Below are 144,179 nucleotides of genomic sequence, written 5' to 3'. Positions count from 1 at the left end.
TGTGCAATTCAGGGCATTCTCCCAGGCGACCTTTATTTAGGACATTTCTCTTTCCACAGCAACTTAATATTTATGGCTTATATTTCTGGATGAAGAGTCCTTTTATTGCATCTCCATTTCAGCAATGAAATTCAAAATGAATTTCATGTATAGGTATAGCCTGTGTTTTAAGTCAGATTGTCCCAAAAAGGTCCTACAAACTTGTGGAAAATCAGTCCAGCAATTTTTCATTTCATGAGATAACAGCTATAGATAGAAATCTACTTTTATTCCTCTGGATGGCATAGATTTTAAAAATAGCATCCACATCCATCTGTGTCATTCTCAGGAGCTAGAGAGCCCTTTAATGTCAGGGAATCCTGTCTTATATACTTTTTAGGTTCCCAGTGTCACCATGGGGGTATCCTGACTTGAATTATTTAGTGCTTTTCAGAAAGACACATTCAGGGCTCTTCAATACTAGGTATGTACGGATGTCAGAGTCTGGCCCTGAACAAGACAGATGTGAACTCACCAGAGATAGACATTAAACAATTGTACACATAATCAATTACTGACGTAGAGTGATGGAAAAGGCCATAGTGCCATGGAAACATAAAATGGATGTCTGACCATGGCAGGGTATTTCTGGTCCAGGGACTTGGAGGCTGGAAGAGTTGCCAGGTGAGCCTGACCATGATGTGTCCCCTGCTTTGAGTGCATTTATGGGGTCTCTTATTCCCCACCTGGTCCAAAGACCAGAATTGCAGCAAATGTCCACACCCTAGATGATAATGAGGTTGCTCTCTTCTCCTGTAAAATATTTTTAAGTGCCTTCTCTGTGCCTTGGGCTTTCATACTCTGTTGCCTCATTTAGTCCTCACAACAGCCCAGTGTGTTTGGTGTAAGCCATATTTCTACCTGAAGGTTCAGAAAAAATTACAGTGTATCTAGTTTCCCACGGGCAATAATTGGCTGAGCCTGGGAAAGATCTTGAATTCTGATTCCAAGCCGTCTTTTGTCTACAGGGATTTTCTTTTCTTTTAAACATATTCTTAGTAACAGAACATTTTTCTCAAGCAAAGCCCAGTATATGAAGCTTTCCGAACAGAGCTGCCCGAGTTGATTTGGGGATGGAGGATCACATCACCACTTGCTAGTCTCCCCCATGTCCCCCAGGCAGCCTCTAAATTGCCTTGGAACGACCTAGGAATTGTGTGAGGCTCGGTTCGAAAACCATTACTCTCCATCATATTGAACTTGTCAGCTCACACAACTCTGCAGCTTAGTTACTACCGGATGAGCACAATTAAATGCCAGCAGTTATTAGAGTTCTGTGACTATAAGGGAGACCGCTCTAAGCCCAGTGAATGAGCCATCCCTGCTAAATATTCATGAGCGTTAATATTGGCCAAGTCTTCCTAATCTCGGGCTCATTTGAATTTTCACCTGTGGTGCTTTTCTGTAAACAAGGAGAGGAAATGGTCAGGGAGAAGGGCTTTGTCTCCAGCAGGTGCACAATAAGTATTTATTGATTGGATTTCCTAGGTTAGCATTGGAGGAGGAAATGTTTGAGTGCCTATAATGCAGACCATGCTCCTCCCTCTGGGACTAGCAAAGATGTAGACTCTTTGGGCTCTAGCCTTGAAGCCTTTATAGTCTACTCACAGACAACATATGTGCTGAAACTATTAGACAGCCCTATACTGTAAGTTGGCAAGTCATCGAGTGCTTAATCATGTATTGTAGCTACTGGTGCTATGAGAGGACAGAAAAGAAACAGATTAATGAGAGGGAAATGAGGGAATGAAGGTTAACAGTAGAGCCAAGTGGTCCTTTTGCTGGGTCTTGATAAATTGGTAGGAATTAGAGTGAAAGGACAGGGCATTTAAGGCAGGGCAGCTTTAGAAGTAAAGACACAGAGGTAGGAACTGGCCAGGTTGTGCAGAGGAGAAAGGAAAGGGATTTGAGTGATTGGAGAACATCCTGGGGTAATGAGAAATGACATTGGAGACTCTGTTGGGGGATTCGTAAACAAGATATACTCGTTAATGCAGGACACAATCACAGGAACACAAAAGAACGAATGGCCCCAGCTCCTGTGAGTCTTCCTAGTGGTTGGGATAGAACCAAGGTATATAAAAAAGAGCTGTTGCTTGATTTTGTGGATTACAGTGAGCCATTGTAGGTAGGCTCTGTGAGAGGGAGTCATATTTTGGAAACATTGCTCTTCCAGCATGCTTTTGAAAGATCTGCTGCCTCCCCTTTGTACATATTCCAGTCTTGAGTCTTCTGATGCTTGCAAGTTCCCAATGATGACTCAACTTGGGGTTGGTTTTATACAATTCTTGATAATTGCTTCTAGTTTGAGTTTATAATAAACTGTAAATGTTAGTCAATCCTAATGTTCTTGTGAACAATAATTTGGTAAATAGATACAGTTAATGAAGTGCTAACGATGAAACATGAAGAGCTTCACTTAGGTAAACTGTGAGACAATGTATTGTCCCTCTGACAATATTCCTGCATTGACATTTTTGCAAACACAGACAGAACATTCAAGAGGTTAGACTGTTAGATCACACAAGTACCAAGTCTAACCTCTGCAACACTGATGTCATTTGTGTGCTTTTAAAAAATATATTTTTTATTGTTAACTAGAGGTCCAGTGCATGAATTCATGCACGGGTGTCCAGCTGGTCCGGCCCCAATTAGGGAGGATTGGGGCCAGGCCTGTCAGGAAGAGGAAACAGCGGGAGGTTGGCTGGCCAGCCTGCCCTGATCGGGGTCCAATCAGGGCCAGGCTGGCCACGGGGGAGGGGCCATGAGGGGGTTGGCCAATTGCGAGTGGGGCTGGCAAGGGGGAGGGGCCATGGGTTGCTGGCTGTTGCAGTGGGCATCATAGCAACTGGTCATTCCAGTCATTACAGCGTTCTGGTGGCCATATATATATATATACACACACACATATACATACATATATACATATATATGTGTATGTATATATATCTATATATAGTACTATATATATAGTATTACAGATATTTCCCATTTTATTTGTGTATTGATTTCTTTGAGTTAATAACTAAAGTATTGCCTCCCTTTTAAAATTTATTTTATGACCTGAATGCTGGGTCTCCACAATTCAGAGGGAAGATAAGATTGGGTCCCTCAGATTGAAACACAGAGAGAGATTGGAAACTAAAGAGTGATTTGGTGTCTCAGAGTTAGCCAATCACTGTGCTTAAATGATGATGATAGATACACACCATTTATCAATGAATGAAAACATTTTACATTAATTATTAAATCTTTAAAATACTCTATTCATATATGTCTTTTTGTTACCTCTATTTTCTAGGAGTGGTACCCAGGGATTGGAAATTAAACAACTCACTAGACCAGCGGTTCTCAACCTGTGGGTTGCGACCCCTTTGGGGGTTGAACGACCCTTTCACAGGGGTCGCCTACGACCATTGGCAAACACATATATAATTACATATTGTTTTTGTGATTAATCACTATGCTTTAGTTATGTTCAATTTGTAACAATGAAAATACATCCTGCATATCAGATATTTACATTAAATTCATAACTGTAGCAAAATTACAGTTATGAAGTAACAACAACAATAATTTTATGGTTGGGGGTCACCACAACATGAGGAACTGTATTAAAGGGTCGCGGCAATAGGAAGGTTGAGAACCACTGCACTAAACAGAGAGGGAATAGTGGAACTAGGAATATGAATCTACATCTTCCTGACCAACTCCTGCTTTTTTAACCACCTAATTAGCTTCCTTCTCCATTATGATGATGAAGATGGAGATTATAATTTTTGCAGCAGACATTTTAGTTGCCTACTCAACAGCTAATCGTGCTTTCTCTATTACCAATAGATTTTGTTTGAGTAGGTAATCTACCCAAATAAAAGACTTACCCAGACTCCCTTGCACTTAAGGGGTCCCATGTGATATAATTCTGACCAATGAGAGATAAGCTGAAGGTTCTTGCTGATTCCCAGAATAGGCACAGATCCTTCACATACCTCCCTTACTTGGGTTCCTATTTTGAATGTGGATGTAATGACTTGAACTATAGCAGCTGTCTCACAACCACGTGGGCAAAAGCCAGATGCTAAAGTAGCAGAGCAGGAATATAGAGATAAATGAGTCTTTGATGACTCTCTTGAGCAACCGCATGGGTCTTGACCTGCTTACATCCTAACTACTTATTGTGTGATAAAAACAAATATTTTACTATTTAACCTACTCCTGTTACTTTGGCTTAATGCATTGCTAACCAGTAAAATCATTGTGCCTTTATAGTCCTTGACATCCATCAGGGTTTTTCCATTGTGATATCGATTGACATTTTGGGGCCGAATAATTCTTTGTGGTTGGGGCTGTTTTGTGCATTGCAGAAGGTTAGCAGCATCCCTGACCTCTCCACCCACCAGTTGTGACAACTGAAAATGTCTCTGGACATTGCTAAATGTCCCCTGAGGGACAAAGTAGCCAAGTTGAGAATCATTGTCATACATCATCCTATTTGACCTTGTCAGTGCTTTTTTGGACATACATAGAAGTGTTTAATTGATTTAAAAGATGAGAAAATGAGGGTCTAGGACAGTGATGGCGAACCTATGACACATGTGTCAGAGGTGACCCGCAAACTCATTTTTTTGGTTGATTTTTCTTTGTTAAATGGCATTTAAATATATAAAATAAATATCAAATATATAAGTCTTTGTTTTACTATGGTTGCAAATATCAAAAAATTTCTATATGTGGCATGGTACCAGAGTTAAGTTAGGGTTTTTCAAAATGCTGACACGCCGAGCTCAAAAGGTTCGCCATCACTGGTCTTGGACATTGTGACCTGTGGACTGGCTCCCAGGACTTTGCCTCCAGGTTCAGTGAACTTACCATTGCAGTGCCCCAGTCATTTGTTTTGTTGAAGGCCACTGATGTGATTAGCTGAATGGACTTTAGATGCTACCTGGTTGTTGTGAAGAAGTATCACAGATGGAGAAGGCAGAGTATTCCATGAGCAGAAGACAATAAGTAGAATTTTGCCCCTTGCTCTCTTGAACAGAATGTGTTGCTTAGTGTTTCAATAGGGAATCCACAAATCAGGGCTTCCTAAGGGTGCTGACATCATTGTCCTGGCTGCAGTTGATTTGCCTTCTCTCATTTTCCAAAAAATAAGTGGTAGAAGCAAGCAAATTCCAAAATGTTCTCTAGCTGTTGTGTGTGTGTGTGTGTGTGTGTGTGTGTGTGTGTGTGTGTGTTTAATGCCCTAGTAATCCCTTGTTCTTAGTCAACTTTTCAGGAAGTTGAATAAAAGTTGAAAAGATTTTATGGGATTTGATTCTTTCTTCTTCCTTCGTGTACTATGAAAACAACCTGTAGCAAACACAATATTCAGGCCTCTCTTTGCGTCAGAAGCCTCATCTGCCTTCTTTTACATTTCCGGGTTTCTCAACTGGGATTGCCCACTGGGGTGTGATCTAAGTAGCATCATTATGAGTTCCAGTTCTGGACCTGTTGGCAAAGAAAACAAACAAACCAACCCACACAGACTCTCTAAGTTCATTAATAACTGCCAAGACATCTGTTCTTCAGTGGAAATCTGGAACAGGAAGTGCCTCTTGAGGGAAGAGGGTATCTTCAAGAGAACAGTGCTTTTATCGACCCACTGCAGCCTTGACCTTTGGCTTCTCTTCCTCCTCTTCTTTTTTTTAATGCTTTCAGACTAAAAGCTGTTTTATTTTTAAGAACATCTCTGTCTGGTGTCTTCAGAGAATCCCTGTGAAGTCTGCTAGACTTGCTAATAGCTACCAAGGCTGAATTATGTTACCTTACTACCAGCCTCTGTAAACATTGCCTGAGCTTATTTTGAGAAGTTGTTGGGTTGTTTATGAATAAATTGTGAAATGTTCTTGAAAAGTTGTTCGCCAAGCTATATTGACACTAAAGTAGAGAGATGAGCACTCCCCATAAAAATATTATACGTAAAGGGAAAAAATCATTGGTGGCTTTGCCTCATTTTTTTTACTTAATTGTAATAGATTTTTATTTTACTATATTGTATGTTCTCTTAAATTCTTTTTCTTTTTTGAATAAGGGCATCCTATACTAATAAAAGACAAACATGCAAATTGACTGTACTTTCGCTATGCCTTAAGCCATGCCCACCAGCCAATCAGAGCAACTATATGCAAATTAACCCAACCAAGATGGCGGCCAGCAGCCACGGAGCTGGAGTGAGCAGGAGGCTTGCTTGCTCCAGTGATGGAGGAAGCCAAGGTTCCCCACCTGCCGTGGCCCAGCTCTGAGCTCCACTGAAAGCAACAAAGTTTCAATTATAGAAGGTAAACAAACCCCAGATACCTGCTTTCAGCCAGCCGTGGCCACGGAGCTGGAGTGAGCAGGAGTGGGTTGTCCCTGGCGATGGAGGAAGCCAAGCTTTCCGCAGGCCTCCGCTAAAGGCAACGAAGTTTCAATTATAGAAGGTAAATAAATCCCAGAATAAAAAAAGAAAAAAGAAAAAAAGGAGAGGCTGGAGCTTATGTCACCATGGTGCTTGGCCAGCCTGAAAACGGCCCTCAGCCCCTCACCCACACTGGCCAGGCACCCCAGTGGGGACCCTCCACCCTAAAGGGGGTGTGGCCAGCCTGAAAACAGCCATCAGCCCCTCACCCAGGCTGGCCAAACCTCCATGGGGTGAGGGTCCCCACTGGGGTGGACATCCTCCTAGGGGTCCTACACTGCAAGAGGGCATAGGCCGGGCTGAAGGACCCCTAAGTGCACAAATTTTTGTGCACCAGGCCTCTAGTAATTAAATAAATAGCAAGTTTATGAACCCAGTTTTGTGAACCAGGAACCCATCACATAGATAGGGAATTAAAAAATGATTTAAGGACACAGTTATGGATCTAGTTTAACCTGTTTGCAGACAGGTAAACAGAGAAGATGAAAAAAAATGAAAAATGATGCTTCAATATGAATATGCTTTAAAATTGAAAGATGATTCATTCCATGGAGTTTTGGTGTTCATATACCAATCCAATCCATTCACTTATTGACTGAACAGGCATTTATTTCATGCCTACTATGCTATAGGGTTGGTATTAGACATGGGTATTTCAAGTTAAATAAAAAAAATTATTTTTGTGAAGAAATTTAGTTTGATAGGAGAGTCAGATAAAAAATAGCTAATTATTTAACAATATAATATAAAACTGTATAGAGTGTAGTAGGAGTGGTCATGAAAAAGTGATATGAAAATGATAGCCATTATGGCATTCTTATGGCATTTCCATCTTTGATTGTGAGGAATTCTGATTTTCTCTACTCATGGTTCTACTGGAGGGAGTTTCTGCTGCCTTCCAAATGACAGGAAAGTGCTGAAGGGGGAATATTCTCTACTCCCCATTCATTTCCTGAAGGGAGAATGAGTGTCCAGCTGGTTGTAGAGAAAAAAATCTTCCCTCAGAGTTCATAGTCCCTGCATTGAACAGGTGACCACGTCCATCTCTAATTCTCTCAGGTTCTCATTCTTCTGCTGTCTGGGTTTTAGGGAAAGGCTGATGTTGCCTTTGACATAAACTCAGAGTATATTTCCAGAGTTTGCCATAGTCAGATCCCTACCTAGATTTAGGGAGGGGCATTAGTGGAACTCACCCTTTTGGCCTTGGGTCCAAGTAACATTCTGCAATGCCTCTTTACTAGGGGACCTAGTTATCAGATGATGGTTAACAAAGCTGAGCCATTGATATCCATTTAGCTTTGGCTATTTATCTCCACTGGTTAGAACTCAGAAGGTAGGAGAAAGGAGTTATTAGCACCCCTTCTATTAAAAAATCTCAACTGATAATCATAGCTATCTTATGAGAAGGTTATAGGGGGATTATTTTTCTTGTGCATGTGAATAAGTAGGCAGAGATTGAGGTTAGGAGGAATAATAGATGGCTAGCACCACAGATATGGGTTCAAATCCTGATGCTGCCACCTAGAAGTGGACTGACCTGGGGATAAATTCCTTATTTTGATGAGCCTCAGTCTCCTCCTCTATAAAACAGAAATAGCATCATCACTTTTGTAAGTTGTTGTGAAAATTGGACATTGTGCCCATAGGACACTAAGCACAATGCCTGATACATAGCAGGTACTCAATGGATATTTGACCTGAGATGGTGTTCAGTCATGAAGTCAAAGCAGAGAATCGGGGGATCTAGAAAGCTGAGACCAAGAGCTAACTGAATTAGGAAATGCAAGGTCACCTGAAGGAATATAAAAAAAATGGAGTGCAAATATCTAGGACAACCTTATAGGGGTGCCAGCATTACCTAATATAGGAATGATTTCACGTATAGAAACTAAAATAAGATTAGTATTGTAAATCTTAGACTACGTTAAACTGGTTGAAGGACATCTATCTTCTCCAGAGCCATTTTAATTTTTTCCTTTTTGGTGGTGGGAACCATTAGTTGGGAGTGAATTGTGTGGTACAGATACAGTGTGCTCCAGGAGGGAAAGGACCAACCTGTCTTTTTCTTGGTAGTACCTTCATTGCCTAGACCAGAGCTGTGCATTTCTCACTGCTCAGTCAGTACTTTGTGAACCCATGAATAAATGAGCTTAGAGGCAGGAGAATGCTGTGGGCTTGAATCAATGGAGAAGACTTCTTTTGAAAGGCGGCACTTGAGAAACATCTGGAAAAATGAGTAGACTTTGTAGGAAAGGGGAAGTGAACACTTTGGAAGGGTTAACAACTTTATAAAATATTGTTTTGAATACTGAAGGACTAGGAGAGCTTGTTATTCACATGGGTAATCTTATGCATTATTATGAATTATAATGTGATGTATTCAGCCCGGCATTTATATCTCTTAGGGAGATGGCAGAAGCAGCTGATGGCTCTGCAGTTTGTTGATTGGCCATATAAAGTCATGTTTTCCATTTGGGGTTTTCCAGGTTGCTGGGGACAATCATTCTCTAAAGCAGGCTACTTAGAATTACTTCATCCTTCCTGGGGAAGGTTGGTGGGTGCCGGTGAGAGGAAAAATGACAGAATAAAAGACAAGCTTGGATGCATACAAGCCCCTTTACAAATGCATCCGAGTCATAACGGAGCAGTCATGACACTCTCCATTAATTAAATTAAATTAATTTTTTTCTTACACCGCTTTCAGTGTACAAAGTGCTTTGCAGTGAGAGGCAAAAATGGGATAATGAGATAATGTTTTATGGAACCATAGAGCAGCAAGTTTCCTATCATTAGCAAGACAGAAGAATATATTAAAAATGGCATGGATAGAAGAAAACTCCAAAATAGCAACCAGAGAAGAAAGGACAGAAGCAATATGTGGCTCACAAAGCTTTTAACCCTTACTGTAAAAAAAATAACTCAATATATTGGCAGGATTCACAGTGAGTTTAGGGCAAGTGAGCCGGGGGCTGAGCACTTGCCCTTTCTATGGCAGTTAGTCCAAAGAAACTGTACTCATCAATCCTAGCTTCTCATTCATTAGATAGTCTGGTATAGTAGCAAGATTATGATATTTGGAGTCCATCAAATCTTTCTGCTTTGGCCACTGTATGACTCAGTTTTGTCATTCATAAAAATGGGTGTCAATCCTGTTTCATAGGGTTTTATGAAAATTAGGATTGAAAATTGCTTTAGCTTATGGGTCAGCATATAGTAGATGCTCAACAAGTATCAATTTCGTCTCTGCTTTTGTTGATAACAATAATACTCGGTCAAACTATCACATGATTTGGATAGTCCGTGTAGCAGCTGTGTGTGTGTGTGTGTGTGTGTGTTGTGGGGGGAGGTTAGAAGTGGGGATTGTTCACCAGATGGTATATATTGCCAACCCAACACCTATCGTCCTCTAGTTTCATGCTGGCAGAGCTCTGGTTTTGTTCCACCCTCCATCGAGCGACTTGGATAAATTTGGATAGGTCTAAGCCAATACTAATGGTCCCATTTTCTTGATAATTATTGGTTTAATAATTATCTGGTCAATGAGACAAAAGGAGAATTTCGCTGGGAGGCTCTTGGGGAAATTTATTTGCTTTTCAAAAGAGATGTGTGCAGAAGTGGTCCCAAGATGCATGGAACTGCAGCACCATCTTGGACCAGGAGTAAAATTAGTCCCAACGCTTTCCCTAGGAGAACCTGCTGTAAGAAGAGATGAGAAATCTGGCTGTTGTATTGTGGTGTTATCTGCAGAATTAGCCAATTCTGTGATGGCCTTACCTCTAGACATTTATTGGGGAGTTAATACATCTCTGTCGTGTTAGTGATGTTCATGTGGGTTGTCTGTTATTGGCAGCTAAAGGCTTCCTATCTGATCCAAGAGGCTTTCAGGTGGGGACCTAGAGTTTAAACTTGAGGTTTTCTTTCTAAGTATAGAGGAAGATCCTTATGTTCTTATGAGTGATATTTGAAGTGGAATAAAAAAATAGGTTTCCATGTCAGCCTGTCCCAAGTCACTATCCGGGGAGACATTTCGAAGCCCAAGTCGTCCTGCTTATTCACAGAAATATTTGATTTGGTCTAGTAGTGGAATCATGAACTCTCAGCCTAGAGAAGAGAAAGGGAAGCTATACACTCATTCTAGATGCTACATTCTATATGTTCATTCCTCTATATGCTGCACATATCTTTTAACCTCCACATGAGAGTCTAAAAGGTTGTGTTATCGTCATTTAAAGATGGGGAAATTGAGGTTCAGAAAGGTTAAACAGTTTGCCAAGATCTGTCTGCTATTTAGCAGTGGAGCCAGTATAAAAAAGCTAGAAACCAGGTGAAAGAGATGAAAGTCCAAAGAAATCAGGGGACTTATATACAAGCAAGTTAATTGCCAAGATTCATCTAGAATCCAAGTTTCTTAATGTCTTGAATTTCTTAAATTATTCTTTCTAACCAGGATTTTCTGAAGTGAGCAATGAGTAGAATATCAGAGATGTACCTATTGAGTTTATTTATTTAGCCAAAGAGTGTTGTGCACGTACTAAATGCCCAGCACTGTGCTAGGTGTTGAGTATACAGTGGTGGCCAAAAGGGGTGGGTGCCTGCTGCTCACTTCCTTCGTGTGGCCACTCCTCTGGGCATGCCATGAATGGGACTGGCATGGTTGGTGAGTGGCCCAAGGAGGCCAGAGTCTGCTTTGCAGAGGGTGCAGAGAAGACCAGGATCTAGCAGAAAAACAGGGCCTAGGGCAGAGGTAGGCAACCTTTTTGTGAGTGCGTGCCAAAACCAGCAAAATCTCTGACTCAAAAGTCTTCTGCATGCCAACCCTAATTTTTTGAGAACATGTTACGCCTACTTGATATCCCTTAAGGTGTACGTATGTGAAGAACCTTGAAGAAATAATAAAATTCATTCGAGCGACAAAAACACAGTATATGATGACCAAAAATACATTTATTTTTTTAATGTATACATGTTATGTAAAATTATTTATTTATCTAAGATACACCTACACTGAATTTATCTGAAAAATAAAAAAGTCGATATTAAGAAAAAAATTATAGATGGAAGATTGTAAGAGAGAGTTTCGCGTGCCAGCAAAAGTTACTGGCGTGCCGTATTTGGCACGCGTGCCAGGGGTTGCCCACCCCTGGCCTAAGCGAAATTCCCTAGTGGGTAAGAATGATGTCTTGGGACCTCAGAACATGCTGCCTCTCTGAGGGCCAACACTTCTGTTTCCGGGCAGAGTGGGGACAGGCAAGGGCTGAGGAATTAGAAAACTCTGGTTCCCAGAAGAAGTCTGCTGGGCGGGCCTGCTATAGCCTGACTCCTCCAGAAAGCATTGAGGTGTGCCCCGTGTTTGTTTATTCAGCTTTGTGTCTCAGTTAGCGGGAAGCTTCTGGAAGGTGGCAACTACTTTTCTTCTTTCACTGTGAATGTGCTTTGGTGATGCTCCCAGGCCTGGGCATATGCCAAGGTCAGCCACAGGGAGACTGAGAAAGAAGCCATGGTGTGCAGGTGAAGGCTGGAGAATGGGTTCCCTGGAGGGAAAAAGTCCTGGTTTGTTGTATTTGCTGCTTTCTTTGTAAATATCCCCCTAGCTCCACCCTCATGGCTGACTTTAAGCTAGCAATGGGATGTCAACCAATTCTCAAAATTCATAAAAATTTAACCAGTAACTCTTGGGAGCCAGCATGAGATGCTATAGGACACACTGGCTCTAGCCCAGCCCTCCAAATAGGCATCCTGAACCATCCATGAAGTGGTCAGCTCCCTAATTTACCTGGATACCTGCATGGTAGAGTCCGACGACCCCAGGTGATTTCCAAGTGATGGGACCAGAATCAGCAGGGATGCTCCCCCCAGTCCTGAAATGATTTTCTCTACCTTTGAAATATAGGCTGATTTCTGGCCATTTCCCCTTTTCCTACACTCCCCCTTGGTAGTCCCCCCCCCTTTACCTCTGATTAAAAAAAATGTAAGGAAGGATCTAGAACAAACATCTTATGTTCTGTTTAAACAGGAGATAGATACTTTTCAGGTGTGTTATTTCCATAAGGCATCAACTTAGGAAGAAGACATGTGTTTTATTTGTCCTGCCAGGAAAAACAAATTCTTTATGGGCTTTGCCTAATGGTGCAAACCCATGCCTTCTTATTCTTTTTAAAAAAATATATTTTTATTGATTTCAGAGAGGAAGAGAGAGAGAGAGATTAATAGAAACATCAATGATGAGAGAGAATCATTGATCAGCTGCCTCCTGCAGGCCCCCCACCGGGGATCGAGCCCGCAACTGAGGCAGGTGCCCTCAGCCGGAATCGAACCGGACCCTTCATTCTGCAGGCCGACGCTCTAGCTACTGAGCCAAACCGGGTAGGGCCAAACCCATGCCTTCTGATGCACATTTAGGATATAGTATTGTTTACCGACTCTACTTAAATAAAATAAAATAAATTTTAAAAAAAGATGTAAAATGTCCCGTGCCAGGATCTCAGGGCTGCCTGATGAACATCTTATATTTCCAACAGATGCTCATGTTTAAAGCTGCCCCTGTCTTCAGCATGATGTAGAATTTTATTTGTTTAGCCTGTAAGGTAGAGCTGAGAATGTCACGGACTTGAGATGCGAATCTTATTAATGAAAGAGCATTTAGAAATGAGAGCGTCGCCGTTTCTGCTATTACATTGTCTGTAGATTAGTTATAATGCTCTGAGGACCCTGTCTGATCAGAAGCTTATTCTAAGTAGCAGATCTCATTTAACAAAAGAATGCAATTATTGGTTGCTATCTTAAGAGGACAGTTACAGGGCAGATTAAAAAATGAATATTTTTTAAAGCAATTAAATGGGTGGGAGACAAATTCTGAAGATAGATGGAGGCAAAGAAAAAATGATGAACTGAAATAGAATGGGATTTGAAAATTAAAAAGCAAGTGGATGTATCATTGTTGGGGAGAGGGGAGATCCTAGTGACGAGGTGGTTATGGAATTGAATCTGAGGTTTTGAGGACATGCATTGAATATGGGTGTCTATTCTTTTTTTTTTTTCAACAATTTTCTAAAATTGATTTCAGAGAGGAAGGGAGAGGGAGGGGGAGAAAGATAGAAATATTAATGATGAGAGAGAATCATTGATTGGCTGCCTGTGCACACCATCTACTGAGGGTCAAGCCTGCAACCTGGGCATGCGCCTTGACTTGGAATGGAACAGTGACCTCCTGGTTCATAAGTCCATGCTCAACCACTGAGCCACTCCGGCTAGGCTATCCTTTTGATCTTGTCTCAATAAAGCAGAAGCATTTATTGGAAATCAGAACAGTGAAAGGTGAGAAGACGCCTCCTTACTTCACTGATATTGGAAATCTTTGAGGACACCCACACTTGCTTAAAAGATGTTGGTAAAAAACACCCCACCACATCTTGGGGAGAAAGGCAAGGGCAAGCTGCTTTTTAAAATGAGCAGGGAAGAGGGAGACAGGACAGGTGAGAGAGAAGGCAGGTGGGGAAATACTCATCTCTGGCACAAGGCTCTTCAGTGGGGATAGTACAGGGACCCCAAGTCTGGAGTCAGACATACCTGGATGTCAGTCCTGTTCCTGCCTTAGCTGTGTGACTGTGGGCACGTTTCTTAACCTCTCTGAGCTTTAATTTCCCCCATCTGAACAATAGGACAGGTGCAGCAGGATTGTGGTGAGAACGAAATGAGAAAGTAATAGAACACATGGTACACGTTCAATAAATGTCTTTCCCTTCTCAGGGAAATGACAACATACAGTTACAACTATGTGATTTGTGGCAAACAGCCCTGTTTTTATTATATTTTCCGACACAGTCTGATGGGATTCTTTGGGCCAAACCTGATGGACAAGTGGGCCTCAGAAAGCTGCCCCAGATTCCTGATGCTGGTGAGGAGAGACCCACGGTTATCAGGAATTCTGCCTGTGGATAATGTGTGGACTGTGGGAGCAAGGGTCAAGTTCATGGTGAATCCTGGCTGCTAACCATCCTCAACATGAGCTAGTCCCAATCTGTCAACAGGTGGTGGGAGAGGGCAAGGGTCATTAATTTTACTTTTTGATAGAGTTACTGTTTTATTATTTTTCTCTATAAATGTGGTACTGACTCATTTCAGGATTTTTGTTTTTTTAAAATTAGCAAACACAAAGGAGCCCAAAGAAGAAACTGTAGAATACCCATAATTTGTCTACCCACATGGAAACAGTGTAGTGCTTGTCAAACTTTTTATTCTTATTGAATGAATTTATTCCTTTAGAAATGAGTCCCACCTCTTATTATAAGCATTGTTTTCAATGCAAGCATCATGCTTTAAGTGAAATTACTTAATGCCCCCCATGTCTAGGTCCCGAGTAAAGCTGGCTGTGTGTGGGGACACCAGGGCTGGTCCTGTGGCTTCCTCTCTCAGGAGATGCACCAACGTGTGCTCTGGTTGGGGTATATTTTTCCAGATCATTTCTTCATTCTTGGTGCTTATGTATCCTGCAGTGCTGGCAGCTGTTTGCTCTGGATCAGCCGTGGGCAAACTACGGCCCGCGGGCCAAATTCGGCCCGTTTGAAATGAATAAAACTAAAAAAAAAAAGAGACCGTACCCTTTTATGTAATGATGTTTACTTTGAATTTATATTAGTTCACACAAACACTCCATCCATGCTTTTGTTCCGGCCCTCCGGTCCAGTTTAAGAACCCATTGTGGCCCTCGAGTCAAAAAGTTTGCCCACCCCTGCTCTGGATGGTTAAAATCATGGGAACTTAAAAATTTAATATCTTGCCTATCTATTTTTGCCTTTTTTTGTTTTTAATGTCTTTATATTGCTTTTGAAACAAGTGTTTTGCTTTTATATAAAACTTTACAGAAAATATATTAAACCAGCTTGTGAATGGCACACTTTCTATACTAGAAATGCAGTATGTGTGTGTGTATAATGTAGTATAGCTATGCTGGTATATAGGGGATGCCGAGAAGGAAGTCAGTATGTTTGTTTCATTTAAAACAATATATTTTTATTGATTTCAAAGAGGAAGGGAGAGGGAGAGAGAGACAGAAACATCAATGATGAGAGAAAGAAAAGTCATTGATTGGCTGCCTCCTACACACCCGACACTGGGGACTGAGTCCGCAATCTGAACATTTGTCCTGACCGGGAATTGATCCATGACCTCCTGGTTCATAGGTTGATGCTTACCCACTGAGCTATGCTGGCCGGGCAATATGCCTCTTTCAGATTTATCTGAGATTCTAGCCACTTTGTATCATTTTTTTTAGTTCTTGTTCCACCTATTTTTTATTCGTTTCAGGCCTGGGAAACCAATCTGTGACTTCAATTTGATTAGCATAGATTTGTAGGCTTGGTAGGATTGTGTTCTTGAATTCATTTAATTGGCCTAATCCATTCAAACAGAGTCACCAAACACCAGCAAAAATGAGTCCCAAGCTGATGGCAATAGCTTGCTTTCTGGAAGGAAGATTGATTGAATGCGGTGAATCGATGTTTGCGAGTCATCAGTTAATTTCCTTTTATGTCCCACATGTTAATTACCAGAGGAAACAATTTCATACCTAACTGAAAAGGATGAAACAAGATGTTTATTCTCATGTCAAATTACTTGGAACGAGAAAGTCTGGAAAGCCACAGATGGGCACTGCCCACGAGTGGTCCAAGAGCAGTGACTTGAATGCTTCCATTTAGCAATGAGGCTGAGTATCTCTGGGAGGAGGATATTGATGTTCCAAGGCCAACGTTTGGTCATGTGATGTAGACATTTCCAAGGCAACAACGAGAACAGTCACAGCTGTTGTGTTACATGGTTGACCTGAAATATTAGATTTCTCAAACTTGACCTCCAATGCTGGCTTAATTATTTTCACAATAAAGCTACTTAAATAAATGTAAAAACAAAACTTTGCATAAACCCTTTTGTAGCTCCTAGAAAGCTACACATTAAAGGATTGCATTTTATTTTAGTTGAATTTTATTGAGTTTATAGTTTTATTTATATTTAATATGTTGGGTGATGTTGGCTAGTCATCACCCTCAACATGAATTTAGTTCTTTTGCGTTTGATCTTTTTACATCATGTCACAAACATTTTCTCATTCATTCATCAGTTTTTATTTTCACTTTTTAACCTTTGAAGTATCTTGGGGCAGCTCTAGGATACAATTATTTGTATTTTATTTTGCTTGCATGTAATAGAAGCAATGCTCAAACTCAAAATTAAAACTTGCAAATTTCCACAAAGATTTATGCGAGTGTCTCACCCAAAGTTTGGAAAATTTCAGATTCTTGCAGAATCTGTATCTTATAGTGGTGTTTGAAATCAAGCCCTGCTAGGGCCTCTTAACCCTTCACAGATGCCAGTAACTAGCAAGGTACAATCTTAGCTTAGAGAACTGCCCCTTCCTAGCATAGCTGGTGGTAAGGACAGGGCATGAGAGAGCCAAGGAGGGAAAGGAGGAGGGTAGTGTGCTAGAAAGGAAGGATGCCACCCCTGTGTGCCCTTCGCTTCCAAGGTATGAATCATGCCATGACTATAACGTTGACCCTGTCAGCACAACTAATATGGGACAGAAAGATTTCTAGGTCAAGGTAAATAGGAAACAACCTGGGTCTAAGTCCTAGCTCCTCTGCTTGTGGCTGAGAGATCTTTGGCACAGTTTTGAAAACACAGGCTTGACTGCTGGTCCCAAATACAGTGGGTTAAACAGGATGAGTATTACAGTTGTCTCTCATGTGACAGTACGGGGTAGGGGATCCAGGTATGGTGACTTGGCAACACTGGAAAATGAGCTTCTACCTTCTTGTTCCTCTGTCAACCTTGCCTTCATTTCCATGATCAAATGACCAGCCACTGAGTTTACATTTCTGCCACAGGTGAAGGGAAAGAGGAGGGAAAGGGCACATGCCCTTTATTTTATCCCCTGGAAGCCACACCCATCACTTCTGCTCACACATCACCATCAGACTTCACCACATGGTCCTGGGCACTGCAATGAAGGTGGTGTATCCATCCAGACAAATATTCCTAGAAACGATTGTTAGTATTAAATTGGAGTTTCCACGAAGAATTCTTGGCATAGCACCTGACTTTTAGCAAATGCTGGGTAAGATGAGCCGCTGGCCACAAGCTTGGGCAACATCAGTGATGGCAGTGACTTTCTATCACATCAAATAATGCAAAGTGCTGTCCACATTCAAATTCTGCTGGTAACAGTCATGGCTGGCAGGAATCCTACTCTGAAGCCATGCTGTTCAGAATGCTCTCTGATCAGCTCCCAGCTGTCAGGCAGCACAGCAAAGAGGTTAATGCACGACTTAGCAGCCTGGCCCTACCCCTTAAAGCTGTCATTCGGGGTGAGTTATTCTCTGCTCTACACCCCAGTTGCCTCATCTATAAAATGAAAACAACAACAGCATCTGCTTCATAGGGTTGTCATAATAATTAAATGGACTGCTATTTGTGAAGTGCTTATCATAGCATGGAGCACCTAGAAATTGCTATGTAAGTTAGTGTATATTAAATAAAGAAAATGATTGCAAGTCTACTCTTTAGTCCTGACGTTATGAATGAGGTCCATCTAACAGGAGGCTGAGTAGAAGCTCTGTTAAGAGAGGAATTTATCTTTCTTTCTGCTAGAAGCCCAGGGCCTGGACAAATACCTGACCCTTGGTGAGCACTCAGTGGCTAATCAGATCCTAGAGGCTTGTTCCTAAGGGAAATAACATATGTCAAAACTGACCTGACATCCTAGTTGCTTAAGGTGTCATCTGGCTGTAAGGAGAGAATTTGTCAGAAAAGGAACAAGTCATGATCTTCAGGGAGATCCTGGATGCCAAACCTCTGGGTATGGAGCAGTGGAAAGAATACTGATGCTGGGGTGCACAGCCTGCATTCAAGACTTGGTTCTGCTCTAACTATCTGTAGAACCTTGCAGGGAGGGGAGTATCAAAACCTTAGTTTATTCATCTGTAAAATGGGAATCATGTTTAGCATATTGGGCATTTTGAAAAATACGTGTGCCAATTCATTAAAAACATAAAAACACAACTCATCTATTGTGAAGGGGCCTGGCTAGATGTGGGGGCCTCCTCATGGCAGGAAATATGATCCACACATGAAGAATCCTATGAGGCTGCCCTGAAAGCAGAAAAAGGCGTTGAATTGGGCATTTTACAAGGGAGAGCTACAACTCTGTCACTTGTTTTCAGTAAGATGAGATGTGAAATCATTTCAGTCTTTAGGCACAGTACCTGCTTTCGCTTGAAATGGGTTTTTTTCAACACAGAAAGACTCTGTGCACGATTCTGAGAAGCCTGGCAGACCCTTTTAGAAGAGATTGCAATGTGATTTGCTGCAGACATCAGAGGGTGAGGTGAAAGTGCCCTTCTTGTGTGGCAAGCAGATTTGATTTCAGGCTCTGGAGGCAACTAAAGGAACCCTGGGAAACATGTATGAAAAATCTGAGCAGAGATGGAAATGACAAAATGCTCTGGGGTCGAGGTGAGTTTCACTTCCAAGATAGGGGTCCTGTTTCTCTCTACAAAGGGCTCTTTGGGCTCACCATCTGTCCACAGTGGGTCTCTGTTTGTCAAGGCCTACAAACCAATCTGTGCATTTAATTCATGATAAGTAAAAGTGACTTTCACGCAAGTGACTTCTGGTCTTGCAAGAGTGGCCCTCTGAAATTGTGTGTTTGTGTATGTTGGATGGATGGATGAGAGAGCTTCTAGCAATCTCTGCTCTGGAAATTCTTATGTCAATTCCAACTTGGTTGGAGAGGTATTTGGTGTTGGAAAGGATCAGGTGGGAAGGGGGCATACTTTGGGGAAAGCATAGCCTTGAACCATCTGTAAAATGTACTATGTAGGCAGTGATGACTTCATCAACAGCAGGATAAGCACTCTGCCCAATAAACCATTGACAACCATGGTGAAAAGTAAAGACATTGCACACACAAAAAATGACCTTGAAGGAAAGAAAGGTCCCTAAATCTTGGATACAGGGATGGGGCACACTAGTGTCATCTGGAACAGTGGAAACTGTTCAGGCACTTCTGTGGACATAATGTGTATTACAGAATTATGTAAAGGATAGACATTCATTCATTCATTCATTCATTCATTCATAAACATTTACTGAGTACCTTCTAAGTGTCATAAACTATGTCAAGGCCTAGGATTTCAAAGATGTATTTTACAAATAGTTCCTGCTACTGGGAAATCTAATTTGAGGGGAAACAGACGGGCAAAAAATATTTTCCATAAATAATGGGGGTATGTATATAGCAGAGAGAAGGAGTAAGTCCTCTCGGAAAATGGGAGGAAGTTTGAAAAAAGCCTCCCAGGGGTGGGAGGAACAAAGTGATAGGAACACACACATATAAACACTTAATTATACCTGTAAATGTAGGAGGCAACCATCTGGTCTCTAGAATTCTCTTAATTCTGGGGGCAAATAACCATGAGACACTTAAGAAATGCTTCTGGTAATGATGGGAATGAGTCACTGAGATGGGAAGGTTTATTTATTCTAAGGAAAACAATGAAGACACCCTTCTTTCCTGTGGAAAGTTTGGGAGATGGGATAGATGAGATGAAAAAGATTTAAGGCAGTGGAAACAGATAAACTATCTAATGAGCTTATGAAAAAGGAAGTGCAAAGAGGCATTGCTAGGGAAGTGGAGATTTGTTTTCCTTTAGTCTTTTCTAACCTGTCTATGTGATCACAGTTGTGAGCTCTGCGTGCTCTCTCTGGTACTGCCCATGAGGTCCAGCTTCCTGCTTGCAATCCCCTGAGCTCTGCTCTCAACCTTTGTAACTGACAGATATGCACCCAGAGGACAGATCAGCTCAGAGGCAGGTGCTTCTGCAGTACACCCAAGCCAGAGTGGCAGCCTGCAACTGGTTTGAGCTGATGTTAGGGTGCAGATGTGGGTGGCAGTGTGGGAAGTGTAGGGTTGCAAGAATGCAGAGCTCAGGCTCCCTTCCCGGCCTCCCTTTTCCAGAGGGAGGCACCCCAAGCAGGCAAAACAGAGCTAGAGGACTCTCTGCAGCATGGTCAAGGGCATCTCTGTCCATCTTGATTGTCCATCAAGCATTTTGCCAGGATCCATTTGGGGAGATGCCTTTCTCATAGGTCTGCTGTGAGCATTACTGAGTTAATATATGAAAAGCATGTAGGACAGTGCCCCCCTGGCACATAGAAAATGCTAGTAAGTGCCACTGTTATCTCAGAAGTTGAGGAATTTCATATATATATGGAGGAGACAAAACCTTAAGAACCTCGAAAGGGTACATATTTGAAATGCAAAACTGAGTACCAAAGGGCAGGTGTGTGTGCACACACGTGCATTTGTGTTGGGAATACCTGATCCAAGAAGAATTTAATGCCTCCTTTCTTTGAGAACTTTCTAGACAAATTACTAAGTAATTGTAACAGAGTGCTTCCTCCCATCTGGGGACACAGAAGTTTCAATATTTGGCTTGTGAACGTTGAGATCATGGTCCTAAGATGTTAAAACTGGGATGAACTTTAGGTGTCTCCCACCAACTCCCAGCTTTCATTGATGAGAAAACAACCTCAAAAGGCAAGGCTCACCCAGAACCACGTGGCTGGAAGAGGCAGAGGCAGACTATAGATTCTATGAGTGTGACCAGAAGTGGGAAGTGGAGGACTGTGAGTTCTCTTCAAGCCCCACTCATTCTACAGGCAACAGATAACCCTTTGAATTATGTCAGGAGAAGGGCTGACCAAGCACATAGCAACTCAGAGTTGGGGAATAAGATGACCATGAGCAGAGAGGAACAAACATGAATTTGCTCCCGAGTCTTCTTTTGCTTCCATTGTCTTGCCTTTGTCCTGGATGTCACCTCTGCTGACCACATAACTGGAGAGCTCAGGCTGGTGCCATTGGTCAGAGTGATGCATGCACGTCCAGTAGCCCTGGCTGTCCTGTGTTTCAGTTAGGGACAAACTAGTGGGCTGGTGTGTGTGTGTGTGTTTGTGTGTGTGTGTGTGTGTGTGTGTGTGTGTGTGTGAGAGAGAGAGAGAGAGAGAGAGAGAGAGAGAGAGAGAGAGAGAGTGAGAGAGAGAGAGAGAGAGAGAGAGAGAGAGAGAGAGAGAGAGATGCTGAGAAGTCTCAGATGGGCTTGGGAGAAAATTTTTGGAATCATAAGAGCTATTCTCATGGTTCCACTTCTTATTAGCACGTTCTCCTGGCCTGATTCTCTGTGTCAAACTAAAAAAAAAAAAAACCCAAGCAAAAATAAATAGATAAATCCAAATATAATAGTACTCTTAAAACAAACTTTTATACAGGGTGTCCTAAAAGTATAAATTCTTGCTTACATCAGCTGGGGCAGAACATCTTGGGAACCTGGTCTTCATAGAGAAGCAAGGTGGCCTCACATCTCAGAGCTGAGGCAGTGAGGGGGAGCATTTGTGAACAATAGGCGTAGCATGGTGGGAACATCACTGTGCAGTGAAGTGGTTAGACTCAGAGATGCTCAGCTCAAGAGGACATTTTCATAAGAATAAATAGGGAGCAAAACAGAGATGGGAGGTGTTGACAAAGGAGCAGGGATGGAGAGACCCTGAGGAAATGAGGCTCGGAATTCACAGAAAGGGGTGCAGTTGCTTTTTGGACTCCCATGCTCAGGAAGTAGAGTTCAAGCCAAGTTCAGTTTGATCGTTGAGAGATAAGGAGCTGCAGTTGATATCTGGGTTACATAAATAATTCAAATATGAGCTGTCTAGGAACCCACGTCCTGAGAACTTATGGGGTCATCCTGTCTTTGGACATTTAAAAACAAATAAATAAAAGTCTTGCCTTCCTCTCTCATATGCGGTGAAAGCCCAGGTTCAATTTTAATACTTTTATGAACACTAGGAGGCTTACGATTTTTTTTTTTTAATTTCTCTTTCCAATTTATGGTTGTCACTGAATAATTCTTGATCTTGACCTAGGTTTACCTTGTTTGACTTTTATTTCTGTTTTCTCCTATGTTCACCTACATGTGCCACAAACCCTTTTAAAAATTTTGCTAAATCATCCCCAACTCACGATAGCAGATACAGTAGACTTTTACTGAGGAGGAGTCAGCACACAGCCCTGAAAGAAAACTTGAATAATTTATTAGTTTTTTTCTGGTTTGTAAATTTCCCTTAGTCCTTTCCCACTGCTAGGAACATCTCACAGGCTGTCTTTCCTGCTCAATTTTCTAGTCTCCCTCAATTTTGCTGGGCCCTCCTTCCTTTCCTTGAGGACCAATTCATGTCAGTTTCTACCAGGATACTCTCTCCTTTCTTTTGGAATGTTAAATAAACTTTAGTCTGCTGATTTAACTACTTTTTATCTCCTCTATCTTCCATATCATGCCTAGCACCCATCTTTTCACATCCAGAGTGGCCCTGCAAGATGGTTTTCACCTTGGCCGGGTAGCTCAGTTGGTTAGAGCGTCGTCCTGATACATCAATGTTGCCTCAGTCAGAGCACATACAAGAATCAACCAATGAATGCATAAATAAGTGGGACAACAAATCAATGTTTCTCTCTCTCTCCCTTCTTCTCTCTCTCTCAAATCAATATAAAAAAAATGTTTTCCTAAATAATAGTTTCCGCTAAAAAGAAATTTTGCCATTAACTTTTAAAATAACATGTTCCCAATTCTACTTCATTAAAGAATTCTGATTTCTTAATTTAAAGAAGAAGAAGGGAAGGGATGAATATTTATTGAAGACTTACTAAAACCTAACCCTGGGCCAGTGCTTTTTATGCATCATGTCATTTAATGCTTACATAAGCCCTGTGGGAGAAGGGTCACTGCTCTTGTTTACAGATGAGGACAGTGAGCGCCAGGAATGGAAGGATGCTCTAGATGACATCAGATGGCGTGTGATGGAACTCAGTTTACACCAGAGGCTTTATGCTTCAGATGCACACTGTTTCCATCATTCATCTTGCCTTCGAAGAGAGGAGATGATTGTGGAAACCTCACGAGTAGACACACACCTTCCTTCCTTGATTGACCACTCTTCTCCCACAGTCCAGCCTTTCCCACTTCCTGTGAGAAGCTCTGGTTCTCTTTTGCCCTCTGCTCCTGCTCTCCCTCCAAGAGTCCTTTGTTTTTGGTTCTGTCAACTCCATCTCCAGATCCTGTTCTTTCCTGCTCTAATTTGATCCCTAAGTCCTGTCTATTGACTCTTGGAATAGCATCCACAGACTTCCTCATCCTCAGCATCTACTCCCCGTTCATCCTGTACTTCTGGCCAATTTCTACCAGGATACTTTCGCCTTTCTTCTGGAATGTTAAATGAGCTTTACTCTGCTGATCTTCCTACTGGTGAGTTTGTCTTCTGTTCACAGTGCTTTAGATCAGGGATGGTCATGGCTCCTGGGGAAGGTGGGAATGCTGTGGTCTCTGGTTTCAGGAACCTCTGTGAGATTCTCTTGTGCCAGTGCCCCGTAATGGGTGTGTGGTTAAGAACCTGGGTGGGGAGTCAGAGAGATGTGGGTCCAAACTGAAGCCTCACCTCTAACCAGTTGTATGACCTTAGGCAAATTAAGCAATTTGCTTTAGTTTTTTTCTTCTTTAAATTTGGGGACAATGAGAGCATCCAACTCAGAATGTTGCTGTAGGGTTTAATGATATGATAGAGCACAGGGCTGGTAAATAGTAAGAAGTCATGAATGGTAGCAATTGGTGTGGTTATTGACATGGAGATCTTGCTATCACTTTCCTCCTCAAGCCCTTCCTGGTCACCCATGCTGGCCAGCCTGAACTCTTTGGCCTGACACTCAAGTCCCCCACCATCTATAATTTAGCCTCATGTGCTGTACTTATTAATGGTGAACCACACACCATGGCCTGGATGCAGCCCCTGGTTTTTAGCCTGGAATAGCCACCTCTACCAAGAGGGAGTCTAAGAATACTTTCAGGCCTGTAAAAGTGGGTCATTTTTGACCCACTGCCTCTGCCTTGAGAAGTGAGCCCACCCTAGCCTTTATTTGGTCATGTAGTCTTTACAAAGGACCACTTTTTATATTTCTATTTATGTAAAAGGCATAAAATTCTATATTTAGCAGTCACTTTAAAAAATCTTTATTGAAAAGTAAAAAAAAAAAAAAAAAAAAAAAAGAATTAGAATTATCCTAGAAGATTCAGGCCTGTGAACTTTCAAAGGCTCAATTGTGAATATGTTGCTAGAAAATGAAGGGTGTTTTCTGATTCTAGGTTTAGAGTGCTTTGCCATGTTCTTGCTTTCACTGGAGTCCCTTGCTGTGTACTTATTGCTCTAGGGGGCAAATAGCAATTTAAAACCCTGACAATAGATCCTCATTTCCTGTTTGCCTGAGGGTGTCTGAACTCATCCTTACAGTGAATCAACAGTTGAAAAGAGAAGTCAGGAACGGGCTCTCCAGCTTTGTTTTATACTCAGAGTCAAAGACAATGGAGCTTTTCCTCTTGTGCTTGGTAGAGAGAGCCTCCTTGGGGAACTCAAAGCTAATGGTGGAAAAGAAAAGGCCTGGTGTGCCATTGCCAGCCTCTTTGCCCATCAACTTAGATTAGGTTTTGTTCTGAACTGTAAAAAGGCTTGTTTTGGGTTCAAGAATGAGAGAACGCCTTGTTTCCTCACATCTCAGGCCAGCTTTTGTAGAGTAAGCCATTGGCCCAGCGTTTCCGATGAGCTGTGATAGATAGTTCCCTTTGAAAGTTACAGCTTGGCCCAAGTTTGCAGAGAGCCTTGATTTTCTGACTTCGACACTGTCTGCTGAGTTTGTCTTCTGTTCACAAAGCTTTAGATCAGGGATGGTCATGGCTCCTGGGGAGGGTGGGAATGCTGTGGTCTCTGGTTTCAGGAACCTCTGTGAGATTCTCTGTCAAAAGGATCTTCCCCTAGTTTCCCCCGCTTCTGCCACTTCTTTGCACGGTAGCAATGCCGTGCTGTGCTGTGGAGGAGCTGGTTCTTTCCACAAGGTTTCATTTGTACTGACACATCTCCCCAAGTTTGGATGGTCCCAGCAACTTCTCCCTGCATTGCCTTCCCATTCATCTAATTGGTTGTAAACCAGCTCTCTTATCCTAAACATGGTGCATGCAGTTTATTAGAAAATGTCACGTTAGGGTTTTAGATGGTCTGGTTTTAACAATAGTAATGTGGGTCCATGTTAATTAGACCCTAAATACTGATGGGCACTGTGCTAAGTATTTCATATTCATGAACTTGTTTACAATCCTATGAGGTTGACAGTTATGATCCCTATTTTATATGTTAAAAACGAAGCTTAAGCAACATAGTTAAGGCCATAGACCTTGGAAATACTGAGGCCAGAATTCAAGTTCTGCCAGATACCAAATCACACTCTTAGCCTTCTCTCTCTATCTCCCACTTTGTTAAACAAAAATCTTCATTTCACCACTGCCTGGCTGTTGGCAGTGTGTTTATTAAAAACAAAGCCCTAGATCTTATTTCAGCTCCTCCAACATGACTTCCCTTGAGCATTTTGTTTTGAGGCTAAAAAATCTGAACATGAGCATCTCAATTAAAGTGCCTTTGAAAAGATTTATTAGCAGATTGCTTTCATCTTGACCATAACTAATCCTAGAAACGGGAAAACAAGACAAGTGGCCAGAAGTACTCTTTGAAACACTGCATTTGGTGGAACTGGCACAGAATAGCTTTTAAGAATACATTCAGTTCTAGCAAGCCTGCCTGGGGTCGAAGTGAAGCAGAATTTGCAGCCCAATAAAGAAGGTGTCTATAAATGAATCATACCATGCGAGGAGACGAGGGAAACTGCCTGATGAAAGTCACCACATTCTGTAGTCAAGTTTCTAGAAATATATGCAATCAACTGATGTGGAACCTAAGGCGGTTCACACATTCAAAGCCTCCTCCCTTCTCCCTCCTCCCTCCTCCCTCCCTTCCTTCCTTCCTTCCTTTCCTATCTGCCTCAAACATATATTGAGCTCATCCTACATGCTAATCACTAGGTGCTAAAGGTTCAAAGGTGAACACACAAAATCCCTGTCCACCTGAAGCTTATTGCAAGTGGGAGAGCCAATAACAAATCAATCAATACATACATAGTAGGTCAGGCAGTGATAGTAACTGTGATGAAAAAGTAACCCAAGGTTAAGTGGCTGGAGACTGATGGCACATCCCCTTTTACATAGATAGAATGGGCCAGGAAGGCTTCTCTCATGAGGTAATATTTGAGCAGACACCTGAGAGGATTAAGGGACTAAGTCACCTGTATTTGTGAAGAAAGGGTACCCCCAAAAGGGACACAGCAAGTGCAAAATCCCCGAGGCAGGAGCTTGCTTGTCATTTCATGGAACTGTAGAGATCAGTGCAGCCAGAGCAGGGTGAGTGATGGGAAAAGTAGAGGAAATGAGTCTGTGGAGAGGGCCAGGGTGAAATTAGGGCAAGGAAAGAAGTTTGCTCTTTATTTTAAGTATCACGGGAAGCCCCTAGAAGGTTTGAAGTGAGTGTGGCATCGCCTGACTCGATTTTTTCACAGACTCAGTGGGGAGAGTAGAAACAATGTGGAAGCAGGGAGACCAGAAATTGCTGCTGTCATCTTGACAAGAATGAGGGTGACTCAGGAGCTTGCCCACCACTGGGACTCTGCCGTGTTAGTGGAGTGGTACTGACCCATTCTATGTGCTAAAGATTTTGCCTCTTATGAGCTCCTTTTAACCTCTCAGCCAGCTGCATCCTCTCAAAAGATGGCTGCCAAAAACTCTTCCCCCGCCTCACACATATGTGGCTCTTATTCCTGCTCTTGAACCTAATATGGCCTTGTGACTTGCTTTGGCTAAGAGAATGTGGCAGAACAGTGCTGTGCCATTTCCAGGCTTTGTCCTGTAAGAAGCTGCCAGTGCCCATGTTCTCTCTTGACATAGGCAGTCACCATGTCAAGAAGTTCAGGCTGGCCCAGCTGGCATGGCTCAGTGGTTGAGTGTCGACCTATGAGCCAGGAGGTCATGGTTTGGTTCCTGGTCAGGGCACATGTCTGGGTTGCAGCTTGATCCTTAGTTGGGGGTGTGTAGGAGGCAGCCGATCAATGATTCTCTTTCATCATGAATATTTCTATCTCTCTCTCCTCTCCCTTCCTCTCAATAAAAATATCTAAAATAAAAACAAGAAGCTCAGGCTGGACAAATGAGTGATGAGATACCAGTGGAGAGAGAGAGAGAGATTGGCTACATGGAGGGACACTAGGCTAGAGGGGATATGTACACCCCCCCCCCCCCCCCAGTCTAGCTGCTGGCTAAATGCAGCGGAGTGATCTCAGCTGAGGCCACCCAGAGGAGAAGAACTGCCAGTTTGAACCCAGACTGAATTTCTGACTTGTTGAATTGTGAAAAATAATTTCTATTATTTTAAGCCATTCTGCTTTCTGTTTTATTAAGCAGCAATAAATATCCAAGTTGTTAATATCATTATCCCTACCCTATAAATCAGAGGTGGGCAAACTGTAGCCTTTGGGCTAAATTCAGCCTGCCATCTTGTTTTGTAAAATTAAGTTTTATTGAAATATAGTCCAGGATATTTATTTACGTATTGGCTATGGCAGCTTTCAGGCTACATGGCAACAGGGACCACATGGCCAGCCAACACCCGATGAAAGGCCCTGACTTCCCGTTCTAGACCACATTTACTTACAATTGTGACTCCTTCCCTGTCCCTTTGTGATATGCATGCATCTTCTACAACTCAGGAGTGTCTTTCTCAAGGACCTGAAAGCCATTTCTTGTCACTATAATCATCTGGGAGGATTGGGCCTCTGTCTCGGCCTCTGTGGGAGGATATAATCCTAAGATAATTGCCAGCTAGAAGACACAACTGGCCTACCTGCGTGCACACTGACCAGCTTTTTGTAATTTTTTAGTTTTCTGACTCTACTGGAGCCCCTACAAGCTGCCTCTCCCTACTCCCTCATTCTCTCCTTAAATTACCCAGTGGCCTTTGTGCAAATCAGAATAGAGCTCATCTCTTTCCTCTCTTCGTAGCTACTACATGAACTCTGTTTTCATGGCTTTGAATAATGTCTGGCTTTGTTTCTCCTTAAGAGTGAGCTTACTAAGGTAGATGATATCTTCAGTAGATGAGCGGACATTGAGTCCTTTCAAAACATCCACAGAGACATTTGGTCCATGCCAAAAGGTTCTTGATGTTTGGTCCTTGATATTTGGTCCTGTCAAAACATTCATAGTGACATTTGGTTCATAGTCAATGTAAGACCTGCTCTTGCACATGATTTGAACCTTGAGCCATTTACCTAACCCTGTGCTCCATTACCAGCTAGTCTAGCAAGGCAAGGAGGGTTATTATTGACCAGGGGTCCTCAAACTATGGCCCGCAGGCCACATGCAAATACAAATATTGTATTTGTTCCCATTTTGTTTTTTTACTTCAAAATAAGATATGTGCAGTGTGCATAGGAATTTGTTCATAGTTTTTTTTTAAACTATAGTCCGGCCCTCCAACGGTCTGAGGGACAGTGAACTGGCCCCCTGTTTAAAAACTTTGAGGACCCCTGTTATTGACAATATAGTCACAATACCATTATCGATCCAATAAAACATGATAGTATTTTTCTGTATTCTGCAAACAAAAAGTAGCAATAAACATTAAGGCTCTTTAAATCCAAGGGACATTTTCTAAGCGTGGACAGTTTGGCCAGAACCAAATATCAAGGACTTTTTGGCTTGGCCACATACCTTCTTGGGTGTTTTGGACAGGACCAAAGGTCCCGTAAGTCTTTGGGAACATAAGTAACAGTTTCCTCAGACCTGAGTGATGCTCTAGAGCAGTGGGCCTTTAAGCATAGTCTCCAGCATTACCGAGAGAACTTGTTAGAAATATAAGCTCCCGATCCACGGAATCAAACACTCTAGGACTTGGACCCCACAGTCTGTGGTTTATCCACTTCTCCGGGTAATTCTGATGCTCACTAAAGTTTGAGACATAGCTGTGGGAATGCCAGGAATTTCAAAGGCAGCTCTCAAGGTAAAACCATGCGTCCTGTGCTTAGGGCTTCACTGATGACATTGAGTCTAAGCAAAGGCAAGGATTCTATTGTCAGGCCAGTCTCACTATCCCCTTGAGCTACCAGACACTCAGCCAGGGCAGTGCCACTGTCCCCCCACCCCAGCCCCAGGAGTCAACATATGCATGCCTCTCAGAGCCCAAGGTCCCCAAAGCAAAGCATGAGCTTCCCTGCGTTAGTCCCATTTCTAATGGAAATGCTAACTCTTCTTTGGCTAGTTCTCCAAAAGAACTAAATCACCAAGTAGTCATAGTCTTATAGATACAAGCAATTAGATGTGAAATAATACATATTGCATGACTTTATTTATATCAAGTCAAGATCAGGCAAAACTGTCAAATTGAAAACTAGTGGTAGCTTCTGGGGAATGGGTCTAGAAGGGAAGTGGTATCATGGAACCTTCTGGAAATGGCACCATGTGATTAAAAGTGTGGGTGTCTAGATCTGCACAATCTCATCGAAGTGTGCGTTAAGATGAATGCGTGCCCATGTATTTTTTTCCCTTAATAAAAATCAGTCATGACCCTTCTAATACAAATGTAAACAATAGACTTGAGTAGCTAATAAACTAAATGGGGTTAAATCAGATAACAATGTCCATGTTTTGGCCCTGCTTACGGAAGCCTCTCTGACCATGGAGCAGTCTTGCACCTGGTTTCAGAAGAATGGATGTGAGCAATTAAATGAGAAAGACTGAAGCCTTTTAGTATGAGGAGGTATCAGCATCTTTTAGCTATACCCTGGCTCATATGCAAACATGTGTACAGATACATTTCTCAACATTAGACCGTAAGTACTTTCCAGGGAATAATTTCCAAGGCAATTACTTCCTGCTGTTAATAGCCAATTAACAAGTAGGAGATAATCACCCCTCGGTTGTACTGTGACTAGGTAAAGCAGTATAAAGGCGAATAATTAACACCCAGTCTTTTAATTTACTAATTAGTTGGGCAGGAGCAGTTTATTTAGAATATACTGAAGGCATTGAATCCCCCAAATTTCATTTTTCACCATGCCGATAAATAATTGAAACCCACAGCTTTCATTGGTCCTATTCATCCCTCTCCTTTGATGCCACTCAGCTTTGAAGTAGCATCCCTAATAGGAGATAGCTACTTATCTGTTTCTCTAATAGCCTCATGAATATTTCTTCCCTGTTCTTTCTTGCTAGCACTTACCAGTTCTCAAGGTTTCTCTCCTGAGTTGTAGTTTCTTCAGCCTCGTTCACTGGTGTGTTGACTTTGGTCACCTTAATCATTCAAGCTACTCAGGATTTTATTTTCTTAGGAATAATAATGACTCTTTAGCTTGATGCTTTCTAAATGTAACTGTTCTTTAAAATCACCCAGGGAAGCTGGTTATAATATGCAGACCCCTGGACCCCACCTCCTGCCCTCCACTCTCGTCCCCACCCTTCCCAGTAATTCCAGTTCTGAAATTCTGGGTTGAGCCCAGAATCTGTGTTTTAAGCAGTTCCCTCACTCCCATGTTGCCAATGTTTTGGAGAACAGATGACCCCACGGGCAGAAATATTGCTTGGGTGGACAACTGAAGTCTTCGGTCATTTTTCCTAGTTGAGAAGTATATTTCTAGGAAATAGTAAGATCTCTCTTAATTGTGAGCCGCCTACTTGGGTCTCTGACCTTCTTCTCTGTCTGAACTGTGAATAAATTGAGAAATAATATAAGGGAATAGCAGATGGTGGCTGAAAAAGCCTCCTCATTATTGAGAAGGGCTAATTGGTAAGATGAGGTTCAGTGTCAGAGACAATCAGGCCACAGTCTGACCCCGGAATGCGGCCGCCTGGCTCCCTCACTGTGTGGAGGATGGAGACAGCCTTCTTCATCCTAAATTTTCTAATCTGATAAGCAACCTTCCCTTCCAGGGAACAGAATGAACACGCAGGTAGAGGGAGCTACGGGGGTCCCCCTTACCTGTGAGGAAATCATAGGAATGGAGGAAGCAGATTCTTCACCTTCATCTCCACCTCCCAGGACTAGCCCCAAATCAAAACGCTTGACAGAGCACCAAGCTCACTGGTCTCTGGGGAAACATGTCCTCTGGCGGAAATGCCAATTGGTGCAACTTTCATGAAGGACAACATCCCCAAATACTTCAAAATTAGAAGTACCCTTTGCCTTCTAGAAATATCCTATAGATGTACTTAAAGGTGTGCAGTAGTGAATGTAGAAGGGCAAAATGACAGCATTGCTATTAATAGCTAAATATTGGGATTACTATTAACAGGAAACTGTTATATAAACCAGGTTAAGTCCATATAATGGAACACGATGAGGCCTTAGCAAATCCAGAGTTGGTGCAAGTGGACTGGGACCTTACACTACCCTGCACTGACCAGCTATTGAATGGAAGGTGCCTTACAAAGAGGCATAGCCTGGGCAAGGTGGCTCTTTCGCAGAGGCATTTTCTGTAGAAAGCTGATGGCCCGAGGTGGTTTGGGGACCACAGTGTCCACTAGAGATTGCATTTTCTTTTACTTCTCCTAGGTCATATCTTCCTTTTGTCCTGGAGCAGCCATCATAGATCGAAGGCTATATTCTCAGCCTGGCTGCTGTGGCTCAGTGGTTGAGTGTTGACCCATGAACCAAGAGGTCCCCAGGTTGATTCCCAGTCAGGGCACATACCCCAGTCGTAGGCTTCATTTCCGGTGGGGGTTGTGCAGGAGACAGCTGATTGATGTGTCTCTCTCATCTATGCTTCTATCTTTCTATTCCTCTCCCTTCCCCTCTCTCTAAAATCAGTAAAAAAATATTTTTAAAAAGAAGGTTATATTCTCTACATTGTAGAAGAAAGTCTGTGATTTCATATGCCAGGATTAGCTCTTGATATGTTAAATAGGAACTAAAAGAATTTAGAAGCTGTTTTTCTCAACAATGTCTGGCTTATAACCAATTATCTTGTAAGAAAATGCTATTTTGAATTTAGGAAGCTTAATTATAATCCTTTCTTTGTCTTTGTAGCTCTTCTGTAATAATCCTAATACCCCCAAAGCACATGGTTAGATAGTTTGGGCTAGCTAGGGAAAAGATACTGTACACAGAAAAACCCAAGAGAAAATCATAGAAATATTTTTGAAAATGTTTGTGATCTGCCTACTTATATGCTTTTTTTCTTTCCTTTTAGCTCAAAGTTACCTGAGGGCTGGTGCCGGGGTCCGACCCCAGCAGGTCCAGGGGTTCCCAAAGGCGTGTACGGAGTCGGCGAAGAAGGAATGACACGGAGACAGCGTTCAGTTGATCAGCAGCCCAGCCAGGATCTCTAGCCAAGTTCTGGTCTCGATCTCCAGAGAGGTTCTGCTTAGGATCTCCAGCCAGGTTCTGTGTCCATGTTCTCTTGCTAGGTTCTCCAGTCAGGTTCTCCAGCCAGGTTCTCCAGGTTCTCCTGCCAGGTTCAGTAGCCATGTTCCCTCGCTAGGTTCTCCAGGTTCTCTAGCCAGGTTCAGTCACCAGGTTCTAGTCAGGTTCTCTTGCCAATTTCTGTAGTCAGGTTCAGTCCAGGATCTTTTGCCATGTTCTCTCACTAGGTTCTGTCTCTAGGTTCTGAGGCCAGTTTCTGTCCAGGATCTTTTGCCATGTTCTCTCCAGCGAAGTTCTTCTGTCTCTAGAGAACGTTCTGTGTAGGTTCTGTGCCAACTTCTGTCTCTCCCTCTGTCTCCTAAGTTCTGTCTGCTGTTGTCTTGTTACAACTGTATTTATACCAGTTGATTCCAATCCTATCAATCTCTATTACAAAGGTTAGGGCGTTTCTTATCTCCATTCCAGGGAGTAAAGATTATGTAGCTTAAGCATGATTGTTTGTAGTTAAAGTGATTAATTACCCACCTGGCACTTAGTTAAGAGGTTTTATTCCCTCCCTAACTTCAGGGGAAAATCCCCACCTGGGGAAACAACCTTTCTCAGAGACCTTGGTTAAAACACATAGTGCCAAGAAGGTGAGCAAACATATTAAGAACAGTATGCCATATATGCCAGGTCCCTTGAAACAGCAGGCATGGACCGGCTCCCGGCAAGCTGGGAATATGCTATTCTTATTAAAAATTTCTCCCATATGAGACTCTGCATATATAGTACTATAGGAAACCAATTATATACCCTTATCATTTTTATGGAAGTTCATGGACATTGGTGTATTAGTGATGTGTGTAATAAATTATCCCCAAATTTAGCAGCTTAATGACAAGCATGTCACACAGCTGCTTCAGGTCAGGAATTTGAGAGTAGCTTATTATTATTTTTTGTAATGATAATGCTTTTTATTTTTGTTAATCCTCACCTGAGGGTATTTTTCCATGGATATTTAGAGAGTGGAAGGGAGGGGGAGAGACACACAGAGAGAAACATTTATGTGAGACAGACACATAGATTGGTTGCCTCCCGCATGTGCCCCATCCAGGGATGGGGATCGAGCCTGCAACCGAGGTATATGCCCTTGAACTGGGTCCCTTCAGTCTGCAGGCCCACGCTGTATCCACTGAACCAAACTGTCTGGAGGGGAGTAGTTTAGATGTTTCGTTCTGTCTCAGGCTCTTTCCTGAGACTGTAATCAAGCTGTAACCAGGCGGACAGTCATCTCAAGGACTCGTTGGGGCTGGAGAATCCGCTTCCAAGCTCACTCAAGTGATTGTTGGCACATTTTAGTTCCTCACCAGTTAGCCTGTGGCCTCAGTTCCTGACCAGTGGGCTTCCTCAGAGGGTTGCCTAAAATGTGACAACTTTGCTTCCCCCAGAGCAAAGGAGAGAGTCAGAGAGAGAGAACCTAAGAGGGAAACCACAGCCCTTTATAACCTAATCTCAAAAGCATCACTTCTGCCATGTGTGACTGCTCACAGAGATCCCCAAGCCTGGTGCAGTGTGAACACAGGAATTGGCATCACTGGCGCCATCTTAGAGGCTGCCTACCATCATTGGCACAAATTCTTGACCATCATCTGGAGCTTGGCACGTTGGAAAAAACCCTGGGTGTAAGACTCAGATATGGATTGAGAAAAACTCCCTTCTGCTACTCACTACTTGTGTGACCTTGAGTAAACCACTTTAATTTAGCTCTTGCTTTCTTGTGAGTAAAATGGAGATAGTAATACCTTTCTCAGAAGAGTGCTGTGAATAATGAATGAGGGAAAACATGCAGAAAGCCTAGCCCAGGAGGCACCCCAAAGAGGGACATAATAAATAGCAGCTGTTGTTATTAATATAAGATTAGCATTCTCTTCCCACTAATACATTGTGTCATGTTATCTGCCCTAAGACAGTTGCTACCCTTAGGGCCCCAATGGACATCTTGGGTGTAGATTTGCAGCCCTGGGGATGGGGGGTGGGGGGGCGGAGTCTATCCAAGCTAAGAGCTACATCTTTAGGGCTCTTGCATCCCCCAGTGTCCCCTGGCACGGTGACAGTCCTCAGCTGAATGGGGGAAACAGTCCTTCTGGTTCCGGTAACTTGAGGTACCTTTTGTCTCCTCCAATTTTTCTTGCTCAATGTCAAGGCAGATTAATTATTGCAATGCATTTCTTGAGCTGAGTTTGTCTGGGTCCCAAAACAACCCCGGGGGAGAAGACCAAAGATGTGATTCTAATTTGCTGTAATCACAGTTGATATTATCATTGGTTGGAAGCATTCGTATTTTCCCTAACAAAATGTCAAACACACAAGTAAAATTATATTCTGAATTCTAGATAAAATATTTAAAAACACATGAGTGGTCTGAAAATAATTAACCTTTTAAAGCTATCTGGAAGGCAGACAGCTCCGAATTGTGCCAATTGGCTTATAGATACCGTCAATGAAAATAAGGGGCAAAATCCAGTTTTAAATGAGTCAGGTGCTAAACATTTGTGGTATGGGAAACAGAATTAAATATTGGCTATCTCTATTGGGATGGGGTGTATGTTTTGTTTTAGTTCTGCTCAGATTGTTCTTACTAGTCAAATAACCTTTGCTCTCAAGTTGAAAATTCTGCTAGTAACTTTCATTATAAGTAATATATTTGTCAAGGGTTTCTGTATATATTGGGCAAACAAGTCGCTTTAGAAGAAAGCAAATATGAAAAACATTGAATCTTGCCAGTTAAATAATTCAGTGGATGTTTTCATATTACCTATAGCATGCACTACCAAGTGCATTTCAAGTATAATTTGATTTGCATACATCTCTTCAGGAACACATGTACCCCATAAAGAGATTAAGGTTAGCATTGTATCTGACTACCTTCTCACACGTGTTAATGTGCACACAGAACAAGGGCGTTTTGAAACCTACAATGTAATTCTAAATGAAAATGTGCTACAATAATTAGCTCACTTTCAGCATCTTATGATGCATATCTAAAGTTTAGGAGGCACTGCAGGAGAGCCAATAAATAATTTACTCTTCTCTTCCACTCCTTATGTGATTTTTCCCCTTTAGCTAGTTCTCCCCAAAAAGTGTCTTTCATTAGGAACTTGAAAGAATTCTCTTTCTTTTACTCAGTCTAATAAATATTTCCTTTTCTATTATCACCGATAGTTAAAATATGTTTAAATAAAAGTTTTGCCCCAAAGGTATGTTATTTTATCTTTGTTCATGGAATGAAATGAAATTAAACTCTGCTGTGCTTTGAAATGTATGATTTGGGTCCACTTAAAGGGAATACGTCACTGCTTTCTAGAGAGATCACTTTATATTTTGAAATTAGTACATTCAAATCTCAGAATTTAAGAAGAATCTCAGAACCTAAATTTTGTTTTGTATTTTAATAATTTAAAGGTTTTTTCATTAAAATAGTACATGTTTATTAAATTAATTTTGGAAAATACAGAAACATGGAAAATAAATGCATATTCTCATTGTGCCTTTAAAAAAAATCCTCACCTGAGGATACATTTTTATTTTTTAAAATTGATTTTAGAGAGAGGAAGGGAGAGAGAGAGTAACATTGATGTGAGAGAGAAATGCCAATCGGTTGCCTCCCATACATGACCTGACCAGGAATCAAACTTGCAACCTTTTGGTGCACGGGATAATGCTCCTTCCATCTGAGCCACCTAGCCAGGGCCTCATCATCTCTTTACTCAAAGATGAACACATGGCTATTTTTGTGCATTTTCTTCTTTTTTTGCACATTTAAAAAATATTTAATTGCGTTTCTGAATCTGATGAAAAGCCTGCCTGAGGGGAGGTCTTTTCCAGAGAAATGTCTTCTGCCTAATTACAAGGTTTTCGTTGTATCAATGTAAGCAATATTTTTCCTAGTAGGTTTCATCCATATATAATTATAATTGAACATATTAGCTTTTTCTTTTTTTAAAAGTATGTTTTTATTGATTTCAGAGAGAGAAGACTGGAGAGAGCAGTAGAAACATCCATGATGAGAGAGAATCACCAATTGGCTGACTCCTGCATGCCTTCTACTGGGGGTCCAGCCCATAACCTGGGCATGTGCCCTGACCAGGAATAGAACTGTGACCTCCTGGTTCATAGGTTGACACTCAACCACCACTGAGCCACACCAGCTGGGCAGCATATTAGCTTTTCACATTTTTGTCCAGACTAATTAGTGTTGCCAGTAGAATCAAGTGTGATTTACTTAGGAGAGATTTCTCAGGACTCTTGTAGAAAATTGGTTATTATGCTTGTTGGGAATTCCACCAGCCAATAGATCAGCTAACTGATACCCTGACTGATACCATTATTCTTAACTGTTTCAATTTGGAGTTAACTCTCAGCCATCTGAAATACACCTTCAAGCAGTCATTTAGACAAAGGTAAATGGCATATATATTGTTAGAGTTTTCACATAGCTATGTTTCCCCTATCAGCTTTATAGGTAAAAAGACAGGACTACAATTGTGTGGTCATAATTTATAATTTTCCTTCTCAGAATTGTAATTCTTGCTTTGTTGTGTTTTATTATTCCTTGTTGAGGAGTGAATATTTTTAGGCCAGAGGATCTTTGCATATTCATGTGTCTCTTTTTGTTGGAAGCTGGATGTCTAAAGGAATTTTCTTTGCATTATAATGTTTTGCCAGGATGAGATGAGTTTTGCCTCACATGAAGTAAGGCCTTTATTTAGCCTCTCTGTTCCTGGGTTCAAACTGCTTGCTCTCTCTGAACCTCAGGTTTTCCCACCCCCTCCCTCTCCTGCTCTCCCCTTCTCTCCTCCGTCTCCTCCCTCCCCTTCCTTCCTTTTTATTTTTGCAAAGTGAGGATGATAATATTTTACTAGATTGTTGTAAGGATTAAATTGAGACACTGCATGCTGAGGGTTTAGCTATTAAATGCAATCCGGCACATGGAAAAGAAATAGTAGTTATTTTTATTATTGGTCAGATCCTGCTTCAACAACATACATTATGGTTGGAAAAATGAATGACTATCTAATGGCCCCAGTATTCAATACAACAAATAGGTTCCAACTCTTCATTCAAGTCTGTTGTAACAGGATTGACGTGTGTGTGCATCCACTTCTGTATGTCTTTTCAGGTACGTGACATTGTTCTCTGAACACGGAATGCTGGCAAGATAAAATTCCTTGGAAATGTCTCAGGATTTCTCTTTGGATTACCCCCAAAGGTGTATGCGCATGTGAGTGTTGGGGGAGAGGAGGGCTGAGGGTTGGGTCCTTGATTGACTGGTTGATTGATGGATTGGGGGCAGCAGGAGTGTAGGCACTAGTTCAAGCACCATTGCAGGGCTTGATGCTCCACCAGCCTCCTGATCCAGCTTCAAGCATGATTGTTTTGACTGGATATAAGGTGCATCTCCCCTTTCACACGTGGGGTTTGCTCTGAATTGTGCCTGAGAAAACGTGTCTCTAACCTGAGACTGCAATTTGATAGGAGCTTCCTCTGAGGAGCAAACATTTAGAGAATCTTTTGTCTTCCCTCCCCCTATCCCCTCTCCTCTTCACCCCCCTGCCTGCCTTTCCTCTCTCTCTCCTCCACGTGTCTGCGCTCTATAGAATTTGCACTAATGAAAGGAAGGGTTTGCTCTGTGAGGGTGTTAGAGAAGGTCATAGAGAAGATGTGACTTCTGGTTGACTGTGAGTTGGACCCAGTAGTGGGAGGCTTCTCAGCCCATCCCCTGGTCCTTGGAATATACGTCTCGCCTGCAATTGCTGAGCAAGCAGCCATTTTCAAGGACTCAGCCTCGAGAGAGCATGTATTGTTGAGACCATCTGGACTGTGTACGTGACTGACCCCAGTTACACAGTTCTGGCCTCTGTATGAACTGGAGAGTGGGTGTGAAGGACTACTCGTCGCACAGTGCCCAGGACAAGTCTCCTGTGTAACTTCCTTGCTTATTAAACCTGCCATCTGCCCATCTGGAGCGGCCTGCTTCCTCCTTCGGTCTCCCTGTGGTCCATATGCGGGGACCAGTTTGTGACCCAATAGAGTAGCGGTACAAGGACTCCTCCCCCTTGTACAGCCACTGTGTCTTTTTTGACTGTAGCCCAGAATTTTTGATGGTCAGTTTGCTCCCTTGAGAATTATCGTTCTATCTTCTGACTATATTCTGCAGTCAAGAAGATTTTACTTTCTATGGTTTGCAGTATGAAAAAGAATAAATTGTTTTTTCTTTTGATAAAATATGAAACTATATGATAACGTGAATATTTGCTTTCACAAACTTGAGCAACTCCCCAGACTTGGATGTTACTCTTGGAGGCAGCCTCCTTACCTTCCCTGTCCATCGCAGCCCACCCAGGTGGGCGGGGAAGGCTATGGAGTGAACCGCATACACAGATCAACCTCACCAAACCCTCCAGCATGGTAGGACCCTGCGCATCGGGGGAGGGTGTAACCACTTCTGGGTGTTCTGTGAACTTCCATGTCACTAACCACTGATTATTAGAAGACACGGGCTTTCTATGAATTTTTGTTTCTCAATGATGTGGTTCCATGTATCCCCAAAGCCTTGGTGACTCAATAATGTTTCAGAGTGCAAGTCTGAAGTCCGATATACCTGAATTCCAACACTGGCTCTTTCCACTGAATTCACCTTTCTGAGCCTCAGTTTCCTCATCTGTAAAATGAGGATAATGGCAGCTGTCTCACAGGCTTGTTGTAAGGATGAAATGTAATAGAGCTAAACGTCTGGATGGTGCCTGGCACATAATAAGTACTCATTAAATATTAGCTAACATTTCCCTAGAATAACACAATATTTTCCTATTTTCTTTTCCTCTATTCCCAACAAAGGCCACCTAACTTCAAAAGATTTCCCGGAATGCCAATCATTACCTGACTCAGCAAATGTGATTTTATAGCCTAATTATGAACCTGTACCACACCACAGAGAAGGGGAGCTATCTTTATCTTTTATTTAAACAGGGCCTCCATGAATGTCTTAGCTTTGATGTGTCATTTTTAAAGTCAGGAACGGGAGGTGGGGAAACATAAGTTATTTCTTTATTGTTATAACTAGAATCAATAGAAGTCTCCTAAACAAAAAAGCTTCATGATTCCCTAATATTGTCATTTAGAGTCCTCACCACCCTAGGACATTTTCTTATGCCCAAGATCCTATTGAGTAGCTTGTTTTGTACTTTCCTCCACACGACACACATCTGATTGCACAAGGCTGTGTCTGGGAGAAAAGAGGCTCTAGGCTTCCTCTGTACGGACAGCTCTGAGATGAAACAGAATTAGTGTTGACGTGAACTTTGCCTCGGCAATCAAGACTGGAAAACTCCAGAAAGAGAAGCCTTGCTTCTTGCAAATATCTTTGTATGACCTTTAAAGGTATCTTGCTTAAATCTGAATTGGAAAATGACTGTAGGAATAAGACTGGGCACCTGCCTGCAAGGGTTAGGAAGATGACAGGAGGTGAAAAGGTCGTTCGCAGGCATGCAGAGAGCTACAGAGGGTTATCTAGGCTAGGCTTTCTCAACCTCAGCACTGCTGACATTTTGGTTAATTGTTGTAGGGCAGTAATTTTCAGCTGGTGTGCCACAGAATTTTTAAAAGATGCAATACCTGACTATTTAGTCAGGGGCACTGACCTCTTTTCTCTTAGATCGTCAAATAAAAATATGAGGACAGCCAGCAGAACAACAGCCATCTGGTGTGAATACCCTGTCTTGAACCATAAATATATAGGTCATATATAATAGAGTTACATCTTATTGGTCAGATCGCATCATAAGTTTTCATCTGATGGATTCATTCTTGATACCAAAAATCGTTATATACAAGTATAGGCACCTGATTTTTTAGAAAGTCACTTTGTAACGAAAAGGATAGGTAAGCACTATTATTATTATTTTTTAAATAAATTAAAATAACACCTATTTTTTTTATCAGATCAGCAAAATATATAATACATTTTTTGGTGTGCCGCAGAATTTTAGTAATTAGTTTATGTATGCCATGAGATGAAAAAGATTGAAAATCGCTGTTGTAGGGAGTTGTTCCATGTATTGTAGAATGTTGAGTACTAATACTGGCTTTTACCCATTAGATGTCAGTCACAACCCCCTGGTCCCCAGTTGTGACAACCAAAAATATCTCCAACCATTACCACATGCCCTGGGGCAAAGCCAACTTCTCCCAATTGAAAACTGCCAATCTATGCAAAGGTCTTGCTAACCCTACAGTGAATGTTTGGTCCTTCTCTCAATTGTAGGCCTGATGCTTTAGACCAAGGATTGGTTGGCAATGCGTTCTGCAGGTCACATCTGGCCCCAGGTCTGATCCTACAAGTTAAGAATTGTTTTTATAGATAAACATTTGTGATCAATCTGGTGACAGGAAAATTAACTTTAATCCCAATTATGTGAAACGCTCTTCTGAAAAAAATATATTTCATTCTTCTCATTAGATCTGTACAAGAAATTATACTCTATGCTTATATATAATGTTATCATGTTTGGAATTTCATCAAAAATTTTAGGAAGTTTGTACTCTCTCTTGTTAGGTAAGTACTGTGTAATATCTTTGACTTTCTTGGCACTCAAAGCCTAAACATTTACCACCTTGATTTTACTGAAAACTTTGCCGACTGCTCCTTTTTGCTGCAGGGGTGGGGAATGTCTGGCCCCCGGGCCATATAAGGCCTGAGAAATCATTCGGTCTGGCCCTGCCAAGGCATTAGGGGTGAGTTAATTAAATATTTGACCAAATATAACAGGCTAGTTTTTAAGTTGATAATTTTGTATGGCCCCCAAATAATGTTATAAATATCGAAGTGATCCTTGGCAGAAAAAAGGTTCCCCACCCCTGCTTTAGCACATGAAATTTTAGCTGGCATCAGAGTGACTTGGAGGGTTAGCAAAACACAGATTTCTGGGTTCCACCCAAGAGTTTCTGATTCAGAAGGTTTGGAGTAGAGCATTGAGAATTGTGTTTCTAAGGAGTGAGGCTGCAGCTTTACTGATGCTACTAAAAATGTTTCAGAGATTGGTGATTTATTTCTTGATGGTAGGGTCCTCCTGTTAACATTTGGCCTGAAAGCTGGCCTTCTTTGGCAAAAAGAAGGAGCATTTTAAAAAACAGCTTCTCTTAACAAAGAGATGTAACTGAGTGTAGAAGGTGGGAGGAGAAATTAATTCAAGATACAATGTGTGTTCATTGAGTGTCTACTTTGTACTATGCTTCAGGGGACGGGAAAACCAAAAATGAATGAGAAGTAGCTCCTACCCAGCCAAAAGTTTACAATATCCTGAGGTAGAGAGGAAAGAAAGAGGGGGGCCTCTAAGTCAACCCCTGATTAAAACCATAATATTGACTGGCATAACCTCTACAGACAGAGAAGTGATAAGAAAGAGAAGATGGGCACAGGAAGGGCAAAGCGCTTTGGCTCAGGACAGCACATAAGCGCGTGTAGAGTGGACTCAGCACGGAGCGATTTGAAGACCACTTTAATCACGAGTTTTGGAGGCAAGTGACAGAAATCAAGCTGAACTACTTTAGGCAAAAAGGAGAAATGGTTGGAAGAACACTGAGTTGTTTTAGATTGGGGTTTGGCAAACTTTTTGTGTAAAGGTCTAGCTAATGACTGTTTTCAGCTTTATGGGTCTTATAGTCTCTGCTGTGATGACTCAGCTTTGCTATCATATACAAGCAGCCGTTGTCAATTTGTAAACAAACAAGTGCGGTGGCTACGTCCCAAGAAAATTTCATTTATAAACATAGACTGCAGCTGGATGTGGTCCATGGGCCCTTAGTTCACAGACCACCATTTTAGATAGTTCAAGGAAACTTGAATACCAAATTGCCAGAAGGGTCAGAAATACAGCTAGGCTTAGGAGCTGCTAGAACCTGGGACCAGGACACATACCGAACGTTCTCACTCTCTCTGCCTCTGTTATCTTCAGTCTGAGTGTCATCCATTGTCTTTGCAGACTGGTTTCCTCTCCTGGCAGGCTCTCAACTGCCAGCAGCTGATATCCTTCAACATCTGGGGGTGTTAGGAGAAATAAAGAGAGAGAGAGAGAGAGAGGAAGAGGAAAGAGAAAGGAGGAATGAGGAAGAAGGAAGATCCCAGGGAAGGACTGTGTTTGGCTAAAGACTGAAAATGGCAGTGATGGGAATGGAGTCATGTAAGAATAAGGCAGCTTTTACTGCAGCCATGTGGGGAGGCGGGAAACAGTGCTGGTCAGACAAGGGAGTCACTGCCCTTGATACCTACTGAAAACAGACAGCCGTATAACTGAGGAGGTAGCGAGTTAGGAGAGAAGACTAACAGATAGCTCAGCAGTAGGACTTGTCAGTGGGTGCTTCTGTGATGCACAGATGTGCGTGAAAGAGAAAGAGTGTGAAAACTTAAAGACGAAAGAACATGCAAGAGCCCAGCTGGTGTGGCCCAGTGATTAAGCATGGGCCCATGAACCAGAAGATCATGGTTCAATTCCTGGTCCAGCACATACATGCCCTGGTTGCGGGCTTAATCCCCAGTAGGAGGTATGCAAGACACAGCCGATCAATGTTTCTCTCTCAGTGATGTTTCTATCCCTTCATTCCTCTACCGTTCTCCCTCTAAAACCAATAAAAATATATTTTAAAAAAGAACATGTAAGAGACAGCAGATTAAAATAGCAGACTGAGGCAGAGGTAAAGGGTTCTGGTTTTGAGGAAGAGCTGGTGATCCGAGCGAGGGTCACACAATGACACAGTACCGTTTCTCAGATGGCATGTGTGCCCTGGGTGTTAACAGAGACTGTGAGAGACGGGCTCCTCTGTAAAGCTGGGTTAGCGACATGCGGGATTAGGTGGCTTTCTTAACTATGGAACTTTCCAGAGCCTTTAGTTCACCAATATACATTGTCACTTTGCAATGCAGGATATAGTATGGAGCATTCCCTGAATTTATTTGACAGTGAGACATACATTTATTATATCACATAACAAGAGGTCCGGATATAAGTGGACTTGGTCCTTTCTCTGAGGTTCACTGGGCTTCCACTCTCTGTTGACAGGTTGGCTTCACTCAGGTCTACTGCCAGATTCTGGGGCTATGCCGCCTCAGAATTTTGTGTGTGGGACAAACGCTTCTTGCCCACAAGCCCTGAGCCACTCTCCCTGAGTCTCCTCAACTCAAATTGGCACAGGTTCCTGGACTCATCACTGGCCCTGAGGATGGACTTGCCATGACCTTCTATCTGATTGCAGGGAATGGTTACTGGCAAGTCAGCCACAATGTCCAGTATGTGTTTTTATAAGCAAACCTACCGAGAAGAGCAAGAGGACCTTTGAAGGATACTTTTTAGATTTATAAGCACCGTGGTTTATAGGACATCAAAAAACTCACGTTAACTCAAATACTCAGACTTGCCGACCATCTCTGTGAAATGCTGATGCCAGGAATGCTAACATGAGTGCCCACCCGCACATCTCCTTAGCAATTCTTGCACTTCTGGATTTATTGCCATTCTTTTTGTTCTCTTATTCTCCTCCTCCTCCTTCTCCTCTTCTTCCTTTCTGATTTTGCAATCTGGCTACCTTTTTTTTTTTGTTTGTTTGTTTTTGGCTGGTGAAAGATGTTTTCAAGGCCTTGGAGAAACAATAGGCCCACTTTTCTTTCATGAAAATCCCAAGTCACAGCTGTAAAGTGGCAAAGCCAACTTTCGTCTGATTTCAAAGCCCAGGTTCTGAACTTCCATGAACTCTACCATCAGCTGTACTTGTATTATTAACAATAACATACCATAAAGGGGGTATCATAAATGGGGAGATCATTTCAAGTCATCATGGAGCAACTCATGTAGGAGTGACATTCTCTTCTGGGAATCCAGTTTTTTGGTCTTTCTTTGTATTAGACTATTGTGAAATTGAGTGGGTTGATTTTCTACTTGCACATCAAAGAGATTAATAGCTGTCCCATTTTTAAAAGAGAAATAGGAATGGCCACAATCAAGCTTTCCGGATAGATTTTCCTCCTTGTCTTCAATAACTTTCTCTCTGAGCTGCCCTCTTTAAACTGAGCCCGCCATCCTTCCTTATGCTCAGTGCTTGAGTCTTTATTCTTCCCCCCAGAAACAGTGCCTCAATGGCTCTTCTGCCTCAGCCAATTGCCCTTCATCCTCTGAAAGGTGATTTTTTCCTGTGGTGCTTCAGTTTCAGTAAAGCCTGGGTTCAATAAAATCATTCTTGGAAGCATCCTGACTGAACACCTTATCTCTTGTTCAGTTCATTTCAAGATAAGATTGCCAAGTAGGAGAGAGACCTCTTTAAATGTCATTTGTAATCAAGGCAGTTCTCTGTTTCCCAATCAGCCAGCAAGGACATTTTTTTTTCTCTTAAGTTGTTGGTTTTATTTTATTTTTTTAAAACAAATATCTACTTTTTTATGAAGATGGAAGATGGAGTTTTGGACTTTGGTGAGAACATATGTGTTTATGTAATTTTCATGTCTTGAAAAATAGGCTCTGAAAATCTATGGTATCTAGAGATTCAATAAGGACCCCATTTATTACCATCCTCAAGGGGGAAAAAAAATGAGCATTGTAGTGTTGGTGAAAAATAAAGAAGGAATTCAGGAAATGAAGAAAGAAAAATTAAATATGGATCCCTTAACCATTGGGTGTAGTTTATCCGATCATATACATGAGTTGGTTATGAGCTTTATTTCCTTGTTTTTATCTTTCTTTTTGAAAGATCCTCCTCTCTCCATAGCCCCACGAGGCTGAAACCTCAGCTACCACAGCCGCTGATTGAGAGCAGCATGTGGGGATTTATAAGTTCCTCTTGGAAGCAACACGGTGTAGTGGAAAGCAGACAGGGTTGGAGATTGACAACTGCAGGTTAGAATTTAACTTGGTCTCAGTAGTTATGTGATATCAGGTTCTGTGCTGAACCTCCCTGAGCCTCAATTTCCCACGTGGCAAAGCAGGTTAATACCTTAAGGTCTCAGATCAAAAGTCAAGGCTTCCGTGTAACTTCCCTGAGCCTGGGATCTAAGCAGTGCCTCCCTCCACTCTTGATGGTTTCAACCTGTTTATGCCCTTGCATAATTGTTCCTTTATGTATTTGTTATCTTTATCTGCAGAGTATAATGCACACTCTTTGAGGGAAAGAACTTAATTTATACGTCCCAATGCTGTATGCCTAGCATCCCAGACTGTACTTTGTATATGGTCAGCCCTCTGTAAATCTTTGTGAAAGAAGTGAATGACTGAGTACCTGCTTCATAGAGTTACTCTGATGATTATTTCAACCAATGTTTGTAAAGCAGCTACTAGGAGGTTTAATATTCAGTAGAATCTTGAAATATGTCTACTGATAGAGGTTTATCTACTGGAATATCCACTGTAATGGTGAGGGGTAATATAGTCCTATAGGGTAGATTCCCCACAGACAGCCTTTTATAGGGACGCTGAGGCAGTGCTTCCCAACTCAGGGTTCTTAAGCCATTCTCTGTATTTCAGAAAAACCTAGTGAGGATTTTACATTTAACCTCCTTGAAACAGCATGTGCTAGAAACCTCAGAGTTCTTCACTTTAGGCTGTCATTAAACCAAACTCAGTGTGGTAAGGTGGTAACCCTGGTTATCTCACGCTGCTCAAACATGCTGCTTCGTGGCTAGTGGTGTCTGCTTAATTAGAAGTGGAAATTTAATTAATTAGATATAACCAGGGCTGCTTTTCAAATTAGCATGATCTTGGAAATCTTTGTAGGTGTGCAAGGCAGACAAGAATGAGAAATCTCCGTGGTGGGGAATAGATTGGAGACCAGTGAGCTTCAAGGAGTCCCAAGTGACAGGTTGGGCTGGGAGATCTTTGGGTTCACTTTGCAACTGATGAACAGAGGCTATTCCTTGGAAGTATGGGCTCAGGAGAATTAATTTAGCTAAGAGGACAAACCTCTCTTTCTTTTGTCTAGGTTTTTGTTGTTGTTGTTTGTTTGTTTTTTGCTTTGTCTTTTTTTAGACTCCAGTGACTCAGTTCTTCATCTTTTTGTGAAAATGCCCATTCTGGTTGGTGAGGTTTGATGCTGGGGAAGCGTGAGTGGAGCGACACCTGGTATAGCTGGTTCTTTCCTGTTGTCCAGCAGAAGTCTGAGATCATTCTTGACTCCTTTTTATAGCAGAGAAATAGCAAGTAAACTAAATGAAACGTCATTACAATTGCAGTCTCGGTTCAGGACAGTATGACTCTTCCCTATAGGAGTTCAGATAAATTCTTCCTTTCAACACAAAAAGCTTAGAAAATCAGAGCTGGGATGGTTGACTCTCCTCTTACGCAAGTCTGTAAACCATTGCAAATTGCTTATTTGATGCCCAATTTTTCCTTCATTATGGAAAGCACAGCCTTAATACCACAGTTATGAAATTCATACAGCAAGGTTAATCCTTAGGTGGGAATCCACATAGGTAATAGTAAGTCTCATTTTCGGCATCAAAAACAAACAATGAAGCATCATCATACTTAAATATGATGCACTTTGAGGCATGTTCTATTTTCTTTGGCTCTGCTTGATGAGGGCTCAAATATTCTGTAATAATCAACAGCACTTAAGTGTTTATTTTTCTTCCTGTAAGTAATTTTAGCTAAGAAATCAACCAGAGTGAAACTACTGCCTCTGGGAAGAAAAATAAGGTACTTTAGGATTTATTTGTTAAATGCTAACATCCCAGGGAGAAACGTATTTTCAGGCAAGGAACAAAGAAACAATAGATGTTTGTGAAAATGTAATTTCACAGCAGCTTTTTACAATTCAAAGTTTCAGGTTCTTTTCATGTGTCGTCAGTAACAAACTTGGAAGAATCTTTTTTTTTTTTTTTTTTTTTTTTTAGATGTGTTCAAAAGTGTTTGTGTCTTTTAATCTACAGTTTTAAAAATAAATATTGAGTGATGGCTACATGTCCTAAGATGAGATAAAAAAGAGACAGTAGTTATGAATCCTGACCTTGGAGGTTTTATTGTCTTACTTGGCAGGTAAGACGGGCATGAGGGAAGCAAATAAAATGGCACAAGCCATAGAATTGATGTGTTGATAATGCGGCTGGCTTCTGAAAGAGGGTGTAGAGGGTTAGACATGTGGCTGTAGGTTTTCTGATGTACATATTGAGCCTTTCGCTAGCCATTTCCTGGAATATGCTTTGATCTTTCCAAAATATCTTTCAGTTTAAGGAATGTGATCTGCTAGGAGCCGTTTTAACCCTTTCACAAACCCGAGGCCAACTCCTCCTTCTGCAGGCATCCTCACACCTTATCAGAATGATGAAAATGTATCATATTTGACATGCAATATCTGTCTCAGTTGAAATTTTCTGGAAAGAATTTGTTATCATTTTTGCTTTTAAAATATATCTATTGACTATTTGGAATCCCATTGACTATTGTTTGTAATTGATCAGCTATCATTGCAACAATTCCTGAGTATGTATTCACACTCAGTCAGAAAAATGGAACCAAAATATTGTTTTTATTTATTTCCCCCCCCCAAAATATTGTTTTTAAAGAAAATGAAAAATGGGATTAGATCTAGTTATTTTAAAAGTTTGGATAGTGCTCAGTTGTGTAGACACTTAATTAAATATTCGTTACATTCAAAATTTTCCATTTCCTTGGGTATGTTAAAGACAATTTTTCCCAGCCCTCAAACATTTCACAGGCCCGGGGAGCATCCCTAGTTTTTAGACTTGGAGAACTTCCAACACTGTGGGCCAAACAGAGAGAGCAAAACAGGTATCTCCTTGTTCAGGAGGAAAGGCCTCTTCGAGAGCAGTTTCATTGCCATCAAAAGTCACATGAAATAACATGCGGGTGGGAGAGAAGAGCCAGGGGAGAAACTACTCAGTGCAATTCTGAGCGTTGCTGGAGCTGTATCTTTAAACTCAAGTCAAAAAAGACCCCTGAATCTTACCAACTTCTACCTCCTCACCCTCCTCACCTCTTCTCCCTTCCCTGCCCCAAGAGAGAGCAATAAATGATAACTGTTCACTTGAAGGGAGAGAGAAAACAGGGACACCCTTTCTCAGGAAGACAGAAAACCATCTGTCATTGTTTACACGAGGCAGCGAGTGTGTATCTTTAATAGAGTCATAAATATTGTCTTGGGAGGAGTGTAAGCACCGACTGCATTTGTTGCTATGGCAGCTGGACAGTTTTAATAGTTGGAAATAGCGAGTCATTGAGTCGCTGGGTCTTTTTTTTTTTTTTTCAGGACCAACAGCAATTTCTGTTCTTTTCCAATGATTTTTTTTCTATGCCTTTGTAGGCTGGCCCCTCTTTTGCTCTCTCTGAGACCGTGTTAGTTTTTCTTTACCCGCATTTGTATAAGGAGAAGTTGATCCATTCTTGCTAAGATCATGAGGCTGTGTAACCTTGGGCAGGTAACCTAACTGCGCTTCCTTCAGTTGCCTTATGTATGACATGGAGAAATAATCACACCACATCACAGGGCTGTTGTGAAGGTCAAGTGAGAGAATGCAAATAAGTGCACAGCATTAGACATTGTTCATTCTTCCTATTAAAGAAAAAATGTGAGTTAAGGGGGTGTCATGAGAGGCGGCAGGAGTTCAGATGAGGTAAGCTGAGAAGGTTCCTGGGCCAGACCTGAGAGGGCAGGTGAGAGTAGTTGATCATCCTCTGCTCTATCACTGCTGTTTCCTCATCTTGTGTCTTGGTTCCCTCTTGTTCTGTGGGACTTTCCCTCATCTGCTCTCTCCAGCAATGATATACACGAGGACAGGAACTCAGGGCCTACTGCCTCTTTGGATCCCGAAAGGCCCCAGCACAATGTTTTGGACATAACAAGTAGTTGACACCTACATGGGGAAGAGAGCATTCCAAGCAGGATAAAAGGCTTGTGGAAAACATGTGAAAGAGGAATTTACATCCATTTTGGCATCTCAGGGACAGTTTTTCTGTCTGTCTGATTCCCATTTCCTGTGGGTCAAAATTTAATTCACCAGGAACCATCTCCTTCACACGCTTAGATTTTGGCAACTGGCCCCTCATTAGCCATTAAGAAGCCAGATGCCATGCTCAAAGGTGTGGCATTTCCTTCACTCCAGAACTTGGCCCAGGAGAGGCCCTGACCTGGAATAAGAAGATGTGAAGGAGTGAACTGAGAGAACACCTAAGGAGTCTAAACCTGACTTTGTTTTTCCTTGTCTCCATTCTGTTCCTATTATGAATACATTATTTGTAGTTAAGTAATGCATGCACATGGTTTTAATTGTGAAAATAGTCAAGTAAACAGGTAAAAAGAAAAGTACCGGTTCTCTCTCTGAGTATCACTGCTGTTATCAGCTTATTTATCCAGATGCTTCATTCATTGAACTATGTATTTATGTACATTTACATATACACATATTCACATATATTCTATACATTCTTTATAGTCATAAAAATATGCCTTTCTGTTTTGTAGACATTTTATTTAATAAATAAGATCATTCTGCATTTATTGTTTTGTAGCTTTCTTTTTCTTAAGTCTGTGTCTTATAGAGCTTTCCATGTCAGCACTCACGCTTTTTTTTTTAGTATCACTGTTCCATTGTTTATTTAATTAATCATCTGCTGATAGAGACTAAGCTGTTGTTAATTTTTTTATTATCATAAATATCATAAAACATGTATTGCTATACACAGATACTTGTTTTCCTCTAAGACAAGTATCCTGCAATAGAATTGCTGGGCCTTTTATTAAGTCTTATTTTGCACCTTTAAAGTTTTTTGTTTTCTTCATAAAAGTCTTTAGAAATTTTTGTGAGTGCTATTCTTAGCTAGTTTCATAATTTTATTTCTATTGCAGACAGAATATATTGTTCTATCATATCCTATAATGGGTTAGCTCTGGCGTGTAGGAAAGCTACTGATATTTTGAGTGGGTTTTTTTTTTTTTTACCACTTTTCTGGAACTACTTATGAAATTTTAAAATCCTCTTAGATTTTCTACTTAAATTATAATGTAATCTGCAAACAACGATAGCTTTATCATTTTCTTTCTACTGTTAATATTGCATTTATTTTTTTCTTATCTTATTGCATTCACAATGTTATTTACCTGCTTTTGACCAACTCTTTACCCTCTTTTATCTCGGAGGTAAAATATCTCAAGAATGGTCAGAAGGATATAAATTTACTACAGCTGTGGTACTTCTCAGGAGTAGTTATTTCTGCCATGAGAAATTGTTTGGTGATTGATTAGGAGAAAGCAAACAAGCCAGATTCCAAGTGAGATGTAATGGGAAAAGATGATTGAAATGTCCTTTGAACTGAAGAGCTATCTTAATATTATATCAGCAATACCCACTAAATGAAGAATTAGGCAGCACTTATAAATGTGGGTGTAGGCTTTCTACACACTTTTGTCCTATGGCAAAGTGTTTATACTTGTGGTTAGAAGGGAACTTTCCAGACCTAAACTCAATCACACCCACATAAACCCAACCCAACACCATCATTTACACCTGTGAAGGTGACAACTAGCTATTCTCCTGAGCTGCATGGTAAGACATATGTCTTTGCAGTATTGAGAACTGTCTCCACTGATCCATCTACCCTCTTCGCCTCCCATTGCAGTCAAGAGCCCATATTGTAAGGTAATATTGAAGGTTGACAGTCTAAACAATGGAACAAAATAAACTGATGAATCTAAAGCTAATCTACAAACTTTGGTCTCTTTAGCACAAATCTCTGAATTATGGATTTAACAAGGCAAGTGGTAGGGGTGTAGGAGTGAAAGATGACCAATGGGGAATTGTCAGAGTTGTACTATCGAAATCAAGGGCCTTGGCTGGGTAGCTCAGTTGGTTAGAGTGTTGTCCTGATATGTCAAGGTTACAGGTTCGATCCCTGCTCAGAGCACATACAAGAAACAACCAATGAATGCATAAGTAAGTGGAACAACCAATTTATGCTTCTGTCTCTATCTCTCTCCCTCTCTCTCAAATCAATTTTTAAAAAGAGAAATCAATATAATGAAGGTTGGAAATTCTCGAGTGTAGACATCACAACATTCAATGTCTTTTTTTTCGCAAGACCTTTGAGGGACAACTGCACATCATACCGCTTGCATGTCGGCAGTCACTAATTACCTTCTGAAAAATGCTTCAAATCCCAGCTCCCTCTGGAAAGGGATTTTGAATTTACTCTGTCTTAACAAAAGTTGGATTCTAATTTAGCGCTTTAATTTTCATTTTTTAGAGTCTCCCTCTCCCCCTTTTAAAAAAGTTTTATTATTTCGCATGAGAATCTCACCCCTGGAGTTCAGGGATATGAAGAAGTTGCCAAATTTCACATGAAAACCTTAGATTTTAATGAAGTGGATTTTCTCATTCTCCTTCTTCTTCCCTCAAGAAAACTTCAAACTCTGAAACTCAGCGTGGAAACGAAGGGCCTTGGGTAAATATTCACAAAGATGAAATGACGATGGAGGCAGCCTGGCTCCGGAACAGACAATCCTAATGATATTGCTTCCGTGGGTTTCTCCCTCCTCCCCCCATCCCCATGTTCATTTCTCTCTGAGTAATGTTTTGGGCCCAGTGGAAGAGCGCATGATGTTTTCCGGTAGCTGAAATGAGGTTAGAGTAATGAAATTCTGCCAACTAAAGTTTAGGAGGAAACTGCTTAGTAGCTGCTGGGACACAGCCAGTTCCTGGGAAAGCAATTGTGTAACCAGCAAAGGAGCTTAGTGACTCATAGAGCAGTGGGTGGTTCTCAAGTGTAGGTCCCAATACTATGGTGGGCCAAGGCAAGATTCCTGTTTGAGAAACTGGTCAGAAATGAATTCCCATTGAACTGGAAGGTCGAGCTGGTGTCCTGTTGTGGCCAGATCCTCCCTAATGCGCAGACCCAAATCTGTGCTTGGAAAAATCAATGGAATGACTCCAAAGAGGAGCATCTGAGTGATAAGGTAGATGGCTCTTAGGCCCGTGTCAGATCCCCTCCCCTGCCTCTGAATCTGCTGCAGCTACCTGGACAGTTGTAGACTCAGCCTGCATTGCACAGTGTGCAGGGCTGTGTCAGGCTCCCCATGTTATTCCTTGGGTCCTCTCTGTGCTCACCGGAGTTTACATGGCCACGTAGGGCAGACTAGAAGTGGGGTGATGTTAACACTTCTGGGGGGGATCTCTCAGCCAGTGAAGGCTGGGAGCTGGTGGACAAATGTTGGGGGATCAAGTCTCTTGTCTTGTAGGTGGACAGCTGTCAGAGGATTGTATGCATGCAGGTGGTTCCCTGTTGCTCATGGCAGGACCTGGGCAATGCACCCTGACACGGTTATTTTCTCCTTCTCTGTCCTGTTCTTCTCACCTCACTCCTGCTTCCTGAGATCATCTGCCAAATAAAACACTTGCACCCTTGTTCTTGGCTCTCATTCTACTTTGGAGGAAACTCAAACTATGACAAGTGTCATAGTTTGTAGGAAGGGAGTGGGCATAAGCTTTTGTTTTTCCAAATGGGTCCTCCCGTGATTTCTGGCTTGTTTGTGTTGCCACCCTAACCATTAGGGAATTAGAGCACTGGCCTTGGGTCTGGTTGCCTGGGCTCACTACTTACTAGCTGTGTGCCCCGGGCATGGTTCTTAATCCTTTGTGCTTCATTTTCTTCTGTAAAATGAACATGAGAACAGCACATACTTACAATTGAATCAGAGCATTTCTATAAAGCTCTTGGCCCCATGCAGTCTCATGCGAAGTGCTCAATCGATGCTGGCTGCTGTTAGGACAGGCACTTCTCATGTGAGGCTACTTTCAGTCTTCCACAAAACCCAGCTGTCTGTGTAGATCTATTATTCCTCCAACAAAACTGTAAGCTTCTTAAGACAGGAACCTGTGGCTTTTCCATCTTCGTGTGCTCCGATGCAGCCAGCTCTGTGACTTTCACAGAGTGGGCATCTAATCCTGTCACAAAAATGAAAGAATGTCCTGGTATTATTGGCAGCGATTTGAATAACAACTGCCTATTCTCAGAACCTGGATGTCTGGAATCATTCCACTGTCCTTCAGAAGTAAAGACTGACACCCCCCCCTCACCCCCCAGCATGGAGTTTTGAGTACATTTTCCAGAAATGTCATCATTATCAGATTGTACTTGTAATCAATTTAGAATCACTGAGACTAGGAATTAATTTTTTTCCTCTCTACCAGTGCAACACAACTTTCTACATTTTGGGAAATGTTCTCTTTGCTGCCCAGTATAACAGCCAGTAGGTACACGTGGCTCTTGAATACTTGAAATGTGATCAGTGTGACTGAGGAGTTAGATTTTAAATTTCATTTTATTTTAGTAAGTTAAATGTGAAGAGCCACACATGCCCAGTGTCCATGGTACTGGACAGCCCAGTGCTCTGTAGATCCAGCACCTGGCCCAGGGCCTGGGGTTGGTGCTATTAAATGTTTGTTGAACGAAAGAGTGAGTGAATGTTAAACACTTTTTCCCTTTGCATATCTACTCTCTTCTTTGCTCTTCACAGCTACCCCTTTAGGAACCATAGCAGGAGGTTATTATTTTATAGATGGTGATGACGATACACCTACACTACCACTATGACCATTAACAGTACCAGTTGCAATAACCAACAAGTATTAAGAGTTGCCCCAGGCATGTGCTTAGTATTTTAGATATGTTTTCTTACTTATTCTTCATAACAACCTTCTGAGGGCGTATCTTATTTTCGGTTTCCCATGTGTTGGTCTGCTAGGGCTGCCATAACAAAACACCACAGACTGGGTGGGTGACTTAAACAACAGCATTTTATTTTCTCACTGTTCTGGAGCCTGGAAGTCCAAGGTCACGGTGCTGGTAGGTTTGGTTTCTCCTGGAGCCTCCCTCCTTGGCTCGCACGTGGCTGCCTTCTCATTGTGTCCTCACATGGCCTTCTCCCCAAGTCTACACATCCCTCGTGTCTCTGTTTATTTAAATTTCCTCTTATAAGGACACGAGTTCGATTGGATTTGAGCCCATTTAATCAACCCTTTAAAGACCCTATCTCCAAATACAGTCACATTCTGATACCCTGGGGTTAGGGCTTTAACATATGAATTTTAGGGGTACATGATTCATCCCATAACACCCCTAAAGAAGACTCTGAGACGAGAATTTGGGTGCAGATAATTTGGGAATCTCACTTGAGTTTACTTAGGGGAGAGGGGGCATGTAGAAAAGCCAGTAAAGAGTGTGGTAATAAATGGGTTACTGGACCTCAGTCCTGCTGGGAACATCGGCATTGCCCAAGCAGAGGCTGGGAGGTTGGGGCATGTACCCCTCGTCTCTGCATTGGGCATTTATCCCTGGCACTTTGGGACTGCCTCCGGAGAGCAGGCTCTTTTGGTGAAAGGAAAGCCCTCCAGCCGGGAAGAAAAGATACAGATGTTTAAGGTGGGCAGCTGTCAGTTTCAGCTGGAAACAGCTGTATCAGGAGAAGTAGGGGGTGCCGAGAGAAATGAGCAGATCACCGGCAGCACCTGCTACAGAAAGGTGATGTTCCTGACCCTGTTTTTCAGATCAGGAAACTGAGATGGAAGTTGAGCAACCAATAGCAAATGATGGAATTTGAGTCTAGTTTATTTGATTGCAAAACCCACCATGTCAGCTACCACATTAATGAAACTCATTCATTAACTGAATAAACATTTCTTAATATGCCAGACATGCTAGAGCTAAGACACAGATCTGCTCTCAGGAGCTTATGGCCCGTAGTGACTTAATCCAGAATTAGTTGTGGCAACCTCCTGGCACAGTGTTCTTTGCTCTCCCTAAGCTGAGCTGTGGCCCCACAGGCGAGTGTTAAACACTCTCAGGCTGTTCTCATTCCTCTTTTGGATACTCAGCCTTCAAGATTAGCCCCTCTGTTGACATGAAACATCCAGTTCTTCAGCTTTGTTCCAAATAGAGGCTCCCTGGGCGATGAAGCGAAAGCTGCAGGTGGGGTTTGCTGTCTCCTGCTTGTTAACTTTTGTTCTCTTTCCCTCACTAATTTCCTGCCTAAGTGGGTGTTACCAGGCGGTGTGGCCTCTGCACTCCGGGGTCTGTAACTTTGCACAGGTGAGCACGGTCATGCTATGAGGCGGGCACTCCACCTGTGACTGTGGGCAAGGATCCCGTGGGTCGAGTGAGGAGAGGGGGGCTGAATCCAGCAGCATCCGTGCCAGGAAAAAGAAGCATCTCCTTCCAGGTTTGAGCTGCTTTTGATCACATTTACTTACGGTGGGGTGGCAAGATTATGAAGTCGATGTCAGAACATGTGTGTTTGTGTAGCTATTGAGTTGGTACATCCAACAAAGATCAGTGCATGGTGCCTGAGTTGAAATTTCTGGATCTCTCACTGACATTCTTATTTTCCCCCTTCAAATGTGTGTTCGCTTACAATACCCCAGTGGAGTCTTATAAAAGCATCATGCAGTGGGTAGAACAGACCTTGTCTTCATTTTGCGGTGTGGAAACTGAGGTTGAGAGGGATGAACCCTGGCTTTACTTCACAGCATTCTGGGGAAGGGTAAATGAGGTTACAAATGGGAGAGGGTGTTTATGCAGAGTCGTGCATCATGCAGATGTTATTATTCCCAGGGTCACACATCCCTTCAGTGACAGAGCTGGAATCAGATGTCTAGAACAGCACCGTGATTCTGTGGCTGTGGGATGGCTCTTTTTACTGAGGCCTGTTAAACGATCTTGATGTGAACCAAGTCCATGGCTTACTAGTGCTAGGCATTCTGGATATTCCTGCTGGCAGAACAAACCACTCCAAGTTCAGTGGCATGAAACAACCATGTTATTACGCTTATACACTCTGTGGGTTAGTAGTCCCCAAAGGGACACACAGTGGGGATGACTTGAATCTGCTCCATGATGCCTGGGGTCTCAGTAGGGGAGAGAGGAGGCTGGGTTGACCTGCAGACTCAGTTGTGCATCTGATGCCGGGATGTTGTGCCTGGGCTGGGAAGCAGACCAGGACTGCTGGTCTTATGCGTGGCTTCTCCCTGTGGCTTGGGCTTCCTCACAGCGTCTTGAGCTTCCTCACAGCATGGTTGCCTTAGAGTAGTTTTCTGTCACAGTAGTAGAGGGCTCCATGTGCCTGTGTCTCACTGGATAAGGCTGGAGCTGAATTGCCTTTTCACTCTGCCACACTCCATTGATTCCAGGGAGCCCACCCAATGAACAAGAGGGGACCCAGACCCTACCTTTTGATGAGGGGGGATGTCAAGGTCACATTGTAGAAGAGCTGGTGAGATGGAAGGCATCAACACATCCATTTTTGTAAAATGCAATTGGCCGTGCCTGGTTTCGCCTTACTATCTTATTTGTTGCCCTTTAGCTTAAAGTTCTTTTAAAAAAAGTTCTCGAATCATTGTGTTTATGTTTGTTTGAAAATGTGTACAAGCACAACAGATAAGTAAATATAACTAATAGCCTTGTGAAGAAAAGAAAACAGAGCATAATTCACATTTTGTCTGACTCCACCATATGGCTTTTCCATGAACTTCTGAGGATTACATTGGTCATTGAGTAAATAAATATGCCATTCCACCTGTTGCTGTCAGCGTTTGTTAACGGGGCAATTCTTGGTAGCTTTAAACAGTGTCTAGACTACAGCTGTGATGTAGATACATGGTCAGCTACATAAGTGTTAATTGTGCACTTGGCAACCCCTCTCCTTGAGTTACTAAGTCAATGCAGGCATGCCTCGCTTTATTGCACTTCACCTCACAGATGTGTTTCTACAAATTAAAGGCAAGACCAATCCTCCACCAGCAAAACAGTTTATGACTCACTTTATTGCTGTGGTCTGGAACCAAACCCGCAGGCTCTCTGAGGTGTGCCTGTAACGTGTGCAGCAGGCCCGCTGGAGACTGTGCTACTGTAGTAGCAGTTGCAGTGTTGCAGGGCAGAGGGACTTGAGGGGCAGTGGGAGTCTCAGAGGGACAGGAGGAAAGCCGTCAGCGTGTGGGCTGACAGATAAAAGCAGCAGCCCCATCGAGCTCTTATCCCTGTGCCTAGGAGCCAGATGACAAACAGGTTTCCCAGGAATCTTTGGAAAGGGTTTTATGTGGGGAAAATCAAAGTAACGTGAGGTGGTTTTCCAGAGCCCGGGATGGTTGTTTCTAAGGAAAGGCTGAGAAGTTTGTGCCAGAGTGGCCCAGGCTTCGTGTTCTGAGTTTGAAGGCACAACCGAAGTTCAGAATAGCGTGTCCACACACGTGTGTGCACACATATGCTGTGCTCCGGACTTGGGGATTGGTTAGGGATGAGGTTTGTACCTAATTATGATTTCAGTTTGCAGATTGCTAGGGATTATAGCAGGTTTTCTGCCAAAATCCTCCTCATTAAAAACCTTTCACAGAAGCTACTGGCTATCCCTCCCCTGTGTTGAAGGCTCTGGAAGGGACATAAAGACAGTCGAGCCTGAATCCAGCATTCCAGGGAAGACAAGATGTGAAATGCAGTTTTGTATTGTAAGCCGGATATCTGCTTAAGAAACAAACTGAGTGTTGTAAACATAGTTTTAGTTGGGAGGAGGGAATGAGGCCACCAGTTAAGTATTCCCAGAGGAGACAGGGCCCAAAGAACACTTGGTGAATGGCTAGGATTCAGGAGATGAGAGGACAGGGCATGCTCAGCTTAGTCTGGGGAAGCAGGGGATGGAGAATGGGGTGTGTGCAAAGGGTATTGAGGCAGGAATGGTGTGTGTGGGCTCCCCCACCCCCAAACCAGGGAGTAATAACAACTGAGCTAGAAAACTATCTTGGGTCACTTTAAAGAGGGCAGCTGGCTTTCTGCCTGGAGGCAGAGGGGATCACTATACATCTTTGCTTTCAAGAGAGGCCACGGGGATGAATCCAGAGCCTCTGCAGCCAACAGTAGCTGGAGGGAGCTGAGACCCCACCCCGGCCATCACAGGAGCCTCTGAGGCCCGCCTTTGATGACTTCTTACCAAGTGACAGTGCTGATGGGGACACTTGGGCCACTGTATGAATTATTCAGATCAAATTAAAGCCATCAGTCTCCAGGACAAGCCCAACAGAGGATGGGCCTGCCTCTGAGTGGGAATCAGAGTAACTGAGTGTTGGTAATGAGCCCGGCTGTGGGGAGCTGCTGTGATCCAGGGCTCAGGGCTGTGCTTTGCATGGCCATGAGGGAAAGGGGCACAGTGGGCCTGCACTCCACTCTCTGCTGCCTGGCTGCACGCTGGCGAGGACCGTGCGCAGGGGGAGCCGGGATCCTCCTCTAATCTCCTGGAATCAGGCAGGCATGCTGAAACAATGCTGAAAACAGGAGATAATGTGGCTGGGAGAGGGTGAGGGCCCACCCATATGGGGTGATTTCAGGTGACAGTGTGCCTGCCTCTCTCCTGCTTCCCTGCTTGCTATGGTTGCCCAGGGATGCTCGTTAGTGAATCGGGAAAGCCCAGGGACATTAGTGCAGACTTAACATTGGCAATTCGAACACCATCAAATTTTTATTCCTTTGAACAAACAGCACAGCAACGATGGGGAGTAACGAGTATGGCATGTTTAAGGAGCCACTGCATATACGTTTTCTGCAGCAAAGCAAGGGAAGTTGTAATTTATTCCTTTAACAAACACGTTGAGTGCCTGCTCTGAGGCAGGGCCAGGCGCCTGGGATGCAGTGGGGAAGCAGGCGGGGTTCTGTGTCCTGGAGCTTTGATCAAGGTGGGAAGAGCTCTGGGTTTCCTTCTCAATTAATACTCACATTACAATGGTGATAGGAACTGGGAACTATTTCACCAGGCAGAGTAATGGAAGAAATGGCTATGCTTTTAATACTACTGCTATCCTGATCATTATTAGTTTGCCTATGAAATAAGTCAAAAGAATGATCATGCTCAGTTTTGGTCACGAAAGCCCTGATATTCAGTACTTGCCCACGACAATACTGTCATCAGTTGGCCCAAACCTTTTGGAAAGCAGTTGAGAAATAATTACCAACAGCCATAAAGATGTTTCTACCTTTGGGTCAATAACTCCCACTTCTGGGAGTCGATCTTTAAGAAGCTATTCATTGCGTGAAACAAAGAGGCTCTGCTCCCGAAGTGAAGATGGGGTGCGCTACCCCACAATGCTTCTCTCCACAGCTGCTCTCGGGGTTCCCCTAGCTCACTTGGTTCTCAAAGTGTGGTGCCCAAGCCAGCAGCAAGAGCAGTACGCAGGGCCCAATAGGAGTGCAAATCCCTGTGCTTCAGTCTGGACCTCGGGGGTGGAGCCCAGCAATTTTGGGTTTTAGAACGGTCCGCAGAGCAATCTGTCACTTGCTCAAGTTTGTCAACCTCTGGCCGAACTCACTAACAGGGATAGGAAACGTCCGGCCTGTGGGCTGTATGAGGCCCGTGATATCCTTTGCTCTGGCCCTGCCAGAGTTAATTAAATGTTTGACCAAATTTAGCGGGCTAATTTTTAAGTTGATAATTTTGTATGGCCCACGAAGGATGTTATAAATATCCAAGTGGCCCTTGGCAGAAAAAAGCTGCCCCACCCCTGCTCAAAAGCCTCTGGAAGCTTGACCAGTGCTGCCAAAGAGGGGTGCAGTGTGACTCTACTGCTTGGTCTGGGCTCCCACTGCTCCCCAACTTATCATTGGCACACAATTCACTAGGCACACTTCTTGATTTCTTTGGCCCATCTTCAGAAGTTTCCAGCTACTGGCGATCTATAAAACATCTACAAAGGATGCTAGAGTGGGCAAAATAGAGAGGAAAGAAACATGGGTCCTATTCCCTCTCTGAGTTGCAAACAGGGAGTGCAAAACCATAAGGGTCATTCCCTGTCACCCTACAAAGTGTCCTGATAAACTGGATAATAAAACTGTCGTGTCTAAAGTGTCCTGAGAAGACAATCTCACTTGCTCCTCATACTGCCCTGAGTGGGGAGAGAGAATTCTGCTGCAGGACAAATCCATCCAATGGCCAAGCCTGACCCAGGGTGGCTCATGTGAGGGTCCTGCTCATTGGTTGATAGAATCTTCTAGGTTTCCCCCCCGCCCTCCACCCCCACCCCACTGCCTTGACTAGCACAGCTGCTTATGCACAGTAAATTGGATATGGCTGCTGAGCTGACAGCGACAAATTGGCAATTACAGCAGGAATAATTCCGCTCTGGACTTTTGTTCCTGAGTCCACATTTGTCAGAGATTTCCTCGGCAGGTCGCCTTTTTTCAAGTCAGGTGTTGCACGCGAGGTGTCCGCGAATCTCTCCTCCCCTTTCTCCCAGGAAAAGAGCAGCGTGGGCAATTTGCCTGCTGTGTCTCCCTCATCCTCAGCCAGCTCAGCAGTCACAGCTGCTATCCCCTAGGTGCGCCCTCCATAGGAGGCAGGCCAGCAGCATCTGGGTGGGCGTGGCTTCATTCAGACTGACCAAGCTGGGCTGAGGCTACATCCCACAAATTAATCAACTTATTCAGGGCTCTTTTAGCTTTGATAGTTAATGAATGGAAATGTGGAATCAACACGTGGTGTCTGTAAGTCTGAATAGCTGAGGTAGCTGGCAGGATCCTCCTGTGGTCATTAGACATTGAAAAGTGATTTCTTTTCATTGGCTTATGCGAACTTGGTTATCTGCTGGGGAGCACTATGGTTCTTTTCCCTGGCTGGCTCTCCAGAACTGACCTTGGTACCTACAAACAAATGGAGAGAGTAAAATCTAGAATTGGGCTTTTCAAACTGGAATAGGCATGCACATTACATGGAAATGTGTTAAAAAACAGATTTTAGCCTGGCTAAGGTGGCTCACTGGTTGAGCATTGACCTATGAACCAGGAGGTCATTGTTTGCTTCCCAGTCAGGGCACATGCCTGGGTTGCAGACTAGATCCCCAGAATGGAATGTGCAGGAGGCTGTTAATCAATGATTCTCTTTCTTCATGGATGTTTCTATCTCTCCTTCTCCCTTCCTCTCTGAAATCAATAAAAAAATATGTATATTTAAACAACAACAACACAGATTTTAATTTGTGGTGGGAAGGGGCCTGGGATTCTACATTTCTAAGTAGGTTACAGGAGAGGCTGATTCTGCTGTCTGTGGGCCACTATTTGATTAGCAAGACTATGGAGCAGTGGTTTCCAAGCTTACCAGCACTTTGTAATCACCCAGGGAGCCTAAATATTGATGTGTCTCATGCCCCAGAGATCATGATAACAGGGCTGGGCTGTGGCCTAGACTTTGAAACCTAGACTCCAGATGATTCTAACAGTCCTACAAGTTGGGGCCCACTGCTCTAGAAGAACTTCTAAAACAAATAGCTGATACTTAAGAGACTCCTCAACAGCCCAATTAGCTTGAGAGCCAGGTTGAGGGAGAGGATAGCATCCTCTGAGGGGGTGACTTGTGGAGCAGGCTCATCCTGGTTCCCAAAGCTGGCTGGGCCTCCGAATCACCTGGGAGCTTGTTAAAAACTTGGAATTCAGAGCATCATCTCAGAATTACTGAGTCTGAATCTCTAAGGTGGGGTCCTGGAAATGAGTATTTTTAACAAGCTCCTCAGGTACTGGGAATAGCCAGCCCAGCACACATGTGGGCCTGCCTGAGCGCCACAGCCATCTCTCAGGGGCCTTTCACACGGGTCATTTATTAACTTCTCCAAGCCAACTGCTGTTGCACTGCATTATACACTGAGTGGCCAGATTATTATGACCACCCCATCAGTACTTTATTGGGCCACCTTTTGCCTTTAATACTGCAGTGATTCTTCTTGGCATTGACTCCATGAGATGTTGAAAGGTGATGCGAGGAATCTGACACCATGCCTGATGAATAGCACTGTCCAGTGAGATTTGATAGTTGTGGAACCAGCTGCCTGATGGCTCTTTTAACTTCGTCCCACAAATGCTCAATTGGATTGAGATCTGGTGATTGTGGGGGACACCTAAGCAAGGTAAAGTCTCCCTCATGTTCTTGAAAGCACTCCTGCACAATGCAAGCACCGTGGCATGGCGCATTGCCTTGTTGGAAGAAGCCATCTCCATTGGGATACGCCATCAACATGATAGGATGAACTTGATCAGCAATGATACTTAGGTATGTTGTGCTATTCAGACGTTGTTCCACATGAATTAAAGGGCCCAAATCATGCCAGGAAAACATGCCCCAAACCATAACACTGCCCCCATCAGCTTGTGGGGAGCATGCTTTCATGCTGTTTCCGCCAAATTCTCACTCTGCCATCTGCATGATGCAACTGGAAATGTGATTCATCGGACCACATGACTTTTTTCCAATGCTCGACTGTCCAATCCTTGTGTTCCTGTGCGAATTGGAGACGTTTTATCTTGGTAACTGCAGACAGCAAAGGTGTTCGAACAGGCCTTCGGCTTCCATATCCCATACGATTTAGTGTATGGCTAATTTGCCTACAAACGTCTGGTGGTCATAATATTCTGGCCACTCAGTGTATATGTATTATTTAAAGTGGATTCTGCCCTGTTTCTATAGATCTTAAAAATTCCCACGTGGCTGCTGTTCTCCCATAAGAAGCTGTTAGTGGCTGGCCACACTGCATGAGACCGAAGTGACCCCACAACTCTTGGACATACCCAGACATTGCTTCTACTGGTGGATGTTAGCATCACCTTGGTCTGACCTCAGCCCTTTCTGGAAAAGGTTCCTGAAATCTTGAAAGACAAAGCTGGGTTCAGGTGGGGCTCTGGCTTAATCATAAGGCTCAGCTTTCATAAATGTGTGTGCCCTGGATCGGGGGTGTCCCTCTCGTTGAATTATCTTTTCTGGTTTTGTGGGCAAAAGGTCCTAGTCACGCTCTGCATTTGGAGAGATACTCCAGTCTCTTTTCTGCTCCTTTTCAGAGTTAAGGATGGGTAGGATCTGGTATTGGAAATGTAAGATGCGTCCCTGAATGACTAGATAAGATGTCTGGACTTTCTTTTTGCTAGGCAGGGAACACCAATCAGTAGGGAAATAATATGGCCAGAGCTGTGCATGAGGAATATTCAGAATAAAAGCTAAGAAATGGGGACTAGTTATGAGGCTATTGCAAAAAATCCAAGTGGGAGATAAGAAAGCCTCTCTTTGGGTAGTAGGTATGGGAGAAAGGAAACAAAACTGGTTAAAATAAATAATATCCCATGAAAAGATAAGCAACTATTTAGATATAGTTAGTGGTTGACTCTCCCAACTTCATGGGAGACAATGCATGTGAAAGTGCTTTCATGTCAAGTAGGATGTTACTATTAGTAGCTCATTGCTCGGAAGTTTATCCAAATCTTGGAAACACCATTGAATATAATGATTGTCAAAAGAGTTAGATAGAAACAGAAGCCATGTTGTCTATGATAGGATGACATGACATTTCATGAAAAGAAAGTTATCCAAATATCACATCTACTTTAAAGGCAATCTGAATTTTAAGTCTGAAAATTCAGGTTTGAAATGGCATAAAAAGGGAAGTTTCTCAAATGAGTCATAACAGGACAGGCTGTTCCTTTTGGCTGCTCTATTCAAGCTACTCTTCAATCTCAAAAGTTTAAAAATATGTGTCTGCGTCCCAGAGGAGTCCTCATCTATGACTTGGTACACCAACTTATGGTTTGGAAACAGGAAACAACTTGACTCACCTATTTCTCCATTGGGTTTTTACTACAACATTTCCCAACATAAACTTCATTCAAATTAATGTCCCCAGGTTATTTCCAATGGATATGAGTACAACAGGCTACCATTAACATCTAATGGATTTTGCTTAGAGCTAGAAGTAGTATAAATGTATTAAGGGAAGGGAATCATGTCTTAATCCTGGTAGAATCCTTAGATCCCAACTCAATACCTGTCTCAGAGTAAGTGATCAATACATATGTATTAAATTAGATGTAATTTCTTTTAAAAATATATGTTTTTATTGATTTTAGAGTGGAAGGGAGAGGAAGAGATAGAAACATCAATGATGAGAGAGAATCATCATTGACCTTTTGTATATTTTCTTTAGAGAAATGTCTGTTCAACACCTGTTCTCATTTTTTAAAATTGAGTTGTTTTTTTTGTTTGTTTGTTTGTTTTTTGCTGTTGAATTATATGAGTTATTTATATATTTTGGATATTAACCTCTTGTCAGATATTTGGTTTGCAAATATATTTCCCATTTCTTAGTTGTCTTTTAACTTGCTTTATTATTTTTTAAAAAAGGGATAGAATGAATATTTTATTGTCATTTATAATCTGATGGTAGTTGAGTATATACTGGTAGTTTCTATACCTTATCTATTTTCTTTTTTATAAATAAAAAAATTACAGGAGCCAATGGCTAGTTAACATTATTAAATTAATTCGTTGATGGTGGCTTCAAGTTATTCCTTATTAGCTCCAGAAAACTCACCCATCTTTTGTACTTTTTTAAAAAACTGGAAGGTTTTTGTTTAACTTTATACTCATGCATTTAACTTTATCCTCTGCAGCAACATCCTGACAGTCATCCACATATACTTCAAGAATACCACAGTGGAGTACTTTTTAGAGAGGAATGAAGGAAGGGCTTGATCATTGTGCAAGGCCCACGCCACGTGGTGGAAAAGTCAACTATTACAAGTTTACCTCCTGCACTGTTCAAGGCTTCCTGAACAGCATCCTTCCTCTGGATCTGCTTCACCATCTTGGTGCCTTAGATCTGACCAGAGACTGTCAGAAGCGATGGAAGTGAATGAAATGTGGCAGAATGAGCTTCTTGATTTTTTTTTTTAAATAGTTGCTTTTGCTGTGCAGATGCTTTTTAGTTCGATGTAGTATCACTTGTTTATTTTGTTGTTGTTGGTTGTGCTTTAGTTGTTATAGCCAAAAATTATTACCAAGACTCATGTCAAGAAGCTTTATTTTTATCTTTTCTTCTAGGAGTTTCAAGGTTTCAGATCTTACATTTAAGTTTTTTATCCATTTTGAGTTAATTTTTGTCATTGGTGAAAGACAGGGGTCCAGTTTCATTCTTTTATATGTGAGTATCCAATTAGCCCAGCATCATTTATTAGAGACTTTTTTTTTCCTCCATTGAGTATTCTTGGCTCCTTTTTCAAATATTAGTTTACTATATATGCTTGGGTTTATTTCTGGACTCTCATTCTCTTCCACTAGTGTATTTCTCTGTTTTTATGCAAATACCATACTGTTTTAATTACTGTAGTTTGTTACTATAGCTTGAAATCAGGAAGTGTGATACCTCCTGTTTTGATATTGTTTTTTAGGATTTCTTTGACTATGTGGGGTCTTTTGTAATTCTATATAAATTTGAAAAAAAAATTTCTTTTACTTCCATTAAGAATTTCATTAGAATCTGAATAGGGAGTACATTGAACATTCAGATGGTTTTGGCAGTATTGACATTTTAACAATATTAGTTTTTCTAATCTATGAACATGGGATACCTTTTTATTTTTTGGTTACTTTGATTTCTTTCATCATTGTCTAATAGTTTTTACACTAGAGATCTTTCACCCCCTTAGTTCAATTTCTTTCAAAGTATTTTATTGTTTTTGGTGCTATCATAAATGAGATCTATTCATTTCCTTTTCAGAGAATTGGTTGTAGTGTATAGAAGTACTACTAATATTTTTATGTTCATTTTGTATCATGCAATTTTATTGAATTCATTGATTTGATCTAACATTTTTTGTTTGGTCTTTAGGATTTTCTTTATATAAAAGTATGTAATCTGAAAATAGAGATAATTATTTCTTCCTTTCCATTTGTTATATATTTTATTTCTTTTGTGTGCCTGATTTCTCCAGCTAGGATTTCCAGTAAATGCTCAATAGGAGTGTTAAGAGTGACATCTTCTCTAATCTTAACTACATCCTACTCTCAATTAAATGATCAAGCATTGTCTTTAATCAGAAATCAGTAGTGCCTTCCTAAAAGCTATATACAAATAAGTATATTCCTAAGGCATATTTTCCATGGCAATTATTCCTTAGACCATGATTCCTGCTGGTTATGTAAAATTTGGTCTATGTGGTTATGAGCCTTTAAAGACCAGGAATGTCCTTGTTCTTTGGTGCTAAAACAGCACTGTGGAATCAAAATAAGAAACATATACTTCCAAAGGAAGGGGCTACCAACATTGACATTCAGGTGTGATTTCCTGTGCTTAGACTTGCTCCTTACTTGGTGCCTTTGGTAGGAATTCTAGAAGCACAGCAGGAGACATACTTTCTCTGCAAGTGATTTTTGAGTGAGTTCTCTCAGATATGGTCTTTAATTTTTTTAAAATTAAATTTATTATGGGAAGGTATGGTTTCTACAGGAGCAAGGGAAACAGGAGAGGAATTCGGAAGAGCCTGGACAAGGGTGTGTGAGACCTAGCTTCAGAATTATGATGGTATAGGGGCTTCTGGAGCATGAGTAGCACCCCAGAGTTGCCTCAGGGGGATGTAAGGGGGCCAGCCTTTAAAACCCCATGTTATTCAGTCATTGGCTGCAGGCTTCTCCCATTCCTTCCTGGGGGACTGCGCCTTGAGTAAACTCCAAGGCATCTCCAGGGAAGTTGTTCCAGTTAATGAGGATCATTCTTTAAAAAAGGGTGGCAGCTGACATTCACATTTGGGGACTGGGAGAAAGGTGAGTGTACCAGCCCCAAAAAGGGATCAGGGTAAGCTACCAACAAGTTCTGCTATCATAATGGTTTATCATAAATGTGTGGATACTGAGGATAGTCATTTGGTTGCAGAGTCACATTGACAGTGGACTAATTTTGAACACACACACACACACACACACACACACATACACACACATTTGTGGCTATACTCCCACTGTAGGAGATTGTGGGTGGGTTGCCTTCCTCACTATGGTACATGATTAGCAGTATTGTATATAAATTATTAATTCACCAGGAATAATGAAATTATTTCCATAATGCAACAAGAGTGTTTTAATCCTTGGAATTCTAGTAAGGCATCCCAATGATTTCCATAGTAACTATACCTTCTTTTTTTTTTTTTTTTACATTATTTTGGGACAACCTGTATATAGAGCAAATATAGTTTTTATTTTTAATCCTCACCTGAGGATATTTTTCCACTTATTTTTAGAGAGAGTGGATGGGAGGGAGGAGGAGGAGAGATAGAGAAACATTGATATCAGAGAGACACATCAGGGGCTGGGAAACCTGCAACCAAGGTACTTGCCTTTAACCTGAAATTGAACCCACAGCCTTTTGGTCTTTGGCTCAGTGCTCTAACCACTGCACACCTGGCCAGGGCCACAATAGCCATATCTTTTAAAGAAACGTTAGGTTGAAATTTACTGTTTAAAGTCAAAGTGACTATAAAGGTTATAATGGGCCCTAGCTCGTACTCTATATGTTGTCACAGGCATTTCTGAGCAGACAATGAAAAGAAGGACAGTCCATAGTTCTTAACTAAGACTAGCTCCACTTAATTAACGGGAATGCATCATTGTGTAGAATGGCAGCTCCTAAGGAGAACCGATGAAACACCTTTCATTTATAGGGAAAGGTAAAACTGGGTCATAATGGAAGCAGAGCTAGGAAATAGAAATGCAACTTTCTGATACTTCTAAACTGACCCATTCCAGACTTAGGGGCATATATCCTTTCTGGCTGTTTCTTCCTGTGTCAGTGGAAACATCCAGAGACCTTCTTTAGCAGATTATGTAGGTTTTTAAAACAGTGTTCATCATTAGGTGATAGTGTCTGCAATAGAGCAATGTGGGCAGGAGATTAGGGCATGACGACCAATCTCTGCTGGTTTGGGGTTGGAAGCAGGTTGTGAATTGCTTATGAGATAAGCTGCCGTCCTTTATAACTACTGTGGGGAAGGGGAGGCTGTTCTGGTCTTTCTAAATTAGAAAGGAGCTCAAGTGACTTAAGGAAGGTTATTGCTTTTCATTTACAAACTAGAGGCTGGGTGCATGACATTCATGCACTGTGGGGGGGTGATGCCTCAGCCTGGCCTGCACCCTTTCACAGTCTGGGAGCCCTCAAGGGATGTCTGACTGATGGCCTAAGCCACAGTTGGACATCCTTAGCGCTGCTGTGGAGGCGGGCCGCTGCATTTGCCAGCCACCAGCTAGGCTTGTGGCTGAGTGACTCTCCCCCTGTGGGAGCGCACTGACCACCAGGGGGCAGCTCCTGCATTGAGTGTCTGCCCGCTGGTGGTCAATGTGCATCATAGTGACTGGTCATTCTGAATTTGAGTCGATGTGCATATTACCCCTTTATTATATAGGAGGATAGTTACAACAAAGAATGAAAGCCTGGGTTTTCTAATTAAGTGGCAAGGAATCTTTGGAGCAGCTGACAGCTGAGGCATCATTATTGTGTTCATGTGCAAAGGATGAAACTTAAGTAGATGAATGTCTATTTTTATAAAGGCAACATATTCCTACCATCCTGTACTTAAAACCAACTGCCTCAAAATAAAGCCTTTTACGAGATTACAGAGGCAAGCCAGGACTGAACCGGCCCATATGTGCTCACAACTTTTAGGTAAATGACTTTATTTCTCCCCTCCTATAAATGCTGGGCATAGCCAATGTGAGAAGGGCATATTGATGCCAATGTTCCAATGAAGAGATGGACTTGAAATGGGCAGGCTGCAGGCACTTGCTGGCTTTAAGCTTGATCATTAATCATGTACAGTCATGCTTGGCATCCCAACCTCAATCCAAGAGAAAATATATTTCTTTCCTTTACTTTCTACAATGAACTTGCATTACTTTTTTTTTAAATTAAATTAATTGAGGCAACATTGGTAAATAACATTATACAAATTCCACGTATATAACATTATAATTTGATATATTTATACTCTCTTGAGTGCACACCACCCAAAGTCTAGTTTTCTGCTGTTACCATATAACTGACCCTCTTGTATAGTGTTTGAGATCAAACAACCTGTTGATGGGAGGCAGATCCAGGACCTCATGACTCACCTCCTGACTCTCAGGGCTTTCTGCTACACTTGAACTCAGAAGACTTGACCCATGGCTATTGCCCAGGAAAAACCAGAGCTGGACAGTAGTTACAGCAGTAAAAATAGATTTTACTCTGGAACGATTGCAATAGGGGAAAAGTGACCTCAGTCTAGAACTGGGCTCTGTTCTGAACACAGCCTGGGCAAGTGAGAATTTCAGCCAAGGAACAGGTTGGGTGTCAATGGATGGAGAATTACTAAGAGGAAACATTGGCGTAAGAGAAATTCTGGCTAAACTGACTGGACAGGATTCTTGCTGAAGACATGTGGGGGTGGGGAGATCAGATGTCACCTGGGGGATGGTCAGAAGGGAATTTGATCAGATATCAAACCTGGGGACATGGCAAAACCAACCTGATGTGATTCTTGCTAAAACTGGACTCTATAAGGATGGAGATGGAAGCCTAAGTTCAGGCCTTAACTAAAGTTTGGTCAAAGGAGGAATTTGCAACCCATCTCTATAAAGTTCCATAATCATTTTCACATCTTCATCCTGTTGCTTTTACCTATCTCAATGGGAGAGATAAGAGATACATGTAGAAACTTTGGAAACAGTAAGCCATTATTTAAATATAGCAGATCCTTGAATAACATCCTTTCATTATAATATTGATTAGATGCCCTAGGAACCTAACTCTTGCTTATATTAAATACCAAGTGGTAAAATTGGTTTCATTTTAAGTCATTTTGCTTAAAGTCACAGAACCTAGTAGGATGTTAAGTGAGGACTTACTGTGTATAAGGATACTCAAGGATCGATTTCCACAGTACCACGCTGCCTCCCAGACTTCTGAAAAACACCCCCTCTGCCATGTTCATCCCAACAACATTTCTGTCTATAGTTGCTCTTTGTGGAGAGGGTAGAACTTGTTCTTTCTGACGGTTTAGAATGGAACTGTTTGAAAACTGTCTTTGCCCTGCTGAGAAGAGGTGTGTCTCTGTAAAGCCAGGTGTTTATTGAAGGACACATCAAAGACTCCTTTTGAAACACATACAGGCTTTTGTATTATAAAGAGACAGAGTGAAAAACATGTTTTCAGCAATCAGCTTTCAATTCTTATTCCAGTGAATAACATATTACAGGAAAACCTGGAAACATTACAATGGACCAACATTTCTCTATGGTTTTCTCTGGCCGGAAGGCCTCGAAGGAGCACCATGTGTGAGCCATGGCTAGCAGAAATAGGTTCATTCTTCTAGGTTATAGCTTCTATTTCCTTCTTGAGCTGTGAATTAGCCACAGGCTAAAGAGCTCCAACTTCATCCATCAATATCCTTTCAGGGGATGACAGTCGGCTCTAAGCACTGTCTTAGATACAGTCAAAAGGCAGTGTGGGAACCAAGGAAGAGCAATGGAAAGAAGCAGACTTCTCATTGACTCACTGGGTTTCCCTTTTCCCTTTGGCTGCTAGAGAGCTCAGAGATAAATATGTGACTCTGAATTGGCACTACCCAGAGACTTTTCTAATAGGGCTTTTATAATTTGTTTCTTGGGGTGCATTTCAGGTTCCATCTTTGTCCCAACCCTTACTTTTCTTTCTATCTTTTCTTCTATTTTATTTTACCTTGTGTTTATATAATGTATCCTGCTAAGCTGCCGTAAATCCTCTTTGGAACAATATGGGATATATATCACAACTGTGAGTTTGGGCTCTTCCCCGAGGCTGATTAGAACTTGACTGGGATTCATCCTGCCCTAAGATGCAATAAGGCCGTGAGTTTATAAATAAATTAGGCAGATGATTCTAATACAATAGGCAGCCTGAGAATACCACTCTCAAGGCTGGAGAGTATAGAGTGGGCCCAAGGGCAGAAGAACAAAACCAATCTAGAGACAAGAATCATAGAATGTTAGGGCTGGAAGGGAATCTGACAATCTGAGAGTCTTAGTCATTTATTTTACAGATGAGGAAACTGAGGATCAGAGAGAATTGTGTTGACTAAATTCACAAAACTGATAGTGGCAGTTCTGGATCCTAATTTGTGAATGGGGAGGACCATCTTCAGCCAAGTGGGCAGGGGTCACTTAGCATAATAATACATCAAAGTTATGCAATGAGAGGTGGTCTAGATTAGTAAGAGAAAGATTTATTTCTTTATAGATTCTACACTAATGGATGTGACTGTCCCAGACCAAACTGTGTTTCCCAGGGCTGATTCTTGAAGTGTCAGTGAGAAACAAGACCTACAATTTGTTAAAAGTCAAGAAGCCACTGAGTAAAATAGGAGAGCTAAGAACTGTCGACACAGGGGAAAGCTCAATATGACCCTTGGGTGGGGGAAGAATCCGGAGAAGGATCTTAGGGCACTCATGTGGGCAGGCTCCCCAGTCCTGGCCCAGAAGCATACCTGGAAGGAGGAAAACAGGAATGTGTGTTTGACACTCTGTGCTCTGACTTTGTTTTCCATTGGTTATGAATAAGCCTGGAACTTTCTGGGCAAGAGCTGAGCCTGTAAGCCTTTTGATCATTGCAGGACATAGTGGCCAAGATACCGGTTAGTCCACCTTCCTCAGTGACTCTGCTGTGTGCTCCTTGCAGGCACTGGCTTGGCTTCTGACAGCCAATCTAATTTGTTGATGCCAAACTTGTTCTTTAGGTCTAACCTCCTTGATATAGTAAATCTCATTAGCTTGGGGTCTTCTGGGCACTTAATTAGTATTCAGGCATATCTCAGAGATATTGTAGGTTTGGTTCCAGACCACTGTACTAAAATGAGTATTGCAATGAAGAGTAGCATACTAAAGTGAGTTTCAGTCTTTTTGCTGGTGGAAGAACTTTGTGGAAAAAAAAAAAAAAGCAACGCCTTTACCCAATAAAGCAAAGCATAATAGAATGAGGTACTTTTCTATTATATTCCATGAAAACACAGCCCATTAACTGAGAAGACTTTACAGAGGAGATGAGACTTCTGGGGGCCGAAGTGGAATTGGCATACTGATAGAGAGCGCATTATTTTTAGCGTTAATGATTACCACCAACCACCATTCAAAAGCATCTTCCTGTAATTAATACATTTGGAGACAGATTCCTTGGTTCCAGTGACTTTTCAGTAGAAATACCAAATCAACTCTGTCATTTTCCTCCCGAGGAGCAGCAACTCTAATTACTAAGTATTTTGGGGATGAAAAACTACAACTTTTTTGGAATGCAACTGTTAAGATGATTTTGATGAGATTCCAGTGTTGCCTAGCCTACATGACTGGCCTCTCATTGTAGAAGCTGGACTAAATTTCCACACTGGAGTGGAAACAGAAGTCAGAGGTGTGAGAATAAGTCATCTTTTCTGTCAAAGAACAGTTTAGACAGCCACCATTTTGGACTGCGTGACTTAGCAGCTGCCATGTTGGCCACATGGCTTGCAGCTCCCCTGGGGGCCTCCATCTTGAAACAGCAAAGGCCAACCCCTCCCTTTGAATTAGCCAATCATGAAAGACTGTTTGCCTGAGCTCCAATCAAGAGTAAGGGACAGGTCACATGTATCAGAGATTATAAAGCTGAGGAAACCACCTGCTGGGTGTGCACATGCTTCCAGACCATGTGTGTGCACCCTTCTACACAGAAGTACAGATATTTGCCTTGCTGCCTGGCTCTGGAGTATGTTTTGTGTTCTACCAGGACCCCTGAATTGGGGGGCTGGCCTTATTTCTTACAGAGGGAGGAAAGCAGCTTTTGTTAATACAAGGTCTCTATCAAGGAGCAATTGAACTTGATGTTGCTGGTACTGCATTGGTTCAGAGAGGAGATTCCCCAGAAAATTTAAGGCATTGCTCACAATCTTCTTTATTTGCATTTTTCATATTTTCAAACCATCGGAGGCCTACTTTGTGATATTGTGGTCAAAGATGTAACTGACCAGTGCTAAGTAGACTTACTTTAGCTCCAAATGCTACCAGCTAGCTCACTTGGAATCTACAGAATAAATTAACTAGTGAAAAATCACACAGAAAGTAGAATTTACCTAATCTCACATTTTTATTTATGTGGGAGATTCTGTGTTTTATTTTTGCATAGAAGATTGTTACCAGCATGAATGATATGACCTAGCTATAGGTTGTCCTAGAAATAAAATCCTCAGTGGTGAGCTACCTGCAGAAAGAGAGCACCCACCTTATTGGTCTTTGACTGGTGCCCTTTGCAGAAAGCAGGTGACTATAGGGATGACATGCTTAAGAAGATGTTCGTGGAGCAGCTTCAGAAATGTGGCGTGAACCAATGCCCTTGCTCAGGTGCACCTGGACAGGTGTACTTGGAAAGCATCTGGGGGATGCTAATTCCTTAGGGCAGTGGTTCTCAACCTGTGGGTCATGACCCCTTTGGGGGTTGAACGACCCTTTCACAGGGGTCGCCTAAGACCATCCTGCATATCAGATATTTACATTACGATTCATAACAGTAGCAACATTACAGTCATGAAGTAGCAACGAAAATAATTTTATGGTTGGGTCACAACATGAGGAACTGTATTTAAAGGGCCAGAAAGTTGAGAACCACTGCCCTAAGGGTTACTTTTAATTCTGCGGAACCACAGAGATGATTAATGCCATTGGAAATGGAAATGGTTTCATTTGATGCATTTCTGAAGCTTTGTTAGCATCCTGGGTGAACCTTTTAGAATGGTAAAAAGCTCTTAGTGGGAAAACAGAAAAGCCCTTATTATGTTACCTCTACACCTTTCCTCCTTTTCTGTTTCAATTTAGAGATTTAAAATGCCCTCTTGTTTCCACTCCATGGTTGTTTCACTTTTACTCTTGCTAAAAAGAATAGCTGTTTAGAAGGTGAGCAATAAATCAATGGATGATTTCTTTCTTTAAGCACCTGACAGTTTCCCAGCTTAAAAAAGAAGATTTTGAGTGTGATTTTACATTTGAGTTAAAGATGTAGGGTGTCTCTGATCTCAATAAGAGAAGAAAATGAATTTGATTTTAGAGCTGCAGAGGGTTTTAGAAATAATTTAATAAAACTGTTGTTTTTATTGATGAGCAATGTGAGACTCAGAAAGGCAAAATAAATTTTCCAAAGTCATACCGCTAGATGGTCATGGTGCTGGGGTTCATTTCTGACCAACCCTTCCTTCCATCCATTGGCTCATGAACATGAATTAAAAATATTCATGGTTGTTTGTCATATCCTCCTTCCTGCCCTCCTTGCCATTCCCTCAGCCTCCGTTGCCTATTCCTGTTTCTGGTTCTACAATCTCTGTGCCCTAATCTTGCCTCTCTCATTTGGAGCATCCTCTCTGGTCTGGAAAGTTTGATGCTTGCTTTGCCTTCTGATTCTCAGGGCCTGTGTCGCCTCTGATAGGGGCACTGCTCAATTTTAACCTTGTAGACGCTAACCCTGATCTAGACCTCCCAGCTAGCACCCTGGCTGCCATATTCATCTCTTGTTCTGGGTTCCTTCCATTGCCTCGTTTGCTGTGGTGGAAGCACACTTGATTGACCACACTAAGGCTTTTCAGCCGACAGACATTTTCCTCTCTCTCCCTCTCAGGTTCTGCCTTTCTTCATGACTTGTCATTTCTTCTTTGGAATTTTGATGTAAAGGGGCTGTGAGCGGGGCTTTCCTGAGAGAAAAATAACATCAAGACTTGCTAATGTGTTCATGTGTTAAAATCCTTGCAAATGTACAATTTTAAAGGCCTTCTGAAAATTCCTTTACCCCAAAGAGTGATGTTGGTGACAAAATTTTCAGGCAGTGTGGAAAGTTAGTGAAGAAAATGTGCCTATTCAGTTGGAGCCCTCTGGGACCCCTCATTCTTGGCACATTCTTCCCTTACCCTTAGGACCCATGCTCAGTTAAAGAGCTTTGAACTTGAAGTAAGAAGACCTGGATTTGAGTTTTGCCTCTGCCCCTTGCTCCCCGTATATCCTTAGCCAAGTCTCTAAGCCCCTCTGAGTGTTCATTTTCATATTTGTGAAATGGAGGTAAAAGTACCTGCCTTTTGCCCTCCTGAAAGACTGAGGGACAAGATAAAATAGATCTAATTCCTTCATCAATTGACTCCTAAGACCCTGAGCTCTGGTTTCTACTCCTTCTCTGGCCACTCTTTCTTCTGAGTTCCCTTTTTCCCAATAATCAATACTCACGAGTGGCTGAAATCATACAAAGAAGTCAGCCACATGAAGATCTGGGGCAGTGTTCCAGGAAGAGGGAACAGCAAGTGTAAAGACTGTAACATAGGACAAAGCTTGGCATGGACATCAACATGAACAATGTGACTGAATAGTATAAGTGATACAGAAAATGGCAGGATATAAGGTTAGAAGCATGCGGGAGCCAATCATGGAGGATGTTGGAGGTGATGGGGAAGATCTAGATTTTATTAAAAAATAATGGGAAGTCTAATGAGGGGAGTTACCTACTGTAATTTAAGTTCTAGAAAGATATCCTTTTGCTTTTGTTTCTACTTGGTGAGATCACACTTACCTTTCAAGTTCATCTTTAGAACTCATTTCTCTCAGTGCTCACATCCTCTCAGATTCCCAGGAGATTTTGTTTAAGCCTCTATTGTAGCCTATATTAGTCAGGGTTCTCAGAGAAATAGAACAAATAGGTTATCATATTATAGGAACTGGCTCATGTTATTATGGAGACTGAGTAGTCTTAAAATCAGTCTGTAAGCTGGGGAACCAGGAAAGTGAGTGGTAGAATTTAGTCCAAGTCTGAAGGCCTGAGAACCAGGAGTGCTGCTGCCCAAAACAAGGAAGGCAGAGAGGAAATTTGCCTTTCCTCTGCCTTTTTGTTCTATTTGGGTCTTCAATGGATGGATGATGCCCACCCACATTGGTGAGGGTGATCTTTACTCTATCTACCAATTCAAACGCTAATCTCTTCTGAAAACACCCTCCCAGACACACCCAGAAATAATGTCCCACCAGCTATCTGGGTATCCCTTAGCTCAGTCAAGCTGACACATAAAATTAACCACCACACAGTCCCTAATGATACTGCCTTGTAATATTATGTCTGACTCCTTGTGATGCTGAATATTCAGATCCTTGAGAGCAGATGGCATTTAAAGATCCCTAGAAGAACAGGTAGAATTAGGAGGTGAGAGCAGTGACTTTTCTCTTCATCCTTTTTCTCCAGAGCCCAACATACAGGAGGACTCAGGAAATGTGTCCCAGCTGAAGAGAGAATTCATCCCATGGTGCTTTGTAAACCAGAAAATCTATACTCTGGTTGAAGATCAAAAACATTCAGAGAAGTCTCATGCATGCCAGTAAGTGAGTTATCTTTGACTTTTTTTTCCTATGAGGACAAAATCAATGGTACAATTAAGGTTATTATTCATTTAGCAAACATTCATTAGAACACCTGCTATCTCTCTTCTCAGCAACACAAAGATGAGTGATTAATCTGTTACCTCCCCCCCCCCCCCCCCCCCCGCTTCCCGCTCAATTCCAGGACCTCACTCAATTGGAGAATCTACATTTTAGGCTTGTAAATAAGTTTAAACAAAATATAATGGGATATATAAAAATCCAAGTTCCTTAAGATAAGCTCTCCCCCTCCCCGCCACCACCATTTGACTAATCTGAGGACAAGGTCAAATAAAATTGTATTATAAAATTCATGGTCCCATGAACAATTTAGTGATTACTGATAAAGATTTAGAGTAATTGGTATAAAAAAGACACTTATGTCTTAGTTCATTGCCTAATCAATGCATGAAGGTTTATCATAGTATCCAGATACCAACTCTTCATGTTCAAACTCAAAAACTATTTCTTCATGTTCCTTACAGCCAAATGAACCATTTCTGGCAAATTTCATAAACTCCCACTGAGAGAGAAAGTTAAATGTGGTTATTATTCACAATGTATGGTTCTTTAAAACCTGATTGTATTGAAACGATATGGACCTTCTTTCTGGCTATTGCAGCTCTCTAATTCTACCTATTTGATGCTAGTTATATAATTACTCATAATGTTGTCTGAGTATTGGCTTCCAATGATTCTCTTTGAGATTCCTATGTTTTATTGATGATGGTCACAATCAAGTCTTTCCTAGAGTTTCCAGGACACATGTAAAGTCCAGGTGAGAAATGATTACCTGAATCAGAGCTCTGTTGGTAAGAAGAGAGTTTGAAAGGGTTTGAGGAATTTTGTGGAGGCAAACTCTTCAAGGCTCGGCGTATGGCTGGCTGGGTGGTGAGGGAGAGGAGAGGAAATGGTTTAGACTCAGGGGACTAGTGCTTAGCTTAGGAGGGTTTGTGGTGCCTGCAGGAAACACAGCAATAGAAGCGGTTTCTCTAGGGGCTTCAAACCTGTGGTATTTGAAGTGCCCATAGCATTTTGAATTGGTTTCTAAATAGATTTTCAAACGCTGTGGCTTTGGGGCAGGGATGGTAATTCTAAAGGTTCAATTCTTTGATTTCCATGGCTCTCTCAAACTCACTTGCTAGAGAGGAAATTAAAAGTGAGAAATCCATTTCCTGAGAGGATTTTTCCCTCCCATTAAATTCCCCAGCACACGGGAAAGAAAAATTCTCTTCACAATTCTTTGTAAACTCTCATCATGCTATTGGGGCTAAGCCAAGACTAAGGTTTTTTGTTACTTCGTTCCACCGGTGTGAATTTTTTTTCAAATGTTATTGAAGAGGGAATCATGGTGCTAAAGCCAATTTAGGCCCTGAGAGCTCTTCAGTATTTTCATCAGCAAATGGGAACTTCTACTTTGTACCCAAGACAATGACTGGAAGCATAATGATTTTGCAAGTTACACCAAGGATGGAACTCCTGATGAAAATGCCAAGGACCCATCCTATGCCCATTGAAATGTTACTCACTTGTTCTTAACAGATCGCATATAACTCATTGTGGAGGGGAAATGAAGTACTTTGGGCTGCGGCAACAGCATCAAAAGAAAAAATCATCTTTAATTAAAACAATGTTAAGTATGAAAGAGGATGGTTTTACTAAAATCACATGAAAAATTTCTGCTTTTAAATAAACCTGAAAAAGGAACATTTGCTACTACAGCAGTAGAGACAGAGAATGTAAAATCTGTTAGAGAGAAAAGGGTACGTGGTAAATCAAAACTCAGGAAGACACAATAGATAATGTTTCCCCTGTTAAGCATGCAGTAACCACCCTAAGGTGCTGTGTTAGTTACTAAGGAGCCATGAGCAGCCGCCCTGGGATGGACGCCCTCCCCATCATCTGCAAACTGGCCCTTTGTCATGGTTGCAGCCATTTGTATCTCTCATTCATATCTCTGCCAGTTTTATTTTACATTTGGTTGTTTATAATTTTTATTAATGTGTAAGAGCTCTTTTTATATTAGGAATATTAACTCCTTGATTGTATATGAATATATGTATATGTGTATATATATATGTGTGTACATATACATATATATATTCATATACATAAATATCCTCTTCTACCCTTTCAAGTTTTTATGTCATTTGTAGGCAAGAATTTATTTTGTTATGTATGGATAGTAAAATATGACATGTCAGTTTTTTCTTTTATGTCTTTTGGTGCTTTTATAACACATCCAAGTATTAGACAATCATTTTCCTGTAGTGTCTCCTAGGATTTTTGTAGATCTTCCTTTATCCAGTTAGGTTTTTAAAAATAATCCTTTTATTGATATTTAGCTCACATACAAAAAATGCACATAAGTGGAAGTTCTATGAATTTTTCTAGTTAGCTTTCTTCTAGTTTTTAAAAGATACCTTTTTTAAAAAAATTAACAAATGTACAATACACGTGTAATTTATTCATTAAAGTGTACCATTCAGCAGTTTAATACATGTATAGGGCTGTGCAACTGTGACTACAATCACTTCTAGAAGATTTTCATCACTCCAAAGAGAGACTCCTTACCCCTTAGCAGTCACTGTCCATTTCCTACTAACTCCTCAGCTCCTGGCAACAATGAATCTATTTCTGTCTCTAGGGAATTGCCTACTCATTCCAGTTAGCTTTTTCATCCACCTGGAATTCATCTTTGTGTATGTTGTAGAGCTCTAACTTTGATTTTCTCAAATGGAAAATAATTGTCAATAATAGTCTAATTGAGTGAATGAATTAAATAAATAGCCTATAGAGGTACAGGAATTCACAGGAAGCAAGAGCGATCGCTTATGAGTCCAAGAAGGCTACATGGAGCAGATGGAGTTGAAACACGAGCGCGATTTGGAAAGATTGAAGATAGGAGGAGAGAAGAGTGGCCAGAGAAAAGATGCAGAAAATCCACCATGAGCTCAGAATCCGTCATGGAGCTCGGTCTCCGAAACAGTTAATATGTGTAGGAAGTAATGACCTGTGAGGATGGAATAGATAGCCTGGGCTGTGCAAGTCCTTAACCACTATTCTGAGGATTTTGCACTCACAGAATAATGTGAAGATTTTACAATGGAAGTGAAGTAGGGATGTACTATAGAACATGAGGAAGGTGTGAACTTTCTCTGTATAGATGAAGAATCAACAGCAGTCTCAGCCTCTCTTGGTATGGCCCTTGCTGGTTGAGAAAACTTATTTCCTGTATCTTCATCCCTCTGTTCCTCATTTGTATTTGGGGGAGAGGGAGGACAGGCTCCTGCTAGTTCTGAGATTCAGAGATTCCAGGCATGGGAGGGAAGTTGCCTATTGAATGGCAGACTAGGAAACAATAGTTACAGCTAACACTGGTCAAACACTGATTCTGTGCCAGGTCGGTTCCAAACATTTCACATGTCTTCATACTAAGGTGCATCCTCTAATCAATTCTAAAAGATAGTCGCTGTTGTCATCAGCCCCTTCTACTAATGAGGGAACCAAGACCCAGAAGTTCTGAGCCTTGCCCACAGACAGACAGCTGGTAAGGGTGAAGCCAGAGTAGGAACACAGTGGGTCTGCTCTCAGCTCATTCTTCACCACCAGGTGAGACTGCCTCTCTCCGCCCTCCAGATGTGGTGATGCCCACACAGAAGGCTTTCATGTTCCCGAGTAGCTATGCAACCTCATCATGTCTTCCTGATAATGGATATAAAGCATCACTTACAACGTGGGGGCAAGAACTCACGACTTGTTGGTTTGGGTTTTATTCATTACAACTGCTCTCTTACAAAACAGGCAAAGTTCACCGAATGCTTGATCACCTTGTCATGTCCTTGTTCCCGTTTGCCAGAGCAACTGAGAATATTCCAGACGGAGGTTGCTCCTTCAGCCCTGGTGCTGGGGGGAAAATGACAACAATGAACAAAGGCAGCTGGCTCAGGACCCACACTCAGTGGGAGTTGCTTTCAACTACTGAGCTTTTTTTGTTTCTTTGTTATTGTAACATAACATTGCCTTTCCTGACTGATACACCTTCTGAGCTTTTGCTTCAACACTAAGTTGACCAAAGTCCTCGGCTTAGTGATTCTGCTGTATTCCAATGGTGTAAGTAATTTAGCGAGTGTTCTCTTGTACTGCTTTTAATCTGCCTATTCGTTTTACATGCAAATTGATGAGGGTCCAAGAGTAAATCTTGACTATCCGTGTAAGGCAAAGGCTTTTTTTGAAATGTATTAGTGCTTAGGGACCTTTTTCTATTTCTGTTTAACTTTCTAACTGTATTGGTGACTGATTTGCTGCAAGTCTACAAGCTCGTGGGACACCCTGAGTCAGAATCACACAGCCAAACCTGCATTCCTGATCCCCCCCCCCCAAAACTTCACAATATATATCAGTTTTAACCTGCTACACTTTTGGAATATTTTTTTAAAAATATATTTTATTGATTTTTTACAGAGAGGAAGGGAGAGAGATAGAGAGTCAGAAACATCAATGAGAGAGAAACATCGATCAGCCGCCTCCTGCATATCCCCCACTGGGGACTGCCCGCAACCCAGGTACATGCCTTTGACCGGAATCGAACCTGGGACCTTTCAGTCTGCAGGCCGATGCTCTACCCACTGAGCCAAACCGGTTTCAGCACACTTTTGGAATATTTTGTTACACAGCAAGAGATAATAGACCTCCTGAAAACTGCTTCAGTGAAGGGAAATTTACTGTAAGACATCTAGGGAATCTTATAGAACCTAATTTCAAGAAATAGTAAAGTCTCCTCAAAAATGGCAAGTTATTACTTTGCAAACTCAGTCAGCCACACTCTCTGGCTCTTTGGAGTGGCATGGTCTTATATGGCTGCTATGTACCATTACCCAGCTCTCATTCTTACATTGATTTCTCTCTGTTCATTCTTCTCAAGAGCATCGGCTTGTTCGTGGTGTGGGATTACTATAGAGATATACCTGCCCTGATTCCATGTGTTCTTAATCCAGGGTCCAACACCGTCAAACTCATTTTCTGGGCTCCATGATCCTGTCTTAGAAGAAACTCTCATCAGGCCAGACTGTCCATCATGACAATCAGCTGTGACCAGGGGCCAGGTCACAAGGCACTGAGGATGTCCTTTGCCCAGGCTGAGAAATGGGCAGATGGTACTGGAACAGGAAAATGCAAATTGATGATCATTTGCCTCGTGTACTGATACATTCTTTATTGGCAACAGTGAAATATATTACGACATTGATTCCAATCTTTTGTAAAAGGCAGACTCCTTTTGAAAAGTACATAGTTGCCCTTAAGTTACCTGATTGCTATTTGTTTTATCATTTTCGGCATTCATGAAGTAGGAACACACGTGCAATTTTAGGCACCAATTGCTACATTGGATAATGCTCTGCCAGTGGTTTGCTGGGAAGGAGCCCTGTTTCTGAGTGGGTGCTTAAGTGAGCAAAATGTGAAGAAGTTGCTTTGTGATACTTTTATGTCTTCAAAGGCAAAATAACGCAGTCAACAGAGTACTAGTAAAGGTGCTGGGATCAGATGGACCTGAGTTTGAATCCAATATTATAGCTAAGTGACTTTGGACATCTCTGAGCCTCAGTCATCTCTTAGTTAAATGGACATAATCACTATCTCTCAGATTCTTATCAGAAGTAGATGCATTGGCACATGTCTAACACAGTACCCGGCACATATTAGGAGCTCAATGAAAGCATAGATCTATTTAAGAATCAGTGGGAAAATGGTAATGATGTTCAATGCCTGCTATTTTTGCCTTAAAGGCTTAGGACTGGTCTTGAGAAAAACAGATGAGTCACACCTTCCACCGCCAGCCTGATCATTTGTGTGGCTCTGTGAAATAGCAGATCCGGTGGAATACCTGCTACTCTGGGAGTGTTCACTGGGCAGGCAGGAATGAGCGAGGGACCTGGAGGCTTGTCTGAAGGCCTTTCCACCTCCTAATTCTACCTGTTCTTTTAGAGGATCTTTAAAAGCCATTTGGACCATAAGGATCTCAAATTCTCCCCAGTTTCAAGCGTGCTCTTTTTTCGTTAGGCCCTTACATTTCTTCCACGCCCACCATGGTTCTTTTATTCAACACGTGTCTGGCCCCTACTCTGTCAGGCTCTGCTGGCTGTTGTGCAATGGTAATAAGCTAGACCACCCAGCTTCTTGCTCTCCTAGGCCCCTAGTTGTGGGATTCTCACTCTCACTCTTGGGGACAGCCTGAGGGTTGTTTTATATCTTGGTTGCTCCTTGTAGGCCCTTGTTTGGGTGCCAAAGGGAAGTAGTGGTGCTTTGAGCCTCTTTTGTACTTTTCTTTGCAGGCAATTGTATTGTAGCAACTATAAAGGTTTAGGAGGCAGTCTGCGATGTCATAGTAAAAAAAGATGAAGGTTTTGGAATCAATTTGAGCCCTACCCTCAGCACATACAAGAAGTGTAGCCAGTAGTTTTCATTTTCGTTTATTTAGTCATGCCATTGTATTTAGTCAAATATTTATTGAAAGGTGACATTGTCTGGTCCCAAGCAATATTCTGGGCACTGAAGGTATAGCAGTGAACAAAACTGGCAAAGTTGCTGGTTTCATGGAGTTTATATCCTAAGTGCTGGGAGACAGACAATAAAAGAATTTGTGTCAGGTGTAGTAAACACAGAAAACAGGGAAAATGAGGTGAGAAAGGGAGAGAGGAAAGCGATGGAATTGGTATTTTATGGAGAGCTCTCAGGGAAGGGCTCTTGGAATGGCTGGCATTTGAACAAACACTGGAAGGAAGGAAGGCAGTGACCCAGGTGGGTTTTATAAGCCTCACATAGAGGGGATGGTCCAGTGCAAAGACCCTGGAGTGGAAACATGTTGATGTAAGAATGTCCAAACCTATACAGAGATTTTAAGCATTTATTTGAGCTAAACTGGTGACATATGCTGGGGAGCAAGATCTCAAGGGCTCTAGAGAACCAGACAATTTTGCAGTTTTCTTTTCTGTGTCTGAAATGAAGGAGGGACTGCAAGGAAGGTTACACAAAGGTGGGAGAATGCAAGGTGGGAACTCTCTAAGGTTGGACTAGAGGATGGTTAACATGTGCTCTCTGTGTGGCCATGCCTTCAGGGGTGTTACTTGTGGCATTTCAAGGGTGTGTTAACCCAGATGCACAAGAACAATGGACAGGGCTGGCTTAAAACCTTTCACTGAAGAAGTGATAGGTCTGGACTGTGACTACCTACATGACCTGAGAGTATTTTGTATATATTATGAAATGATTCTTACAGTTAATATCTATTATTTCACAGAGTTAATTTTTTTCTTATGACAAGAACTTTTAAGATTTATTCTCTTAGCAACTTGTAACTATACAATACTGTGCAATTAATTGTAGTCACCCTACTGTACATCATATCCCCACAATTGTATTTTATAACTGGAAGTTTGCACCTTTTGATGATCACAGCATCTCTTATTCTCCAAAGCCTCCCTGCCACTAGACTGTGGTGTAATGGAATTTGATTTGGGGAAATGAACGGAGGGATCTTGGTGCTTGTAGGTACAAAAAAACAGCTTACAATTCAATGGGAGATGTCATTAAACTTCTTGTTCCATCCCCAGGGAATTTCTCCTTGGTTGTCTTCTTATTTAATTTCTGACTTTCCCAGATGTTTACAGGTTTCTCTTTTTCTTTTCTTCTAGAACAGGTTTCTTAAACTTAGCCCTATTGATAATTCCTTGTGCACAGGACAATGTTCAGCAGCATCCCTGGTCCCTACCCACTAGATGCCAGCTTTACCAACTGAAAATACCAGATGCCAGTTGTGACAACTGAAAATGTCTCCAGATATTGTCAAATGTCCCCTGGAAGTCAAATCCTACCTGGTTGAGAACTGCTGTTCTAGAATTATCTTCCCTTATGCTTCTTTTTATTTTATTTTTTATTATTCTTGGGTCCCTAGACTCCTTTCTCCCCATGCACCAAAAGGACTAAAAAAAAATTATTGATACTTTATTATATAGAGAAATTTGGTTTCTAACCTTGACCTCATATTAGGCCTCTGTCTTGACTTGGAGGGTCTAAAGATACTTGGCTGAGGTATTTATTTTAACTAAACCCAAAAGCTGTCTGTTGAGCCTCTATTTTTAGCAATACAAAGAATGTATAGGATTTAAAATTCTAGTCCTTTCTTTAACTTATCCCAGACCAAATGAAAGATAAAGGTCCTTATCCATCCTGCCAGTATGGGTGTGTGTGTGAACGTGTGTGTGTGTGTGTGTGTGTGTGTGTGTGTGTGTGTGTATGTTTCCATCTTTCCTCCTCCTCTGGCTATTCAATGGAAGGGTTGACTTAGAGGTGTCTAAGGGCCTTTTCAGCAACTCTGCTTTAACTGAAATTCAAATTTTGGTAATTGACTCTTTTCAGGAGCATTTACTATGCATATAAAAGTCTCCCATACCTAAAGTCCTACCCCTTCTATAATCTGGCTATTTCCTCCTCTGAACATCCGAGCGACATTTAACGTACTTCAACTATAGGTCTCTTCAGTTCTTCCTTCCATGGGCCTCACAGCAGACAATGGTGTCAATAATCTCCCTGCTTTATACCCTAGAACAGGGGTGGGCAAACTTTTTGTGAGTGTGTGCCAAAACCAGCAAAATCTCTGACTCAAAATTCTTCTGTGTGCCAACCCTAAATTTTTGAGAACATGTTACGCCTACTTGATATATCTTAAGGTGTACGTATGTGAAGAATCTTGAAGAAATAAAATTAATTTGCGCGACAAAAACACAGTATATGATGATGAAAAATACATTTTTTTTAATGTATACATGTACACTGATAGTCCAACAGAAAACTTTATGACTCCATTTGATATTAGCAGTGGGACTTTTGCTGCTGCACCACTGATGACAGAGATTTTACATCAGGTTTATATTTCGTGACCTTCAGAAATATGCAGGAGCTACTACTTTCATCCGTCAGGCTACTCCTATTAGGAGACTTAACAAAATTCATCACTGAGAACAAAGATTCACAAGCATATGTGGATGAAACCAAAACACTGGTTGGATCAAGGAAGGTAGGGAGAGTTAAAGCAGAGGCATAGAAATTGCTCTTCCCCTCTCTCGTCAATCCATGTATATGGTCTTTAAGATAACTTGTTAGGCAAAATTATTTATTTATCTAAGATGCACCTACACTGAATTTATCTGAAAAATAAAGTCGATATTAAGAAAAAAATTGTAAATGGAAGATTATAAGAGAGGGTTTCGCGTGCCAGCAAAAGTCACTGGCGTGCCATGTTTGGCACGCATGCCAGGGGTTGCCCACTCCTGCCCTAGAATCCATTTATCTGTGCGCGCATCTGTTTTTGGTTAATGTATTTCTAATGGCAGAAATGATAAGAACTTTAAAGACATGAGCTTTAAAAAGTACATTTTCAGAGTCAGCTGCATGACAGAAAGTAAAGGCTGGACCCATGGTCAAAGCTGTCGGATGCTGCTTGACAATGGACAGCCTCTTTCTTTTTGTCGTGTTGAGCTGGCTGGAATGAGCCTGTACCTGCAATTTCCTTGGAAAGACCCTACAGCAAGCAAATACCCGATAGGATCTGGGTGGCATTTTCCAATGCACTTGTATTTGTTCCTTTCTTCAATTTCACACCATTATTCCAACTTACAATGCTTTCTTTTACATTGTTATTATTCCATTTTTTAAAAAGCGAATATGTGCATTATGGACTCAATTCTGCCATCTTCCCTCAGATACACTTAGAAGTAATAGGCTCTCTGACAGTCTGGGCAATGCTATTTAGGAAATGATACATTAGCACTCCTCCTCACTCCACCCAGAGGCTCTCCTGTGGCCCCAGGCAGTCACTTAGCTTTTGTTCTTCTTTCCTTTTTATAAAAATGCAAAGGTTCCTTCCTTTTCTTTGCTGAATAGAGTAGGAGGAAGGCACCATTTGTGAAGTCAGAGAATTGAAGTTGGTTGAAATAGCAATGCTATTTATATTATTACCATTGCAGCTTCTTAAGATTAATTATACATGTGCTGGGTGTCCACTGCTAAGGTCTTAATATGCACTATTTCCATTATCACTGGACCAACTCCATCAAACTGGTTCTATTAGTCTCATCCCTCATTTGCAGGGGAGGTAACAGGCGTAAGAAAACAAATCTCATATACCTACAATGGACTGCTCTTCACCAAAAAAAGGGGGCAAACTCCTGACATTAGCTATGTTGTGGGTGATGGATGAGCCTCAAAGACTTTATGCTGCATGAAAGAACTCAGACATAAGAGACTCCTTATCCTATGATTCCATTTATGTGATGTGTCCAGAAAAGGCAATTTTAAAAAGCAAGAAAATACACTAGTGGTTGTCTAGAGCTGAGAGTAGGAATGGGCCCAAAGATTCTCATTGGATGGATGAACATGTTCTAAAACTGATTTGCAGTTACTAAAATCATTGATTTGTATACTTGAAATATGTGAATTTATATGTACACTATAACTTACATTGTTAGAAAAAAAGGCAAGGAAGAATGGAGGGAAGAAGGGAGGAAGAGAGGGAAAGAAAGAAGGACAGAAAGGAGGGAGGAAGGAAAGAAGGAAGGGCGGGAGGCGGGGAGGGAGGAAGGACTGGTCATAATCACTGTCCTTTATGGTTTCTCCTGTTTTCCTTTTCCTCTTCCAGTCTCCCTTTCCCTTTCCCTTTCCCTTTCCTTTTCTTTCTTCTCTTCCCTAAAGCTAAAGATGTGCGCCTTATTTTATTTTATTTTATTTTATTTTATTTATTGATTAAGGTATTACATATGTGTCCCTATCCCCCCCATTGCCGCCCCCCCCCCCACTCATGCCCTCACCCCACTGGTGTCTGTGTCCATTGGTTAGGCCTATATGCATGCATACAAGTCCTTTGGTTGATCTCTCCCCCTTACCCCCATCCTCTCCTACCTTCCCTCTGAGGTTTGATGGTCTGATCGATGCTTCTCTGTCTCTGGATCTGTTTTTGTTCATCTGTTTATGTTGTTCATTATATTCCACAAATGAGTGAGATCATGTGATATTTATCTTTCTATGACTGACTTATTTCACTTAGCATAATACTCTCCAGTTCCATCCATGCCATTGCAAATGGTAGGAGTTCCTTCCTTTTTACAACAGCGTAGTATTCTATTGTGTAGATGTACCACAATTTTTAATCCACTCATCTGCTGATGAGCACTTGTTTCCAAATCTTAGCTGTGGTAAATTGTGCCGTTATGAACATAGGGGTGCATATATCCTTTCTGATTGGTGTTTCTAGTTTCTTTGGATATATTCCTAAAAGTGGGATCACTGGGTCAAATGGGAGTTCCATTTTTAGTTTTTTGAGGAAACTCCATACTATTCTCTACAGTGGCTGCATCAGTCTGCATTCCCACCAGCAGTGCACGAGGGTTCCTTTTTCTCTGCATCCTTGTCAGCACTTGTCATTTGTGGATTTGTTGATAGCCATTCTGACAGGTGTGAGATGGTACTACATGGTCGCTTTGATTTGCATCTCTCAGATGATTAGTGACTTTGAGCATGTTTTCATATGTCTCTTGGCCTTCCTTATTTCCTCTCTTGAAAAGTATCTATTTAGGTCTGTTGCCCATTTTTTGATTGGGTTGTTCATCTTTCTTTTGTTAAGTTGTATGAGTTGTAAATGTTGGAGATTAAACCCTTATCGGTGATAATATTGGCAAATATGTTCTCCCATGCAGTGGGCTTTCTTGTTTTGTTGATAGTTTCTTTTGCTGTGCAGAAGCTTTTTTATTTTGATGTAGTCCCATTTGTTTATTTTCTCATTAGTTTCCATTGCCCTAGGAGCTGTATTGGTGAAGATATTGCTTCCGCATATGTCTGAGATTTTGCTGCCTGGGATTCCTCTAAGATTTTTATGGCTTCCCATCTTATGTTTAAGTCCTTTATCCATTTTGAGTTTATTTTTGTGTATGGTGTAAGTTGGTGGTCTAGTTTCATTGTTTTGCAAGTATCTGTCCAGTTTTCCCAACACCATTTATTGGAGAAACTGTCTTGACTCCATTCTATGTTCTTGCCTCCTTTGTCAAATATTAATTGAGCATAGTGGTTTGGGTCAATTTCTAGGTTCTCTATGCTGTTCCATTGTTCTATGTCTGTTCTTGTGTCAGTACCAGGCAGTTTTGAGAACAGTGGCTTTGTAATACAGCTTGATATCTGGTATTGAGATCCCTCCTACTTTGTTTTTCTTTCTCAGGATTGCTGCAGCTATACGGGGTCTTTTTTTTTTATTCCAGATGAATTTGTGGAGAGTTCGTTCTAGGTCTGTGAAATATGCCATTGGTATTTTAATGGGGAGTGCATTGAATCTATAGATTGCTTTGGGTAGTATGGACATTTTAATGATGTTGATTCTACCAATCCATGAACACCGTATGTTCTTCCATCTGTTTATGTCTTCCTCTATCTCTTATTTCAGTGTCCTGTCATTGTAATTCTCTTTCATTGTGTTGTCTTTATCTGATTTTGGTATTAAGATAATGCTGGCTTCATAGAATGAGCTTGGAAGTGTTCCTTCCTCTTGAATTTTTTTGGAATAGTCTGAGTAGGATAGGTCTCAGTTCTTCTTTGAATGTTTGGTAAAACTCCCCTATGAAGCCACCTGGCCCCGCACTTTTGTTTGCTGGAAGCTTTTAGATGACTGCTTCAATTTCCTCCATAGTTATTGGCCTATTGAGATTTTTAGATTCTTCCTGACTAAATTTTGGAAGGTTGTATTTTTCTAAGAATATGTCCATTTTCTCTTGGTTGTCTAGTTTGTTGGAATAGAGTTGTTCATAGTATTTTTTAACAATCTTTTGTATTTCTGTGGGGTCTGTTGTTATTTCTCCTATTTCGTTTCTGATTTTGATTATTTGATTCCTCTCTCTTTGCTTCTTGGTGAACCTGGCTAGAGGTTCATCAATCTTGTTTATCCTTCCAAAGAACCAGCTCTTGATTTCATTGATCTTTTGTATTGTGTGTCGTTTTTTTTTTGTCTCTATGTCATTTATTTCTGCTCTGATCTTTATTATCTTCTTCCTTTTGCTCACGCTGCACTTTTCTTGTTGCTCTCTTTCTAATTCTTTAATTTGTAGAATTAGATGATTTATTACCACTTTTTCTTGTTTTTTGTTGTGTTTTTTTTGTTTTTTTTTGTTTTTTTGTTTTTTTTTTTTTTTTTGAGGTAGGCCTGTAGAGCTATAAACTTCCATCTCAGGACTGCTTTCACTGTGTCCTGTAGATTTTGGATTGTTGTGTTTTCATTTTCATTCATTTCCAGGATTTTTAAATTTCTTCTTTGATCTCTTTGGTAACCCAATCATTGTTTAAGAGCATGCTATTCAGCTTCCAAGTGTTTGAATTTTTTTATTGTAGTTTATTTTTAATATTATGTCATTGTGGTCTGAGAAGATGCTTGGTATGATTTCAATCTTCATGTATTTGGAGAGACTTTGCCTATGACCCAATATGTGGTCTATTTTTGAAAATGTCACACGTGCACTTGAGAAGAACATATAATCCGTGGCTTTGGGGTGAAATGTTCTGAAGATGTCGATTAAGTCCATCTTGTGTGCTGCCTTTTGTCTGCCTTGAGCCCTTACACAGGCTGACCTGGTGCACCATGCTTCTGGAACCTTCTTATAATGAGGGTTGGACATCCAGTCCTGCTTTGTGTGATTAAACTGGACTTCTTGACTCAGTCCCTATGAATTAAGTTTTGCTTTGGTTCTGGTCTGGTCTCATTCCCTGACCCACAGGTATATGTGGGCTTTCCAGTTTCATCATTTGGCAGTCTCTGATATGTGGGGTGCACTTGTTTTCTGTCTCCATCTTACCTGTTCTGAATAGCCACCTGGCTCCCAGGACACGGATGTAGCTTCAGCCGTTGTGGCCAGTTTCTCTGTGTGGCCTGCCTCGGGCTTCTAGAGAGAGGCACCAGGCATTTACTAATTCATCTCCATATTAACTCTCATGTTTCTTTTGCATTTACCTTTTCCCTTTGGTGGAGTCTATATAGATTTTCTTTCTCACTGGAATGCAGACCAATCTAGAAAAGTGAAGATTTCAATCTGAGAAAGCTGGTCAAGAAGCACATTTCTTCTTTAAAGAACAAAATACTGAGGTTGAAGTGTATTACATCTGGTATATTCCTGAACAGATATAAGCTAAAATAATGAATACTCTTTGGGGCCCAAAGATTCCCCATTCTGCCGTTTGGGAGTTACCTGAATTTTGAGTGACTAGAGACTCTAACTAAACAAGCATAACAGGAAATGTATTGACTCCCCTAACTGAAGAGTCCAGGAGTGTATCTGCTTCAGAAATGGCTGCGTCCAGGAGCTATTATTGTGGCTGGTCTCTCTCTTTCTATGTCTTGCTTTGGTGTTGTCTCCACTGAACGACAGGTATTTCCTTCATGATATAAAAATGTCATAGATTTATTATCCAATTCAGCATTTAAAGGCATTTTGAAATAGTTTAAGTTCAAATAATCAGCCTTTTGATATGCATTTATGTTTTCATTAGCAATTCCTGGTCACACAATCTTTGAAAAAAAAGAAGTGTTAGGCATGACTGAGTCTCATCCCATCAGAGAAGAAGACCTGGATGCAGAGAGGATATAAACTGCTCAGAGTAACACCTCAGGACAATAGGTGTTATTTGTTTGGTGATATTTGCTTCTAATGGCTCATGTGGGTAGCAGGGGCTCTCATAGAGCATGGGAGAATGTAAAACCAGTTCTGACAGCATCTGGTTTTAAATCTTTGATCTGAGCTGAGACGTAACCAATGTGTGGGAATCAAAAGTAGATGTGTTCACGAGCTTTAACACTGACCTGGAGCTGAGCCCTGGAATCTGCTTCCTGAAAGGGAGCTCAGCCACCTTTGGAAACTTCATCCCGTGAGCCTTCAGATGGAACTCAGCCTTGAAAGGACTTCTGATTATGCCACGGTTTAACTGATTTACAAACAATACCCTCAGGTTGAAGAGCACTTGCAGAAAGTGGCTGATGCCCTGAGCAGATGTAATGTTCCCTAATGTGACTGAAGCTGTCAATCTGTTCCATGTGACAGATAATGAGTCACATTTAATGCAGAGAAAGGGGCAAGCTGGGTAATGTGGCCTTCACTATTAGCATCAGTGAGTAAACATCAGAGAGGAAGGGAGAGGGAAAAAGATATAGAAACATCAATGATGAAAGAGAAACATTGGCTGCCTCCTACAAGTTCCACACTGGGGATAGAGCCCACAGTCCAGGCCTGTGCCCTGACTGGGAATTGAACCATGATGTCCTGGTTCAGAGGTCAACACTCAACTACTGAGCCACACTGGCCAGGGCAATTCATAGTATTGATTTGGACAGCAATAATTATTATTCCTGAACTACCCATTTGTAAAGAGAATGGACATGTTCACCTGCCACATCTTCATTTGTCAAACTCCAAGAAATTTAAAAGAATTTTACTTTTTTGGCAGTGGGGAAATCCTGATAAATATCCTATATAATAAAAGCCTAATATGCTAAGTGTCTGGTCATCTGGTCATCCATTCAACCAATCAAAGAGTAATGTGCTAATGATATGCTAAGGCCGCTCAATCGCTTACTATTACATGCACTGACCACCAGGGGGCAAATGCTCTGACTGGTATGTTAGCTTGCTGCTGGAGTCCAGCAGATCAGGACTGAATGAGATGGGCTGGACATGCCCTGGAGCCCTCCTGTGGTCCCTCCCTGGCTGGCCAACTTCCCGCATCCCTCTCTGGCCCTGATCGTGCACGAGTGGGGTCCCGTGGCCTGGCCTGCACCCTCTTGCAATCTGGGACCCCTCAGGGAATGTCAGAGAGCTGGTTTTGGCCTGATCCCCCAGGCCAGACCAAAGGACCCCACTGGTGCACGAATTCATGCACTGGGCCTCTATTTCAATATAATGGGGTATATATCTTTGATTTTATACACTAACTTTAATATTTTATGTCTTAGAGACAGCATTTATTTTTTGTACCACTGGTGTTGCATTTGGACTTAATGTTGGTCTCTCCTGCCAAACCACCAATTGAAGTGAGGTGAGATGAAGGAGTCTGGTTTTGTGAGCAAATGCTTGGTGATGACAGTTATTTCTTGATTGGTGTGGGGTGGTGCTGCAGAACATACCAGGAATCATTTCCACATGGGTTCTCTTCTTATAAGGCACACATCTTGGCCTTGGGGAAAAAGTCCCTTTGATTCCCTTTCACCCTGACCCCTTCTGAATTTTATTGGCTGCATATAACAGACTAGCTCCAGCAAGACTATTTTGTCTAAGCAATGTGTGCAATAATAAAAGTAGGACTGGTGATTGATAGTTTTTTCTTTTCTTTATTATTATTATTTTTTTTTAATCCTCACCCGAGGATATTTTTCCATTGATTTTTAGAGAGAGTGGAAGCCAAAGGGAAAGATAGAGAGAAATATCAATGGGAGAGAAACACATCGACTTGCTGCCTCCTACAGGAGCCCTGACCAGGACGGGCTGGGGAGGGGCCTGCAACCGAAGTACATGGAATCGAACCCGGGACCCTTTGGTCAGCAGGACAGTGCTCTATCCACTGAGCCAAACCAGCTAGGGCAGTTTTTCTTTTTTAGTGTGCAGGTCCATTTGTGTTACTCCAACTACTAGCTTTTAAAGAAATGCAGCGATGTTAGTTTTTCTCTGGCTTAAATTAAGGTGCATTCTGGCGCTAAACTCCAACAGCCTACATTTCTGTCTCTTAGCCAAGCTGATCTCTCCTGCGGAATGGTCCCCCTGTTGGCTTCAGTCCCAGTGGCCAGTGCATTGGAAGATACAGGATACCGCCTGCCAGTGAACTGGGCTATGGCTGGCTTATTTTGGACTTTGATTTCTGGGCTCTTTACTGTGCTATGAGGGTCTAGTGCAGACTATAACAGAAAGACCTCCCTGATACCTTCAGGTCCAGAGGGGTCAGACGTTCGTCACTCTGTCATCAAGGCAACTGGCCTATAAGGCAAGTGGAGCCAGAAGTGGGGAACACATGTGATGAAAGTGTGTCCTTAAAAAATGCAAGAAGGAGTCATAGTTTCCTTTCAGCAGACCTTGGAGAGTGAGAGCATCCGATCTTGCTCTCTAAGCAGGTGGCCCTGGCTTGGTGCCTCGCTCTCAGCGGCACTGGTGTGGAGAGGGTCGAAGTGCAGCCGGGCTGCTCCCAGCACGCGAGATGCGTTTTGAGGTCTGAGGTCTCAGAATCAAAGGGGGATAGCTGGGGGATAGCCTGTGGACACGCTCAGCTTTGCACTGTTTAACATCTTGTACTAAAAGGGTGTTCTCTGAAGCCATAACCTTTGTAAAATTTAGTGCTGTCCCCAAGCAGCAAGCTTTTTCTTAGAAGTGTCACGCTTCAACATTATTTAAATGGTACTGCACCTTTAATGATGGAAGACACAACGTTGTCATAGCAAAAACAGAAGATGAAAAATCAAAACTGAAAGAATAAAGCAAATTTATTTTATTTAATTTTTTTTTTTTAAAAAAAAAACACTCTTTTTATTGCTTGACTGGGTATCAAATCCATGACCCTTTGGTCCGTGGGTCAACATTCTCACCACTGAGAAAACCTGGCCAGGGCTGCTTATTCTCTTTTAAAGTAGATGAACAACTGGGATGACATCTGGGGCATCAAGAGGTAGATTTTCTTGATGTTCAAAATCCCTAAGCACAGGAATATAGAGCATGAAGAATACCTCTTACTTTTGTGTCTTGCCCTTGTTGTTACATACATAAACCATCTCTTGGGAGTGGAATGCCCCCAGCCTTGTGGCCAGGCTCCAGAGCAGTTTATAAAGTCTATAGTTTCCTCAAGTTCTGGGCAGGACACCTAAATGGCAATTGACTGAGACTATCAGCCTGTCTCCTGGCTCAACATCTCTCAAGTGAAAAGAGCACCTGGAAGCTGTGCTTTTAAAACCCTTAAATATTATAAAGGGCAAGTGTTTGATACTTGTACTTAATGGATTCAGTTCTTTTTTTGTGGCCTACCCCTTTGGCTTCTCAGCAGACCTCAAATTATGTAACTTTGTCCCTCAGGATTTGTCCCATAAATTCTCTTATTTCTCACTTCTGGTCACTCCCTTCCCTGACTGGCATTTTTCTCTGACACTGCCTACATTTTGTCTTACTCTACCAGAGGTTTACCCTCCCTTTTCTTTAATTCTTAGAGTAGAGAGGGACTTGATACTGAGTTCAGAGAAAAGCTAACTGATTTTAGAAACATATAGGACAACAAACCCTAACCCAGAAAAGGGTATAACATGAATTTGATATACTTGGCACTGCCAGCCCTTTAACTCTGGTTTTAACCTGTTTAATATCCTATGTTGGGACCGCCTCCCTTACACATCTGTACCTGGGGTTTAGGATAGCTCTGGGAACATATCAGGTGTTGGTGTACGAACAAATGGGAGTTTTCAATGGAGTGAAGGTACCTGACCTATTATAGTGATCAGTTCCTAAAATGCTAGCTGCCCAACAAAGACTAAGCAAAGCTGGGTTAGTGAGGAATGTGATTTGGACTGGGAAGTCAATCACTTCCGCATTACCACAAATAGTGCCACATATGAAGCCATTCCAAACTTATTGGCTTAACATAACATTTACTTAGTTGATGATTCTCAGTGTTGAAAGTTTAAGTTGGCCTCACCGGGGCAGGTCATTTGGTCTCATATGATTAGTTTCCTTTGCTGCAGGCCAGCTAGATGGCTCTGCTTCTGGAGGTTGGCTGGATGTCTACAGAGGGGCATGGGGGGAGGTGACGGGGCTATGTGTCTGTCATTCTCCATCATGCTTACTTGTTCACATGGCACCAACAGGGTTCTGAGGGGAAGTGAGTGCTATGGAGTGAATGTTTGTGTCCCCCTTAAAGTCATATGTTGAAATACGAACCCCAGTATGATCCTGTTAGGAGGTAGGGCCTTTGGTAGATGAGTAGGTCAAGGGGAAGGCCCTCATGAATGGAGTTAGTGCCCTGATGAAAGATCCCATAGAGTCCCATTGCTCCTTCCATCATGAGAAGACAGGGAGATGACTCTGTGAACCAGGACATGGACTCTCATCAGATACTGAATCTGCCAGACACTGAATTCCCAGCCTTCAGCATTGTGAGAAATAAATACTTATTGTTTGAGCCACCTAGTCAATGGTATTCTGTTATAGCAGCCCACGCAAACTAAGCCAGTGGGGCGTGTGCAAGTCTCTTAAGACCTGGACTCAGAATGAGCAACCCCGTCACTTCCAGCACATTCCATAAGCCATCCCAGATTCAAAGGATGGAGAAATAGATTTTATCTCTTGTAACTGCAAATTGACATTGCAAAGGGACTTGGATACAGGCAGGAAAATAATTGTGCTAATTCTTCTTGCTTTCTCTATTTTAAAGACAGCTTTATTGAGGTATAATTAACTTGCCAACAAGCAACTCACATTTATAATTAAAACTATAATCACAGGGAAGATTATGGACATACCCTTCACCCCCAGAAGTTTCTCATGCCCCTTTGTAGTCCTTCCCTCCTGCCCCTGTCCCATCCCCAAGGTGCTGCTGTGGAAGTTTCAATTTATAGAATTTTTTTTTTGCCTGCCTTCTTCCCTTAGTATAGTCATTTTGACATGTTGAATCCTTTATTCATAATTCATTTCATTAATTTCTGATTATTTGTGTAGATGTAGCAGTTCATTCATTCACATGTTGGTGGTTTCAGGGATTTGGGTTGTTTCTGTTGATCCTGTATGATCCTGTTAGGAGTAGATGAGTAAGTCAAGGGGAAGGTTCTTATGAATGGCGTTAGTGCCCTTATAACAGAGACCACACCCCCCACCCTCCAGAGAGTACCTTTGCTCTTTCCATCATGATTTGAGTGGTCACAGCAAGATGATTATCTGAAACAGGACATTTTTGACAACTCTAGATAAAGCTGCTATGAATATTCATGTGCAAGTCTTTGTATGGAGATATACTTTCATTTCTCTTGGGTAAACACCTTGGAGTGGAATGATTGGATCGTAGAGTAGTTTTATGTTTAAGTTTTTAAGATACTGCCAAACTGTTTTCCAAAGTGGTTGCATTTTACATTTTACATTTCTGCCAGCAACGTAAAAGGGTTCCTTCTCATTTTTCTGAATCACAGCCCTCACTTGGAATTGGTAATCTTTTTAATTTTAGCTATTCCAGTAGGTGTGCTCTGGTACCTCAGAGGTGATTTGAATTTCCCTATCAATTAATAATGTTGAATATCTGGGTGTTTAGTAATCTGGAATTGTTACTCTTGGTTCTGATTTCCTTTGTGCTGGCTTTGTTCTCAAGGAGGCTCTTTGTGAGTATGTGTGATGGTGGCAAATGTGTCTTTCACTCTATCAATTAAACAGTCTCACAGGAAAGAGAATGAATCTTTATCAATTATTCCAATAGAAGTGATGAAACAGAGTCTCACTGCATCTATCTGACGTAGGCACCCAACCCTAAGTAAATCTCTACATTCTGACTGGCCAGACCAGGATCACATGACCTCTCCAAAAATTAGGATCAACCCTTCAGCATCACACAGACTGAGTATGTTTTACCCTCCCTCCCCTTCCAAGGAAAACTGGATTGCTACAGCAAGGATGGGAGTAGATGCTGAGCAAGCCAAACAACTTCTGTCTCCCATAATTTACTTCCAGTTCTAGAGCAACAGCTGTGCGTTTGCTGAATGGAATTGCTTAACTGTAGCCACTCTTGTCTCACATCTGTTTCTCCATCACAGTAACCTATTTCCTTGTCACTGGGCATTGTGACTTTTTCAAACAGGGAAGATTGATTGTGTATGTTGTTACCATGCCTCCCTACAGTGAAGCTGGCCTCAATTGATTTTCAAACAGCCAAGGAAATAATCTATATCCCCAGTCTGTATTCATGGTGTGAACTCAATATGACTAATAAAATGCCTCCTGAATAACATTGGCATATTGGCAGTTTCATTTATGTAATGTGCATGGAAATAATAGAACTGTAGTTTCACTGACACATGGGCACTTGGAACTGGCAGGAGCCCGAGGAGTCATCTAACCCAGTTTTGAATTCTAGGGCCACTTGTTACATTAAGTTTTTTCTATCTCCCTGTGAGAGCTTTTTATTCAGACAATACCTGATGCTTTCTCGGATTCAAGAACCTCTGAAGATGGTTTTCTTGATGGTTTGGGAAACCCCAACCTTCATTTTGACAACTGAGGAAATTAAGGGAATTGACAGTAGAGAGAAGTGATTCCCACAAAGTCACATGGCAGAGCTAGAACAAGAACCTGGGTCAGTTGGACCCTTCTTCTAATGTTGAGGCTTTTACTCTGTTTCAGGCTGAGCCTATTATTCTATTGGTAAAGAAAGACTTGGTATTTTCTAAAATAATATTGACATTTAGGTAGAAATTACTAGAGTACATTTCTAGGTGAGTTGGATTTTTAAAAAATTGTGTTCCTTTTATTCCATTAGAAGAATGTATCTCTGTCCTCTGTGTTTAGTAAAGAAGGAAAGGAATGTGCCACTTATTCAGCACTTACTCGGAAGCTCCTTAACATGACAATCCTATCCAGCATCTGTTATGATTCATTTTATAGATGATGAAAGGAGGTTCAGAGAGATGAAGACGACTGGCCAGATTTGCACATCTGGTAATGGTGTATTTACCAATCATCACAGCTGTGTCCCACCTTTTCTTTAATGAACATTTCTTTAATATATATATATATATATATATATATATATATATATATATATAAAAGAAATATATATATATATGAAATATATATATTTCAGAGAGAGGAAGGGAAAGGGAGAGAGAGATAGAAACATTGATCAGCTGCCTCCTTCAACCCGGGCCTGTGCCTTGACTGGGAACCAAACCAGTGACCTCCTGGTGCATGGGATGATGTTCAACCGACTGAGCCACACCAGCCACGCAATGAACATTTCTACAGGTAGACAAGGGCACTTCCGAGATGCTGAGAATGTCAGTGACTATTTACTTAATAGATATCAAGGCAAAGTGTAACCAATAGTAGCAACAATGATAAAATAATCTACAGCACAAATTTCTTTAAGAAAAGGATAAGCACCTAACCTTTCAAGCCTTCAAAAAGAGTTATGTGCTGGCTGGCTTCTAGAAGTTTTCCTGACTTTCTAAGGATCTCTTCTCTTTCCAGCTAAAGCAAGGGATCAGCAGTTTATAGCCAGTGGGCCAAATTCAGTCTACCACCTGTTTTTATAAATTAAGGATTATTGGAACACAGTCAGAACCATTCATTACTTATCCAGGGCTGTTTTTCTGTTTTGTTTTGTTTTTGGTGTTACAATGACAAACCTGAGTATTTGTGATGGAGACTCTGTGGTTCTCAAAGCCTGAAATATTTACTCTCTGGCCCTGTGCAGAACAGGTTTGATGACCCCTTGTCTAAAGGAAGAGTTTGCACACTGTAGTCTCCAGAGATCTACTGTTTCATGCCATGGGACTCAAAAGCCTCTTTTCTGGAGCGTAGATGTCAGTGGGCAAGGTTCTGGGGCCTAATTTACATCAAACAGAGCAGTTATGCTCTCATCTCTATTATATATTGGGTTTTCACAGTTGAATCTGTGTTAGGTCAGAGTGATGGATGGACTGGAGACATGAGGTCAGATTCCTAGGGAGTTCTATAAATATTTATCTAACTGTTGACTCTGGCAGGAAAATCCAGGTGCCGCTGAAGAGAAAATGTGAACATTTGGTGCTTTATTTTCATAACTATGGGAAACAGAAATTCTCCTGCCTACTGCAAAATTGTATTTATTTAAGGAGGTAGAAGCTTCTAAGTGGAATTGTACTAGACAGTGTACTTAGGAAACATCTTACGATGACCATACAGTTTGGATGGAAGACAAGATAGGGGTGTAAAAGTAATCTATTAGAGTGGAGAGTTTGACTGATGGTACAAAAAGTACCTGAGGCGTGTTACCTCCTACAAGGCTGTCCCTACTTCCCAGAAAAAAATACAAACGGTATTTCTGTGACACTGTTTCTAGGTTACTAAAACAAGTTCACGTCCCTGAATGGCTGGTTCTGACACGTCCATAATGTGCTAGGTGAGAAGAAGAGAGAAGTGATGTTTTACCCTTGAAAGCATACTTTTTACTGGTAAAAATGTCACTTCTAATTCATTCTGATAATGGCAGAGCAGCTTGTATCAGCTAATGCCTCCACTGACAATAACTATAAACTCTGGATAAAATATAAAACAAAAGACACTTAAAGGTACTTGAGAATGACCCAAAGCAGGCAGAAACTGGAGGGTGTCTAATGCTTGAAAGAAGTTAATGCAAGGAATTGGTTAGTGAGGTGATAGAGTAACTGAGAAACCAACAGAGGATGTTGAAGCAACTCAGGTGAGACCCTATAGAAGGTGACTTCCACCCCTAGGGATGGAATCCAGGACTGTCTGGCAGGAGCCACAGCTGGTGATAACTGCCTAGCCGCAATGGAGTCCATGGAAGAGCTTTCCACCAGCTTCTAGGTCAGTGGAAAAGAGTCATCCACAGCCATTGAGGCAGAGGGAGAAATGGACTGGCTTCTCCCCAACTCTACCATTCAGTCTTCCGCCAATGTCTTCTACCTAGGCAGAGCCAATTGGCAAGGGAGCCTGGGAAATGTAGTTTCTGCCATATAGGACAGAGCTGAATAAAGATTGGAAATAGAGCTTAATTGTGTCAGCCCCCTCCCCGCCCCCCGACCCCCGCCCACCCCAACTCATATGTTGAAGTTCTAATCCCCAGTACTTTAGAATGTGACTGTATTTGGAAACAGGGTCTTTAAGCAGATAATTAAGTTAAAATTAAAATGTTAGCCCTAATCCAATATAACCCGGGTCCTTATAAAAAGAAGAGATATGCACACAGAGGAGGGCAAGGAGAAGACAGCTATCTACACTCCTCAAAAGAAACCAGCCTTGTTGACATTTAACCTTGGATTCCTCGTTTCCCATGAGAAAATGAATTTTGGTTGTTAAAGCCACCTAGTTTGTGGTACCTTGTTATGGCAGCCCTAGCAAACTAATGCAAGGCGGTTGCAGCATTCTGAGGTACAGTACATCCCATCATCATCCTTGGAGACTGTCTCCAAACTCAGTGATTAAACTTGATTGTCCCAAGTGTCCTCAGCTTCTCATTTTCAGAAATCAATGGGATGACCCCTGCAGATGGACATGTCATCCATCACCATTCGATTCTTTTCCTTTTCCTCCTCGAGGTTCCAGGAGATCCCTGCTGTCTTCCCCGTGCACGGAGCTCAGCAATTAGTTGTCTAATTTCAGAAAGCAGCCTCTCATCTGTGGGCCAGCAAACAAACAGGTGCTGAAATTTGCTTGGGAAGCTGTCCAACTCCTCAAGGCAAAGCAAAAGCCCTTTTTGGAGTTGCCTCAAATCCTGCACAAGAACGGTTAAACGATTAATCATTTCCCTCAGACCAGATGGCTATTTGATGCTCTGGAGGCACACAGCTACCTTTTCATTTCTCCTTTGCCGCACCACAGTTCATGTGGAGCAGGACACCAGGAGCAGGAGGAAGAACGCTCTGCAGTTTCCCCCCATCTGTTCCTGGGAGGCCAGTGTGATAACAATATGGCAGTCGCCGCAGGATACCAACACAAGGCTCTAGACTCCGACCAGCACAATCCTATTTTATCACAGGAATTTGTACTGATAGACCCTGCAGGGGAACTTGGCCAATCCCAGAGCCTAGAAATATGATCACCGTGTCCAGTTATGTAGAAAAAAACATTGTATTTGGCCACAAAATCCCAGGTCTCAGGGCCTAGTTATGGGACTTCTCATCTGTGTGACTTCTTTCTTTGGACATGAGCACCTCATCTGTAGGGGAGGGGCAATACCTGCTTTACTGACATATTGAGCCATTGGAGGTGATCAAGTTGAATACTCTGTAAAGGCGTGTCTCTACTTCTAAACTAGCATTGCGCACACAGAAATTGTGATTGTTATTTTGTCATGATCCCAGGCTATAAAAACAATTTTTTAGAGACAGAAGACTGTTTTTTTTTTCCTGCCCTCCTTTGCTGAATACATATAAAAGCAACCCTCATCCTCAAATCACAATACCCAGGTTACTGGGTAATATATGCTTAAAAGCTTTTGCTTCATCTCATAGTACAAACATTAGAAGTATTTTCCCTCATTAAAAAAAACCTCACATCCAAGGTATTTTCTCACCACATGATTTCTTTGGCTATAGTGTTATTTACATAGCAGGGTAATTTTTTTGTCAGTGTGATCTAAGTATAATTTGCATACAATAAGTTTCACCAATTTTCAGTGCACCATTCAATGAGACGTGACAAATGTATACAGTCAGAAAACCACCACCACAATTGTCAGGGTGATATTTGTGCATGATGATTTATAATTTTCTGTCTTTTCTTTTCCCAAATAGATAGCAGGCTCTGGTTTCCTGAGTTAGAGGAGGTTTGTGGCTGTGCAAAGGGCACCTTCACAAGGTCTCTGATTGTCTTAGACCGTGACAGCATCAGCTCAAAGTCCTAAATATTACCACCTGTATCTGGCTCAGGTGGGATGAGGCTATAGGAGTTACTCTTGATATGAGGGTCTGTGAAGCTAGGAAGACAGTTATCCGCACACCCTTCCCCAACACCCAGTAGCGGGGGCCTGCATAGGATACCTTCTGTGGAAATCCCAGTTAAAAAGGGGGAGAATGTGTGGCTCAGTGGTTGAGCATTGACCTATGAACTAGGAGATCATGGTTTGATTCTTGGTCAGGGCACATGCCTGGGTTGTGGGCTCGATCCCCAGTGGGGGGCATGCAGAATGCAGCTGATCAATGATTCTCATCATTGATGCTTCTATCTCTCTCTGCCTCTCCCTTCTCTCTGAAATCAATAAAAATATATTTTAAAAAGAGGGGTGTCAGGGAGAATGTGAGCTACAGAGCCTAACTGGTCTATAGCAATTCTGGGAACTCCTCTCTGGAAAGTGTTCCAACTTGGTAATTATGCTTCTATGACCACACCTGAAAATTCCCATTTAGAAAGCATCTTTATCTTAGCCCAGAAGAGACTGTGGCATGTTGGAGTCAGACAGGCCATCACTCACAATCACTCCATCTGTCTGAACTCAGTTTTCTTGTCTGCAAGGTGGGGACCACACTCGGACTGCTCTCACAGGGCTGCTGGAAGGGTGGAAAGGAAAAGAGATGTCAGGTGCAGAGCCCCTGGCAGACAGCTGGACACAGAGTAAACACTCAATACATAAATGTTAGTTAGTTCCCTTTTGCCTTCATTTAATTAGCAAATGAGTAAAACAATCTGATAAACTAATTTATAAGGTCATTGGAATGTTAGCAATTGATTTTTATAGGCTTTAATATAGCTCCAGCTAATGGCTTATGGATTCCTGTGCCGTTGCGCTCCACCAGAGAGGTGTCTATTAAAGCAGAAAAAGGCAGTGGGTTCCAGGCAGCCTCAGGGAAGGGTGCTGGGCCTTCTGCTGGGGCCAGGATGGGCAGGGATGCTCTATCAAGGCATCATGGTTTTTGTGTAAGTCTGAAACTGGTAAGAGATAGAGACCCTTTCACCCGGAGTCTTCAGAGTTGAGTGGCAGTGGCCTCTGAGAATGAAAATACATTGTTTTCCTTGTTTCTGAGGCAGCATCTTGAGCAGAGGTAGGGTATGGGGCTTATGGAGAACAGTTTCTTGGGCCAGACTCCCTCGGATTGAATCTTGGCTGTACCACCTATTAGCTCAGTGACCTTGGGCAAGTCTCTTTTTTTTTCTCTTTGCCTCATTTCCAAAAGTAATAGTGTCTACCTCATAGGGTGGCAGTGAAGATTAAATGATTTAATTTAGTAAAGCAATTAAATCGATGCCTGGCACAGAGTGGACACTGTATAAATGGTCACCATTATTACTGTTTCAAGCCTGGGAAGCTGCTCAAAGAGATTTGGCTCCAGTCAGCCATGTTGCCCTTGAGCACTCACACTGAGGACGGGACCATGGCAGGAGGCATCTGGGGAATGAGCAGTCACTTATTACAATCTACTTGATTAAAACGGTGCCAATTTATTAAATAATACCAAGCCCTACACTTGGAACATTATAAGGATCTAATGGGAGGTCGGGGGAGGAACCACTTAACTAATTAAGGGGGAATGTGAACCAGGGATTGGTTACACCGGTGGTGAAAGAGATGACAAGGCCACCGAGGAGATGAGTCAGCCTGGGATTAGCCATAGCAGAGGGCTACCTCCACCCCGGGATGGAGGAATAGCAGGAGAATGTGTGGTAACTGGTGGTGGGTTACTTATAGGAACTGGAACCAGGTGGGCCCATCTGGTGGGAGTAAAGGCTGTGACAGAGGCCATAGCAGGGATGCCACCAAGTCAGAGAGAAGGGAGAGAACAGTTTCTCTCTTCTCTCTGCCCTCCAGGCTCCCCTTGGGTCTTTTATTGGCCAATCCAGCCAGAATTCAAACAAGTTCAACCAATGGAAAGATGAGGAATGGACTTGAAAACCAAAGGGCCCAGGAGTGGCATAAACATATGGGGGAGGCATTTTTATTCCCCATTTTACAGATACAGATATTGAGACCAAGGAAAATTAAGTTGCTAGTGTAAATATTTACAGCTGGTGAAGTGGCAGAGGTAGGAATAGAATTCAGACTGGCTATACCACCTATTATCTCAATGACCTTGGGCAAGTCCCTTTTTTTGCTCTTTGCCTCATTTCCAAAAGTATGGTGTCCACCTCATATTGTAAAATGGGGATAAAAAAAGTACCTACTTCATACAGCCGCCTCACTGAGTGTGTGTATATATATATATATATATATATATATATATATATATATATATGTATATATATATATATATATATATAATTTTGGCACATAGTAAGTGCTTAATGAATAGTATTTATTGTTACTTAGCTGTATTATAACACATACTTAGATGTTCATTTACTGGTAATTATTGTTTTACTAGAGGCCCGGTGCATGGGGTCCCTCAGCCTGGCCTGCGCCCTCTTGCAATCCAGGACCCCTCGGGGGATGTTGAAGAGCCAGTTTTGTGGTCGAACGGTTGCTTAGGCTTTTATATATAGATCACTCATAAAGATTTGTTGAACACCTATGTCTCTATGTCATTTTCCCCCAATCCAAGATAGAAGGCTACTTAGCCTGTAAAGTTGTATGAGAATGAACTCTCTCCGTCTCTCTTGGTAATAGATTCATTGTCTAATCTAAAAATCTCTTGTTTTCATCCCTTTCCTCATATCATATCTATGCTGGAAATGGAGAGAAGCTTGTTGACAACATTTTGGTCAACACTAATGGCTGGCCTCCATTTCCCTGAAATATAGTAAATATAGTAAATATAGCAGATCATTTTTCTAACGCAGACTCCCAGGAAAGAAAGTTAGAAGACAGTGCCCTCAAACTGTACAATTTTGATTCAATATAAAATTTTGATTTATGAATTCCAAAGTCATTTAATGTTAACTCTTAAACATGAGTTGTTATAACTAACATTACCATTCGTGGTATAGTAAGTAAGCTCTGCACTAAGAACTTGATATGTATCATCTCTTTTAATTCTTACTGAGACTTCTTCAGGTAGGTTCTGTTACTGTCCCTGCTCTGCAGGTGATAAAACTAAGACAAAGAAGCTAAGTACTTGTCTGAGAAGTTCAGATAATAAGTGACACATACACACATCACTTCCTTGTAGCCCACATTGTCTGTGGGACTTGGAGAGCTTACTGTAGATCTATAGACACAAGGTCCATCTGAGTTAATTCTGTAGGTGGAAGGCACTTGGAAATTTCTGGTTTGGGAGTTTGTTTTACGTGGAATTCAGACCCCATTCATAGCCCTTATTAAGATTGTGTCTGCTTGTAGCCTTGCTGAGTTTGATGGGCAGCTTTCTAGTCTTCTCCCCAGTGGGAAGAGCCCAATTCCATCATCTACATCCTTGGAACATCAGGACATCAGCTGGTACCATGTGACACCTTGCATTTGCTCTTCGTAGCTGGATGTGGTCCTGTGCAGTTCAGCCCAAGCCACTCTGTAGGAGAAATAACTCTGACCCATGCTTCTTTTGGAATTCTTTCTGGCTGCTGCGATGCTCTTGTAATATTCCATCTCCACCCACACAGACCTTCTGTCTTCCTGCTGATATCCCAGCCCCTTTCCTGATGGATCTGTTTGTATGCACTCATTTTCTAGCTGGCTCATTATCATCAATGGCTGTTAAAATCACAACTGGCTTCTTAATTCAAAGCTGCTCTAATCATCAAGACAATTATGGATAATTTACAGCAGCTCTGATTGTTATTATTATTCATTTATTCAGTTTCATTTATAATATAATTATGGCTTAAGCCAGGACATCCCAAGCCTGTCAGAGGTGAGGGTACACCATACAGTGTGACACAGTTGGTGCAGTTCTGGCCTCCTTATTGCAAAACAATATTAAAAGTAGAAAAAGGAAAAAAAATCATAATAATTTCACCACTCTTACAAAACTGTTCTACTTTTTCCCATTTCTTCCTAAATTAGTTTGAATGCTTTTACTCTGCAGTAATTATAGTGTCAATATGATTTTGTACTTTTGTCCTTTCAGATAATGCTATACCAAATACAGTTTTCCATGTTGTTTTTCCATCTGCATAAATGTTATGTTGGATTAAAATTTCAGTCTCTAGCTACATGGCATTCAGCCTGTTAACATAGCCTTTCTGAGCTATATCAATAACATCATTTATGATGTTTTGCCTGTCTCTTGAGGTTTTTGTGAGGAGTCAATGAGGTGAGGAATATGGAAATGATGAGAAAAGAACTAAGAAAAGGGAATTTCAATACCCACCTGCTCCTAATTTCATCTCCCCCTATGTTTTTACTTCAATGGCCTATCTTTAATCAATAGCTCATTCTTTGGGGTTGAAAAGCTTGGTAGTTGAGACTCTTTTGAAAAAGCAGCTATTTCTTGGAGTAATTAAGCATTATAAATTGGCACTGAATCTTGTGAGCCAAGCCCCTCTGGAAAGACACAGCCTTCGGAAGCTATTGACCATTTTGCTGGGCTAGTCTAGCTTTAAGAAATCCATACTATTTTGAAGATAGCTGTCTCTCTTCAATCTTCTTGTCTGCAGGCCAAAACCCCTGAGACCTATATATTTTTAAACCTTCAATGCTCCAATTTTACTGATTGCAAAAACTAATGTTAAACTTTAAGATATATCTAACAATTTCTAAGCATCCTCCATAACTTCTCCACACTCGTGAAACTGATTTATTTTTACATAGTGGTAATCATGATTTCTATGAAATTTGGTATGCCTGTTTATTCTGTTACTGAGAGCCATAATTTTCACTTTTATTGATCCCCACCTGAGGACATGCTTAGAGAAAGGAAAAGAGAGAGAGAGAGAGAGAGAGAGAGAGAGAGAGAGAGAGAGAGAGAGAAGGGAAACATCAATTGGTTGCCTTCCACTGGGGACCAAACCTACAATCAAGTATGTGCCCTGACTGGGAATTGAACCAGCAACTTTTTGGTGGACAGAACGATGCTCAACCTACTGGGCCACTCTGGTGAGGAGCCATGACTTTCATTTGTAATGCCTATAATATAATCCATAAGTTAATGACCTCTAACTTACTGACTCATTCCCCTGTGGTTGGATATTCAGGTTGCTTTCAATGTTTTAGTATCTGAATGATACTGCAATGAGCAACTTGACCCAGTGATCATTTTTCTACTTTTAAAATACTCTAGGACAGTGGTTCTCCACCTTCCTAATGTCGCAACCCTTTAATACAGCTCCTCCTGTTGTGGTGACCCCCCAACCATAAAATTATTTTCGTCGCTACTTCATAACTGTAATTTTGCTCCTGTTATGAATCATAATGTAAATATCTGATATGCAGGATGTATTTAGGTGGCCCCTGTGAAAGGGTCGTTTGACCCCCAAAGGGGTTGCGACCCACAGGTTGAGAACTGCTGCTCTAGGATAAATTCCCAAGAGTGGGATTATGGAGTCATATGGAGTAAGTTTTTAATGGTGCCTGAAGTACACTGATGTAGTTTTCCAGTGGATTTGCACCCAATTTAACCTTCATATCTTTAACGTAACAAATTCAGGGTGGCCGATTAATGTCAGTTCTTTAAAATCATAAGAAAGTAGGTTAAGGCCCTGGCTGGTTTGGCTCAGTGGATAGAGCGTCGGCCTGAGGACTGAAGGGTCCTGGGTTTGATTCCAGTCAAGGGCATGTACCTTAGTTGTGGGCACATCCCCAGTGGGGGGTGTGCAGGAGGCAGCTGATCGATGTTTCTCTCTCATCGATGTTTCTGGCTCTCTATCCCTCTCCCATCCTTTCTGTAAAAAAATCAATAAAGTATATTTTTTTAAAAAGAAAGTACGTTAAGGATGATTTTGTAAAATGAAAAAAACAAAAAACAAAAACACCCACACCATTTTTGGTAGTAAGGGAATAATCACTCAGTGCTCCCTCTCCCCTCCTTCCTTTTCTGTTTGCATTAGTCTCAGCCATGCCCTCCATTTGTGTTAGGTCGCAGAAGCACAAAAGTGAGAAGGAGAGTGTGAAATAGGGAGAGTAGAAACAACTAAGATTGATAAAATACATCATGGTTTAAGGCCACATCATTCTAGCGTGGATCTTAACAGCAACCCTATAAGGCAAAGATGATTCCCATCTCGCAGGTGACAGAACTGAGACTCAGGAAGGTACAGTGACTTAATCAGAGTCACCTGGCTGCTCAGCTGCCCATCTCTTTCTTAGTCTTCTGGCCCCCGAATCAGAATTCCTTAGATGGCACAATTTCTGTTGCCCTAATATGGTTTGCCTATGCAGTAATGAGAGAACAAATCAGGAAGTATACAGTGAAGGTGCAGATTTATATGATAATGATGACAATGATAACAAGAAAACTAGCCAATCATTATTTACTATGGACCAGGCACATGCATCATCTTATTACTTCTGGCAACCCTACCAAGTAGATATCATTATTATCTTTAGAGGTGAAGTAACAGAAGCACACAGAGAGGTTTAGTAACTTGCCCAAGATCACAGAGCTCAGAGGTGACAGAGCTAGGATTTGAAACCAGGAAGCCTGATAGAGTCTTGCTTTCAATGCCTGCTTCGAGGTGGTGGACACATTTCTTAACTTTGCTGAGACAAATTCCTTCCTGGGTCTCCTCCCGCCTGACCCTGGTTGGGGGCACAGCACTGACACTGCCTGAAGCATTAAGAGTGGCACTGGGCATGCGGAGAAGCGGACCAGCACTCCACCAGCTCTTCTGAACTCAGATTGCCTACTGGGTGGCCTGTGGCAAAAAAAGAGGTTCTGAATTCACTTTGTTCTCCCTTTTTATGTTGCCCAAAGGAAAACCAAAGCAAAAATTGTCCTTTGAAGCTGCCTCTATATGAAAAAGTAAACAGACCCTTTGCAGCGTGAGAGCAGGATTTCAGGAAAGCCAAGGACGGCTGCCCTGTGGGCAGGGGGTGGGTGCAGAGCCGTCAGCCACAGCCGGTCTCTTTACATTGCTTTATCCCATTTGCCAAATGCCTTCCCTGACAATGTCCATTCTGTTAAGCCCCAATAATGAGGTACTGTGAGCTTCCTTTAAACAGTATAAAGTTAGTTCATATGTTCACTAGTAATCAGCTTGATTCTTTCCTTACATTTAGAATGGCTATGGTCAGGCTTTGAATTGATGGAGAGGGTGTGAAGCATAGGAAAGGAATTGATCTGGGAGGGAATGATCTTTGTAGCATCCTCAGGGTTCTTAGTGGAATTTTTCTTGCCTACACATTTTCCTACCTGTCCATCTATACACGCAGGCTTTCACTTGGAGATTTGCATTTCTGATTCTGCAGTGAAAGTCTTTCTGTCCTGGGTAAGGAGTGAAACAAAGATCACACATAGCCTGTGGACTCCGTGGAGCAGCGTTTGGCTCAGCTTGCACAGTGTCTATGAAAAATGAAACCTTATGAGATTTCACATGAAGGTCAGATGCATTAGCTTTTCTGGGGAAGTTGGGTGATCTTAGAGAATGGCAGTGGCCGCCTTCCCATTGGACAGCAGTTTGGTTGGCATTGAGCACAGACAGCTAATCCCTTCGCTACATGCCCCATCTACCCTTGTTGATGCATTTATGTATCTAGTTGGTTCCTTTCAGGTTGGGCTTTTGATGCCTGACTTAAAAGTCTGAGAGTGAAGGTGGGGCCTGGGGTCCTTCTGTCTCTGTGATCATAGCCACACCAGCCTACCAGAGTCTATCTGGGCTTGTCCTTCCTGCCTGATGGGAGATCACTCACTGGATTACTAGGGTAGGGAGTGATGTTGCTGGTGACGTAGAGGCTACCTGTCAATCAATCTATAGAGCATGAACGTTATGCTGATCATTTTGCACACAATTACTACCTAGCCCTGTGTCAAGGCCAAAAGGTATGTGTGCAGAAATTGTGGTCAACCTTCTATTCACTTAACTCTTTTCTTTATAGCCCACAATGTGGTTGCTGAAATGATTTACTTCGTTGACAGATCATTCTATTAGTTAGTAAGACAAAATATTTTTAGCCAGGAACAGCTATTCACTCATACTTTACCCAAATCCTAGGAAAGCAGGTGTTCCATCCATTTTGCACAAGCACACACACACACACACACACACACACACACACACACACTTTGCTTTACTCTTGCCTTCCCCAACCTCAACCTCTTTGTCCCAGTTCAATTATAGACTCTGAGGGAGCAGCTTTCGAGCTCTTCTCCCCCTATCTCCAGGATTCTACAGCTCAGAACAATGAGTTCTTTCCATTTTTCCCTAATGACATGAAAAAATAAATCCTGCTACTGCTCTAATGCAATACTTAGAGGTATTTGCTCATCTTATTAAGATATGATGCCCTTTTTTGTTTTGTTCTAACACTCTTGCCTGAGTAATAATCTCTGAAGGCAATTGTATCCTTACCTGGGCTATTCAAATAGTCAAGAGAGTAATATGTATTTCTAATCTTTCCCAGAAAATGGAACAGCCTATGTTTTTTTTTCTTCTTCTTTGCTTCCTCCTTCTGCAGCTTTTGGCTTGTTCAAAGGTTAACATCAATAGACTTTGACATAGTCCTATTAGACCAGTCGCTCTGAGGCTGTTTGAATACAAATGATTTCTGTGCAAATGATATCATTCTTGTTCTGGACCGTACCTTCTCCTCCCTAATTACTCCGCCGGCATTTCGTACTCGATATTACTCACTGGGTGGCCCTGATGCTTTTAGAAGATACTCTTTCTAATCAAGTCAGAATGAAAACATAAAACAGAGCTACTAACTGCCTTGAGAGTTCCCCTACCAACATATGTCACAGTTTTTACTAACACACATGCAGGTTCAACAAAGAAGTGACTCTGGACTGGAGGTGAAGCTCCCAGCCCTCCATGGATGCATCCATCTGAATTGGGCTCTGACCCCTTTCTCAAAATTGAATTATTCCACTGGATACACTTTCTTCAGCCTCTTTAAAGCATAAATGGAGAGAAAGGATTAAGAATGCCAGTGATTAGGTGTGTTTGTTTTTTTCTATTTTTAAGTAGTTTGAGGAGACAAGTGGAGTCAATTATGTATGGAAAGACTGAGGAAACAACGCTATTATCAGGGCTGGTACCTTATTTTCAATTCATCGCTATTGATTAAATCTTGGCAAAGCGGTTCTTGGTGAATTAATATGACATTCACATCACATGCTATCAGACAACTAGCTATGTCTTCTAATTCTTATCTTTTAAAACCCTGAGATGCCAGATAGCATGATAGATTTGTTCTATATTGGCTTAATTTCCAGCCCAAGCCAGCCACAATTTGAAAATTGATTAGGATATCACTTAGAAAAATAATACCCCAAATAAGACTTACAAAATATAAACTTGTTTTTCAGTATAGCTCGATATTAAGTCATGTTGGGAACCTGAATTGCATATAGAAACCAGGGCTGACAGCGCTTCTGATTGTTAAACTTCCCCATTCCATAGTATAGATTGGCAGACGCCTGTGTGATACATGGAAACACATGGGGGTCTAGTGTGAGTAGTGAAGATTGCACCACAATGAGTTTGCTGCATGCATTCTGCCCTTATGGGTAAAATAAATTAAATGGCAGTAGGACCTCTGTGTGAAGTTCACACAGACTCCACAAACATTATCTGTTCAAAGTAAAACTTGTTTTTCTCTTCTAAGCCCTCCTCCTCTGTGTGACCTACCTGGATGAGTGACACCATTACCTATCCCACACTCCGAGTCATCTTCACTCCCCTCTCCCTACATTCTCACATACCATCTGGCACCCTGTCCTAAACATTCCTCCTGAAAGTCCTCTGTAAGGTGACACTTCCTCCTTTCCATCCCCTCTGCGGAGTCTTTGGTTTTAGTTCTCAACACCTGGGAAAATAGCTTCTTAAGTGATAAACCTTCACCTTTCTCTCCAATACTGTCTCCTCTACTCCAACCTTCTCACCAGGATAATATTTTGAAATCCAGGCTCCCTTACCTCATTCTGCTGCTCAAACAACAAAAACAGCTTTAGTGGGTTCCTGGCATCTATGGAATAAAAGCCCCAATACATAAGAAGGACTTTTATGATTTGCCACAATCTACATCTGTGGCTTATTTTTCCATCCTTCCTCTCTTTCATTGTAGACTCGAACCCCAGCGGAGTTCTGGCTCTTCCAAGTCTCTGGGCCTTTGCCATGCTCTCTGCTGGAGTAAGCATAAAAAGGAGGACGGTTGCCTGAAAGTATGGACAAGTTCTTTTCATCTAGTTGCCTGGGCTGAGAACACAGTTAACTTGTCTGTCTTACCTGTTACTATTCCACAGTCTTCTAATCCATAGATTAGGCCATACAGTGATGCCTATAGTCTCTTTTGTCTTTTAGTCATACTAGAGCCAGAATTCTTTTCTTTCTTCTCATTTTTTAATGAAGCAGACCCTTTGAAATTCTAAGAAATATTCTCTGACATCTAGAATTATTTATCTTAGTGGTTCTCAAACTTCAATGTGCATTGGAATCCCCTAAGAGTTTGTTGACATGCAGGTATGGGTTCCCACCTCCAGAGTCTCTGGTTCCAGGAGTCTGGAGGGAAGCCTAAGGATTTGCATTTCTATCAAGTTCCCAGGTAATGTTGAGGTTGCACATTGAAAAATCACAGCTTTAGCCAATGCATGACATGAACAGAGGATGAGAGATGACCTCTGAGAAGACAACACCTCTTGGGGACAAACTGGGCTCAAACTGGCATTTGCAGACTGGTTGCCCCCCTTTTTTATTGATTTTAGAGAAAGGAAGGGGAAGGAAGAGAGGGAAACATCAATGAGAGAGAACCATTCTTCAGCTGCCTCCTGCATGCCCTCTACTGGGGATTGAGCCTGCAACCCGGGCATGTGCAATGTGCACTGATCAGGAATCGAACCTGATGACCTCTTGATTCATGGGTTGATGCTCAACCAATGCTCAACTAGCTGGGCTGCCCAATTTTTTAAATTAAAGATTTATTTATTTATTTATTTATTTAGTTAGTTAGTTAGTTATTGCTTGTGGTGTGATGTGGATTGTTACAGAGACAGAAGAGAGGTTGGTGCTGATGCGTCTTTAGAAAAGGATTTGTCACTGTCAACAAGGGTATGGCCAGTATACATTTTTGTCAAAGGGAACTACTTAGACCCCAACTTTGGGTGTTCCTTTTACTGTTCTTATGCCAATTGAAATCATAAGGCCAGTACATGTCCCTAAATGTCAATGAGCCCCACAATTCTTGGTCCAATAGTAACAAGTAAGACAGACAAGTTAACTGTGTATCTTTTTTCACTGGTATTGTCTGAATTCCCTGGGAAGGCTGTGGTCATCAGGGCGAGTGACCTGGACTCTGCTTTCCCCAGAAATCTCCCAGACACCTTTAAGACACTTTCAATATATTTTCAGCAAATCCTTCCCAATCCTTCTAGGAGAGTTATTTACTCCTATGTATCCAAAGCACCTGTGCTTTTTATACCACTCATCAAAAGTTATTGTAATGATTTGGTCGAATAACTGATCACCTCCATACTAAATTAGTAACTTCTTTTTCTCCTCAAAACTAATGGATGTTGGCCGAATGAATAAATGAACTCTACTTTCACACACATGGCAATTCCCTTTTTCAAGTGTGTAAATCTTGTTTTGCTATACAGATTTCAGACTTCTACAGGTGGGTACCTTACATTCTACTTTTTCCAAGTCCTTCTCTAATCATTGCCTAAGCCAAAATTGAATATACAGTCAGAATTGAAAAAACACGCACGTGATAAATTGCTATTGAAATGCCTCTGGAAAATGGGAAAGCATTAGTAGGGAGGGTTTCCACTTTCTAGCCTCCCCATTAAGAGGCCAAAAAGATAAAAAGATGCCAATGTTTCAAAGCCATGCTGTGCCTGTGTACTTGGGAGGTGGATGAAAGTGCTTGTACTTGGCTATAAAATTCTCCTCTGTTTGAGATGGCAGTGGTATTTGAGAGATCAAAGGGCCACTTTTTCTCCTTTCCTAGAATCATTATTGCTGTTAATAACCCATGTTGACTTTCTAACCCATCCTCATCTTGACTATGTAGCTCTCCACTCAGTCTCAGGGTCTCGTTGGGTTTAAGTACAGGTTCTGTGAGAGCCAGAGTGGATGGAAATGGGATTGGTAGGATATGAACACCTTTGGGAGGTACAGTGGGGATATATGATCCTCTACATCAGAGGATGGTAAACTCTTTTTCTGACAAAGGGCTAGACAGTAAATATTTTAGGCTTTGTGGGACATATGGTCCCTATTTCAACTATTCAACTCTGCTGTAGTTGTGAGCACAGTCATCAGCAATATAGACATGAATGAGCATGACTGTGTTCCAATAAAACTTGATTTACAAAATCAGGTGACAGGCTAGGTTTGGCCTGGCCCTCAGACTATAGTTTGCCAATCCCTTCTCTAGATAGATCTCATCTAGATCTCACCTGGCTCTGGGCCTGCAAGGCCTCCCTAATTTTTGTGCTTTCTGCAATAACTAGAATACTTGGGGTAATTGGAAAGATGAATTAAAAGCCTCTGCACTCAGTATACCAAGTTTCATGTGCCTAAGAGTGGCTCTCTTTTCAGATCTGCAGTCGAACAGGAAGAATCAGGGACCTTCTGCTTCTCTCTTAACCTCTGATCTCTCCTCAGAACCTCACATTGGTAAAACCTAACTGGAAGCCAGATAATCAAGAACAAAGGTGTTGCAGAGTCCCTGACCAAGCACCAGAGCAGAGTATAAATTGGTGGATTTGAAGCTGAGAGACAATAGCTGGACAACTGGCCAAGTTTTCAGCAAGGTGTCAATGTTATTAACATGACATGGAGTCAGTAATGAGACCCAATGCAGCTACTGGAGAAATGAGATTGATCTCTGAGAATTAAACAGATAAAACTACACACGCTATGGCTTTGATTGCCCAGCTATAGGATTAAACTAAGATTCCACCTCTAACTCTGGCACTGCAGACTTTGAGGAAGCACAAAACTTTATGTAAGGTCATCTAAGTTTATTCTCAGAGAGACAAGAGCAGCATGTAATTCTAAGTCATTAAATAGAAACCTAATCATTGTATTGTATCATGTTGGGGGGAAAATAATAAATGCGAACAGAAGGGAACAGATTAGCCTAGAGTGCACTCAGTAATGATTGTAGGTCTGATGTTCACAAACAGATTCTCTGAAGTGATTATTTCAACTGTGGCTTGGCAGAAATTGAATATGCAAGGTAATGAGTCTAATTGATTATAAGAGAGTGTTCCTTTTAATAAGATGCCATAATTGCTAAGGGCAGGTTGGCTGCTTGAAATGAACCCTCGCAAGAAGAATGTGAAGTTTGAAGTAAATTTTAATTATATACATATCAATTTGCAGTATTTGTATATGTACATGTGATTGGCTTCCTCTGCAGCCCCAGGGGCAGCCTGCATCCTCATCCCCAAGGGGCAAAATAAGTTAATGCCCCCCTCCCCAGTTCCCTAAAAGGAGTTGTTTTGCTTGATTGAGAAGGGATAGTCACTTCAGTAGAGTCTTAACTCAGTCAAAGCATTGTGTCTGACAAAGCCTAGCTGGTGAGGCTAGCCAGTCGGACCCCAAGATGGACAGAGTCTCCACTTTCCTGTTTTTCTCTACCAACACCTGCAGGGGTTGGGTGGCTGAAACTATCTTGGGTTGCTACTGTGCTAAAGCCTTCCTCACGGGGGGGACATTGGCAACAAAAAGTAAGCCTGCTGGATGGTTTATTTTCCTGCACAGAGAGAACTGTTCCTCAGTCTTTTCTCATGTGGAGCTGTCTACAGGGAAGGCTTTAGGCACATCTGTTTGAGGGTTCTGGTGCACATGGCATTTCTATTTCTCATCATACTAACAAATTGCTTGGCCTTCTGTCTTTGGCGTCAGCCTCCCTTAGCTTGGATTAACATGTGTGCACCCCAGATCGTTGGAGCCACTCTTGCAGCACTGACAAAATCCAGATTCTTGAGACTTGAGGGGCAGGTGCCAGAGATGAGCCATGGAGAATTCACCAAGGCAGGCAATGTCTTCTGAGCAGCTGGCCAACGGGGTCTCCTGACCTTGCTGGGCAGTGTTCTTCTCAAGCTATAACAGATTCTAAAGTCCATTTTAAGGTGGTCTTTTTACAAAATAAAATCGTAACCCTTCTTGAAGGCTTAGTTCCTGGCAATAAAGCTCAAGTCTTTATGGCTTTCGTGCTACTCTTTTGGGTATAACAAAGAGGTTTTCTATTAAAATAGAGGAAAAGAAAAAAACAGTAGGTACCTTTAAAAAAAAGAACTTACAGAAAGATCTTCTGTACATGAAACAGACAAGAGAAGCTGCTCTCTGAGGCAAAGCTGAGGCCTATGACCCGGCCAACTAGGAGTCAGTGTGCCTCGGTGTGAAAGTGACATCTATTGAAAAAGTTGAGGTGGGGAGGAGGTGAGGTTTCTTTTCTTTTTTTTTTTTTAATATATTTTATTGATTTTTTTACAGAGAGGAAGGGAGAGGGATAGAGAGTTAGAAACATCGATGAGAGAGAAACATCGATCAGCTGCCTCCTGCACGACCCCCACTGGGGATGTGCCCGCAACCAAGGTACATGCCCTTGACCGGAATCGAACCTGGGACCCTTCAGTCCACAGGCCGACGCTCTATCCACTGAGCCAAACCGGTTAGGGCAAGGTGAGGTTTCTATTCAAAACTTCTACCACTCTCAGTCTTCAGATAACTGCAGAATGTGCAGAGGACTAGCTCGATTGCCCTGACTCAGAATGACTGCTGGACGCACTGGAAAGTTCACAGAATGTTCTATAGCTGACATCTCTTTTTAGTGATAATTAATCAACGTGAAGCCTTCAAGAATAATTATTCTGCTTTCCTGCATCTCTCCACACCTCATTGACTCTCCATCTTGTAGATCTGCTCTCAGAGACCATCTTTGTCTTCTCTGCCCTGTCTTTTAATTTCTCTTTCTCTCTATTAATGGCCTTTTGACTGGATGCTATACATTTGCTCTATGGGGCACCAGGCCATTTCTTCATTGTCTATCAGTTATATTACATACTCTTTTCTGTACTAAGTTATGTAACTCTTAGGAGTGGAAGATGACCCATCACCTAATGAGGGCCATGTGACATTAACTGTGAATGAAGCACACTTTATTTCATTTTGTGACAGTTGACACCGAGGCAGGATGCTGGGGCCAGCTTCACTCGACTTTATAAATGCTGTTATCTTTAAACACATTCCCCAGTTTCAGGAAAAGAAGGAGGCCTTATACCCAGTTGGGTGCCTTAGGCTTTTAAAAATTAACTTTTGGGAAATACCATTCATGGTCTTTATTTACAAAGAAATCACATTTTAAAATGTTGGAGCACTTTCAATATGTTGTCTCCTTTCCCAGCTAGTGGATTGGATGAGTTTTATGATTCCTACTTCTTAAATGAGGAAACAGAGATGCAGGGAGGATGTGTGTTTTTCAAAGTCACACCACTAGTTAGTGTAAGAGCAAAGATTTGAACCTGTATCTCTTAACTCACTGTGGACCATTTATAAACTAACTACCTTGTTTTCATTAGCTATGAAAATCACACACCTTGAGCAGAGTAGGCATCAAACTGGGTCATTTTAAGCTGATTTTATTTATTTTTAAATTCCTACAGCAGTACTTAAGCATTTTGTATTTGTCTTGATTCTCCTGGGCAATTTCTAACTAGATTTTTGTCTTTTATATTCCGTCTAAATGTTCTAATTTTTAGATCCCTAAGGACTTGGGATGTTAAAAATTCTTAATGCTAGAAGCTTTTTATTCATGAAGAGCATTACACCAGCCAAATCTACAGGACATGATACATTTCTTTTGCAAGGAATTAAAAGTTTCAGAGTTTCTTCATTTCGTTAGAAGTATAAGAACAAGCATTAATTAACAGGAAAATCATTAAAAATAATGCATAAAACATGTCCTTCTGGTTGCTGGAATCTGACAGTCTTAATTTTCTTTTCTGTTTCTTTTGCTCTGTATGTTCTATAAATGCTATCCAAAACTATACCAAAATGCCACAAATTAATTCATTTGGGGGGAACTAACTATAATTAATAAGCATAATGGGGTTGTGACTTTTTCAATTGTCATGTTGAGAGATATTGGAGTTTATGATGTAGTGGAACAAAATATTGGCCAGCCATGGCCCTGAGTGGTCAGTGTGTTGTCATCTCAGTCATGACCGTTGTTAAGTCCTTAATTTTACAGAAATGGTAGAAATTTAGAACTGGGAATATCTCATAGTGCTGGATACATAGCAGACACCTAATATGCATAAATGTTGAATAAGTGAACTCCCACCTTTCTAAAAAAATATAATATTATTAATTTCAGAGAGGCAGGGAGAATGAGAGATAGAAACATCAATGATGAGAGAGAATCATTGATTGGCTGACTCCTGCATTCCTCCCACTGGGCATGGAGCCAACAACCTGGGCATGTGCCATGACCAGGAATGGAACCTTGACCACCTGGTTCACAGACTGACACTCAACCACTGTGCCATGCCCGTTGGACACTCTCACCTTTTTTATTTTTAAAAAATATTTATTGTTCAGATTATTACAGTTGTTCCTCTTTCCCCCCCCCCATAGCTCCCCTCCACCCAGTTTCCACCCCACCTTCTGCCCTTACCCCCCCACTGTCCTCATCCATAGGTGTACGATTTTTGTCCAGTCTCTTCCCGCACCCCCACACACCTTTCCGCCCCGAGAATTGTCAGTCCATTGAAAAGTAAAGCCCAGAAGAGGGAAAAGAATGGTTCAAGTTCATAAGGTCTGTTATTTCAAAGTCAAGCCCAAAATTTGACATGCTAAATTTCTAGTCCAGTGCTCATTCTACCAAGTTATGAATTGGGGAAAACCTTCCATGCCAGTGACTCAAAGCAAGTTATTTAAATGAAATCTGTAAAATAAGTAGTTAGGCAGAGTTATAGGAAAGTTGCTCTTTGCTGGGAAGGTCTTTCGAAGTAGGATTTGATTAGAATTTTGTGAGGATCACGATGTAATTAAGTTTAAGATTGATAGAAGCAGTAAGGCGAAGATTTTAAGATGGAGGTGTTAAGGAGTCTTGGTGGGAAAATTGTCTTTAGTGAATGCTTTCCATTGAAGAGTTCTGGGAAGTTCCTATAATGAGTAAATAAGTGTGATTTGCCTGGGCAAGAGTCTCCTGGTAAAGTTATGTTGGCAGAAACAATGGAATGGTATAGTCATGTTAATAGAGACAAAGTAAGCTATGTAAATGGGGTTTTGGTTCTTAGAAGGAAAGGGCAGAGAGTTGCAGACATCCAGAGAGTGGGTATCTCAGGGAGCAGCCCAAGATGGACAGGAGTGGAGCAATTGATGGAGCAATAGTGACTTAAGTCAGACTCTGGATCATCTCTATAGGGCCCATAATTTCTTTCTCTCCATTTACAATCCTTCTTGGGTATAGAATCTATGGAAAACTTGAGAATTATTTTTATTGGAGAGTTTTGGGTATAAGTTTGGGCTTTTGTGCTAAGGCAGTGATTCTCAACCTTCCTGATGCCGTGACCCTTTAATACAGTTCCTCATGTTGTGGTGACCCCCAACCATAAAATTATTTTCGTCGCTACTTCATAACTATAATTTTGCTACTGTTATGAATCGTAATGTAAATATCTGATATGCAGGATGTATTTTCATTGTTACAAATTGAACATAATTAAAGCATGGTGATTAATCACAAAAACAATATGTAATTATATATGTGTTTTCCGATGGTCTTAGGCGACCCCTGTGAAAGGGTCGTTCGACCCTCAAAGGGGTCGCAACCCACAGGTTGAGAACCGCTGAGCTAAGGAAATAAGCAACAGTTTAAAAACTTAACAAAAATTAGGTTTGTGTAAGACAACTATGTGCTGAAAACCACTGAATAGAAAAACAAAACCAACCTAACCCCCAAAAGCCACCTACAACAAAAACAACAACAAAAGCCTTTTCATTTCAAAAGGATATTTCACTTGTAATCATTGGAAATAATTTTTGGTTAATTGACCACTCTAAAATTGTTTTCTAATGATTGGTGTCTAGGTTATAGATTATCCCTATAAACCTGATGCTTAATAAGTGTAATACTTATGGTTTAACATTTGCAAATGGTTTTCTGGGTGTACCTGTAGTATATTTGAGATAATATAATGGGTGGGTTGATCCCTTCCCAGTGAATTCTCTAGGCCCACTCAGCATTATGATACTCATCAGGAATCATCAGCTTGTGAACATGGTGAGGTCTATTTGCAACGGTCTGAAGTCCTACAGGTGAGGTTTTCTTTGTTTCTCAGCCATCTTTTCTTATTGTCATCCATCTTCCTGCTCCATGATTCTGCTATAAATAATAAAAATGGAGGCTTTCTTTCTCTGATACCCAAGAATAGGTCCCCGGGCCTAGAAAATGCTGACCTTATTCACAAGACATTGGTTACATTTTCCCCTTTCCGTTTTTCTCCTCCCTGCATCACAATTGTCAGTCCTCAGATAGAACTTTGAATAGCATGATGTAGAGAAAACTCCCATTTGCAGTAAAAAAAATTGTCTGTGAAATCCAGCCAGGAGGTCCAGAGCTGAAGCCATTTCCAGGCAGCTACTGAGCACAAGAGCCACAGAGTGTTGAAATGTTTGAGAAGGAATTTCCCCTCCTGATGATCCTTTTAATGTTCCTGTCGCTCAGATGAGGACAGTGGGGCCCCATGCACAGAATGGAAAAGAGATTTGCTCAAGAAAACATCTTGGCCTCTAACCTTTTGTAACATAAAAATTAACATTGGCAAAGCAATTGAATTGTGAGGATTTTTTACTACCTTCTTTGCTCACAAATTTTGTCATTGGTATGTGTAGTTGTATTTGTGATTATTCACAGCTTTAACAACAGCTTCAGTACAGACTGTCTTTCTTCTGAAAATATCAAAACACTTTTCAAGTCTTTTATCTCAGCTGGCAGAACCTGGCCCCTATCATGCTCATTCTAGCGGATCTTAAGGGTTATATATAAAGTATTAATACATATAATGTATTTATTCATATTTTCTTGTAAACATATTTAGCAATTTTGTTTCTCTTAGATGTAACAATAAGTTCAAAGAAGAAAATTCTGAGAGGGCTACATTAGCTGACCACAATCAAATACAAATACCAGAAGGTCACACCAACTCTTGAAAAAAAAAATTGTTCTTTCAACATTTGTTTATTAACAGCCATGGCCTTCAGGCAAACATTGAACCCTTGAGAATTCATTGGCTGGAGGAATGATGTGAAACCACCACTCCTGCATCCTTTGGAAACCTAACTAAGCATTTTATATGTATAGATGTTCCCTTCCTGATTTTTTTAAAGTATATTTTTGTATTTTATGGTAAAAAAATGAGGTTCATGGCATTATCTTTTTGTAAAAAGATAAAAACGGATGTGACAGAGGGTCTCCAGTCTCTCTCGCCTTCAAGCTTTGCCTCTTTTCTCTAATTTTCCCCTTTCCACATTTTTTTGGCTACCTTCCCTGCTTCTGAACCTTAATGAATTGAAAAAGCAAACAAACAAAACTGCAAGAGTTGCTAAAACCGTTCTTGAAAGTAAAGTTCTGACACTTACCCACAAGACCTGGGTTATCGGAAAGTGTTGCACAGATGCACCTGAGCAAGAGGCCTGGAAACCAGAAGAGTCTCCCACTGTTCTAACTGCAAGTTTTGTAGCAGCTACAGACAAACACTGCTACCTGAGCCCAACCTCATAACTTTCTTCCTTTCTACTCACGCTTGTAGAGCTCTGACCCTGCTTAAACTCAGAGCATTATCCTGTCTCAGGTACCCTCTGAGGTGCATCAGCTGAATTCAGCCTTCATTTGAGCCCCTTCAGCTATTTTCTTTTCATCCTTTGAAATAGCAACTAGCCAAGTCCTACTCACCCTAATGTCTCTACCCGTGGAAATTTGCTCACCTCTGAGGACTGGGTGGATGTTCTCTGGGCGGATCCAGAAATTCCTTGATTATGGCATTTAACATAGCTGAATGGCAATCACCTTTTTGTAACTTTCACGGGAACATAAGCTCCTTGAAGGCAGGGACTTCGCCTTATGTTGACACATAGGAGACACTCAAATTTAGTGTTGATACTTCTTATTCAGCTGGCCTGATTTAAAGTCTGGCTGAGATTCTTAACCTGGACAGACCTCAGCATTTAACTGCATGAAAAGAATGTGTATATGGAGAGATAGGGTAACTAAGAAGATTCTGATTATCGCCAGTATCCAAGAATAACTCTCCAGATCTTATTTCCATAATTTCATTGTCACCTTGGTTCAGATGCTGTTAAAAATGTGAGTCATTATTGATCTCTTCTTGGCAAATTGCTTGTGGGCATTAAACTCAGTGGCAACATTTTCCATTGGGGTTATGTCGGCCCCACCTCTGCCATCTTCTTCTCTATGAGTTGTTCTGGCAGGCTTAAATATCATGGGTATTTTTAAGTTTCTGCACAGAACCAGTAGTATTTGCTTGATAAGTGATCATTCCTCTGGATGGATGAGTGGTGTCATTTTCTAGACTGGTTGTTTATTTGAGGACGCAAATCTCTAAAATATTCTTGGAGATGAGGTCTTGATGGATCCCTTGGCTTAAGCTAAGAAAAATGATTCTCTCTTTTTTGTTTTCTCTATAATAGAATATGGGATATAGAATCTGGCTTATTAAACTTTGTTACCAGCCCAGAACAAGGCATAGAGTAGATGTTCCTTAAACCTTTGCTAAGCAAGAGAGAGGAAAACAGACAATTAAAGCTCATAGTTATTGCAGTAACTCAAGATAGAAATAAAACCAGGTGCCATCAGAGGCCAGAAGAGAAACAGGGTTAGCACAATCATATTTGGTGCCTTCTTCTTGTCATCACTTTTCTTCTCCTTAACCTTCAACCTAACAGTAAAAAGAACCCCCAAGATTGGTATCATCAGAATTTGTGTTCTTTCCTCATATCTGTTCTCCAAAGTGTGGGCTTTTAGTTCCACAAGGTGCAGGTATCGCTTTGTCACCCAGTGTATGGGATGCTGGCAGAAGCCACGCATCTCTTCTTGGCATACACTGTTCCAGGAACTGTAATGGCTTTCTCCTGCCAACCCCTGGAACTCACTACCTAAGGGCTCTTATTGGAGCTCAACCTGCATGCAGGACATAATGGAGGTGCTGAGAAGTTGATAATTGGGGGTTAATCTTTGGCCAGTGATGGAAGGGAGCTGGTAGATGAAAACCTTACCATGTTGCCTCTTATGTGGGACTACTCTGAGGTATGTTCAACTCTGTCACCTAGAATTTCCCAGAGGAATCTATAGAGGTAACCTACTCCTTTATGTAACCTATCCTGTTCCCTACTCCCTTAAGAAACTCTTTGTATTCAAATCCTTATCGTAGTTCCACTTCTCAGGAAATCAACGGTAAGTCATTCATCAAATAACTTCCTTAGTCAAAGAAATTGGGAAAGTATTGGGTTAAAGTTGCACAGGTGTCTGCTTCTCAAAGTCTTTAACTTGCTAATATTCATTGTGAATCTCAATGGGAGATTAGTATGGATTATACCCAGACTTAATTAGGATTGTCTCTCCCAATGCCAAGCATTTTATGAGATTAGTTTGTGAGGAACATACTTGGACAGTTTACTTTTGAGACATTCTAATACCAACAAAACCTCATTATAAGAAATGTTTTGCAGCAAGATGCTTAGCCTTAAAAGATTGGAATTTTTATATTGGATTTATTAGTTATAAGTTGTTTGAATAACTCATCAGAGTTTCAAAGGGTGAGAAACTCAATCATTGTGAGGTCACAACTTCAACCCCACTGTGGATGATCAGCCTTTGTGAGCAGATGGTTAATTCAAACGGTGGGTTACCAGTGGTTCTCAACCTTCTGGCCCTTTAAATACAGTTCCTCATGTTTTGATCCAACCATAAAATTATTTTCATTGCTACTTCATAACTGTAATGTTGCTACTGTTATGAATCGTAATGTAAATATCTGATATGCAGGATGGTCTTAGGCGACCCCTGTGAAAGGGTCGTTCGACCGCCAAAGGGGTCGCAGGTTGAGAACCGCTGGCATTCCCTAAGACCCTGGCAAAGAAGTAACAGCAATGGTAGATGCAATGGCATTTTAACCCTTGTTGCACTGATAGAACTATAGCCTAGCATGTCTTATATTGCAACCTCTCCTCTCTACTCACTTATATCTTTCTGAGAAATCCAATTTGTGGACCATACTTTGATTATTTGTTCCTGAATTGTTTGTGTGTGTGTGTGTGTGTGTGTGTGTGTGTGTGTGTGGAGTGGGGAGCAAAGGAGAAATTTTATTCAGGTGAACAATTTGCAAACCAGGGAAACATAGCCTCCTGTGGAAACCAAAAGTGTGCTCCAGGGAGACAAAGCACAGACTGCCTTTTTTAAAGTTGTTCCTGCCCAGGTTCCTGATTGGGCCAATGTTATGTAAATAAGATTACTGCCGTTCTTATTAATTGACTGATTCATTTGTTGGACTGAACAAAAAAAGATTCAAGATGCCTGGATTCCCTCTGTGTATGTGTTGGGGCGGGGGGCGGGGGGGGGGTAATTTCTTCCTATTTTTAAACTATTTACCTTCTGTGTCCTCTAGTACTATGCTCTGTTCATGAAAATAAAATTCCCCTCCCAAAATGTTTGTTTGCTTAGTGAAAAACAAATTTTGATTGAGAGATTAGACTTGGAAATTAACATGAGGTTCTATGGCCTAAGTGAATCTCTGTTATTTCTGTTTCACTAAAAAAGGAAGTCCTCAAATTCCGTGTATGGGTTTTATCACAACTGAAGCTCTCCCGCCTGCAGCAGGAGCTTGGGGCTTCTGGTTGGTGTTTGTCCCCTGGCTCTAGGTTATGGTCAAGATTCACAGTCCTGCAGCGACCTGAGCCACTCAGAGCTTGAGCCAGTTGCCTCCTTGGCAGCATGGAGGGACTTCAAGGCTACAGAGTGAGTGTAGGCTTGGTAAAGAGCAGAGAAATGCAAGTGATTCTTGAAAACAGAAAGATAAGAGCAAGAAGCAACTCCACCAGAATAACATGTTTTCTCCCTGAAGATGGGACAGGCAAGGGGGTTGGGGAGCCGGGGAGGGGGTGGGGGGAGGGGTAGTGCTGTTTTTATTAATATATTTTTATTTACTCTTTAAATAATTAAGAAACATAAAAGGCAATTGTTTTTAGCTCTTGGGGAATTGCAAAAGAGAATTCCTTGTATCATAATATCTGTGAAGTTCTAAAACAGAAGAATCAGATAAGAAGCTGCTAATGAGCACCATGTGGTGCTGTGTGGAGTGTGAAGGGCAATTTAAAGGCAAGAGAAAGTAAAGGCCTATTTTGATCCCTTTGATCACCCTGCTGAGAGGGAAATGGAGCCTTGAGAAGAGAGAGGGACAGACTTTGGAGTTGGAAGACTTTACCTGCTTCCAAGCACAGAATGAATCAGTCTTTCAGTATCAACGTTGAGAAGACCCCTTTGTTATCATGAGCCCCGAGAGAGGGGGCTCTTTACAATCCCTAGAAAGGAGTATCCTGGAGATTAGGTGACAGTGCTTTTTGGTTGTTTGTTTTTGCCATTTGACATTTCCATGGGCTCACTTTCCTGAGTCCCAAGGCCGGGGTGGAGAAGAGGGCCCGCTGTCATGTTCGGGGCTGATATTCAGCCCTGCTGTGGGCTCTGAGCGGGCAAATGAGCAGTGTTCCTGGAACACTCAGTCTTGGCTTGAGCGCTGGGGATAATGAACACTAATTCATGGAGTGAAGGAAAAGGAACAAAGTCTCTTTTGAAGTCAAGACAATTTTTGATCAGAGCATACTTCGGTTCTCCTCCTAGAAATATTAAGTGGTGGTTTAGTACCTTGTAACGTCTCTCTGTCTAGTAGAAAACAAAGCTTGGCTGAAAGAAAATATAAGGTTTGGTTTTCTTGGTGCATGGGATGAGGAGGGCATTCCTGTGCTGGTAAAAGGGCTCTCTTGGAGGTATGCCTGTGTGTGTGTGTGTGTGTGTGTGTGTGTGTGTGTGTGTGTGTGTGGCGGCGGGGGGCGGGGGGAGCGGGGAGCCCTGCATTGTAGCATTCATTCACTGATTTGCATGGTGTGAACACTCCCACCATAGCTGGTGTTAAGCCATCCACATGAAGTCACTGAAAGGAGACTTGGGAGGAGATGTGTCCAAGGGGCTCTTGAGAGCAGGTGGAGCCAGCAGCAGCACACCCCTGGAGGGGCTGACAGCCAGGCTCCTTTCTCTCCAGAACTTTGTGGGGTTGACCATGGAGAGAGAGGGCATTGGAAGCAGACAGCTCTAGGTTTGTAACTTGGCTTCTCTAAGCTCAACTGGAAGACCAGAACATTTAGACTACATCCACAGTATGTTATTTTTAAAAACTAAATGTATTGGGGTGACATGGGTTAATAACATCATAGAGGCTTCAGGTGTACAATTCTATAACATGTCATCTGTACATTCCATTGTGTGCTCACCACCCATAGTCTAGTCTTCCTCCATCATCATATATTTGGCCCCCTTTTCCCTTTTTATTCTCTCCGATCCTCCCACAACGCTTTAAAAGGATGAAATTAAATATACAAATTTATTTTGAAGCCCCATCTCAGAGTGCCCATACACAAAAGCTCCTCATACATGTTACTTCTCTCTCTTCTCAATATTTATTCTTCTTCCTGAATTGTATCACTTTCTAATCCACCCCTGGTTTGAGGGATTAGAAAGTACCACACTCTGATGTAAGCCTTGTGGCTAGATCCTTACATGGGTATGAGGTGTGGGTGGTTATTAGTGGGATTATATCTCATTTTCTTTCCTGACATTTCCTTCTCTCATATCTCTTGTTATCTCCACAAATAATCACTGAGCTGCTGAGGATTTTATAAGGTTACCCAGAGATATTAATGATTTCTTTGTGGGAACACAGCAAGTATGTAGCACAAGTCAGACATCAAGCCCATGAACTCTGCAGCTAACGCTGGGTCCCCAGACAGCCTTCCCATACATGGAGACAGGGACCTGCGTTTACCACCTACGCTGTGACCAGCAGGCTGCTCCTTCCTGAGCAGGTGGATTCGTAATAAAAAGTGGCAGCAGGGCCTGTCTGTGCATAAGGAAAAGTGTTCAGACATGGAGAATAAGACGTGGAGCCACCTATTATCTCCCTGAATCTGTGAGGTGAACAGTCACTCTCACCTTGCTCATCTCCTAGGGCAGTGGGAGGACAGCTTCACTAATGGGGAGGAAAGTGTGTAAGCTGGAAAGCACTGAGAAAACACCAAATAGCATCACTGTCACCATCACTGGGAGCTGACAGCGCAGCAGCTAGCACCTGGGCTCCAGAGTTAGACCAACGTGGGTTTGAATCCTAGTTCTGCCACCTACTGGGGCTACCCCTGGGAAAGTCACTAATCCTATTTGAGACTGTTTTTCCTCAGACATGATGATGCTTCTACCACATACGATTGTTAGGAGGTTGAAAGGTAGAGGTGGTACGTCTCTTGGCATGTGGCCCTGCATCTTGGAAGTGCTCGGCAGCTGTCAGTTATTGTTGTAGAGTGCCCTGCATGCGGTGCTGGTCTTTCCTGAAGAAATGGGCTTCCATCTAAGTGAGCTGAAAGGGGCACATGGAGGACACTGCCAGGGGAAACGAGCGTCCCTTCCTGGGTTTGCACTGAGGCTCTCTTGCCTGTGCGTGTGGAGCAAAGACACTCCTTGGTGGCTGCTGCCTCTGGGTCACACACTGTGTTGGCCATATGCCCCTCTTCCACCCAGTAGTTCTGGGGGTGGTGGCTGTCATCCATGCACAGATGAGTGGTGTGTCTCTTAGAGTGTGTAATTGGGATCTCACAATTCCTTTCCCGATTTGTAAGTTACACCCAGGTCAGGCTGATCCCAATAGCTGGCTCTGCCTGCTACTGTGTTAGGCAACTGGTCTAGGCCCATAGTTCCTAAGTGTGGTGCCTGGACCAGCAGCAGCCATGCCACCTGGGAGCTTGTTAGGAACTACCAGAAACTCTGAGGGGAGGACCCAGGATTGTGTTCTGATGCTTACGAGACTCATTGGCATGCCAAATCCTCCAGGGGTTTCTCTCCAACTCCACCCTTGTCCTAGATTTTCCATAGCAGTTCTTCTGGGGCCGACTTCCTCCGGGATGAGTGATGAAGCAGCATAGAGCTGTTTTTTATCATTCCACTTCTCTTTCTAGGGAAATTCCCTGTAGATCAGGGCATTACTGTAATTAATTAATTAGAGTAAATTAACAGCACTACTTACATTCTGAGCATGCACCTGATGCCAATAGTATTTTTTTTTTTTAAATTTTGCAGTGATAGTTCCCCAAGAGGTGAGAGTAAGTAGGTTTTCAACACTTATTTTCAGCTTAAGTCCCTGACTTTGCTGGCAGAGGAGACCGGGCTGCTGCCGAACTACTATGTGAAGAATTACTGTTACCAAAATTGCTATCTATTCTCTCCTTTTACCTGAGCACAATAATATTAAAACTGCTGTTCGATACATTATTTTATTCCATGAAAATTTAGTTATTTTTTTTTTAGTTACCTATCTGTCAATAAATGTAATTTGAAAGTTAGGAAGAGATGAAATGAGATATCCTGTAGAAGACTGAATTTTGCTCACTACCCTGAGGAAAGGTGGAGGGTGGGCAAAATGGCCAGCAAATACTGCTCAGTTATACAGGATTTCTGAATAATTTATACATAGTCATCTTTGAAGAAGGGAACGCTAGGTTTCTAGCATTTCCTTCCAAATTTAATGCATCTGGCAGATGATGGGGTCAGGAGGGAGCTATCTGTCAGGCAGGAGGCATGAATTGGTGTGATTTCAACACAAATTGTAGGCATGTAAAATTCAATCATAAAAGAAATGATGTGATATTCAAGGTCGCGGTTGAAGTACACAGAAGGTGACTAGACTACTGATGTAGTAAAAAATGAAGAAGATGGAGTTCATTTCTCCCCATTTTCTTCTCCCATGGATTTAAGTTCCTTTGTTCATGCGTGGAGAAGGATAGTAGAATATGCCACCCCAAAATATGCCACTATGACATATTGACTCTTGTGTTGCAGGCATGTGAAATACAGCAAATGCAGAGAGAGGCTTTCTCTGAACTCCCTTTATCTGCCTAAAGATAGATTCTCTAAAAGGACCTCAATTGTCAAAAATTCTTTCCCCCGAACTTACACTAACCAGGGACAATTAACTCTTGTCACTGGAAAGGAGACTAGAAGTCAACACCACACCAAACTGTCACAAACTATTATATGGCTCATCTATTCATTTAAGGGTCCATTCATCTTTCCTAAAATCATCTACTCTCCTCTAAGAGGTGTACATCTCTCTAACCCTTTCCCTATTAAGATGGTATTTAAGCCTGAATTCTAAGCCACCTCTTTGAGTTACTCATTTTTCCCTGGGTATCTCTCATGTTAGTAAACTGCTTGTTTTTCTCTTGTTAATATGTCTCTTATTATAGAAATCTCAGCTAAGAATTCAGCAAGGCAGAGGGAAAATTATTTTTCCTCCTCTATCATGGAGTTCACTTAAGATGTCAGATTTCATAATTGGATTCACAGTCTTGTATTTATTCTCATCAGCCACAACACAGTAATGGAGAGTCTTCTGACGCTGAGCCATGTGGCACTTGGGAAAGAGCCAGGCAGCTTGGATGACACGTCTGTGCTGGAGTCAGGAGACCTTGCTGAAGGTTGTTTGGCTCTGGTGGGACTCAATGAGCAAATTCAGACAGGGGATTTGGTATGTCAGTGTCTGTTTTCAGAGATACTGAAATCAGTTCCATCAGTCTCATAGAAGTAGTAATAGGAGGAAAATATAAGAATACAAACATGTGTGTTTGGATAACTTTAAAGTACTAGATGAAGCTGGGACAAAATTTATCGAAATGTGCATTTCCCAGCCTTTACTGAACTTGTCACTGCTGACTTTGAGGGAATCTAATCTTTGCTTAGTCAGCTCCTCTCTCTCATTCTATCTTGCCCTTTATGATGGGAGTTCTGCCTCTACAGATAGTTCACAGGCTAAAGGACAGGGTGAGAATAACACAGATTTGGTAGCTTTGGTAGCTTTGGGAGGTACAAGAGGAAACTGTGGGTTTAAGCATGTGAGGCTCAGAAGCAGCTGCTGAGGTGTGAGAAAGGAAAAGGGTTAGAAAAGAATTAAGGAGGTCAGGGTCTAATATGGACTTGATTTCCTTTCATGCCGTTTAAGTAATAATTGGAATTGCTCTCAAAATACTCATGGTTGTTGGGCTGTGTCTCTTTAACTTCAACACCATCTCCATACAGGACCATATAAGGCTTCAGCTTATATTTGAGTACAGTTTCTTTAAGGTGGGCATCTAGGGAAGAGAGAGCTAATTACAGGAAACGTAGCTCAGAGAGACAAAAAGATAATGTAGGTTAGACCTATGACCCCTGTTTTCCATCTCTGATTCCTTCACTTAAATAGTGAGATATGTGCCCTAGTGGTTTGGCTCCATTTGTTGCCCACGCCTTCAGAATAATGTTCAAGTCCTTTATCATGATATTCAAAACCCTTCAGAATCTTTTTCCTACCTACACTTCTAGCTTCATTCTAGCCACACCAAGTAAGGTACAGTTACCAGGTGTACATACATTTTGAACACACTTTTCCTTTATCTGGGGTATCTTCCCCCCCTCATCCATCCTTTGATTTTCTATAGAAATTACACACCCTTCTCTATCAGCAAGTATTTCTGTAGATCATGGTTGAAGAATTGGTTTATGGCCTCCAAAGATAGTTTTATTAAACTGCATTTCTAGCACCTGGAACTGTCCTGGGCCATCATAGATAATCTAAGTGGTTGTTAAAATTACAAGATTGGCCCGGAAGACTGGACCAAATCTGCAGGAGGTTAGATTTCTTCCTGGAGGTGTATTTATTTTCCCCTTAAATTCCTGAGCTCCAACTGGTCAGGTGGAATTGCCCAGAGGAAAGAACACTGGAAAAGGAGTTAGAAAATTATTTCTTTTCTATGTCACATTCTGACAATCACCACTTGTATTCCCTTCAGCTAAAAGCACCACCTCTCCTTTCTTGAAACAGGGTTGGTTTATAACATGGATAACCCAAATAAATGCAGTTTTTATTATAAATTTACCTGTGAATGTCAATTTTTTAAAATCCTCACCCAGAGATACTTTTTCCATTGATTTTTTAAAAAGAGAGCAGAGGGAGGGAGGGAGGAGGTGGGAGAGAGAGAAACATCGATGCGAGAGAGACACATTGATTGATTGCCTCCTGCACGTGCCCTGACCAGGACCAGAGATGGAGCCTGAAACCAAAGTATGCACCCTTGACCAGGAATTAAACCCAAGACCCTTTGGTCTGTAGGCCTATGATCTAACCACTGAGCAAAACAGGCCAGGGCTGTTAAGTTTTTATTGATTAATTGGAAAAGAGTATTTCTAGTCTTGTCTGACTCAAATAAGGGAATTGAGATATGTAGGTGTATACGTTACAGTTTAATGTTTTGCTTTCTGCTTTGTGCTTAACGATAATGGGGTTCACAGACTTATGGCAAATGACCCGGTGTATAATAAACAATGTCTTCGTCTTGGGCATGCACAAGGCATGTGTTTGCTGCAGCTGATTTACCTCCCTGATTATGCTTTGCACGAGCCTTGCTAAAACAGATATGTGTTCGCTGGGCTTGAAGGCGAGTGACACAGAACACAGAACTGAGCAGTGCAAGTAGAGCGAGAGTAGCCTCAACTGTCAGAAGGGGGTCAATTGTCAAACCCTTTGAAACTTGTTGATTTCAACACCTGACAATTAGCTTGTCAGGCTGGTGGGGCTCCAGAAAAGGATTTGACAGTTTAATGACACCTGGCAAATTCAGCACCGTTCTGCCTTGTAGGGAACACCCAGTTGCTGCTTGGCAGCTGGTACCTTGAGCAGGAAGGAACCCTGATGGAGTTTCCATTCCTTTGGGAAAATTCATAATTGAATGAGGAGGCTTCTGAATGCTCTGCTGGCAGTGGGCCTTCCCTGCCTAATTGAAAATCTCTGTGGCAAGTGGTTTTGAACAAAAATGGCTGGAGGTAGAGTGCCATCAAGCGCTTGACATGGCTATATGCCCGCCATTCAGGGGAGAGCCTGGGTTGGGAGCCAGACTTGGGTAGAAATTCTACCTTTGTCACTTTTCTTGTTTTGTGAACTTGGGTGAGTTATTTCATTTTCTCATTCCTTAAATAGCCCATATGTTAAATAAGGACAAATGGTAGCCACTTCATTGAGTTTTTATGAGATTAAGTATATCATTAAGTGGCCAGCACATTATAGGGGCTCAATGGGTGAGCTCAAAATAAAGTTTGATGGAAATGGGTTAATTATTACTCATCTACAGTTAGGCAAATAATTCTAAAAAGTGAGAGGGGGAGAGTAAGGTTTTCTAATTTTTTCACATCTTGGGTATTTCTCAGCTTAATAGCCATGAAATAATAACAGGCAAAACCATTTTGTCACTCCTTTTCCCCTTTCCTGATTTGTCACAATTGTATAATGTATCGGAAAGCACATGGATTTTAGACCCAGACCTTGATTTGACTCTTGAATAGTCAACTAGGCCACTACAAGGTATTTGCCTGTAAGTAAGTGGCTTCACCTTTCTGAGCCCCATTCAGTTCATCTGAAGGGGATAACACCTAGCGTGCATTTTGGGGAAGGTTAAATGAGATAATGAATTAGAATGTATCTAGTATAGTCTTTGGCTTCATCAGCTTTGGGAATGACCTCACTGTCTTTCTATCTTTGCTCATGATCAAGAGCTTAGGCCTTTCCAACAGTCTAGTGCATAGCCCCATTGTGGACCATTCAAGGAGCCAAGGTAAAGAGTAACAAATGTCTTAACATGAGTCATGATACCAACACCTTCTAGGTTCCTTGAGCTCAGTGAATGGTTTTGATAATTTGAAGACCTTAAGAAAAAAGCAGTTATTATTAACTTGATTACACAATACCAGGAAGGTCCCCTCAGCAGAATAAGAGAATATGAGTTTCTGCTGCTCTGAGCAGCATTTCCAACTCAGAGCCTCCATTTCCATTTTTATGGAAAATGGTAACTGGGGACCATTTCCCTGCTCATCATACGGGGGAAATTCAGAGGAGCCTGAAATGATGATTTATCTTCAGTCCAAGCCTGATAACCTGAAATTAATTTATTGTAATTCCACAAAAATACAGATCAGAAGAACTGGTTTCCTAACAGAGTCAGAGATTTTCTTGGTAATTTATCACTCTGTTCATTCTAGTACCTGCCAATTTAAGAATCTCTAACCAGCCCCACATCGAGTGTTATATCAAGATAGGTGTTCAGAAGATGTATGGAAACAGAAGCCAGAAGCTGATTTTCTGGCTCTCCAAAATTCAGCCCACCACTGCCTTCCAACCCACATCTGTCCTCTACCCAGGCTGATCTCCTGATGTTCTTTAGCCCTCCTCTTCCTACCAAAAGGAAGGTAGCTTCATCCCTTCACAATGCTGCAATCACGCTCTTCCCACAGCACTCAAGTTCCATCTTCTCCATGGAGGAGTCTCTGAGAATGATTATTACTTGAGTTTTACCAGAGACATTGCTTTCTTTTCTGGCAAGGCTAGGATTAGAACAGCAGTTCTCAGTAATTTCCTGAGCAGTGAAACCAGTGAGATGTTTAGTAGTTGCTACAAAGGATCTGTGAATCCATGTAGGCAAGAATTGTCTGTAGACTAAATAGGATGTCTGGCACATACCTGAAAGGCTGTTTTGCAAATGTATGTAGATGTCTTTGTGGCGAATAATTATGTTAAAGGTGTTGCTGAATTTTTAGAAGCTTTTGCCATTATGTATTTTCTCAGTTGACAATGTGTAGTTGTACATTGTTCAGGCATCCTGATATGAATCTGCTGACTAAAAAATCAAATCCATTTTCAGGTTCCTCTTAATAATGGTTAAAATTCAATACAACATTATGCAGAAGATCTGTGTTCCATTAACTGTGTGTGAGTTTGGGTAAGTCATAGCCCTTCTTGAGGCCTGCAATAAATACCTGTTGATTTTGCCCAATATCAACTCTCCTGTCTTTTAAGGGTAAGAGTAGCCTTACTTTCTTTTGGTGACCTCTTCCCTTCAGCCCATAGTTTTGGGGCGGGCATGTAGTCAGCATGTTCCATTCACTCCAAGTACATAAGAACCTTGGAGTGACACAGGTTGGCCAATGAGTGTGAACCCTTGGATTTTTGCTGGAATTCTGGGGAAGACAACTCTGTTCCTGCTGAAGTTCTAGACATCCTAGATGTAAATTGGAGGCCATGCAAGACAAGGTTGATGATTTCAGAGAGAGAATCTGTCTAAAACTAAGGCAATACAGAGACAAGTAGAATGAGAATTGATACAGATAGTTGCTAGATGATGGTGCTTAAGCACTTTGCTTTGCTCAGTAGGAAAATTATACTACATCTGGACTTCTTAGTCACTTGAAAAATAGTTCCAGTTGGCTTTAAGCCAGTCTGCGTTGGGTTTCTGTCACATCTTGACCAAGAGTTTGGTTCCTCATCTGTAAACTAATGGGTTTGGACAGATAAATTCCAAGGACCTTGTCAGCTTGAGGATACCTGGTTGTTAAAGCTGATTTTCCAAGTTAATTAGCAGGAACATAAACCCCCAATTATTGGAGGAAAGCTGACTATAAAGTAAAATAGTTAGTTGATCTATTTAGGATTCCACAGTGAAACCTGTCAAGGATCTCAGAATACTCTTTGATGGAAAAATATCTTTGAAGAGCAGATTCATTTTGCTTGGGGATTTACTTTGAAATATAGATGGGGTGAGAATCATCTCATCTTTTCTACTTTTTTCTCAAACACCCTTTCACTAGCTCATCTGCATCATCATTTATAAAAAGGAGACACACACATGCACAAACTTCAAAATTCTCATTCCTGAGTGTAATGTCATACTGTAGTCTGCAGGTGTGTGTGGAGGTGTGTGTCTATGCAGATTAACACATATTCCAGGAGGTTTCTGAACTTGGTTTTTGAAGATTTCTTTATTTTGTTATACTAACTGCTGGAGCCTGAGAGAGAGAGAGAGAGAGAGAGAGAGAGAGAGAGAGAGAGAGAGAGAGAGAGAGAAAGAAAGAAAGAAAGAAAGAAAGAAAGAAAGAAAGAAAGAAAGAAAGAAAGATTGTTTACCAACATCTCAAATAAGCTTCATTTTTTCCCCCATGGCAAAACAATTTGCAGATGGCATAGTGGAAATTTTCTAACTGGATTCCAAACAGAGTCCTGAGAACTAAGTGTGGGGAACACACATTTTGGAGAGGATTCTGTGCTTCCTCACTCATGCCTGAGCCCTCCTACCACAGATCTAATTTACACAGGCCTCGTATGAGCAGATCTCAATAACCTAACTATGTAAGTTCAGAAAAAAAATCTCCACAGTTTGCACTCCAAGTCCTCGATTATCTGCTGATTCCCCAGAAGAAAGCATCTCAGTGAAGTTAAATCTGTGAAGGGACAGAGCAAAGAGTGTCTGAGTCTGGCATATGCAGTATATATATGAGAGTCATGAAGAAAATAGTTACACTTTATTGATCACATATATGCAAGCACTTTCCATTTACGCCCTCATTGAAGTGATTTCTCACATGATCTTCAGAGGTGTTTAACACAGTCCTCGTGTGATGGAAAAGGAAACTACCTCACAGAGGTTAAGATCTGATCTCTGAGGTGTCTTGTCTCCCCCCCGCCTCTTTTTTAAGGGTATTGGATTTATTGGGGTGACATTGGTTAATTACATGTTTCAGGCATACAGTTCTATAATACATCATCTGTATATTGTATTGTGTGTTCACCACCCCAAGGCAAGTCTCCTTTCATCACCATTTATCCTCCTTTTTTCTCATCTATCTCCTCCCCTTCCCCTCTGGTAATCACTGTGCTGTTGTCTGTGTCTATGAGTTTTCTTTTTCAACCACCAGGCTGTTCTGCCTACAAGTGGACCACTCCATTGATCCTGTTTAATTAGTGGACAAACCCTTTCCCATTTTCATAACGTTCAGTTTCTCTTGCCGGAGCCCATCAGTCTTTCTGCTTTTTCTTGCTCATGTGTCACTAAGGTTAAATGGCCCCACTGAGTGTTTACAATTACATTTAGGATGTAGCAACAAAGTGATTATTTGCAGAAAGGCAGTAGTCTCCTAAGCGTCCTTCATGCAGTACGGGGAGACTTACAGAACTGTTTGTGGTTGTTTGTTTGTTTATTTTTAAAGAACCTCATCAGTGGAGGCTTCTACAATGGTTTTACAGTGGAGAGGAACACCATGAACCGGTGACCTTCTGGATGGATGAAAATAAAAATTTACACGAAATACTTAGTCTTACTCATGAGAGTTGGTTCTTTTCATTCTGTTCTTTTTTCTTTTTATTGAACAGTGCAGATGATAAGACCTACCAAGTAAATGATATCAAATGTCATGATTGCCTCAATAGATACTGAATAAAATAGGATGCATTTTCCAAATACACTCAGAAGGGCAGCAAGGTAGAGAGCCTCATAGCTAGTCATTATCGGAGACTTACTAAATAACAGACTCTAGAACAAGGTTTTACATTCACATTAGCCTCCCTATCTGACTCTGCTCCAATGATCTGGAAGACTTACTTTCTTTTATATATATATATTGATTTCAGAGAGAAAGGGAGAGGGAGAGAGAGATAGAAACATAAATGATGGCAGAGAATCACTAATCGGCTGCCTCCTGCACAACCCCTACTAGGGATCAAGCCTGCAACCTGGGCATGTGCCCTGACTGGGAATCAAACTGTGACTCCTGGTTCATAAGTCGATGCTCAACCACTGAGCCACACTAGCCAGGTTACCTGGAAGTCTTTCTGACTCTTTCTGAATTAAGGTGTATTATTTTTCAGGATTTTCTTCTGTCCATCTTGTAGCTATATTCATGCTGGTGACACATCCCCCACTAACTGATTTGATACATTTAGTTGCTGCAGCCTCTGTAGTAGATAAGATTCAGGTGATTGTCTACCTGAAGAATTGGGGAGAAGGGAGAATTGGGTTAGTTTTTCTGAACTATTACATTAGGGCCCAGGGCAATTCCATGGAGTTGCCATGCCATAGCTCAATGTTATTTGCAGCTGTGGTAGCATTTCCCTAGGAGAGGAGTGCTATTTCCCCAACTTACTTGGCTTGGTTAAGTCTTGCCTGTTTTCAATACCCAGCTGTGATGTCCACCCCTCCCTGCCTCGAGTCATCCCTGATACCATAGTAGGCTTGTTTTTTCTTTCACTCCTTTAAATATTCCCTAAAATGTGCTATACAACATTATCCTCAGATAAGCACTGTGTTCTTTTGCTCCATGTGGTCAAATATGTAGCCAGATCCCAAACATTCCCCGTTCCTCCTTCTGGATCCCCCACCATACCTTCTTCACTGAAGAATACTTTGAGTGTTTAGTTAATGTTTGGTTTTGATGTACACATTCAAATGTATCGGGAAGGGACAATGTGCAGAATTCTTGACTGACATTCAAAATTGCTCCAAGTTAATTTTCACTCTTTGAGTACTGCTTCTGTGAGAGGGTCACCAGAAGTCAGGCTGTCTGGTGAGGTTGTTTATTTCCTTTATATCTGAGTGATTAGCCCTTGGCAATAACTCTTTCAGAGTGGGGAAGCTGAGCACAGTGATTTTGCATTGTTAAAAATTGCTGCAGCTTGAGTTTCTTCTGGTTTCTAGAAGTCTCCACAGCATCTCTTTTCTATTTGGGCAGAGTGCCCTAAACTGGACCATGGAATAGGATTCTGATTCTCATTTTGAAGCAGGGAATAATACAGAGCAGGTTAGCAAAATGACTAAAAGGGCTTCTAGATAGGTTGTCCTTTTAACTGATCCTTTCAGAAGCATCTCATCCTATGTCATGCTGCTAACATGAGCAATTGTGAAAGACTTTGAAATGGGCCCAAAATTCTTTGGAATCCTTTTGATGGGATCCAGGTCTTGTCTGAAGATCCTACCAGAGTTATCTGATTGTATACGGGCCAGTGCTTTTCATTGTGTGATTATTTTGCAATTATGTAGAGATAGAAGTTAACTTCGTGGAGACCTGATGGTGATGAAAATGATTACTGATCATAGAAGTGCATAGATTTTGTCCAGTAAAGATGTCTTTGATTTCCTTCCTGTGGAAGAGGTCAGTGTTGCATCTGTTAGAAAATGTACTTGGACATCCCTGAATGCCTATATGTGTGTCCTTCAGTTTCTCCTTTGAATCAGTTATAACATCTTAGTGGTTCTTTCATTATTAACTAGACTTAAAATAAGTTTTTGATGTGTTCTTTTATATTTACATTTGTACATGAACCATGATTTTGCCTTTTTTTTTAAAAAAAAAAATTACCCTTGAACATTCCTATCAGTTGGTGTAGTAGAAAAGCAGTAATTCAGAATCTCAATTGCCAGATTTAAATCCTTACTTTGACATTTTCTGGTTTAGTTTCTTAATTTGTAAAATTATTTGACTGTACTGTGTGTAGCAGTGGTTGAGAATTATAATGACTCATACACTCTTTGGGGCAGGAGTAAAATAATCTGGTACATTTATCATAGTTTGGAATTTGCCTGTGCAGTTGTGGGCTCCTGAGACAAAAGACAAATCTGGTAGGTAGGAATGACAACGACTCTCTCCTATACCAAACTCTAGTCAGGCTCCTCTGAGCTCTTTTTCAACAAGGCCTCATCTTTAGGTGTATATTCAACAGCCCAATTTTAGTAAGACTCCCACTAAGTCAGCTTAGGGAGAATGCCCCACCCTCACTATCTGATCACCCTTGATATCTGAACAAATTTCTCATCTCCTGCCCTCCTCCAGGTGATGTCTGATCACCCTTGCCTGCCTTCAGCAGGAATCCTGTTAGATTGCTTTAGCCAGAATCCCCCCTTACCTCTGGTGTTTTCTCTTAGTAATTTACTATCCACTGGTTCTCTCCTGCAGAACCCTACTCCTTGGCAATAAAGTTGCACTTTTCCTTGTTGTTATTCAAAAAGAAGAGCCCACTTTCTCCTCTACTGGAAAACCCCACTGCAGTAGTCCCTATACCTATTGTGATAGTCTTGAATAATGTCTGTTTAACACGTGTCATGAATAATTTTTTTCTTCAACAGGAACTTGGGGCATTTTATTATTTCCATGCTATTCCCATAATATCCCCCAAGGACTCCATGGAAAAAAGCAATTTACCCTTTATGTGCATACTAAAGAAAAATATTTTGATCCAGAATGAGACCACAGAAACCCATTTTCTACAATGTGGAGTCAAAGACAAGGATTTGATGTCTTGAGTGTCATTATGACCTCTAGAGCAAACAGTAGCTCTGAACATTTTCTGGCCCTCTCAATATTCTGTAGAGTGAAGATCAGCAACTCAGTTTTGGGGATCCCAGTTGTACATCTCATTGCATTCTGTGTTTGGGCCCATACTAAGTAGGAAATGAGTATAGAGTGGAATACAAGGCAGATAAGGATGATTGCTTCTGAGTATTGAGTCTAGAGGGGAATCTAGGATCCTAGTAAGACCTTAAAAGATAAACATAAGCAGTAAGACTTTGGGAAAGTAGAAGGAAGCCTGTAAGTGTCAGCTATAGTGATCAAAGAAGCAAAGGGGAAGTTCATATACAGATTCCGAATTAATAAAATTTGAGAAATGGGGAAAATTCTAAGTTCTCTTTGCCTTCTTTGTTTACTTTAAAAAAATATTTAGCCTGAGCTATGGTCTTTGAGGGATGGGCTTTATATAGATTTGGAGCACTCTTATATTCCCTAAATATATACCCTTCATATACTTATTTCCTAAATTTATTCACACTGAGGCTGACTCATTTATCCAACATATAAATACTAAGGACCTTTTAACTCACCAAGCTCTGTGCTGGTACTGGAGATAAAAATGGTGATTCATAAGATTCTTGCACTAGATTAGCTCAGAGTGTAATAGATTTACTTGCTATACTTCCTAAGGGAATTAGGTGGTCCTTTTATGCTTTCCCCAAATGAATGAATTGATGACATGAAATTTTAGGCTTCAGTTACAGTCCAGTGGTGGTGGGATGTATTCTTACGAGTGTCTCAAATGCCTACAGACAGAAGACTCTCTGTTCTACCTCCCCAGCAAGCAAGCCTTGCTGTAGGGCAGTGGTTCTCAACCTTCCTAATGCCGCGACCCTTTAATACAGTTCCTCATATTGTGGTGACCCCCAATTTCATTGTTACAAATTGAACATAATTAAAGCATAGTGATTACTCACAAAAACAATATGTAATTATATATGTGTTTCCCGATGGTCTTAGGCGACCCCTGTGAAAGGGTCATTCGACCCCCAAGGGGATCCCGACCCACAGGTGGAGAACCGCTGCTTTAGAGGGTCTTAGCACCAGTTTCATGACTTACAGTGTGATTTTTGGTAAATTACTTAATTTCTCCAAACTTTAACACTTTCATCTGTACAATGAGAACACAAATGCCTATTTTACAATATCATTGGGAGAATTACATGTAATAACCTATGCTATGGTAAACATGCGGAGTAAACAATGCATGCAAGTTCTGTGCACTGCTTAACATTTAACAGGAGTTCCTCGAACCATTACTTTCTGTACCCACAATAGACAAACTCCAACCCACAACTGTGGCTTTGTGTACCATTTGTTTGGTTCAGTGTGTTCATCTATGTTACTCTTGCCTGAGATGTTCTTGGAAGGAAGTGAAATCACCATCTCCAGTTGGTGTTTGGACCCTCTTCAGCTCATGACTGATAAGGTTCTGCTCATTTTGACCTGGGATAGTGTACTTATTGAAACTGTTGGTGCCTGGCTATATCCCTTCAGCCCTCTGGGAGGTCAACAGATACTATCCAGTCTCCTGAGCTTTCCTGTCTGAGGGCTGTCCCTGGGTGGGGAGTATGGTCTGCCTGTAGGGCAAGCTGGATGCCCCAGGGAGATCACGCTGCAGAAGGGCCCTCAACCAGCTTCTTCACTCATCCATGGGACAACTCTAAGTTGTCTCCATGCAATCTCTTGGGCAACACCTATTGGGACTGAGTACAGGTTTTCCACAATCATAACCTATCCATTAACACACCCTTTCTGAGATCATCTTGTACCCAAATCTCTGTCTCAGGGTCTGATTCAGGGGAATCTTAACTGAAACCATCACTGAGGTAGACCAAACCGGGGGAGCTGGAAGTACAATGCTTAGCGACAGCCTTTGAGGGAAGGGCTTTACATAGATCTGGAGCATTGTCATCTGAACATCAGCCTAAAGGAAAGACTAAAGTCATAAACAGAACCTGTGGCCAAGAATCAGAATCCAGACAGAAGTGAGATTAGATCTGGTGCAGGCTAGGGTGCTCTCAACTTGTCTTTATTGTCTAGCTGGTATATGGAGGGGTCAGACAGGTTTGAGACAGGCAACCAGTGGTGCCAGCAGTAGGACAATGGGCGCTGCAGCTGGGTGGTATGGCTTATTACTTGGCAACCTCCTTCCAGAAGGAAGAACTATGCTTTTTGTCCCAGCTAGACAGAACAGTTGATTTCTGGTGGTGGCTGTTGAGACTGCAGAGACTTTAATATTTTATTGGCAGGTCCCATCCAGAAATGATAAACCCCTTCTCTGGATGAGATTCTGTACAAAAGCTGCTGGCTCATGGGTGCTTGGGGACTTCAGCGGATATTGGGATCTGTGCAGATAAATTTTTTAACCTTGATAGAGTCAGTGGGAGTTTAATGAGCAACAGACATTATAGCAAAGGAGACAAATATGTAGGAGACCAGAAAATATAATTATAACATTTCCTTACTTCACTAGACTTGGGAAACTAGATGAAGTCAAGAGTGAAGCATATTCTAATTCAAGGAGCTACTCAGATGAGCAAGTGATAGCTGCCCCCTCCTCCTCCACTTCTCCATCAAGAAAATAAAAATGAACAATTTGTGCCACGATGCAGGAGGAATGTAATTGGGTGCTGATGGTTCAGTTTAGCTTATAAATTAGCTGCCAGAAAGACTACATGTGCTAAAAGAACCAGTCTTGCTGTCTTTTCGTTAACTTGTTGACACATTTGACACAAATTAGATATCAATTTATGGGACCACAGATGACTGAGTTCACACAGCTCTGTGGCACATATTCTGGAGAATGAATGACCAAATTCAGGCAAAAAAAAAAAAAAGTTGATCCGCTGATCTCAATGAAGCCGGATCCTTCAGAGTTACTCTTCATGCCAGTCTTGAGAGAATGAGTGGAAAATAGAATTCTAATCTTTGTTACCCCGTTAAGTGGTAACTCAGCTTTTTGATGCCATTTATTTATGTATCCAAAGCAGAAAACTTGCTATTTAGGTGTCCTCCCAGCATATGGTGGACACACTCTGATCATAAATCTGAGCTAAGAAGTAGGAAACACTTAGCTATATACTTCATAATTATTATCTCATTTAACCTCTATAACAACCCTATGAGTTTCTCTTTTTTATTCCCTTTTTCAGCTGGAACAGACTAAAAAACTCAACTTGTCCAGGTTTATACTGCCAGCAAAGGGCAGAGCAGGAATTAAAATCCTTTAATTTCAACTACAATCCAGGTCAGCTGACTTCCCCTGAGTACCCTTTGCACCCTGCCTCTACTGCTACCTGCCTTCTAATTCTGTTTGGACTGAATATCCCAACCGGCATCGTTGTTAACAACCAGATAACTCTCCCTGGTTATATTTCTAAGCTGTCATTTTTCAAGAGGTCTTTAGAAATGAGAGCTGATGGGTTTACCTGATCCATCTATTGTTCCGAGCTAAGCTTATCAGCTGAGCAAGCACTTCTCTACTGGATGTCGAATCTCTTTCCTTCTGTATATGAATTATTTACAATTGGCTGGGCTTCTGGTAAGCATGACAACACTAGCATCCTAAGGTTGGAAAGGGTTGCTGGTTACATGTTGGGTACAGGTAAGGAACATGCAACCATACATTCACTCCTTTGCTTCCTTCTGAGCTTGAGATGTTTATGAGATGCCTCATGCCCAACCTTGCTCTTAATTTGTGAGATAATACATGTACACAGATTCACACAGCTTCTCATACCCCTGGTATGCTACTCAGTACAGACATGATGTCTAAAGCTCCTGATTTCCTTGGTGTCTTTCC

This window comes from Myotis nattereri (assembly GCF_964212035.1).
Source record: "Myotis nattereri genome assembly, chromosome: 13".
In the NCBI taxonomy this organism is placed as follows: Eukaryota; Metazoa; Chordata; class Mammalia; order Chiroptera; family Vespertilionidae; genus Myotis; species Myotis nattereri.
Note: the sequence above shows the minus strand (reverse complement) of the source record.